This window comes from Cricetulus griseus, chromosome 5 (assembly GCF_003668045.3).
Source record: "Cricetulus griseus strain 17A/GY chromosome 5, alternate assembly CriGri-PICRH-1.0, whole genome shotgun sequence".
NCBI lineage: Eukaryota > Metazoa > Chordata > Mammalia > Rodentia > Cricetidae > Cricetulus > Cricetulus griseus.
Window position 1 is genome coordinate 75895602 of NC_048598.1, and position 144179 is coordinate 76039780.

The following is a 144179-nucleotide window of genomic DNA, read 5'->3' on the forward strand; positions in this document are numbered from 1 at the left end:
AGATTTCCTTGATTTCTCTCTACTCATAAACCAGTTCTTGCAATGTTTCTCTCATAGTGGTGAGTAGTGTTTGCTTAAGCATTTTATTTATTTATTTATTTGTACAATTTTGGACTTTAAATGTGGTTTGTCTAGTGGTGGTCTATGGAAGGAGGAAAAATGTAAAGAGATACGGAAGGAAGAGCTTCTGGGTAGGACATAAATCAGCCAGAATATATGGGGGTGGTGGTGAGAATAGGTCTTTTCACCCTTAAAAAAAAAGTAGAAGAAGAAGAAGTCCACTTTGGAAGAAAAGGAAGTCTGATTGTTGGCATCGCAGCCTGAAACTCAGGCAGCTGATGCCGAGAGGAGCCAAAGGGCGGTTCTTCTTAGTTTAGAGACAGCAAGACAGCCTCTGCCAAAGATGGCTGTAAACACGGGATAAAGATTTCATTGTGAGGTGGTGTGACTGGAATAATTAGAGCTGACTGTTCATTCTGACCTGCAGTGCTGCAATCAGGGTTGCAAAGCAACAAAAATAAGAGCAATTGGGGACATAAGAAAGTGGTATTACTACTTTCATTTGCTCTTTTTCTTCTTGGTGGCACTTCCAAAAAAATTCCTAGTTAATGTTTCAGGGGAAGAGATATCCCAGAAGAGTAGAGAGTCAAGATGGGTCTCTTCCCCACCTTCTATTTTGACTGGGCCAAGACTTTTCATCTTTTAAAACCAATATATGAAACTATATTAACAAGAGCTGTGCTCAATAATTGTAGCACTAGTTAATAAAATATTAGGAGTTACTTTCCTTGTCAGTTCACTCAAAATATGTACAAATATTGCCAGACTTGCTCTTTTCCAACACTTTCTTCACAGACATTTAAAGTTCAAGGAGAAAAAAGTCTGTTCTTGACATTTATTAATTTCCCCTTTGAAATAAATTGTGCACAATGACTAATCCTTCACATTGCATTGAAGGCATACCCTACTCTCTATTTCCCTCTGCAAATTAGAGACAAAAGAAAATGCATTTTGAATGACCAAGGTGGTTTAAGCAATTGAGCATCTGTAGTTATTAGAAGCAATAGACTATGACACATTGTTATTTGCTAAAATATGGGACTGCAATTAGTTTCTTTTGGGAAGATAGGCGTTGAGACCACAGATGGCAGGAGACCCATGGTATTCAAGACAAGCAAAGGGAGACTTGTATATTCATCAGATTGCAACCTTCCTGAATCTTAATATTGGCATAGAATATAGATCGAAGTTCCTCCTGTTTGAATGTAAAATGGCCTATCTTTAAGTGTCATTGTTAAGTATAATTGTTCTGGGAATAGAAAGCACTGTTATAGAGAAAGCATAATGAAATAAGATAAGGTCATGCAATCTCCTAGAGAAATACTCAATTTCTCCAAGATATTCATCTTGGATTATTTAAGAGGATGACAGTATCTTCACTAACCTTTACAATTTTTCTTCACCATGAATCAAAAGGCACCACAAAGGCAGAACACTTGCTGAATGTTATGAAATGTAAGTGGTCCAAAATTTGGAACTGTCTAGCTCTCAGCAGGAAAAAGAAAATTCACTTCATGAAATGCACTTTCTACAGCAATTAAAAATAGAAAGTCACATTGCCACATTAAATTATGGCAACAACCCATTTTAAAGAGAAATTTAGTCTTTTCACATTTAATTGCTATTCATGGCTTGCTGGCTTGCTAAGTAGTTTTCAGAATAATCCACCCCTCTTTTGCTAACCAAGATGGTCTAGTTGAGAACATTCCCAATTACACATGGTCTGACAATTTTAGAACCTTGGGAACACTCTACTTAAAGAATTACTTAAGTACAACACAAAATGAAAATGGCCCAACTCACTTCAAACACATGCCAGAAGTATACACTGGGTAGCAAGAAGGCTCAGTGGGTAAGTTCCATGCCTAGCCCAAGTGGTTGGAAGTCAGACCTGACTTCAGAAAGTTGTCCTCTGATCTCCACATATGCATGCCAGGCCATGTGTGTACACACACGGAGACAAACATCTAAACATAAAAAAATCAATAAAGAGTGTAATAAAAAACATACTTGGAATTTCTAGAATGATGGTTTGGGGTTTCTGTTTGTTTGTTTTTGCAATTTTTGGGACAGTTTGACAATCTGAATTTAGAACACATGCTGATGAATATAGTTATCTCCTAAGAAAAAAGACATTTATTATAAGAGAGATTATAGTTTTATTTCCTAGCTCTGTTTTATAGCTAACTAGAATTTTACTTTTTTACTTATAGTATATTCTAATTTTTGTTTTTGTTTTTGTTTTTGTTTTTGAGACAGGGTTTCTTTTTGTATCCTTGGCTATCCTAGAACTTTCTCTGTAGACTAGGCTGGTCTCAAACTCACAGAGATCTGCCTGCCTGTACCTCCTAATATTGAGATTGTAGTATGTTCTTAATAAATATATGTTAATTTAATTTTTAAATTAAATATTATGAACTTTTTCAGGTACTATGAAAATTTTCTACCACTGAGCTACAGGACCAGCCCTCAATTTTTTTTCAGATCATTTCAAAAGCTAAACTATATTTAAGGTATATAGCAGGATATTGTTACCTATGTACAAAGTAACATCTTACTCTAGAGAACAGAAACAACATCCCCATCGTCTCACACACATCTTCCTACTGGCAGAGCAGCCACCATCCACTGACTGAGCAAAAGCCAGCTACTATGATCTAAGTAAGCTACTGTCCCTGGCTTTGAACTAGTTTAGCTTATACATTTGTAACCTTTGCTCTACATCTTTCCATCACACTAGCCTTGACTCCAGTGATGCTTTACTTTTTGTTTCTACACCTCTCTTCTTCCCATTCTACAGTTATATAGGTGAGGTCATGCAGTTACTCTTTCTGTGTCTAGTGCATTTCACTTGGGTGAATGTTGTTTACCTCCAGCCATAAATAGTTGAATAATACACTCCCATGCATGTAGCCCTATTCTCCCACTCTGTATCTGTTGCTTTGCCTGGGCTGCTTCTGTACATTGACTTTTGTGATAGCAGTGAATATAAATGTGAAAGTATCCTTAAAAGGTGATGATCTCATTTCTTTTGACTCTCTGAAGAAAGTGTCTAGGCCATATGGTGGCCGCATTTGTCTTCCTTAAGAAATTCCATGCTATTTTACAATAATAGCTATTATACTGTACAGTCTGTCAATAATATACATGGATTCCCTTTTATCTACACCCTCATGAACATTTATTATCTCTTGTAATTTTCAGAAACACCATGATAACAGGTCTGAAGTGATGAAATGATTTCAATTTGTGTTTCTCCAATGGTTAGAGATGTTTAACACCCTATCATGAACTTGTTGGCTATTTTTATTTCCTCTTTAGAAAACTGTTCATTCAAGTCCTCTGCTTGTTTGTTTAAACTTAGCCCTGCATTTTCATGTTAGGTTGCATGGGTTCTTCATAATCCTTGGGTGCTAACCCCTCATCTGATATGTGGTTTACGAATCTCATTTGGCATTCTCTAGGCTGCCCTTTTATATCAATAATGGTTTCTTTGATGTGAGGATTTTTAGTTTAGATTTTTTATAATATAAGTAAAATTAAATCAATGGAATGTTCAAGTTCAAATGTATTTACTACACTTAAAGTCAGATTCCAGAATGGTCATTGTTTTTCCTTTAAACAAGGAACATGTGTGTACAAATAATTGTAGTAATTATTGCTATTATTTTGACTTGGAAATGGAGTAGATAAGAGAGTGGAAAAGCTTCAAATTCAAGATTTTGATTTTTTTTCCAATATTAGCTTAGCTACTAACTGTGTTTATCTCCAAATAAGCCATTTTTAACATTCAGTGTTTCTCTGTAATGAAGGAGATACTGCCATTTGATGGTTCACAAGTTGTCAAGCACCTGCCTTTTAAGCACTGAGTCCTAATCAGAACATTATCACTAAATTACTGCATGTTCTTCTCTGTATCAACTAATTGAAGGCTAATTAATAAAACGATCATCTCCTTCCACGGCAAGGGCTACATCTGGTGGTCACACAGCTTTTGTGACACCTGGCCAATTGTCAGGCTCTACTACAAAACTGCAGCCGTGCTTGCGACATCTGGAAGCACGAGAGAAACCCCAGGCTTCTCACTCCTGTGGTATCTCTGTGGCCAATACCCTTCCTCACACCTGTTCTGGCACGTGCCTTACAGTAAGATAAGCTGCCTCAGCCATCCATCCTAAGTTTGGAAACAGATGCTTCTGAGGAACCAAAATGTTGTAAGTAAATTGTACCCTGTGTTTTAAAGGCCTGGCTTTATTTAAATGTTGGATGAACAGGGTGGTTTTGGTGTTTTCCAGAGAAATATACACAGTGCAATATGTTGGCATGATTGGAATCCAGCAGTCAGGAGAAAGTCCAGTAGAATTAGCATGAAGATTCAATTACCCCTTGCTTCCAGAGAAGGTTGTTTACTAGGCTGTGGTCAAAGAGGCACAGAAAGATGTGCAACGGAACTCATTTACTCTCTGGCTGCTAACTTTGTGTAAACCAAGTTTGGATTTCCACTTTTTACCAATAATTTAAAGGATAGTTTGTTAAATACCAGCTTGTGTAATTAATTGGATAGACAATTTCACTGTACTCAAGTCTAAATATTTTAGATACATTTATTTTAAATATATTACTGTAACTATTATTATAGTCCCCTAAAAGAATAGTGTATTTTATAGAATATCCATGATTACTCCATTTGTAAAGTCAATGTTTAGGAAATATTTGTCAAGTCTAAATAAAGAGGCAAATTGTACATACTATAAATGGTAGATTTACCTATCATAATATGTTTGTAAACTAACAGATACAATTTCATGACAAATGGGCTAAAGGAATTTCACTTAAAAGAAACCATCTCGGCGGGACATTGGTGGTGCACACCTTTAATGCCAGCACTTAGGAGGCAAAGGCAGGCAGATATCTGAGTTTGAGGCCAGCCTGGTCTTCAGAGAGAGTTCCAGGACAGGCTCCAAAACAATACAGAGAAACCCTGTCACAAAAAACCAAAAACCAAAACCAAAACCAACAAACCAAAAAAGAAACCATCTCCGTTTGTAATGTTTTTTTTTATTTAAATTTTCTCATGCATTGTATTTTGACGATGTTTTCCTCTCCCCCAGATCCACCCACATCCTCCTTACTTCTCTCCTCGCCCACCTTTATGCTGTCTTTCTCAAAATCAAAACAAACACAAGAAACAAACAAACAAAACAGTAAGACAGAAACAGAACAAAAGGTCAGACAAAACAAACTAAACAAAAAATCCATGAAAATACCATGGTGCTTGTTTGTGTTGCCCAACTACTTCTGGGAGTGGAACCTACCCTGGAATGTGTTGAATGCCCTGTGACTCTTCAATGGAGAAAACTGATTTTGGTTAAGGCTGAGATTTTTGCCTTCCCCTTTTCAGTGCTGGGACTTTGTCCTGCTTCAACATTTGCCGGAGTTGTGCTTACTTCCACAGTCTCTGTGAGTTCATATACACATCAGTCCTAATGTGGCTAGAAGACACCGTTTCCTTGGAGTCATCTATCACCTCTGGCTTATACATCTTTGTGCCTCCTCTTTAGCATAGATCCCTCAAATTCTATCACTCTCTGTACATTGTCCAGTTATGTGTATCTGTGTTAATTATCATCTACCACAAGAAGAATCTTGATGAAGTGTAAATGATGCACTTAATCTATGGGTGTAACATTATGTCATTAGGGGTCATTTTATTGCTATGTCCCTTTCGTAGAATAATAGCGACAGGTTAGCCCTTCAGGCCTGTGACCTATCTAGTTTTAGTTCTTGGGCACTTTAGCAGTGTCAGGTATGGGTTCCATCTCCAATATGAAAAAGTGTGTTCGGTTATTTCCATAATATGTGTGCCAATATTGCACTATTGTATATCTCATAGGCAGGTCACTGTTGTAGGTAACAGAATTTGTAGCTGGGAGATACTGATATTGTTGAGTCACTTCCTGTACACATGAATTCTGGACAGGAGAGCTGAAGTTTCAAGTTGGACACTAGCACAACTTTTTCATGCTCAGTTAAGATCACAGACAATTGTATTGTTATTTAAATTAGGAAAGTTATTATCAGTCTGTTATGGTTATCAAAAGAAAATCCAAAGAGTCTTTGTAGTTAAAGAAATCTTGCCCACTCCTGTTTAAGACCCAGGGAAAGACCAAGTAAAACTGATGGATGTTATGGGAATTTCTGTACCTATTCCATCCATTCCTGTATTTTCTGTATGTTTGCCTGTTTACAAGCACTGTAGACTGTAGACCACAGAGATTTGGTTTTCACAGACTTGGAAACTTGAAGTCTGAAATCAGGATGTTGGCATGTCATGTTCTGCTGATAGTTGCAGACTGCCATCTTCTTCTACTATTCCCACATTACTGAATGAAACTCTTTTCAGGCACTTTGTTGTTGGTGGTGGTTTTTGTTTTTTTGAGACAGGGATTCCCTGGTCTTTGAAGGCTGTCCTGGAACTAGCTCTTATAGACCAGGCTGGTCTCGAACTCACAGAGATCTGCCTGCCTCTGCCTCCAGAGTGCTGGGATTAAAGGTATGCACCACCACCACCCGGCCAAGACACTGTTGTATAAGAGAACTAACCCCTTTCGTAAAAGTCCCACAGTTGTGACACAGGTACCTCCCAAGACCTCTCCTCTGAAAACCACCATCACATGGCAGTTGGGATTTCATCTTGGAAATCCCAAGGTTCAGAAACATTTGGCCTTTTACCTTATCCCAACAAATTTTAATGCAATACACAATATTATTTTTAAGCTTTCTGCTTTGCAAACCTCTTGAGTTGCTACAGCAGAGGCTTTATTTGGAGTAGAAATTTGCAAAGTCATTGTCATTACATCATTGAAAGCAAATATTACAGTTTGAAAGTCTGAATCATGTAGCCTTTGAGAGGTACTGAATAAGAATGCACTTCTTTGGGTATACTTTCTACAAATTGGCAAGAACTCCCAAGGATATTCATCTTACAAATAAAGATTAAGTAACATTATTTTGTTATCATGCTATCAAATCCTACATAAAGCAAATGACATCTGGTGTCCAATACCTATCTGTTGATATTCTGGTTTTGAAGTGTTTTAGTTGCATTACCTTTACCTTAGCCTACACATTCAACTACAGAATATTAGAATATTTATTTCAGTCTAAAAATGTGAGTCATATTCATATTTGGAAGTAAAAACCTTGAGTAGTCATTAAAAAATTGTTCTATTTGGCAGTTCAGCACCTCATCTCGGTGAAATATTTCAGGAAGCTAGGCACAGAGGACATCATGTTATTTCCAGGACTATCTAACACTGGGTGATCAAATTTCATAGGGATGCTTCTCTCTCTCTCTTTCTCTCTCTCTCTCTCTCTCTCTCTCTCTCTCTCTCTCTCTCTCTCTGTCTCCCCTTCCTCTCCTCCTTCCCTCTCTGGTTTTTCAAGACAGGGTTTCTCTGTGTAACAGTCCTTGCTATTCTAGAACTTAATGAGATCTTCCTGTAGACCGACTGTCCTTGAACTCACTGAGATGTTCCTGCCTCTGCCTCCCAAATGCTGGAATTAAAGACATACACCACCATCCCTTCCACCAGCTGTTTCTTTAAACATACATACATACAAAAATAACATAGAAGTGCTATGTACTTCTTGGGTATTTCTAAATATTCACTCATGTTAGCTAAATGTATACTATCAAGCAGGAAAGTAAACACAACAATAAAGAAAACCATCTAATTAGTTCATTACCTCTGGTCCACATGCTGTGTTGAGAGTCTCCAATACATTACTTTGGGTGTCTTCTCTGTCTGCATTACTATCATACTATATAGTATCATATTACACATGCTGAAACAAAGGTACAAACATCAATGTAGTCATGTTTCCAATTCAAAACCCAAGGCCCAACAAAGTCTAACAATTGAATTTCACTGTTTCCTTCTAATAATAGCTCTCAGAGACACATCACTACTGATATCTTACCCCACTAATTTGTTTAGAGGAGTATCTTCTGCATTGGAAGACATGTAACAGCATCCCTGCCTATATGCAAATAATACTTAGGACAGTCAAAACTGTCTCCAATCATTGCCAAGTGTCTCAAAGGGTCAAAATAGCCCCAGTTGAGAACTACTTCATACTTGCATACTAAAATATATGTTTCAATTTGAGGATGGAGGTATTCAGCTTTCAAATCCTAAACAATTTTTATACGAATTATGTATTTTGAAATTTCGATAAGCCCGTTGGGGGAAATGATAAAATAGCATGCCTTTGTCAAGACCAAGTCTCTCCCCACTAAGTTTATTTTTTGAGATCCAAATTGATTAGGAGGTTGCTACGGGTGCCTCAGTCTACCAACAATGACTGGAACACAGCTAAAAAAAATTGAACCACCATTTCCTCCAAACCAATTAGTAGAGAATCTATTAGAAAGTTCTAGAAGAACAACTTTGCACTTCCTGAGGATGGTATCTGCTAGTGATGTAACCCAGGATATTGTGTGTGCTAGGTGAATACTCTACCTCTGGTTTCCAGCCCTGTCTCTTGATTTTTTGAACCACAGTCTCAGTATTTTAGCTTAGACTAACCCTAAACTCAATATCCTACTGCCTCTGTTTTGCAAATGCTGAGATTATAGCCAAGGGATACGACATCTAGAAATGAATTACTTATTTTTGGAATGTAATACTGGGGAGCATACCAAGGATTCCATGTGCTATATCCCTGCCCTTTCCCCAACAAACCCCAAGCTGGGATGGAATCTAGGGTCTCAAGCATTCTAGTTAAGAACTGCACCACTGAACTATAATGCCAGTCCTTAGCAAAAAAGAGTTCTTCAATGAATTAATGAAATCTCTGTTGGCCCAGTACAGGGTTTGGTTGCTCTCTTGTAGGCTTCTGTCTGAACTTATATATCACATTTTGCTTTAACTAGTGTCATGTTTGCACACATAATTGTATGACAATCATAGTTACAAATTTCATGAAACCTGAACAAAGATACGTTAGATGAAGACATAGGATCAAAGAGGCATGTGCTACATTTACCAAGATGAAATGGAACACAACCACCTGCCAGTGAGGAAAACAAACTGCATGGAAGTTGAAGGGAGCATGAAGCTCACCTGGCTGCAAGGTAATTTTCCTACTCAAGTCATCAGAAATTTGCTCATTTCACATTTCCAAACATGAGCAACCCTGCTCTGTTTTTGATCAAGGTGCACTTGATATGATCTCTTCCACTCTTCACATTCTCCTTGAGTCATGATTATAGAAATGTCTACTGGGAAGGGCCCTACAACATGCTTTTCACAAGAGAAATGGTTAAAGGTATTCAAATGGAAAACTTGACATACACCAGACTAAAAGGAACCAAAATTGGCACCTTCAAGTATAAGGGATCTCTTTATTTAAAAAAGAAAATCAATTTACTCTGCATTGCCTTGCAGGCCTGAACCAGGGTCACTGAAAAGAAAATACTTGGAAGCATATTTTATCTCAGCATAATGATGAGCTTGCTAATGACAAATGGGTCTACACTACAGAGTGGAAAGGTGACAGCAGCAAGGGCCTCTGAGAGTACAAGCATGAGGAATGGGGATGGGTCAGAAATTTTCAAGGCACTTTCCAGCACTCAATGTGTCTGACAATTTTTTGCCTTGGAAGAGGCTATTAGCGACCTTGCAATCTATTTTTATAATTTTATTAAGAAAAGCAAGATCTATTATTTCCCCCGGTCTACGCACTCAGTTATTGGGGTAAGTGTTATACAGTAGGCAGGAAGGAGTCTTTCCATGTGCCACATAGAGTAAGAATCTCTCAGTAAAGCCAACCTCCATGAAGCTTTGGAGAGACAAATCAGTGGGCAAAACTCTGACAAGCTTGGACTTGTGTATGCCCCCCACCCCAATCCTTACAGAAAGCCAGATGCAGCTGTGAACATCTTTAGTCCCAGAACAGCGGTGGGAAGATTACAGGCAGAGATCTGACAGTCATCACTGATTTTCAGATTAGCTAGTCTAGTATAGTTGGTGGAAAGACTCAGAACACCTGGTAGGAAGCAACATATTGTCTTCTGCTCCCTCCAACTGTGTGCCAAGGCATATATGCATCTGCACCTACACAAATACAAACATAAGCCACACATACATATGATAAAAGAAAACACTGTGAGGTAGAAAAAGGTTCCATCCCATTTTGTAACTAAAGAAACTGAGTCACAGAGGAATTAAGTGGCTCTCTCAAAAGCTCACAACCAGTGAGTGACTCTAGCCTTCCTTCTTGAACCTGATTCTGCCCAAAATACAAAGTCTCTTGTCAACTACTATGCTATACCACCTCATCTGTTCAGCAGGGATGAACAATTTTTTTGAAATGTTGGCAACTTCCAGAGTTGGAGACATATGGCTACTTATGCAAATACCAAAACATCTTCCAAAGCCTAAAATACATTATTTCAAAAATTATTTGCTATTTTCTATTACAAATGATGTTGCTCCATTCAAACACTTCAAACTGTCTTAAACTGTTGTTAAGTAAATGGGCAAAACAAGATTTTTGGTGCTTATTTCAATGTCTGTAAAGGAAAGACTGACAACGGCATTTTGATGCAGTTCTGGAAGTCAGGGAATAAGAACTCAGGCCTCCAAGCTGCAAGGCGTAGGAAACCGGCTCACAGCTGTCATCCCGGTGGACCCAGAAACTCCTGACCGCCATTCTGTGGGTGTTTACTATGTCATACTAGGTTATTATCTATTTTATGATTATCTTATTGCATATTTCAAAACAAACCGATTTTAAATATAATCGTCTCGTAGTCTAGGAGATGGTGCAGTCAGTAAAGTACTCACTGTAATGCATAATGATGAGGACCTAAGTTCAATCGCCCATAACCTAAATAAAAAAGCCAGAAAAGTGGTTCTTGCCTATAGTCCCAGCACTTTGACTTTAATACAGGTGGATCCCTGGGGATTGCTGGCCAGATACTCTAGCCTATCAGTGAACTCCAGTTCATGGAGAAACCCTGTCTCCAAAACTGAGATGCAGAGCAATTGTGGAAGATACCAAAGTGGAGTCTAACTGCACATGTACCCACATCATCACACATGAACATGTATACAAAAACACATAAACACATACAACTACTGCTTCTGTCTTTATTATCCCAGCTCCAATAAAATGAAATACTGGGCAGTGGTGGTGCACACCTTTAACTCAAATACTAGGGAGGCAAAGCCAGGCAGATCTCTGTAAGCTCGATGCCAGCTTGGTCTACAAAACTAGGTCCAGGAGAGCCAGGGCTACACAAAGAAAACCTGTCTCTAAAAATCAAAAGAAAAACAAGTAGTAAAGTAAAATAAAAATCCACCAATGTAAATTATTTAAGTCACTCTCCTTGCATGCCCAGGATTCAGTCACCTTAGAGCTAGGATTGAGTTGAGGGTAGCTTCCCTTTGTAGATGGAACCTAATGACCTCTTCAGCAACACTGCTTCCTGAATACTATTCTGGGTGGTAATCAGCAAGAGATTTAAAATACAGTTTGGCATTTGCCTTCTAAAGCTACTGCTCCTCTGGTGCTTACAGGCATATGATGTTTATGGAAGTTTGTAATTCTATGTTTATCATTCTTGCAAAGCATCTGGGCACTTGCTATAAGGACCATGGTATTTATCATACAACTGAAAACCGGATCTGATTCAGCTCTCTGTGGAGCGATTATTTTGCTAAAAGTCAGGAGGCTTTGCTGTGTTTAGGGTTTGAGAAGCTGCAGAGAAGGCCATTTCTATATCTGCCAATGACCAGGGTCATCTGCTGTGAATGAGATGGCTTGCTGCTAGATGCTCATAGCCTGCGGTAGCCATCCCAACACATGTCAGGAATCACTGGCTCAGTGATACCCTTACCTTTACACTTGCTCATCAGGGTACTATTTCACCACATCAAGTGTGGCTTGAAGAAGATTTCTGTGACTTTGTGAAAAGGAGTGGTGATTAGAAAGCTTATGTTTTATGCACAACTCTCCCCCTGGGTTTTTAGGTTATTTCATACAGGGAAACCTTTATAAAAAAATTGTTCTCAATATACTTCATGATAGTAGGTATTATAAATCAGAACTCAGACATCTCCATAATGAAGCACAGGAAATATCTCCACAGCTATAAAGTACATGGAATATGGCATATAAGCCTAGAAAAGCAAGCTTTGAATCCTACACTAGTTCCTCTGAATGGAGGGCTTGATTGCCTATTTGGAGGATTTAAGCAGAATAAAATAGGATTAACATGAGAAGAAAACAAAGATATTTTGCTCTCTAGATTCACCAAGCCTAAGACCAAAGAGGCCTCACTAGTGTGAAAAAAAAATGTACAGACACTCACTATTGCTCAACCCATGTTCTGACTGTTCCATATTTTTTGCTTTGGTGCAAGTCAGAGTCATTTCTACAGCTATCTCTAAACTCATTTAGAATTCTAAAACATGGAGATAATCTTAAACAATGCCACCCTGGGAATACTACTGAATATCCTAAGTATTCAAATACTGTAGGCTATGCTTTTTGAACAACTAGAGCAGGAGCAAGAGATATATCGAAAAGAAAAAGAAAGAGTATGATGTCATAGCCTTTATATGTGAAAAAGAGGGAAGTGCACCATTGCTGCAGGGCTTGGTGTTGTTTTCATAATAGGTACCATTTAAAGTAAAGGGATCTCTAATTTCCCTTTTGTAACCTCCCCTAACTATAGAGAACCCAAAGGTAACTGTGAAATATCTCTCACATTCAGTGCTGGGTAGAAGGAGTATTTAAGCCAAATTGAAGGCATCAAAAATAACTACATTGAAAAGTCACAGCCACGCTCAACAATAAACAATTTATGGAAAGAACTCAGAAAAAATTGTTGTTTAAAAAATTGAAAAGCATAGCTCTTGACAAGTGTTCTTTATTTATGAGTGTAAGTAGAGTTTTTCAAGGGACATGAAAATACTAAAATAAAATGTAAATTTGATTCATACATTTCTCTTTGATATCTGGCAAAGGGGGGAAATTTAGGCAGCTCTGAGGTTAATTGCATATTTTAATTCAATAGTCATTATCTCCACTAATTGAGAGAACAGGAGAGGTCAGAAAGATTATGTGAAATTATAGATGATTCAAAAGGATTTATAGCTGATGAAGGACGAGTCTTGGTGAATTGAGTATAAGTCATCATGGGTTCCAGTAATTTAATTTTTCCTAGAGATAAAGAAGTCTTATAATTCAGGCCCAGTCACCCATGAACACTGTTCCTAAAAAATAAATTACTATTCATTGAGAAGTTTACACATGTATACAGCATATTTTGATCATACCTCATTCCTCACTTCTGACTCGTCCTGTACAGCTCCCTCCTCCCAACAACTTCATGTCCCTTCTTATTTTCCTTATTTACTTTCAACACACTAAGAATAGTGCTGCCCCCACGCACATGGAGGTAGGATGGTCTCCTGAAGCATGGGTAATCTTCCAGGGGACACACAACTGGAGGAAACTCACTCTCTTCCCCAGCAGTCATCAGTGCAAACAGTTCCTCCTCTAAGGTTAAGAACTACCTCTCAGTAAACCCTTAAGGGTTGTGAACACCTCTCCTTCCCTACTGCAAAGCTGACTGGTTTTATCATGCATAGCCAGCCACAGCTGCTGTGAATTGGTGAGTGCATTGGCCCTGTCTTGCCTAGAAGACATTACATTGCAGCATCCCCTCCCATGTTCTGGCTCTTGCAGCCTCTCTCTTTCTTCCTCTGCTTTGTTCCTGAGCCTTGGGGACAGGAGGTATGAAATAATACTTACATTACAGTTATTCTCTGAGCTTTGATCACCTATGGGTCTCTGTATTAGAATCTGTCATCAGTAGGTGTGGGGGAAGGAAGCTTCTTAGAGATGGCTGTCCTGCTGTGAATGAAAATGGTCCTCATAGGTTCATATAGTTGAATACTTGGTAGCACCCAGTTGATAGAACTGGGTAGGATTAGGAGGTGTGGCCTTATTGGGGGTATGTCAATGGAGGTAAACTTTGAGAATTCTCCCCGCCCTGAACCGGGCTGAACTCATCAACAGAGTACTGGGATTAACTTTTGCCAAGTGTGTCAGAAAATCCAGTGGTCTCTGTTTTATCATTGCTCCTATTTTCTATTCCCTTAGCAGTCCTGTGTTTATTCAATGTGTGGGTCTGAGATCAAGAACTGGGAGCTCTTGAATTGATTAACTAAAGAACTTCTTGCCCCAGCTGTAAATGCTGATAACACAAGCCAGGTCTGATTGTCTCCAAACTGTTTATCACTATTAAAAACACAAAAACAAAAACAAAATCATCCTTTAAGCACATCTCTAAAGCAAATTGGAGTATGAATTATTTCAAAAGGGATTTTATGCAAAGTGCCCTGTCAACAAAGCTGTAATTAAGAAGAAGAGCTGTCAATAAACTTGGGAGAATAATTGTTGGAGCAAACACATTTTATCTTATCTCTTTTCTACCTTTGCCTCACATGGCCTCCTCCAGATTCATCTAAATTCTTTCCATTTAAGTTAAATGGAAAATTTTCACATGTAGCTCTTCGGATGCTGAGAATTTCACAGATAACACACCTCCTCCCTTCCAGATGAGTGCACAATTAAGGTTTTCTTAAAACTTGCAATGTTGCCAGCTGGTGGTGGTACATGCCTTTAATCCCAGCACTTGGGAGGCAGAGGCAGGTGGATCTCTGAGTTTGAGGCCAGCCTGATCTAAAAAAAGCTATACAGAGAAACCTGTCTTGAAAAATTTAAAAAAAACTTGCAATGTATTTTTTGACCAAAGATTATCCATTTTTCCCTCTCCAGGGATCCATGAAGATTGCAAAACAAAGCTGAACAAAACAAAATTAAAGAGTCATATCATTGACTGGTGATTAAAAAATAGCGACATCTTCCAACTGTCTGGAACAATCCCTATGTCAATTTTAGCTTTATTTGAATTATTTCATCTTTTACATTTTCTGATTATCTACCCATAACCTCTCCCCTACCTATAATTAAATCCACATCATGTTTCTCCTGTTTGCTAGAATATTTGCAGTCTCAACAGACATTTTAAGTGTAGACTTTCTTTGCCACATGGGCCACTTTCTTTACACTTCCATTCTTAGGAACAGTTTCTGGCCTGGGCTTGCTCATGCCATTCCTACTTCTTGAAAATTTATGTGTATATTATATACATACACACTTCTCCCACACTATCACTGATTCAAGCTCTAGGAGTTCCACATTCAGTATCATCTTTCACACCATAGCTCTCTAAGCCAGGACCAAATGTCAAATGCAGCAGCATCTGACATTAGCCTAAAGGCTGCATAAACTCCTTAACTGTCACATGTGTGTGACCAAAGAAAACAGACACACAATGATCAAAGTGGGTGTTTTAAGCCATCTCATGTGGCGGCAGTTCAACTACTGAGGCTCCTCCATGGTGCTTTGTAGCATTCAGACTGAGCCAGCACTAAAGTCTCCCTGAAATCCATGGAATGAGTGACTTTCCCAATGCTCACACAGGAGATGAACCTGAGATGGGCTTCCTGGGGCCTTATTCCTCCTCCTCCTCCTCCTCCTCCTCCTCATACTCCTCCTCCTCCTCCTCTTCCTCCTCCTCCTTCTCCTCCTCTCTCTCTCTCTCTCTCTCTCTCTCTCTCTCTCTCTCTCTCTCTCCATCTCATCTCCATCTCTAACTCTATCTCTATCTCCCTGCCTCCACATCCCCTCTCACCATGAAAGTCATAGGACAACTTGTGGAGTTGATTCTTTCATTTCACCATGTGGGTTCTAGGAGTCTAACTCAGGCTGTCGGCTTGGCAGCAAGCACCTTTATCTACCAAGCCATCTCTTTGGCCCTATGCCCAACTTTTTCAAGTGGACTGTAGAGATCAAACTCACGTTCTTATGCAATCATATTACCAAGTGTTTTCCCAGCCTAACATCACACCCTGTTCTTGTACAGCATTCCTCTTCTAATTTTTATCTTCTAATATTCCTCTTCTAATTCTAATCTTCTAATTCCCACTTCCTTGCTGGAATGCCTCTATACTGCCTTGATGGCTGTTGAATTTTCATGTTGCATAGGAATATCTATTGCCGTCTGTCAAGCAATATGCAAAGAATCTTTTCTTCCCATTTTACTGCTTTATGTTGTGATATCCTCATCATCGCATAAACTTTTTTCAAAATTATTGCTGGTTCCTTGGTCTCTGTTTTCATACTAACAGCATTTCCAGTAGCTTTCCAGTGAGGGAGCTTTCCAGTGAGATTCTACTGGGCATCTGGGGTCTTGCATTGATGTATCACAGACACCAATAAGATGGGGTGAATCATAGAATAATTCCATTGTCACTTTAAAGGAACTATAGATGGGTGGTGGAGGTTAAAAATCAGACAAAGGGTACTATCATTAAAAAAGAGAGCTGGAGTCTGATGTGCCATAACAGAACACCCAAACTCAGAGGAGGAACCCAACAGTAAGTTACTTCTTGTCCACTTGTCCACAGCCAGGAAAGAATACAACTTCCTCCTGAAGGCTTGACTTCCTAGTGAGAACTCCAAAATTCAGGCTGCTTCCACCTTGTGTCTCCAGCTCTCCTAGTTAAGAGAAACAAAAACATTTCCTGTCCTCAAAGCCAGGGAAGAACAAAGACAAAAAGTGCAGAAAGTCTTCAAGAATGCTTTATAGCCAGGACTAAGAGGCCCTTCATTGTCCATGCTTCTGCCATGTCAGTGTAACCTTAGGATAAAAGAGACTGGGAAATATGCCCTTCCTGTGTGCCAAGAAGGAGGAGGTAGACAAATATCTTTAGGCTCTGATACAGCGCATCAATTAGCAATTTACATCAATTATCTTTGTTTGAAGCACTGGACACAAGAGAAGATAATACACTAAATAATAAACAGCCAGGCTCTATCTGAATGCTTGCGATGTTCTGTGCAGTTACCCTTGACTCTGCTAGTTCTATACGAGATTTGTTCATGACCCCAAACTATCTTTCTCCATAGATATTGACCCTTACCCCTATAAACATAACCTTGTTCTGTTTGTAGATTCTTACCACTGAGACTCTGATGAAAGATTGTAGCAGCTACCTAGAGTATGCCCCAGTTTATAAGAGACAGAGGGCTGCAAAGCCATGCCCTGCTATATCCACTAATAGAGGGTCAGGTCCTTCACTGTTCACTAGACTCATTCCTTTTAATAGAGGAGGACCTCCATGCAAACTCAATTATCAATTTCCATAAGTTATCTTTGCTTTGTGTCACTGGACATGAGAGGTAATAACTGTGTCTTAGTTTACAACAACAAAAGATGAAATCCAAACTCGTTTAAAATATAGAAGACAGAAAGATACAGATCCTGGCAATAGAAAAAGGCACTGGATCTAGGAACAGACAATGCTGCTTCCAGAAAAACATGATTAGTACCACTACTACCAGAAGTTACCCCATTTGATGTGGAGGTCACTCTTCCATCTGAGAATGAGCTCCTGGAGCAACCTGTAGGGGTTCAGCCCCCTGATGTTGCAGTCTTTTTGACTATAAACCCCTGGCCCTGTTCTTAGATTCCCGGACAAGTTTCTTCATCTCTGCGAGAAAGTTCAGACATTTTAAAATTGAGATTAATAATGCTGACAACAAAGGAATGGCATTTGATTATCTACAGAAAACATTTTTTACCTTCTTCAACACATAGAGCACATACACATGATTAATGTTGGTCAAAAATGTTAATAGAAAACAGAATATTTTGACTCTATACTACATCCACTGCCCCTCCCCCAAGTAATAACAGAAAATTTAACTTTTAAGAAAGCCATCTTTTTAGGTGGTATATGGGATAGAGAAAACAGCATGTTTAGGGCACATAAGTACTTGTGCCAGCAATGTGGGCTCTGGACAGCTGTTTTGAACTCATGCTTTAATGCAGAACTACCTCTCATGTCACAAGATTAATGTCCTAGCATCACATCATAAGATAACCTATAGAAGTCTATAACTGGGTAGACAGTTCATATGGAGTCACAGTTGTCTCTTAAATGCATCTGTAACTGAAAATAATGTTTTAAACTATGAGAGGGATAAAACCGTCTTATAAAACATGATTTTAGAGAATAATTGAAGGTTTCTAGGAGATACTCAATACAATGGTGGTTTTGATCTTTGACCTTCTTTCCTTCCCACCCTCCCTGGAGAATGGGTTCTTCATAAGAGCTCTATTCAAATGATAATCACTATGCAAAAACACAATGTCTCTTCATTCAGGAACTTACAGTACACATCTTAATAAACCATAATGAACCGAAGACATGAAGAACAGGATAAACAGGCCTCTCTCTCCAGCTGTCATGTCAGTTTGTGACAGCAACTGGTATTTCATTGTAAAAGATGCTAATTTCAATCTGAGCAGCACTGGTGTCTCGAGGAGCATAAAAGGAATTCTTGATTCTCTATTTCAGTAACCGTGGTCCCTGGGGATACGCTCAGAACCTTCAGATCACATATGGCAGAATCTTGTGATAAAATATGCATCAATGGAGCCTCGTGGTTTATGATAATAAAGAAACAGAAAGTTTTACCTTCTACTAACTGTGCCTGCTACTTTCCCTTTTACTATTTCTAGAAGCTTTGTAAATGACATTTGTTGTTCTGATTATTATGGAGTTTTGTACCTGGACTACCAGCACATTTCTGTAATCATACCGTTGAGTTCCTGGGGCTTATCCTGAAATCATTTCAACAATAAGAATTTTTTTGATGGTTATTTAAGATATAACAATAGCTTTAGATGCTGGGATTTTATTAGCTGCCTGCCAGAGTTAACCAAGCACTAATTATCATTTCAGATTAAATACAATCATGTCATAGTGGTAGTCAGGCTAGAGGAGGGGGAGATTAAATTATCAAAACCTTATAGATTATAGATCGCACCACATGGTATGGGAGAGAAAGCCAGGGATGAAGTTATGCTGTTACTCTGTTCGAAGATATGGGCTCTTTGCTAGTTTACAGTTATATCGTTCCTGTTTCTGTATCTTGGGTATATGTCAGAGGCTATTGAGATAATCTTTCTTGTCTCAAACTGAAATAATAGTAGGAGATAGTTTAGGCAGAGTGGGAGAGCACGTTTAATATTTTCCCTTGACAAAATAAAGTTAGCTATTCTAGCTTTTTCCAATGACCAAGCAACAACAAATTCTGGCAACATGTAACAAGCAACACCAAGTCTTTAGAATACCAAAGACTTTAGCAGTTTTACACATTTTCCATCCCAAAAGCTCTCTGTCTTGGGAAATTATTCACACTAGATCCAGTCGTGCCTTCCTCTATTTCAGTCCTCGGATGCCACACAAAGTAATTCACCTAACTTACTCTAACAGTTCTTCACACATGTGAAGAAAGCCTCCCTGATATCTAGCTAGCCTCCTTCCTGGCCACCTCTGCTTAGGGCCCATGATTCCTGCTGCATAGTTCACATCTAGACAGTCATTGTTCCTTCCATTCATCTCTAGGATCAAAGCACAGATCCGAGCACAGCTTCCAACTTAAAACCACCCACTTCATCATCTAGAGAACAATTCTCAAGGGGTTGTGTTAGGTTGCTTAGATTTTCTAGGGTTATTCTCCCAGATATCTTGGTAGGTAATACTTAAGTGAAGCAATCATAAATACAGTCCTCAATTTTAATCAAGCCTTCTCTTCTGAAATCAGTGTTTCTTTCATGGATCTCCACAATGTGCAACAATGTATATGAGTGTCTTTGTTTTTTTGCACATGGGGTATCTTTGCCTTAATCTGGAAATTAGACATTTTTACTAGGTACTTGTATGAGAAGTATTATTTATATAAAAATTTGGTATCTTTGTTTGTGTGTGTGTGCATGTGTTATGTATACATTTGTTTGTGTCTTTGTATATTACATATGCAGATATATGTGTGCATATGGGGACCACAAGTCAACATTAGTGTTGGGAGATTTTCTCTGTCTCAGTCCACTATGAAATAACCATTCTGAGACTTAATATCTATTTATAATTGTTTGACCATTGGCTTAGACTTCTTACTGACTAGCTCTTTCTTAATTATTAGCTCATTTCTATTAATCTGTATATCTCCACGTGGCCTTCATTTACCAGTAATGTTTACCTGTAATGCCCGGGGATTATGCCTCCTTGGTGGCTACATGGAGACTCTCCTACTTCACTATTGTCTTTCTCTATCCCTGTTTGGATTTTTTGCTTGGCTAAATTCTGTCTTTCCATTGGCCAAAGTAGCATTACTCATCAACCAATAAGAGAAACATATATTCACAGCATATAGAAGGACATCCCTCATCAAATTAAGTGTCTTTTTCAATCAGTCTCAACTTTGTCTTTTGAGACAGGGTTCCTCACTGAACCTGGAGCTCATTGGTTCAGCAATGTTGGCTGTCACCAAGCTCCAGGGACCCACCTATCATTGATTCAGCAATGTTGTCTGTCACCAAGCTCCAGGGACCCACCTGTCTTTGGCTACCCACCAGTGAAATTGTAGGTGTGCCATATTATGTCCAGATTTTTATGTGGGTACTAGGGATCTGAACTCAAGTCATTATGTGAACCATCTCCTCAGCACCCCAAAACTTTACTTCTATTGGTCCTTGGAACTATGCTAAATAAATATTGTATATATCTTGGAAAATCATTTTCTTCTATAGCCTTTATACATAAAGAGAGACAATTTGCTAGTCAATACTTAATGGGATAACTTATGTTATCATTTTCCTTTGACCCTCATTTTAATTCCAGGCTAATAGCAATTCCCAGGTAGTTAACAATCCCAGTCCATTCTATATTCTAAGTCTTTTGGGCTTTTATTAGAATGGTCCTTAAGGTGGCCCACAAGGAGTTCGGCTGACAATTCTGACTGATGTTTTAACAATGTGAAGCAAAGGAAACAAGAGGAGGAAAATAAGGTAGAAGGAGATTTATAGTGGTGTGGATAGACTAAATCAGGCAAGGAGACAGAGTACATAACCACTAATTCACTCTCGTCATCATTCACACATCTGCAAGCCACAAAGGAGATAGCAAAGGGCTGGAGGCTATGGACATGGCCTGGAAGCGTTGGCTTTAGAGCAGTCCTGAATCCCACGTTAGAAGTCACTTAGGAATTTACCTGAATGCCTGCCAGATGGCAACATTTTAACACCTAATGCCAGAAGAGCTAACAGTACCAAAATGCTTGAAGAAAATTAGACCAAAGGAGAGCCACAGCCCTTCTCTGAGCAGCCTTCTCATTGTTCTCTCTGCTTCCATCTTGTCTCCATGCTGTCTAATTACACAGAGCAGCCAGAACAGTCTCCAAGATAAAGTTAGATTATACCAACCTTTTGCTTGAAACCTATAAATGTCTTCCTGTTGCAATTTAAACACAACGCAGAACCTTCACCATGGAAAATAAATCCTGCATGACTGACCCTGACCATGTCCATTTGTAGCTGCTGAAATTAAAGCCATCTATAATGACGTACATATTATTGCACACAAACAAGCAGAAGATTTAAGTCTATCATCATTAAACAAGTGGTCTATTTTTTCTCCTTTATCAGAAAGTCTTGAGGCTGGCAGTGCAAGGCTGGTACAGCTCCAGCCATTAAGAAACCAAATGCTCTCTGTGAGCCTTTCCATGTGGCTTTTGTCCTTGTAGTTACAAAATGGCTGCTTTATCTTCAGACATTATGTAAATATTCCAGACAGGAAGAAAGAGAAAGGCAAGAAAGGAGGGTATCGTGTGAATGCTGGCTATATTTTTGTGGTCATGCAAATGACTGTTTTCCCAGAATGTGCACCCTGGAGTCTGTCACAGCCCAGAAAAACATCATCAGACCATTGTAACAAAAATAAATCTAGTATTTGCTTTTGTCTTTGAGCCTTTTCTAAGCTTGATAATTTCCTCCACACATAAGCTGAGGCTTCTATAAAGAGAGAGGGGAGGCTGAAAAGGATAGGGAAATAATACATTTCCTAGCTAACTCTTCCTTCTGACTCCTTCTCTCTGCTTCATGTTCAGCCATCCTCCCTTCTGGCTCTTAGATCTACCATCTCCATTCCTGCCTTCTGCCACCGTCAGGACTGAGCTCATCTGGACCACCGTATCTGATCTGCCTTGCTAATATGGTGACCCATATCCAGTCCCTATTGCTCCTTCCTTCCTCCCTCCTCTCCTTTTCTCCTTCTTCCTCTTCTTTTCTTTCCTTGTTTTATTTTGTTCACAGTTTTCTGTTCTTCTTTGTATTTTGCAGTGCTGTGGGTAAGCATGGGGCCTTAGCCATGTAGGCAAGCACCTGACCACTGAGCTGCTACCTTAGTCCTTCTATCTTTTACTCTGTGTTGTTGCTGTTACTCTTTTTAAAAATAGCATTTCTTCATTATCTGATGCACGTTGCTGTTGTTATGTGTCGAGTGCTTCTTGTCTTAACAACCCCCACGCCACTCCCACTAGAACACAACCTCCCTCCAAGATGTTTGCAGTCTTTAGGTGCTTAATCCAGTGCCTTGCCCAGTACCCAGCCAGGTCAGGTGATAAATGAATAGTTCACCTCTTATCTAATAAAATATGGGTTTTCTGGTCTACCTTGGGCTGCCAACTCCTTTCTCCACTACATTCCTACTTTGAGATGAATAAAAGCAAAATGCTGATGCTATTTGAATTTTCCAGTGATATTTCTTGCTTTCTTCAATTCCTGTATTTCTCAACTGGCTTTTTTGTAAAAGTATGATTTTCTGTTTATCACAAAATGTACTTCAGAAAATTTGACTAAGAGGTTAGGTATCCATTGGACTTTTATTTCCTCCATCATCTGTAATCCTCTGCTTTTCATTGCTCCCAATACTTGTATCAACATTATCTCTACATTTTCATAATGAATCCCAGTGTTCAATGAACTAGTATTCAGAACTTGTCCCAAATTCTTTCTTTCAACGTTTAAAATCTGACTGCACATTTGGTACCCCTCACAAACATTTTCCAAATCTTCCTGAAATAAGAAATTGTAACCTTTAGCTTTCATGTTCTACAGTAGACACATCTTTGCATGGGTTCGTATTTTTACTGTCTATGTTTGTTCCTGATTCAAAGGTTGTATGTATAGTAATTATTCGGGCCAGTGTTTTGCATCATTCACCATATACTTTGCAGACATGATACAGGGACTCAATTTCAGAGAGTTAACATTTATTAAGTAAAAATCTTCTAAAGACTTTCTGGTACAAATTTCCCTTCATATTCATTTGTCTAGCTGCAAGGACAAAGAGATAGGCAGTAAAAAATAAGAAAAGAAGGGAAATGTGCTATGCTTAGAAATCTTTTTAATTTCCCTCTTAGACCTAAATGAGAACATTTTCATGACCAAGTTTCTAAGAATTTATTTTTCCTTTCACTCCAACTTCACCGACTGAGGCTAGGAAGCATGGATTAGATGAGTAAATAGAGGTGAAAATAGTGCCATATAATACAGGTCCTTCTTAAGAAGCCTGGGGCTTGGTTCAGTTCAGAGAAAGGCAGAGAATAGTTCGTTCCTGGAGATTCTAAAGAGAAGAGAGCATTAGAAGAGAGTTAGCCATCTATGGGGAAATGGATGTTTCTTGGAGGTAACCCAAAACTGGTCTTGCTAATATGGGTTTAGGAACTGGTGACTAGAAGTCGCTTGTCACCCCTCTATCCCTGTGTCAGCTCTTGCCTTCTGTTTAATGTCAGCCTGCTACTGTACAGAATAACACAGACATCCCCTAATAGAAAGCGCCTTTCCTGTTCACTGTGTGTCATTATCAGCAAAATCCTAAAGAAAGAGCAGTTGTCACATTTCAGTGTGTACCAATGACCTGAAACAGTTTCAAATAAGCAATTGGTTTTTGTTTGGTTTTCTCACTAGCATTTCACTACAGAAATGAAGGTGGAGAGCATGGAGTGTCTGTGTTGAGTAGAAATCAATATTGGGCTACTCTAATGTCTGATGTTATAGAAGTGGGACATGAAACCTGAGAACCACTGTATGAGTTGTGTAGGTAGTTTTGCTGTAGATTATCTGTAGGTTCCATTTTGAGAAAAAGTGCCTGGGTTTCTTTTCAGTGAAAGGGAGGGGCACTGCTCATGCTTTAACATTTAAGCCTATTCATAAAACCTAATAGACAATGGATGAATGCATGGATGGGATGTTTGCTCATTAAATATTTTAGGAAGAATTACAACACAAAAGTAATTCTGCCCAAGTTTCATGAGTTTCATGAGTAGTGCAGGAGCCCCAACCTAAAGAGCATTAAAAGGGGGACCAGAAAATGTACCTGAAGAGTAGAGCTAAGGTTCACAGATCAGGGAGACTGTGTCAAGCCCATGAGATGGGTGCTCCACCTGTGGACATGGGAGTCCAAATCACAAAAGAAATCACAAGAATTTTCCTGGTGACAATAGATAGCTCTGGACATTGTCATATTTAGTGAGATAACTCATACTGAAACAAAGTGTGTTGTCTCTCATGTGTGGCTCCTAGATTTCAATTTTTGTCTAGGTAGGTGTGGATGTAAGACATGAAACTAAAAAGGGGGCATGAGAAGAAGAGTGGAAGGGAGGAAATAGGGGAATAAAATGCAGGTATCATGAAGGTGGAAAGGACTAGCAGGGTGATCTGGGATGTACCAAGGGAGGTGGGGCATCAGCAAAACAAAGGACAGGTGGAAATTCCAAAACCCTTGACTTTGTATGCTAATGAGACTAAGCCAATATAAACAAGCAAAAATAATTTACCTCATAAAGATAAGTTAACAATCCAGGGAAACAGAGCCAGGCATAGCCAGGCAAAAATGGACCACTATCATTCTGCCAGAAGGTGTGTAAACAAAGGTGATGGGCAGAATTCCTAAAATTGCTTGCCAGTCCATGTAGGCTTACCTCTTCCTCTTGCTGTTAGGTGTGTGTATATAAATCATTTTCTGTTTGTACACTAGCAGTTAGCAATGGAGAAACCACCATGGTTCTTGCCTCAGTATTTCCCACAAATGGGATGTGAAGTCTTAGTGTGCTCTCCTTCCCTAAGGATGTGACTGCAAGCCTCTGTCTATCCCCTCACAGTGAGCACAAGAACATGAGAAAGTATGCAGACAGCAAATCTGACCAACTTTTCTCCATGGCTTGTCCTAGCTGTAATGTGTGCAATATGGCACCAGATAGAAGGGAAGACAGTGAGAACATGATCTCCAGGACATGCCCCACAGACACCTACAAAATATTATGGAGATACAACTCCAACAAGACAAAGAGTTATCTTTCTAGAAAATTGATAGTACTGTGTTTTTGATCATTAGTTGTTCAATTTACTTTACTTTTAATTATGAATTATCATCTAAGTCAAACAAGCTCAGAAATATGTGCGGGTGTGTGTACACATACACACATAGGGAGAAGATAGATATAGATAAGATACAGATATAGACAGAAAATAGATGGGATGGGCTACCACATCTAAGAGATAAGAGATCTTGCTATGTTGGTGTTGACAGAAACTCTAATCCTAGCCAAGGGTAGTGGTACATGTCTGTGATAGCAGCCCTTGGATGGTGGGGGTAGAAGAATCAGCAATTCCTGGGCAACCTTAGCTACATGGTAAGTTAAAAGGTATACTGGAGTACATGAAACCCGACCTCAAAAAATAAAAGTATGATCCCTTTTGTAGCTTTTATTTTAGTGGAGACAAATAGATAACATATATAAAAATAAGTAAATTAATCACTAAGGCAGTGATACACAGTAGGTAAAAGACCAGGGAGGAATGGGAGTATATGAATAGCAAGGAATAGCAATTGTGGGCAAAGCAGTCATACAGGCAGTAGGTTTTTGATGCATGTATAATAGTGATTTTATATTTAAAATATATGCATCTATAGTTTATTTATAAACTGGTTTAAAGAGAGCTTATTCTCTATCATGTCTGATAAGAAAAAATATCATATTTAAAGTATTCATGGACCAATATGAGAATACACCAAGCAATGCTGGCACTAACGTGAACATAGCTTGCTGAGGAGGAGTTCTGCTAACATTCTAGATGCAAATATATGCTAATTAGAGACTTTCAATAAGAGGGAAGGTTTACTTTATTGTGGAATTCTATCTTTTGTCTAATAGTCATGTAACAAGCATGTACTATGGTCCTTTCTATGTATCTAGCTTATGGTGACAGAATAAAATATAAAGTATCCTCCATGGGTAAGTGTTAAAAGTTTAGGGCTAAAACGATGGCTTAGTGGGTAGAGGAATTTTCCACTAAGTCTAATGACTTGATTGTGATCCTCAGGACACATGGAGAGGAACCAAAAAGAGACTTCCACAAGTTCCCTCTGACATCCACATACCTACCATGCATGCCATGAACATGCACACACACAATAGATACATCTAATTTTTAAAGTTTCAAAAGAGATGAATAAGAAACCTCAGGAACTATAAATGACAGTATTCCTGCAATGTGCTGGGAGTTATTAATTAGTAAACAGAAGGCACACTTGGGCAGATGTGAACGAGTTTTGCCGTTTTGAATGGGAGCTTGTCATCCTTGACCATTTGTGAGGCTTAAGGTAATGCTTATTGTCTGGACTTGTGCTATGTGTAAGAAAAAGAATAATGATTTATTGCAGATTTATGAAGAAGGTCTATAAAATTTTATTTTTTCTTATTTAAAGCAAGAATTGAAGAATCCATCCCACTGGAAAGTAGTAACAGCATTTTATTATATTAAAGTAGGTGGTAGTAAGTTATAGAGGAAGAAATGGCCTTCTGTGGTGTATAATTTCATGACCTAAATTAAATGAGAAGGAAGTTCTTCCCCTGGGTGACTTTCTAAATATTGTGTTTAAAGCTAAAGAAGAAGAATGAAAAGTTTTGTTTTGTTTTTTTTTTTTAAAGGGAGTCATTAGTGAAGAACAGCTTACAGCAATGTGGATGTTTGCACACAGTGAGACCACAAAGAGCCACCTAGCACACTAGGACCCATGAGATGACCATTTCCACAGTTCTGCACATTAAACTTCCCTAAGTTATAAGTCATAACTATCAGGGAAAAGATGGCAGGGACGTTTGTAGAATAGCTGTCTAAATCCATAAACTGATGTTCAAGTTTTGCAGCATACAGGGTCTCCAACTACTTTTTCTTATTTTAGTGTACCTAGAAAGCCCACTTCTTTAACCTGGAAAAGCTTGTGTTGTTGTGGTATTGGATCTGTGTTAACTTCCTGAAGCCATGTCTAGAAATCATTCTTTCCCTCAACTGTGTGATGCCCCAGTGTCTCCAAGGTCTGAACCTCAGCTCTGAGGTCTGTCTTTGTGAGTGGGTGCTGTTTGTTTCTTCCTTGTGTTCCCCAGAGCAGGTGGCCAACATGTTTGGAGGAACATGCTGCAGGACTCTTGCTACTGGGCAGAGTGTCTTCAAAAGGTGATCTCCAGGAGGAGGTGGCTGGGGATCATTAGGAACCTCCATTACTGAGCTAGTTTGTCTCATAGGATGCTATTAGGCACGCTAAAGGCTGGAGCATCTTCCCTCTATATTTCACAGCTCCCAGAAGCTGTGGCTTTTCGATTCTTATTTCAAGTTTTTTAGCTTTCGCTATTTCTAATCTCATGGGGAACCTGGAAAATCCTATTCCTCCCACCTGCTAGTATTCAGGTATCTGTATTGGCCTGATCTTTGGTTCTGACAGGATATGCCCTCAGCTGCAGCCACTAAGAGCACCACCTGTGCACATTCACTATGTTTCCTTTTATTTTATTTTATTATCTTTTTTTTTTTTTTGGTTTTTCGAGACAGGGTTTCTCTGTGTAGCTTTGGAGCCTATCCTGGCACTCGCTCTGGAGACCAGGCTGGCCTCGAACTCAGAGAGATCGGCCTGCCTCTGCCCTCCGAGTGCTGGGATTAAAGGCAAAATGCACCACCAACACCTGGCCCTCACTTTTAAAAGGGCCCTGTCCCTCTCTCTCCCTCTCTCCCTCTCTCCCTCTCTCCCTCTCTCCCTCTCTCTCTCTCTCTCTCTCTCTCTCTCTCTCTCTCTCTCTCTCTCTGCTTCTCTGCCTGTTTCTCCATCTCTCTCTCTCTGCTGCTTGTCTTTCTATCTCTCCCTCTCTCCTCTTGTCCCCAGAGGTTGATATGTCCCCTCCTCTCCCCCCTTTTCTCACTTACTTTCCCCCAATTAAAAAAAAAAAAAAACTGCCACTCAAGATCTGCCACATGGCATCTTTCTCTCAAGCACGGCTTCTGTAAATTACAATGATGAAATACTTTTTTGAAATCACTCCTGACAATGCAGAGAAGTCTCCCATCCCTCTAAAACCTTAATTTTTGTTTGTCAATTATGTACCTGAGATATGAGATGTCCAACCAGAGAGTTGGGGGCTCCTATGTCCCAACAATAAGAATACACACTATCAAGAGAGATTCCTAAATCTGGACATGAGGCCCCTTTGCAGGTAAAGGGTTCTATGGTTCTGCATTCAACAAACTTTAAGCTGATGAAGGCACAATAGTCATGTTTGAGTGTGACACTCCAGGCTGTACACTGGGATTGCAAGCCTCCTCTCTGTTAGCAAAATAGACTTGACTTTAAGGATGCACATGTTAAATGATTCTGAAGTATTTTAAACTTCATAGGTAAATGTTTCAGGAGGAATATTGGAATTTTTGTTAGTTCTTAACTTTTTCAAAAGCAGTACTTAAAGCATCACACGTCTTAACCTCTGAGGCTTTCCTATCCATTACCTGATTGGAACCTTATAATGACCGCTGGTGAATGCATGCTCTTCTGAGGTCTTTATCAATTATCTGTAATATTAAACTCTCAAATCTCATTTGCTTCTAAAGCTGGCCTTCAGAATTCTCTTACCCTACATATGATTCATTTCTTGTGTAAATGTCAGGGGCCAGAGAAAAATAAATTCACATTCTGCCATTTGGTATAAAGCAAGGACTCTAAACCAACATCATTAGTGTGGACAGTATTTGTGGTATGTAGTACAAATACTGAGGGGCTTTCAAGAGTTAGACAAGAACGGGCTTTTGTTTTCTTATAGCCCTCCTTTAATCATTTTAAGCTTCTCCAAACTTTTACAAATCACATCAGTAATATAGTTAAGGAAATTTAATCTATGACTCTTCCATGGATTTTATATTATTCCCTAAGATATGCACTGGACAACTAAACATTTGCAAAAGTGTTTTGCATTTTAAGGAACAGAAACTAAATGTGAATTACAAACATGGTGGGATTTGTATTTCTTATTAATGTGAAGTTAATCTGTAATAAGTAGCCACCATCTGAGATTTCAGGCATGTCTTAATTATAACTGAAACTTATTCATTATACAAATTAGTTGAGAAAAGATCTATACCCTTGAAGGTTTGCACATAGCACACACACACACACACACACACAAACACACACACACACACACACACACACACACACACACACACACACACACACACACCTTTCCCTATTTCTCTTTTGATTTCATTTCCAATAGTGAAGCAGAGGAAAGACGGTGAGAAGCAGTCTTTTTGTGCTTGGCTGTGTTCTTTCAGGCCGATCATCTATTAAGTGTTATTTTATGCAATGCTTCAGCATTGTAGATGAGGCTCGTGGGAAGAGAAAGTGAATACATTAGGGCTCAGACAGGTAAAATCAGTTGCTAATTCTTACTAAACTAATGGCCATCTCTGCTGGGACTTAAGAGTTATTCAGATTGTAGAATCATTTCAGAGAGGAAGAAGGCCCAAGAAAATGGGCCCATTGTGTTCGTTAGCATAAAGGACTTTGCTGGTCTTTTGGGAAAAGTGCACATTTTTCAAACATTTCCTCTTTGGTAGAGCAAGGGAACATCCTAAAAGACTGAGCTTCTTAAGAAAGCCAGAAGAGAGGAAGCTCACCAAGAGCCTTTAAAACTGTTCTACATGCACTCTACAATAGAAACAGAGGAACACAGTGAGAGCCTGAAAGCTTTGAACCAGAAAGAGATAAAAACCAGAACAAAAAGGAGCCAAGAAGGTTCTTAAGGAAATGTGGTTTAATGGTAAAAATCAAACTCACTGGTCACATGCATTCCTGCGGCTGTAATATTTGCCCTGTCACATCTAGAAACAACATAAACTTATCAGCTAGCAGATGTGCAATTCCGAAGTCCAAAGCAGGTCTAACTAGCCTAAACCAAAGGGATCAGTGGGCTTCCTTTTTTTCAGGAGATGTCTCTGGCAGAACATTGTCTTCTGGTGTTTCTGGTTTCTTGAGCCTGAAGCTTCTGGCATTCCATGGTTCACAGCCCCTTGTATGTTCCAGGTCAGCAATGGCCAGTCAAGATGAATTCCTCTATTGCTGTCTGCCTTCCTTCTCTTCATTTGAAGATCCTGAAGTAGTGACCTGCAGAACTCCTTAAAAAGTGCCAGAGGCTGATTTACAATACCCAGCTGCCTCCCATCCAGATGTTGGCAGAGATGACTTGCTTTGGTGACTCTCAGGCAAGGGTCTGTTCCAGTCTGTATGTGTATTAATTTTCCTGAAGTTAAGTGATAAAATCAAATAGTTTCTAGGACCTGGGAAAGTTGTATAGGAACTAAAGTTTATTTGGGTTGAACCTAAGAGAAATAGCATTATTTTCTATGTAGAAACAAGGTCAGTCAGTGATGCACACTTCAAATGATGCTGGAAGCCAGAGATGGAGGAGGCTCAGCAAAGGTGTCTGCTTTTATCCAGGACCCAACTGCGTGTCACTCCAAAACTAGCAGATGAACTCAGGCTTCCCTGACTGCTCCACGCTGCTTCCCCAGCTCAGAGGAAGCTGAACCCTGCAGATATCTAAATCTTTAATTGTGGGTATAGTTTGGAACTGCACTTCTGCATGTTAATGTTTATACATAGTAGTGACTGAGCACATTATATTGTGAAATTGCATATCATCTTTGGAATTACTCAACTTTTCAAAGTGCTAAGAAGAGACTGAGTGTTCCCCTCTAAATGGGACATCTATATTACTGCCTCTCCACCAAAAAACAAGGCTCAGAGAACATGGACAAAGAAGAGGCAGGAAGAATGTAAGAGGTTGGGGAGGAGTGCTATGAAATGCATTCTTTTAATCTCTCTTTTTTCCAGACTTGGTTTCTCTGTGTAGCTTTGTAGACCAGGCTGGCCTCCACCTCATAGAGATCTGCCTGCCTTTGCCTCCTGAGTGCTGCCACTACCACCCAGAGAAATGCATTCTTGTATACATGGCTTGACTATCTCAAACATGAACTCACAGCAACTGTGGTTACTTGCACATGTTCTAAATAAAATCAAGCTATCCAAAATCCCAGCATAGATGGGGTAGATGATCTCCAGGAGGCACCCTTACTGAGGAGCTATTGGATTTCTACTCTCACTGATGATTCTTTTGTTGATTTTCATTTAAGTTCTCTGCACAAAAAGACAGAGGACACACATCTAACAAGACAGGATCTCTCATTGAGCCTGTAGTGTGCGTTTATAGTGACACTCCTTAAAAGTTGGCAGGACACTTATTACCTGACCTCTTTTCTACAAAGTGGCTCATTGGGAAGTGGTACATCTATAACTTACTTCTAATGGAAACTAAATATAGTTTTCATAACCCTTCTGTTATAATCAGGTGACTTTTCTAATATGAACATGTGCCATTTCCTAAGTACCAATTGTATATAATTAACGAATACAGCTTGATCATCACCCAAAAGTGTCTACCCACTAGCTCACACAGTTATCACACTGTGTATATGTGTGTATGTGTGGGTGCATGTAGGGGGTACATGCATGAGTGTGTGTGTGTGTGTGTGTGCGGTAAGAGCTTAAGATCTACCCACTTCACCAGTTTGCATTGTACAGTCCAGCATTCTAACTGTAGTCATAGTCCTGTACTTTGGATGAATCTATAATTACTCATCCTGGGAAACTGAAACTTTCTTGGTCAAAGTGTATAAACCTTTCCTTTGCAATATTGACTACTCTGATAGCAAACAGCATCAAAAGTGTCTCCTTTGAAAAATATGATTATCCAATAACAGATCTATTTTAAATTGAAAACCATAACCAGACTATTCTTTCTTTTCTTTTCTTTTTTTTTTTTTTTGGTTTTTTGAGACAGGGTTTCTCTGTGGCTTTGGAAGCTGTCCTGGAACTAGCTCTTGTAGACCAGGCTGGTCTCAAACTCACAGAGATCCCCCTGTCTCTGCCTCCTGAGTGCTGGGATTAATGGCTTGCGCCACCACTGCTCGGCCCAGACCATTCTTTTAATACAATGGGATTTTCTCAAACTTTAAGAAATTTAGATGAGCCAAGGGACCCCAGCAATAGTTATGATGGTAATAAAAAGGAGCTCTTTTAACAGAACTCTTAATTGACAAAGCTGTGAATTAAGAATTAATTTTAAGAACAAAACACACCTGGAACTGGGGGTGGGGGTGGGAATAGCTCAGTTGGAAATGGGCTTTCAGCAAAAGCATGAGGACCTGAGTCTGATTCCCCAGCACCCACGGGTAAAGCCAGGCACAGTTAGCACAGGCTCACCATCCCAGATGGGGATCCTGATCCCAGCGAGAGACCTGTCTCAGCATCAAAGATGAAAGACCCAGAAGGCAAAAAGAAGCTAAACTTGACCAGTCCTCCATGAACATATGCACACACATGCACACATATGTACCCCCACACCTACAAAAACCTTTGAAAAGTGAAACCATCTGTATTTTCTTCAAAGGGGGCCTAGTAATGGGCTCACAACCCCAGCTGGCCTGCTATACCCATGCACTTCATGCTCTTCAGACAGTTTTGTGCTGTCACTGAGGAGACCAAGCCCAGGGACAGTATTTCTTCATTAGTGCTGGTTGACTTGTTATTGCTTTCTGTTTAGAACTGGGGAAAACAACTCTGATGATAATAATATGGTGTATGTCCTGGACTGCACCTTGTTATGGGTTTTGTTTAGTGAGTTGCTGCTAGACTCTCCCTTGGCATTGTTATCCATATTATCAGAACATAGTATTTACTAAATAGAGGAGGCTGAACTCAGGAAAATAAGGTCACAACTGTTTTGTAACCCATTTGCATGCACGAATATAAAAATGTGCATTGCCTTAGAAACAGAAAGAACATTTGCCAGAACAGAAGAGAAAAGGGAGGGAAAAAAGGAGTCCTTTTCCAAAAGAAATCCCATGCTCTGTATATCATTATGCAATAGTGAGTGACAGCTGCCCAGAGCATTTTAGTCTCAAGAAAGGCTAATAACTGGTTGAAAGAGAAGAAGCTCATTAGGAGTTAGAAAGCAATGACTTTCATAACCTCCAGCTAAATTGGTGATAAATATGATTATTGGCCTTGCATGTTCCAGGTGGGGCTCCCTTCTGTCACTTCAGAAATACACACTACAGCAAATCAGCTCTGATGGCAGATGCCAGCAGAGACCTGCTACCTGCAAATAGCCTGGCTACTCCGAAGGTACAGACTGAGAGAATGTATTTCAATCTTGGTAATTCTCACCTGGTACTTGAAGGTCATGTTCTTAAAAAAAAAAAATCCCTGGGGAAGTAAGATTGCAACTAGAGAAACAATCACTATAAAAATCTTGAGGTAGAAGTCACACTCAGGAAAAACCTCCAGGCCTGATACTTTCACTCAATAAAAATGTGTGTATGTGGATATAGATATTTGCGTGTGTGTGAGGAAAGGTGATCGGCAAAGATTTTTACTCATTTACAATTTTGAACTATTAGACACTGCTCTGTAAAGTTTCATTGGTCTTCCCTAGGTCTCTAGGAATTTCTCAGAATCTCTTTTTCTGGGATCTGTTGCTATTTAGGTTTACGGTGAAGAATATGTGTGCTAAAATCGTCTTCAGAGACTCCAGGGCTATTCAGAAGTTCAACTAGGTTCTAGTTTGAAAATACTTTATCAATAAAAGGAACTTACTTTAGAATAAAGTTAACAAGAACTTCAATATGTAGGTGCTCAAAAAAGACTCTAACACAAAAAGAAAAAGTCAACCACTATTTTCCAAATGCCATAGAGTAGGCTATATATCTGTTCCCAGTAAGAGTTACTAGAAATTAAACATCATGACCCAGTGCTTGGTTTTGTAGGAACCATAAATTTTATACTGGATTTTTTATACAATTTTCTTTTCTTTACTCTTCTTTTATTGTTTGAGAATTTTATACAAGCATATAGTGTGCTTCAGTTCAGTCCACCCTCCATTCTGTCCCCTAATGTTCCTTCCCTGTGTCCTACCAACACTTCCTCCTCTTAACTCCATGTATTCTGTTTGTAAGCAGTTGGGAAAAATCAAAATCATAAAAATATTCACAAAGTAAAAAAATTGCTAGCAAATACACACAACAGTGCCCATAACATGTTACTGGAACATGGACTGTTCAGAGTTTGCAGGTAGTTCTATGGTCCTAGGATTATACTGCAGTTACTGTTGGGTAACTGAAACTGAAGGCTCCACTTAGCCTTAAGCATTTGATTTGGTTTGGTTAACTAGTGTTGTTTTAGTTGTTTGCAAAAGGAGTGGGTTGTACTATGTTTGAAATTCATATTCCTGACCTTCACTGAATATTTTTAAACTTTAAAATCCTAATTACTATTAAATGAAATTATTCTGCATAACTGCTGAAGTTAGTTCTAGTCATAGTTCCTCATCTCTTCTCAGGCAATGAATCTCTCATTTGTAGCTTCTAGAGGACTACAGCTCTACCCCTAACCCTTCAAGCATCTGCTGGCTAGACATGTTCTCCAAGGCAACTGTGCCTATGCCCACATTGACTTTGATTATTTAGTTGTTATCTTCAAGTCATGAAGAACATCTTACTTTCTCTCTATAGTGTATATGAAGAGATAAAGTCTTTAATGAGGGATTGGCTATGATGGGAGAAAGAGAATAACTGGTAACAGCTAGTAGCATTAACCTTTAGGGCTGAATCAATCCATCCCCAAGAAATCAACACCTGCCTCTCTGCCTTGCCGTGTGGGACCAACAGGACCACTGAGTGACATCAGCCTGTATGATCCAAGGTCCATTTCACGTCTCACTCCATATGCAGGGAGATTATCTTTCTCCCTGCACATCATGCTCCTTAAAGCATACTATATTGACAAAAGTTAGAGATGGATTTGGCATCATGGCCCAGACAAAATCCTATTCTACCAATGCAATTTTTCCAAATGCTGAATTGTCTTTCACTTTGTCAATCTTCTCTCTAAACTAAAGTGATTTTGAAAGAATCAGTCTCACTCTTCCCTCAGAGTCCTGTCTTCACTTGTGATTTTATTACAATCAAGCCAAAATTTGTAGTGACAGAGGCCCCTGTGGCTGGCCCCTGGCATCCTCCTCTCGCCTTTTTCTCACTCCTTGCTCTTCGCTCTAGCCTAGATTTCCCTCCTATTAATACTCTCTACCTGGCAGCCATACCTGTTTCTCTCTCCTGCCTAGCTATTGGCTATTCAGCTCTTTACTAGACCAATCAGATGTTTTTAACAGGCGAAGTAACACAGATTTAGAATCAAACAATCTCAACATAAAAGAATGAAACACATCTTTGCATCATTAAACAAATATTCCACAGCATAAACAAATGTAACTTATCTTAAACTAATACTCCACAACAGTCTTGTTTCACTTTTGGATATAAAGTATTATCTATTTCTTCCATCAGAAAGTCACACTTCTCAAATTACTAGCATCACTGTTGGCATTATGTAAGATATATTTTTAGTATTAACTATGGAAACACAAATGGATAGATTTCCAGGTGTTGATTATCTGAAAAATGAAGTTGTCTAACGATTTTCCTTTAAAAAGTTGCCTCTTTTGTGATTAGTTGTACTATTTCCTGTCATTAAAATACAATTTATGTGTAAGACAACAGAAGGAACACGGTGTGATGAAAACAAGTAATCTAGACACGTAAGCCCTGAACTGCATCGTTAAAACAACGTGTTTTGAAGTCTCTCTAGAAGTTAAAAAAAATAATCCTATTCATCCCAAATATCTTTTAGAAGATGTAACTGTTCACGAGTTTCATTTTACTGTTTCTGTGCTATTCCAGAGGACAACAGTCTATCAGAATTCATGACTCTGTTTGTAATGGATAGGACCAGGAGTTGACTGTTACTGGATAGACTATTATAGAGGATCAAAAGTAAGCTAAGAATTCTGCTGTTTTATCAAGAGTAGACAGTTTCAAATTGATAACATATATGAAAGAATCCAGGCATTCCTTTGATTCCCTTGGCCTTCTTTACAGAGTTTCAAGGGCTAACCGAGCTCTGTTTTCATTGGAACAGTCCAAATTATAAAGAGCACATTTATCACTTTGGGTTTGTCATCCCAGTATCAATTTTTTGTATGGACATTCAAAATTAAAATTTAAAATAGTAGTTTGATGAAATGATGGTGTTGACTTTGGGAAGCTGAAGTGTTTGTCATGGTGCCCCAGAAAAATGTAACTGAAGCAAAGGTGTGTGTGTGTGTGTGTGTGTGTGTGTGTGTGTGTGTGTGTGTGTGTGTTGGGGGGGGAAAGAGAGAGAGAGAGAGATGGGTGAGCATCTTCCCCAGGAGAACAACTCCTAGAATCTTTCATATACAAACTAGAGAACTAGGAGAGCCGATGGAGTTCATTCTGAGTCCAAGTCCCATTTACAGACCCTTCCTATCCATTCTAGATCCATGGGCTGGATGGTGCTCAACTACACTAAGAAGACAGTCTGCTCTACTCAGATTCAAATGTTAATACCATGCAGAAACACTCTCACATCCTGAACAGAGCTTGACCACATATCTGGGCACTCCATGGCCCAGTTAGATTCACATTACCCATGATGACAGTCCTTATTCTCTTTCGTAAAAGCTCTGAGTTAGAGAAGGTATGACAAAACATATCACCAGAGAAACCAGGAAACAAGGAGTACCCCAAGAGAAATACACATGGTCCCCCAAAGAAAGAAAAGGGATAAGAATCCCTGAGCCAATTGGGAGCATGGGAATAGGGGAGGGAGATAAGGAAAAGAGAAGGGGAGAAGATGAGAAGGATGGAGAACAAGAGGGATCAGGAAGACTGAGACAGGGGAGGGATAGAGGAGAGCTAGAAAGGAGATACCTTTGATAGAGGGAGCCAGTATAGGTTTAGAGAGAGGTCTGGCAACAGGGAAATATTCAGGGTTCCACAGAGATGACCCCAACTAAGAATCTAGTCAGTGGTGGAGAGGCTGCCTTTGATGCCCTTCCCCTATAATGAGATTGAAGACTACTTTGGTTTCCTGAATTTCTAAGCAGGGAAGAGGATGACTCCAAGAACATGGATGGTAATACCTTACACAAACTGAGAAGTAAGAGGCATGTGAACTATACAAGGTAGTTTATGGTTCAAAGAAATAGAAATTATGCCTAATTTACACCTCCACAGTCAAATTTATTCAACTTTTTGTAAGGATTAAAGTATTAACACCCATGTTTAAAAAAAAAAAGTCAGCACACAAGCACCTGTTGGTCAGTTGATGGCAGATATTGCCAGAAGATAAATGGATTCTGATTTGGAAAAGCAATTACTCTGCAGAAAGGATACAGCCACTCCTCCCCTTAGAGTGATGAACAATGTGTTTACTATAAATGCTAATTAGCCTTTAAAATTATTAGTGTAATTATTTTCAACTAAGGACATAAATCTGACAGCCCCTGAGGACAGAGGAATTTTAAAGCATGGGTTTTGAATAGTGTTACTCTAACCTATTTGCTTATTTTATACTGAATCATGAAAAAGAAGAAGGAAATAGAAAAATCACCAACTTACCAGTCATTCATGGAGGATGTTCAGAGCTAAAATAAGAGGCTTTACAACACGGCAGCCCTGTGATCATCAGGAACATACTATTTTTAGTCCTAACAAGAGCAGGTCATGGATTTAAAAACAGTGTGCTGTGAGTGTCCTGTTTAATTTCTGAAAGGGTGTCTTGCTTTTGCTTGGAGGACTCTGGAAGAATTATTTGAACAAGGAATAAAGGGAAAAGAAGTGTGTGTATTCCTTAGTATGGGAGATTTTGAAGTGCGTCTATGTATGTTTCTCTCAAACTTGAACCTTTGCAGCCCAGTGCCATCTGGCTTCCCTATCCACACTGCCATCTCTGAATACGAAGGCTGATCACTCTGGTTCCCTAGAGTAAATACAAATATTTACTTACAAAGATGCAAAGCACATTAAAGAATCACCTGCCATAATCTAGAGGAAAAATCTCAGTGGCTTCCAGAAAAGGAAAGAGAAGTAGAGATGTTTAGGAAGCATACAAAATTGTCTGGAACACGTAGAGTCCACACCATAAAGAACACAATTGTCTCTGCTGCCAAGAACACAGGAAATATCTAAGAACTATAATAATATTCCACAAGGGACCCTCATTTTCAGAGGTCTGAGTGTTTCTTCCTAAATGTGTCCTAAGTTCATCATACTCAGCATAGTGAAATAAAACTCACTTTCTCCCCTATAAAATCATTGCACCAAGCAAAATAATGAAACCTCAAAGCCACTCTTCATGTCTCTTCCATCTCTACTTCCTAATATGCTTAGAGCATCTATTAATTCTGTATCCAGATTATTTCTTAGTTCCTCTTTGCTCACCCTTCCATGCCATAATCTGTTCTATAATTTCTTAGTTATTATTTGACAATTTCACAAACACACACACACACACACACACACACACACACACACACACACAATTTATCTTTATCATATTACACCAAACTCTCCTACCCACTCTCCCTAAACCCAGCCCCCTCGATGTTTCAATATGCATGTTCCCTGCCCACTGTCATGACCTTTTCTTTGATTGCTTTTTAATAACCTACTGAGTCTAGTTAGTGCTGCCTGCCCATCATGGGCAAGCTACCAATAACCACACCCGTGATTAGCAATGACTCCCCTACACCAGGTTCCATCAGTCGTTAATAGCTCTTCAGATAGATGTGGAATCTCACAAGCCCCTCTCCATCATACTGAAATCAATGAGTAGCTGCAGGAAATCACAGCTACTCTGAGTTCATGAGTGTGACAGCCATGTCCTGCCCAGAAGACATTTCATTGAGCTTATTCACATCCTCTTGCTCTAATATCTTTTCCAGCCCTCTCTACAGTGTCCTCTGTGTCTTTTTGGGGGGGGGGATGACATACATGTCCCATTTAAGGCTAAGCCCTCAAAAGTCACTTATTTTCAGCAGCTAGTGGCTGCAAAATGTGGCTTGTCTGACCAGGGTTGAGAGTAGCACTGATCTGTAGGGGTGAACTTAAGTTTTGAGGCAATTTGACAATAGGTCTATTTAGGTCCATGACTGGACATCATACTTCAGACATATTCAACTGCAGCCTGTCTCCTCCCCACGGTTAGAATGACAGATCTCATTGACTGCTTTCTGTAACCATTCAAAAATTTCTTTCTTTTTTTATTTTCTATTTATTTTACATCCTGGCCTCAGTATTCTCCCCATCCTCCCACCCCAGTTCCTCACTTCACCCTACCACCACTCTCACCCCCAAATCCACTCCTCTTCCTCCTCCATTCAGGAAATGGCAGGTCTCCCCTGGATATCAAGAAAGCATGGCATATCAAGTTGCAGTTAGACTAAGCACCTCCCTGTGTGCTAAGGCTGGGAAAAGTGAACCAGTATGAGGAGTAGGGTCCCAAAAGCCAATAAAAGAGTCCAAGACAGCCCCTGTTCCCACTATTAGGAGTCCCACAAGAAAACCAAGTTACACAATGGTAACATACATGCATAGGGCCTAGGTCAGTCCCATGCAGGCTCCCTGGCTGTTGTTTCAGTCTCTGGGAGCCCCTATGAGCCCAGGTTAGTTGATTGTGTGAGCCTTCCTGTGGTGTCCTTGACCCCTCTAGCTGCTATCATCTTTTCTCCCCCTCCTCTATAGGATTCCTGAACTCTGCCTAGTGTTTGGATGTGGGACTCTGCATCTGCCTCCATCAGTTCCTGGATGATGCCTCTCTGAGAACAATTAGGCCAGGCACCAGTCTGGTCACATGATATAACCAGTTCATGCTACTTATCCACTATTGCTAGGAATCTAAGCTGGGGTCCTCCCTATAGACCTCCCCTCCTGGAGATTCCCCTGATTCTAACTGACCTGAAATACACACCCCCCAGCAGCAGAGAGTATCCAAATCAAAAGTTTCTCAAGCTGCTCTCAATCATCTACCAAGCTAGAGCATCTTGTCCCTAAGCCTATGCTTTAAAGAACTTGGTATTCTTAGGGTGATGGAAATTAAACTACAAAACCCAAAATGACGTAGCAAATGTAAGGGGAAATCTGAGGCTTAATGGTCAATAAGCCATAGGTTGAGCTTAGATTATTGAGTGAGTGAATACTGGACAGGGAAGGGATTCTGCATTATTAACACAGCTGTGTAGTCTCCAATTTGGGAATTGTTGGGGGTTTTAAATGAAATAAAGAAAGTCGAGCATTTAATGTAAAGAGATAGTAGGCACTCTGCATATGGCTAACAATTACTGTTCTTTTTGTCAGGCCTTTCCAAAGTACTGTTTGAGGTTTTCTTTTTAAGTCAAAATTAAGCCTGCTGCAAAATTTCTACAGCACTCTAGGAAGGTTCTTTGGATTGGGATTCCACAGTCTAAATCCAATGACTAGCAGCAGAGGGCAAGGGAAGAAGAATCAAAGTGATGAGAAGATGGCAGCAAGACAGCTCAAGGAAGCAAGTTGACTTCAATATAGAACTGAAGATGCATGCAACAGGACAAGCAGCCTTTGCTGCTGTGGATAGACCCATCATGAGGCAAAAAGATACAACCTAAAGTGGGGGTTAAAAGCATGGATAGAATTCTGAAGGAATCAGATTTGGTCCCAGTTCTCTGCTGGCTTGGTCACAGTCAAAAACAAGTCTCTCAACTGCTCAGGGCTTAAAACTGCTCTGTAAACTAAAAGTAAGCACTTCATCCACATCAAAGAGGTAAGTAAATGTACAAATAAGCCATTTTTGGTTCATAGAGAGTGACCAAAGAAACACTTACCCATGTTTCTCCATACTAGCATTGACAGTAACATTTTCTGCGATACCTGCACCAGGTATGCACTGTATCACAAGTTATTTTGTGGTTTTGTTTTTGTGGTGCTGTGAATTAAACCTAGGGTATCACAATAAAATATGAGACAAGTCCTCCACTACTGAGATGTATCCCACCCCTCCTTTCCCTTTTTATTTTGAAGCAGTTATTAAGTTGCTCTGGTTGGACTTGAACTCATTCTGTTGCATGAGCAGGGATTGAATTTGTAATCCTCTGGCATCACCCTCCCAAATAGCTGGGATTACATAATAATAAACTTTTATTACTAGACCTGGCTTACAACTTGCTTCTTAGAGAGAAACAGCAATATCTTTGAGACTTAGTTGAATGAGAAATGTTATATTCTTCTAAAAACATCTAATGTTTAAGGTAAGAAACTTCAGTTATCTTTAGTAATTAAATATCTGAGAATCTACTGAGTATAAATTTCTAAACAACCACAGCAACAAAAGATGCTCTATTTACAATCTGAGCATTCAAGCTGATGCTATTTCTGTACATGAGGAGAAGTTCTGCCCATTTATATCCCAGACCAACAAAATCTAAAAGAGAGACAGAGAAGAGATGAGATTTTCCATAAAGAGTTCCCAAGAACAGCCACGGTGGATCCAGCCTCAAGAGGACATCCTGATGTGGGGGGAGAGCAAGAGCCAAGAAGCACCTGCAGTGGACAAGGGCTATGAACTCTTCAAAATGTATTTAAATGATTGGAAAGATCTGGCTATGTACATGAAACTGCCAGATCTCAGAAGTACATCTCCCCAAAGTGCAGCAAGTCTGTCACCAGGATATTTTTTCTCTTTTCAGAGTTAACCTTAGATAATTGTTAATAGGTGGGATTGTAAATTACCAAGTGAAGAATTTCTAAACAACACCACAACCCATACTTTCCTTTGAAAATATACAAATCAAACAAGGGCATAAAAACCTAACATTCCACTAAAGCCAAATGCTACATTCCAACAGTATGCCTTTTAAAAATAGTATTCATTAATTTTTATGTGTATGGGTATTTTGCCTGCATGTATGCCTGTGTACCATGTATGTGCCTGTATCTTCTTGAAGAAGAGTTACAAATGGCTGTGGGCCACCATGTGGGTGCTGCAAATCTAACCAGGTCCTCTGCAAGAGCAGCCAGGGCTCTTAACCACTCAGCCATCTCTCTAGTCTCCCAGCAATATGCCTTGACTTGTAGACAAAAAATGAATTTGCTCTAATTACTCAATGAATACTCAGAGGGAGTTTCCTAAGAATAGTAAAGACAATAACTCACACTGGTTGAACACCTTCATATGCCAGGTCCATTTTGAAGTGGTGTGGATGCCTCTCCTTAGCCATTTCATCAATCCTATGAGAAAGTCTCTACAGACCTTCATAATTTAGGTTTCAAAACACTGAAGAACTTGCCTTCACATTTTATTTCTGAAACTTAACTTTAAAGTCATCATGATATTCTAATGTCACCCAGTTAACAAAAGATACAAGGTTTTATCTTCATAAGTTGTATTTTCTTTATGTCAACAGCAAGTACCTATTAAATAGCAAACAAGAAGTCAATACCTCTTATCACCATGATGTTTGTAGATTTTTTCTGTAAGCTCTTAAAAATGACATAAAACAGGACCTTCAGAGAAATGATGCTGTATTTGGTGACCTATAATCCTAGTCCCTAGAAGGCTGAAGAGGGAACATTGCTATGAGTCCACCGCCACCATTGTGAAGTCCAGGCCAGCTTTGGATACAGAGTTCAAATTTTATTTTGAAAGGAACAACAAAGGAAAGTAAATATTCAGGTGATATAGTCTACCACAATAGAAACCACACTTCAAAAGTAAACCCTAAAAATAAAACTACAATCTTAGTAAGTAGAAACGGCTACACCCTCAGGAACTCAATAAAATGAAAAGGCAAAAACAAATTATAAAAGGAAAACTGCCATGCTTTGTAGTACAAAGGGATGAGGCTATAGAAATATTAGGGTGAGAAAAGAAAAAAACCTTTTCAGCAAAATATGAAAAACAGGAAACCCCCCACATAAAGAAACTATATAAAATTAGAAGTAAATAACTGGAAAATTATAAGCTCATCAAGCAATCAAAAGTATCATATTTCAAAATACATACATAGGTATGTATTTATGTATTAATAATAAAATAGTGACCACTCCATATATACCACTTGATATTTTTTAAATGATACCATCAAACAATTGCTTGTAGAAGAGCAAATTTCTTCAACTTCTTTGGTCAGAAAGCCATAGATAGATATGAAGATTTTAGGCATTTATTTTCCCATGGCTTGATTTTCCATGTGTGGGTCTTCCAGTCATCAGCTGAAATTTAATCTCCAATGTGAGCATGCTTAGAGGATAAACTTTTTGGAAGATATTCTAGTTCTATATCTATTGCTCTAATAAAATACCCTATAAACAAACTTAAACAAAGACAAAAAAAAGGAAGCAATGAAGGGAGGGAGGGAGGAAAGAAGGAAGTTGAGAAAGAAGCTTTTTAAATTCCAGGTTTCAGTTCATTCTGGGGAAGTCAAGGTGGAACTGTAGAACAGATAGTCAAATTCCATCCATAGTCAAGAAAGAGCAGAGAAAAATGAGTGCACGCATGCTCACTGGATTGTTTATACTCAGCTCCATTTCTCCACTCTTACAAAATCCCAAATTCCCTGCCTGGGGAACAGTGCAGCCCACATTGAGTTGGGTTTTCCCACATCAATTATATTAATTAGAACAACTCCCTATAGACATGCCCACAGAGCAACCCAATGTAGACAACACCACATTAAAACTCTTTTCCCAGGTGATGCTACTTTGTATCAAGTTGACAATCAAAGCTAACCATCAAGAAGATAATTTGCTCATGTGCTCAGAAATCTCAGGAATGGGATTAGCAATTAGCCTCCTGAGAAGGAGTCTTGCTGTAGAATACTCCAGGTGCACTGGTGCTGGACAGCACAAATGCCCCACCCCTAAACCTCCTGAACTGTGTGAAGTAAATGTGTATTCTTTCTTACCCATTCACTGTTTTGTAATAGCAACTCCAAAGGACTGCTTATTCAGTGATTACTATAGTACATATTTATCCTGAGGGATAACTGGAAATATAGACAGCAATATCATTTGAAATGTTACATTTAATACTGAAGAAAAAGAATGAAACTACTCTAACTTGCATGATAGAAATGTGGTTAAATTAATTTGCTTTTGCCAGAATTCTGAGCTAACTTCTAAAATGGCGCATGAACATTCACTTATATAAAAAGATCTATGTTGAGATATAGATATCAAAAACTGACTGGAAATGGTAGATTATTTACATGCAATACAATGTCGTGATGCTTACGTCTGTTGTCAGCTTCATTGGCTAGATGCACCTACACCATCAATGAGGCATATCTATGGATGTACAGCTAAGAGAGCTTCCAGCGAGGGCTAACTGGGGAAAACACACTTGTCTTACAAGCTGTTTGAAACATCTCAAGGGCTGGTGTCACAGACAGAATAAAAAGGGGGAAAGGAAAAGGCAAGCTAAACACTAGCATTCATCTCCTTTTGCTTCCCAACCACAGATGCAATGACAACAGCATGCAGCAAACCACGAGCCCAAACTAACCCTTCCTTAAGTTGTTTTGGCCAAATATTTTGTTAGAACAGCAAGAAAAGCAACTAATACAAGGCCTAATTATGCATTGAAAGGTAAAATACATGAAAATGTTGTCAGTAGATATTTCCATTTGGAATACATCTTTGTATGTTTTTCTGCTTTTTAAAGCTATGAGGAATCTATGTCTTTTATGCACTTTAAGTGTTATAAATATGGGAAAGCCTTCATTAAAGATATTCTGCAACTGGATGATGTGAGATCATCTCAGTTTTTGCCAGCAAGAAGTCCCAGTGTTAGTAGTCTATTTTCACCCATGCTTCTACTCAAGTTTTAGAAATAAGCCAGCTCCCATGACATGATTGACATTCATTAGGGTAACTAATGCCAATGACCTGTTGGTGTGGCCCCAACTACAAGCATGTTCCCCGCTGTTCTGGAGCCTGGCTTGCTTGCCCAGACAGACTGTCAGTACTGCCAAAAGTAGAGAGTGGAAGAAGGAGAGCCTGAAGGAGATTATTGTCAGAGTCTGTGTTTAAAACCTCACCAGTGTGTCCTTCATTTTAATGATGAAACTGTCACTGAGATCAGGAGCTTGTCCTCAACTGCACTCATACCATTAACTGCAGGAAGCCAGGGAACATGCCTTCTTCTCCAGGTGTGAGTCAGATCACTCAACTGGATGAATAACTGGTTTCCCCTCCCACAAAGAGGTTGCAATTCATCTCATTAATTCTACTGAAGTTTTTGGGGAGGAGGTTCTTCCCTCTTGAGAAGCCAAGGGGTCTCTCTAATAACTCCACAGTTCTTAGACATGCTTCTCTACCCCTCCCTCAATGTGTAAGCTTAAATACAGGTTTATTTGTTTGATTGTTTAAAAAAACTTCCTTTAATAATTTCCAATTCTGCTTAATTAACAACAAAAAAAGCCAAAAAGTGAGTGATTTAAAGAATCAAATACATTTACACAATACTTTTCAGACTACTTGACCCTACTGTGAACAAAAACACCCTTCTTCTCTTTTCTAAGTGTCCATATGATACTTTATGGATATATAGAAAAAGATATAAATGTTTATGAGTCAGCCAACTAGGCTGTACATTGGGTGAGAAAGACATTCATAGTCCTCTAACACTTGAAAAATCAACAATGCCTACTCAGTTTCAACATTATTGGTTGATAGCAAAGAAAACAGAATCACTGGAAATTCCAAGCATTGCTTATATTAAGGAAATTATTCTTTTTTATTTCAACTTTTCTGTATTTTTCTAAAATTTCCTCATTGAGTACATATTACTTTTATAATAAGAGACATATCTCTCAGTTGTTGTCTCTTAAACAGAAATTAAATCCCAGCAAGAACTGAGATTTCTCAGTAAGTTGTACCACAGTATAAAGAGAGCTACAGCTACAGTGTCAGGCTTTAGGGCAGCTCTCAGGAGAGGGAAGTCATCCTCAGGAAGAAAAGCCAGGACAAGTGAACTTCACATGGGAGATGGTTTATAGGATTGGCCTCAAAGGATGAGTAATAAACACCTTGTGTGGTCAAGAAAATCATGACAGAAACACAAAAGAATGTCCCACCTTAGTCCTCCAGTGTTAGTCCTCGTTTGTGGCATCACCTCAGTTGTCATTCCCTTTAAATTCAATGTTAATCTTGATTAACTTTATCCTGTAATATACATTGAGGTGATAAGTGAGTTTCCAATTTAATGTGTTTTACATTAAAAAAGAATAAATGAGTCTGTCTTGATGAAAAAGGTTATTTTAAAAATTAAACTGGTCTGAAAAATTACACAGACCCAAGTATTCTCTCAGTTCAGCTGATCTACATTTTAGAGATTTCTGTTTAGAATTAGAACAGTTCCTCACAGCTAATTATTTCTTAGAAATCTGACTAACGCTTCCAAAACTTGATTCATCCCAGTACAGAATAAAGCTTAGGAAAACTTTGTAAGCAGTTTTGGGAGACATGAGAGACTGTGAATGAAATATGAATGTGAGGTGACAATTTATGAGAGAAATACTTTCCAATATTTTCCCCAATTATTTATTGAAATAAATGTAAGGCCAGTCAGGAAAATGTCTGATAGCAATATCATAGTGTCCAGACAGAGAACAGAAGCCGAGGGCTCAAGTCTCTACTCCTCTATTCACTAGCCAAGAGATTGCAACACATGAGCAATCTGAGTTGGAGTTTCTCTATCTCTGAGTTACATTCCTTACTTCACAGTATTATAAAAATTACACAATACATTTTCCAACTATTAAAGTCTGGAGAAATAATCTTACTAGGTTTCTGAGTTTTGCTCAAGGAAGTCCCACTAATGGACTCTTAACAGCAGAATGTAAGAAGGGAAGAGAGCCTGGAGGGCCTACTGCTGATGGCTCGGTACAGGGCAGTCCAACCTATGCTGCAATATGATGTCATGTGCAAACATGTGGGGCTGGATCCATACAGCCTACATCTTTCCCAGCTCTACTTCCATGTGAGGGGTCTACAATGTCTCCTTCACAGGCTCAGCTCCAGCTCCCATGTGTATACATATTCAGCCCAATTCAGATGTAGCTCCAAGGTAGAGCACTTACCCAAGCATTCTGAATACCCTGGACTCAATTCCCAGTATGGAAACAAATAAAATATCTAATGACACAGCTGTATCTCAGCACTTTGGAGCTAAAGGACACAGGAGATGAAAAAGTAGGGGCCAGCCAGTGTTACATAATGAAACTTGTTAAGGAAGGAAGGAGGGAATGTATGCTTGGAAGGAGGGAAGAACGGAGAAAGGAAAGAAAGGAAAAAATGAGAAAAGGAACATAAGAATTTCCAATGGTATGGAAGAATTGAAAATCACTGTTTCCAATTACCTCATCTTACAAAATGAAACCAAAGAAAGGAAGGAAGAAGGGAGGGATGAAGGGAGCGAGGGTGGGAGGAAGGAAGGAACCTAAGTAACATCTAACTTTAAGGAACTATAACATGACAGGCCAGATAACTAAACTCAAATTTGTCTCCAAGCCCCATGCCTTCTCTACTCTAGCCTATGATAAAGATAAATAAAGGACACAGTGGCCTAGAAGGAGTTGAACTGATCAGATAGGTAGTGAAGACCGGGCATCACATGCTCAGCATGAAAATGTCTAATTAGTAGCATACAAGTGTGCACAGCTCACTAACTTGTGGGTTTGTTCCATAAAGATGGCATGCCAGACCTGTGCCTGTGTTGTGTTAAGTACTAGCTTCAAAACTGCACAAAATTCAATTAGAAACAAAGAAGCTTCAACTGGAATAAGGCAACCGACTTTTAATGAAAGTGAGAAATACTCTACAGGCTGTCTTGTTATTACCCATGCAAAAACACCTCTTTCATTTCTGTGAACACTAGCTTACCTGTGCACAAACCCACTCTGAAATTGTAACTACTTGCTCCTATGAAAACCTCACACTGCTCCCGGAGAATATACTGCATCCATTCTCACCTTCAAGAAATTGCACAGATATTCCAAGAATATCACTTCCTTCCTTTATAATCAGTTCCCCTGCTTTGTGGTAATAAGTATGTTCTTGGATATCACATCTTGCAAACCAAACAAAATCCCTCTTTGTCCTAATGGATCAATTGCTATCCATCCTCTTACGTTTTCCTTTATATACATGACTGTTTTGCCTGCATGTATGTTTGTGTACTACATGTCTGCCCAGTGTCAGGAGAGTCCAAAAGAAAGTGTTAGATACTCTAGAACTGTAGTTAGGGGTGGTTGTGAGCTTCTAGGAACAAGTCTTATACAAGAGCAGTGAGTACTTTTGAATTGAGTCATCTCTCCAGATGTAATCTTTTGGCAGAGTTATCTGCAGTCACTGTAGCTTCCTACCCAACCAGAACAGAAGGTATGCCCTACCATCTCTCCTGGAGAAAATGGGAAGAAGGTTCCTGCTCCTAACCACTGAGACACTGCCAACCACACACCCAGCTTGGCAAATATTTGTTGAATGGATAAGTCATGTAAAACCATGACTTTGTATATCCCATAATATGTAAGTTGCCAATTTCTCATATATTTCTAAAAGACAGGTCGCCATATATCATAAACCTTACTTGATCCCAAATTAAATCACTTTCTTATGATTTGAAAAAAATTTCTGATAACTCAGGTGGCTATTAACATACAAATGTAATTTAATTCCTACCAAAGCCACTACAGTAATTTTTGCATTAGTTGGCAAAATAACCCTACAATCCATTTTGAAAAATAAGTATTTTAAAATAAATAACAAAATATGAGAAAGATGAATAGTGTGGATAAATCTATGCTAGCAGATATAAAAATGGTCTTACAAAATAACAGAAATTAAAACAGTGTGAATCTGTCACCAAAGAAGAGATCAGAAAGAAAACAGAGTTTATGTACCAGGAGGTTTTATAATAAGACATCATGGCAAATCTAGAAAAAAGAGCATCCTGAACAGAAGGTTCTGGGACAGTGTCCTGGGCATTGTCAAACACATCAGTAATAACCCCTCAACAGCTCATACGAATCGAAATATATTCCCAAGATAAAACTAAGCACTGAAAAACAGTTTTCTAGTCTTGGAATCAGGCTTTTTGGATTTATCAACACACTTGGAATCATAAGCAATTCACTGACAGGTGACAGAATCAATGACTTAAAAATGAGAAAATACACATGGCAAAAAAGCATACATACCAAAATGGAACTCCATGTCCATACAATTAAAAGACAAACAGAAAAGTAACCTATAGCTTGTATCATGCATATGGCAAAGGTTAAAAAAGAATTATGTTCAAATCATCCAAAATAAGAACATTTCCATTTATAAAGAGGCAAAGGAAATAAACCATGGAAGAATAAGTATAAATCATTAATAAACACATATAAGATGGGAAACTTGTGATTAAAAGAATAAATTCAAAATATTAAGCCTTTTAACCCAGTAGACAGATTAAAATGAAAAGACTGTCAGTAAACCAAGCTGGGAGAAGTATGGAATAGACTTCTGAAGCACTGTTTGTGAGAGCTAACTGGCGTGATGCTCCTAGGAGTTAATTTGCACTTAATGTAAAGCATCCATGAAGAGAATAACTGTATTAATTAATTAATCTATAAGGGGTATTCTTTCAGTCATTTGTAATTGACAAACAAGATGTCCACCAATAGAATATTGCATATATTACCATTACTCTATTCAAAGAACTATTAAAAAGATATAATTCTGGGGTTCCCCCTGCATTTTTGAAATGTAGAGAGAGAGCCACAACAGGTCAACTGGACAAAGGCAGGTTATAAAACTACAATAGCACATCAGTATCTGTTGTCCCAACTCCCCCCATTCAGCTACATTTTTCCTGGCAATACCCTTTTTCATTGACCCTGGCTTCCTTCCAACTTCCTCCTGTTTGTTGTGCACACAGCAGCCCTGAGTATAGCCCTGCATTCCCAGTATCTGGTTACTTCCTTACTTCGCTCTGTAACAGTTCACCACTGCCTCATTTTCTACTCTGTGCCCAGTCTCATGCTTGCTCACACCCAACCATCTCTCCTTCCCTCTGGCTTCTATTCTGCTTGCTCTAGTGCCCTACTGCAGTAGCCATCTTTTCTTTCTACCACCTGCCTTGCCCACTGCAACATTTATCCACTGTACTTGTTATTTTCTGCCTGGAGCCTTCAAGCCATTCCCAGTCTTACCTCTCCTTGCTATCTCATCTGTGCCTTTGGCACTCCACATGAATATCATTTTCTCAAGACAGTCTGCCCGGGTCACCCAGCCCAGATCAGCTCCCTTTTTATACATTCTTCCAGCTATCTTCTTTTTGTATTGGTTGCATTGTTAGTTTGCAAGCATGTTTCATCATCATTCATCTCTTTGTGTCCAGGTCGAAGACAGGGTCTTATCTACTTTGCTCTTCTCCATGTCCCTGCTGCTGTGAACTTGTTACAGCTGACTTGTCTTATATCGCAAATACCAAACAGCGAGGAAGGGAGGGAGCAAGGAAAAGGGTAAAACAGGTTTGCTTTTGTTAGCAGATGTCCAGAAGCAGGAAGGACATAATAATGGTTGGCTGTTGTTATTTGATGTCCAGAAGTAGATGAACAGTCATAAAAACTTAATAATTATAAGTGTATGGTTATTACCTTACAAACTTTGAATCATAGAAATTGTACTTTTCCTACTTAATTTGACCTTCTGGATTCAGAAGATCCTTGGTGCCTGGATGTTGTTGCAGACAAGAAAGAAGCACATCCCCAGTGTCAGGCTCAAGTTTACAGTGAACTCTGAAACTCTGATGCCACAATCCCACCCCACCCTTACCAATATCCCTGATTTCCTGAATCTTACCAGTGATGACACCTGATCTATTTTTTCATTGTCATACAGTAAATCAAAACTTCTAGTTTAATTGATTATTTTAGACTTCTATTTCTTATTCCATTTTGCCACGGCCATCTTTCTTGGGAAAATTCTACTCTAAACAAAAAGAAGGAGAATTTTATCTTCGTCTTCCTTTTCTTTTCTTAGGTTTTCCATTTCATACCACATTGGCTACTAAACCTAGCCACAGACTTCCTACTCCTGTGGTTATCAAGCAGTTTCTAGCACAGCACCATGTATTTAAATTCTGCAGCTATGTTGTCAGCAGTCACTGTTTTTCTGTCCATTCAGTGAAGAATGAGGGATTCTGTGTGGAGTGCATTTATTTCTCCTCATGAAACTATTCTGATCTTTCCAGAAGATTATGGGTTTTGTTGGAAAAGAGACTATGAAAGTTCAAGGTGGGTTGGGACTTTAACAAAGCAATAATAGCAAAAATGATAATAGAAGAGAAATACATTATGTATTTTGGCATCAATGTATAGTATATAAATTGTGTACAGATGCATGCAGATTGAGAACTATAGATAGTGAGTGGTTGAATATTTATAATGACTATTTATCCAACATGATGGATATATGTGTCCATGACTTATTCTAAACATTATTTTCCACATTGTTTTCACATGTTCTTATAACTGTTTTCCTGAATAGCAATATAAAAATAAAATTTTAAATATTACACAGAGAGACATTTGACACAGTTGAAAAATGGGCCTGCAAGAACACTTGCATCCATAATATAAGTGAAGCAGCATATTTGTAGTTGGCAGACCTTCAGTAGGTCATTTAACATTTCCAGGATTGAAATTCCTGGCCTGTATAACAAACCAAAAAGAACAGGGGAAAGAAAACAAGCAAATGAGCCTCACTAGATACAGGCTTTATTCCCCTTCTCAAATAATCTTATAATTTTTGTCGTGATCTGTCTGTATCTCACAGCAGTTACCAGATACTACTTGTGACTAGGAGCCCAGGCTTTTAATCATCTCTATATTGTCATCTCTGTCTTCCCTGTAGTCCTAGTGCTATGGCTCATTTGTGGTTTGCCCCCTCCTAGTTCTCAGTATGAGTTTAATCCACAAAGTTACATGCTTGTGGTATGAAGAGAAAAGCAATCTGTGACAATGTTCAGAGGTGGGCCTTGGGGAAAGTGATAAAGTGCAAGTTAAGTCATTTGGGTGAAGCTCCCACTATTAACATTGGTGCCTTTGTAAGATGAAGGACAGAGACCAGACAAGGAGGTCAATATAGACACACAAGCTATCTCTTGTCATGTGATGTTCTATGCCTCTTCAAGATGCTTCCAGAACGAAGTCATCAGCAGATGAGTCTCCTACAGCCATGAGCTAAAATTAATCTCTTTGCTTTATAAAGTAGCCTGCCTAAAGTGTTTTACTACACTAAAAAAAAAAAAAGGAGAGACCAATATATCTGGAAAGTGCTCTGTTATTCAGGTGTTAACAAGATAGATCAAATGTGATGAGAGTTATGTCAGAGTGAGTGAGCACTCTCTGTGATACCCACTACACGGGGCCGAACAGTGCCTCTCAAAGCAACACGGCAATCCTAACCCCTTCTAAGTCAATATCTTCTCATTTAGAAATGGGGTCATTGTAAATGAAAACAGCTCTTAGAGTGAGACCATGAAGGTGGGCACTAGTCTAATATGACTAATATTCCTATGAACAGAGGAACTCTGGACAGACATGCTTAGGGCATGGGGTCACATGAAAAGGCAGGGCTCAGAGTGCTGTTTCTCCTGCTTGCCTCCTGAGAAACATCGAAGATTGCCAGCATTCACCAGGAGCTACACGAGGGCTGACAAAGACTCCCTCCACAGCCCCTGTGAACCCAGTGGCTGCCTCAGTCCTGGATGTCTGCCTTAGAAATAGGAGGTGACGATTGCTCTAGATTAAGCCATGCTGTGGATCTTGTGAGGATGCTGGTTTGTCTTTCAGATATCTCTAACTGCATTCTGAGAGTCTCAGCTGCCAAAGATGTCTCCTTCTTCTCCTTGTACCATCCCTTGTCCTGTTGAAGTTCACTCTCTTGTCACTCTCCTCCTGTGCTTTAAGCACACAGTCACAGATGGGTGACATGGAGGAGGCTAAAGTCAGAGGTTCTCGGGCCGATTGCCTGCATCTCCAGCTGACCTTTACTCTCACCTGCAATGTGACTCAGAAAATTGTATCAACTTTTCTAAGCCTGTTTTCCTCATCTATAAAATGAAGGTAATATAGAAAGTTCTTGGAAGACTGCCTGGAAATTGGTAAGCATCGCATCCACGTGAGCTCTTATATCAACTTTTAGTTCTGAGTTGTCATTTTTTATCTGAGCTCTCATGTCTTCTTTGGTGATGCCTTCAACACATACCCTGGGGACCCAGACAAAGTTTGTTTCCTTGAGCTCCTAACTTCTAACAAGCTTTTCCTCCACAACATTTGAGCAATGGATTTTCTGATATTACTCTATCTAGCCTTAGTAATTCCAAAATGTGTTCCACCTCCAACTTCTGAAATAAGAGCGAAAATCACAAATTCCAGTCACAGATTGTTTTCTCATATGTGCTTGGCATTTAAAAAAAAAAAGTAGAGCCTATTTTTACTAAGAATAGACTCCATTCAAGTGCTCTCACTAATAAAATGCTATCACTTCCTCTAACTTCAGTCCACACCTGCCATTCTCATTATTCATCAGTCCCTTCTTGTCTTCAGTTTGCTCTCGTTGACCCCCTCCATGCCCACACTCAATGAGGTAAACAATTCCAGAAAGAAGTATAAAGCCATTAAACTGTTTCAGTGAATTGAACATATTTTTAATACTTCTGTCACTTCTGTTAGCTTTCTACACAGCCGTGAGATTGCTCCTTTTATATGCATTAGTAGGCATGCTCTCATAACCACTGCTGTGAGAGCCGCTGTCTCAAGACACTGCTTCCCAATCCAATCTCTGGCTGTAACTATCAGTATCATTAATGGATGTCTGTTTCAAGAAGAAAATGGGCAGCCTCCAAGCATAGCCTTATTCTCAGTATCATTTCTGGTTTCCTAAGACCCTCAGAACACCCTTAAAACTGAGTACTATGAGTGTCTTAGTTAGGGTTTCTATTGCTGTGAAGAGATACCATGACCATGTCAAATCTTATAAAGAAAAACATTTAATCGGGCATGGCTTACAGTTTCAAAGGTTTAGTCCATTATCATCATGGTGGGACATGATACTGTGCAGGTGGACATGGTGCTAGAGAAGGAACTGAGAATTCTAAATCTTGATCTGCAGGCAACAGGAGTGTACTATCTACCACACTAAGTATAGCTCCAGCAAAGGAGACTTCAAAGCCCATCCCCACAGTGACATAACTTCCTCCTAAAGGCCACACCTCCTCCAACAAAGCCACATCTTCTAATAGTGCCACTCCCTTTAGGGGCCATTTTTTTTTCAGACCACCACAGAGAAAGTGTTCATTAAAGCAAACACTTAAGTCTTTAAAGAGAATATATGTTTCCCATTGCCTATGAAACCACTGCTTCTTGATGCTTTCTATTAGCCCTGAAATGAAGTCTTATTTTCTTCCCAGGCATAGCATAGACCCTACTATCCACCACTCTCTCTCCCCCCTCACCGTGTGTGTGTGTGTGTGTGTGTGTGTGTGTGTGTGTGTGTGTGTGTGTGTGTGTGTGTGTTTGTATTCATGCATGCACAACTTATAGAGGAACATCATTGATAAATTAAGAACAGGCACCATTGGGAAAAGCAAAGTAGCCTTTACCTTGTCGCTTCCTAGGAATATAGAAAAGAAGTCTCACTTTTGTGCTGCTACTATAATCATCCTTTCTTTTTCTGGAGAGCATTAGTGTATTTGGAAAAAAATCACCTTAGATGCATATGATCAAGATACACTGTTTAAATGTATAAAAATTTCAAAGAATGGGAAGATTAATTAAAATAAAAATAAAATAAAACCATAGCCTAAGTTAGATGCCATAAAAATTATTTTCAGAACCACTTCTGATTTTTCTCCTAGAAATTGACAATTACTAAATTATCAACTGTTGGCTAGAAACCTCTGATGCCATCAACAGCTGATCTGCATAGTAATCTCCAGAGTATCTTGTTTCTGCCTGTATCTGCCCAGAGAATTTAAACATTCCCTTACACACTTTTTTGTGACTCAGCCTTCTTACAGTTCACTGGCTTTTCCCAGATCAACATGGCTTCTGTTCAGCAGCTCCCCCACAGGGCTATATGTGTTGCCTCCCATTGTGATGGCTTTATTCTTAGACTTTACAACCTACCCATCCATGCTGTAGATGTTGCTGCAGCTAAATTTTCAGAAAACCTAGAAGATTCCTCCACATGAAGCAGGCAGGGACTTCAGCCACCAAACTCAGCTGTGTAAGTGACCAGTTCTACTTTCCTTGGGTCTGCTTTTGTCCAAGGTCCATTCTGCAGAGGTGATCAGTGGATAAACCCAACCAGCAGAAGCTCCACTTTACTGAGATGACAACCTGACTTTCTGTGGGAGAGGAACCATTGCTCAGGGCATTTGCTGCTTGTTGACTGTTTCCTGAGACAGACCTTATGGCACTATTATCACTTCCTTAGTCTGTCTGCTCTGTGCTGCTGAGGACCAAGAGCCATCTGACTCTCCATCTCCCCACTGATTATAAACTTTGAAGACCTCAGGTGGGAGGGAGATGTTGATAACCTGGGAATCTAACACCAGACACGGGAAGCAGATGACTGCTGAGTTCTGTGTCATTGAGTTTCTTAGGGAATGGACAGTCACCCGAGGCTTCTTTCAAGCCAGTCTCCATCTATGCCTGCTGTATTTCTCTTCACATGTTCCCCATCCCATTTAACACCCGAACTCCAAGAAATACTCTGTCCCATCAAGGAGCACAATCCTCTCAGATCTCTTAAGGTTTCTTCCAGGCTGGTCGCTGGTGTCCTCCTACAATGGCTGACTTCTCTCCAAGGATGGAAGCACAGGATTTCCCTGACTAGATCCCTGAGCACTCAGGTCTTCCGATGGCCCAGATGCCTTTCTGGCCCTGCTCTTGGCTAAGTCTTGATCACACTGATGGCCTTAACTTATATGTCACCTCTAGTATTACCCAGTCCAGGAGCTCAGTACCTTTCATATCCCTAACTCCCCTTCCATATTCCTGACCTGTTTTAGTACCTCCTTTTTGTTTCTTGTTTCTCTTCTGTTTGTTTGATGTTTTTATCCCATGTGAATCCCAAGTACCATAAGGAGAATAATTTTCCTGTGTTTACAAGGTCAGACTTTGGAGCCAGACTTCCTGGGTTCTAATCTCAGCTCTGCCACTTACTTGCTATGTGACCTTAGGCAAATGCCTTAACCTTTCTGTAAAGGTGGGAAATTGACCTCCATAGAGTGGTTTTGAGAAGAGAATGAGTCAATATCCTGTATACAATCAGTTCGATAAAGTCTATATTATCAAAACATCTACCATTTAGCATAAAGCTTAAACCTATATTATTGCATACTAGGAGTGAATAAGTGAGTACTGTGACTCTAAATGTCTTAAATAAGTACTGTAATAATATAGTGTCTCTCATCTGTGATGCATTTACCCACCTAGGTAAAGTACAATGCAGCATGATCAAGGTCACTTGCTTAGATCCTAAAGACAGTGCCATTGCTGCAAAGATTCTAAGTACACCGCTGCACCTCTTCAGTCCTCCGTGACCTACACTGTTCTGTTAACAGGCTCAAATAAGGGAGAGTTTGAATGAATGAGTGTCCAATCTTCATCACTAATATACAAATCAACATGATACCTATCTGATTTACTGTGCTTTATAATTTTGCCTAATCCATAAACGATGGCTCATGTTTGTTACAATAAATCTTTCCGCCAAAAGCCGCTGAGCCCCACCGCCACGTGTACGCTTTATGCCAGCAGCCTGCCCGAGTTAGGCCCAAATAAATACACAGAAACTTGTATTAGGTACAAAGCTGCTTGGCCAATGACTAGGATTCTCATCTGTTAGCTCAGTCTTAATTATCATAAATCTATATATTTTATAAGACTTATCTTATCGGACACCTTATTGGCGTCCCTCCTTGTCGGTGGATCACATCTTGCCACTGGAGGAGGCGAACGGGAAAAAGGGGCCCTTCCTGTTTCTCCTTCGCTTAAATATGAGTCTCCTTGCTATGTCACTTCCTGCCTGGATCAGCACTTCTCTACTACATTTCCCAGAATCCTCTTTGACTCCTAGTTCCGTCTAACTTGCTGTCTCATTGGCCAAACAGTATTTTATTTAACAATCAATAAGATAAACATACACAGCAGTACATTCCCATCACATGTTTTTAACCATCCCCTGAAAAATGTGTCATTTGACAACAATAATCCATGAGCTTAAAAAGGAATAATAGCCATTTAATTCTGGCCTCCTTTAAATTGTTTATGTATATGTTTAAGTGTTATGTCCATATATGCATATGTACAGATACATCTCATTTTGAAGATCAGCTTCAGTACTTAAATGGATAATCCAGGTAAATCTCTAAAAAGCCTTCCTGTTAACACAGATACTGGTTCTTCTTTCTCATTGCCTGAAATCTAAACAAAAAGGGAAAGGAAATCTAATATGTTTAAAGATAATATAAAATAGCTCTTGTTGGTGAGTTATTATGAATTTAAGATTAGCAACCATATCTACAGAGCACAGGCCTTATTGATATTTGTTTTGTGAGCTTTTTTGTGTATTGATCTTTTTGCCTTACTTTCCCTCTGTCCTTTCAAAGTCACTATAAAAGACTCACCACCATAATTGACCTAGTGTAGCCTAGTCAAAAGAATCAGATGAATGCATTTACTATGGGAAGTTCTAGCTCATCCAAGTGCAGCTTTGGTAACTATATTTGGTCTTCCAGGTTAAGTAGATCTCATGGTGAGGGTAAAAATCACTCTTTGCCCAATAAATCTGTTATGAGGTTTTGAGGTGGACTGGACTTGGGATTGTCATGGGCAAGTGACAGTGTCTTAATCTTTTTATATAATATACTTATATTTTAGTCAAGAATGGGAAATAAAGAAGTTAGACATATTTTGTTATGACCAGCTTGTCAGAGCCTGACCCTACCACTTGTTATTTACTGCTACTTCATGTAGTGTCTGTAGTGGGTTCACAGATCAGTAGGAAATGGTATGTACTAATAGACCACCCAAGAACTTCACTCTTTAAATGTGTCCAAAAGCACAATACCCAAATTCTACTGTTAAATTCACCAAGTACTCAAGTACCCGAAATTTTCAACACAAGACTATTTTTTCTGCTTTTTCTGGGTCTCATGTGCTAGATATATAAAAGCCAAAATGTCCAGTCATGGTACACAGCTATGGTCCAACTATTATATAGGCTGAAGCAAGAGGGTTGTATGAAGCCAGCTTGTGTGGCATGGCAAGTTCAAGGCTATTTTGTGTTAATAGTAGGGCCATGTAGCTAGATATTTGTATCAGCTTGACACAAGCTGAGGTAGTCTTGGAAGAGAGAACCCCAATTGAGAAATGCCTCCAGAATATTGGCCTGTATGCAAATATATAGGGCATTTTCCTGACCAATTATTAATGTGGGATGGCCAAGTCCACTGTGGGTGGTGCCCATGCCTGCCAAGTGGCCCTGAGTTATTCGAGAAAGCAGGCTGAGAAGGCAATGGGGAGGCAAGCCAGAAAGCAATGTACATCCATGGCCTCTACTTCAGCTCCAGGTTCTCTGCTTTGCCTCCAAGTTCCTGCCTTGAGTTCCAGCCCTAACTTCTTTAATGATGGATCATGGCATGGAAGTGTAAGATGAAATAAACCCTTTCCTCATCAATTTGCTTTTAATAATGGTGTTTTATTACAATTGAAATGCTAAGACAGACCCTACTACCCTCCAAATAAAACCCACAGTCAAATATCCACAGCCCAAATATAAAAACGGTATCTTGCTGTTACATTTAATTTTGTGCCAATTCCATGATTCATTTTCCATAGTATCTAGCATTTCCTCTCATCTAAAATCCCATCATGTTTTGCTCAGATTTCTGGATCAAAATGGCATTGACCTATCCTTCCTCCATTGGGAATCATCCCACTGTCATTTTTCATGAAATTCTTCCTGTACTCTTTGCACACTGCTCTTCTCTCTGTTCATCTCTATACCAGTGCCTCTCTACCCATCCCAAGCCTGCTCATAGTTACAACAGACTAATTTATTAGAATGGGGGAAATTGGGTTTTATTCATGGGAATCAATTTATGAAGACCTTAAATAAGCCTCCTTTTAATTGATGAGTCTACTTCAAATGCCTACTTAGGTTTACTCTGCAAGGAATACAATTAAACTAAGGCGATGCTGGTTATGACTCATGTATAATGAAATGAAAACAATATCATCATTAAACACCAAATAAAGCCATTGATTCCATGTATTATTCTGTCAGTTTTAATTGAATTGCATTTCTTCTGTTTCAGTTCTTAATTACACAGTTCTTGCAGAATATTTATTTTTATGCACAGAATAGGATAATGTCCTCTTCTGGCTTACCTTAGTATCTAAAAATACAAGCCTATTGAGAACAGAAAAGTCTTTGTTGGTCTTAATTAAAGCAAAACACCTGCTTTTGTCCTGGGAGCTAAATGTGTAGCTGTATCATGAGACAATTCCCAAGAACAGGGACAAAGGGGCTGCTTCCTGTTGCAATTCCTCCCCTGACTTGTGGTCGAAGCCCTTTCCAGATTCTATCAGAGGAGTGAAGCTGTGACATCATACTATGGCAGAGAAAGTACAGAAGTACTCTCCAGACTGCTAATGAGCTTTTAACTCTGTCTAAGTTGCCAGCTGTAGACAGCACAAAGCAAAACAGAAACTGCTAAACTTGGGAGGAGATGTAGTTAGTGAGATAATAATCATTCTGAATAAACCTTTCTTGGTTAACTTTTCAGAGACTTAGTGGCAAAATCAAGACTATTTTTTTTTTCACTGAGATTCCTTGAAGTGAAAATAAGCAAATAACGTAGTGTCTATTGAACCCAAGAAAACTGGTGGTCATAAGTGGATTTCCATTGGTTCAGAAGAGGTACAAGGGACAGAAGCTCTGCTATTTTCTCTATCCATAACCATGGTAGTGGCTCAGATGGAGATTACCCAGGATTTACATCACGTTATTCTATGCCAGCACAATTTCATTTCAAGGATGCTATCCAGAAGGGTCAGTTGTTCCTGTCTAGTGTTATCAAATGACAGATAAATAGATACATTCTTCACCTAAGAGATGTTACAAAGGTAAATGTTCTCATCTCCAGCTAAGACAGTACCCCAGCATCAACTTAGCTGGTGAAAAACCTTGGAATTAAGAATCAAGGATGACTTTGGATCCATCTTCAGTGTCCCAGTGGCATTCAGACTTAGGTGAATAAAGACTGAAACATTGGTTTCATAGGTGGAAAGGGGCACATTTCCAGAATCTAAGTTGTAGTCAGTAGTTAATGCATAAGAAGGAGTAGCTGTCATTTGAAAACTAAATTAGGGTAGATGTGTAGGTATCCTCCTTCTGAGGACACGTGATCTGCTCCACTGAAGAGTTTACTCCCACAGCTTGTCTCCCTACTCTGACATTGCTCTCTGCCCTCATCCACAGGACTCAGGCTGACAGGAGCACTGTCTTGGCATGAGAAGAGGGACCGGTCATTCTTGTACTCACGTTAGCTGTGTCCAAGCTCATCTGCCAGTATTTCCCTGTGCAGTGTGCTACAAAGCATTCTAATAAGCTTAACCCAATTCAGTCTCCTTTTAATTCCCAACCGATCTTTCAATGGAAGTGAGCATACAAAAGCCAGTATCCAAGAAATAAGAGGAAAATACAAAGAAAACAAGGGAAATCAACACACAGTTTCTTATATATTATAGGCACTGTTTGGTTTTTATATCAATTATCACTTTGTTTTGACATTAGCCACACATACATACTGTGTGTCTGTGTGTTCCAAAATGCATGTGTGTATGATGCACAAATAATGTATATACTCTGTGACGTATAGCTTTATATATAGAAAAGAAAACATGTGAACTGGACAAACAAATGTTAAATGGCAAGGCTAAAAGCTTGTCCTACATACTTTATAATATTCTTGACTAAGATTCTACAGCACTGGATAGCTGGAAAGTCTATAAATAATGTTGATTTTTTAATAGTCCTTGTTCCTAATGCAGTAAACTATTGTTACACCACTGTAACATCTATTTCAAATCAATTTCCTCTAAATACCTTTCATACCTACCTTGTTTTCATTAAAAAAATTAAAACACTGTGTATTTGAGGAGTGTGGGTTTTGTTCCACACAAATTCACTGAGATCCAAAAAGATTATGAGGGAGATAAAATTTCTGCTTACAAGATGTGCTCTTTCAGAAGGGTTCAGGAAATTATTCTTCACTATTCAAAATGGAAAATCATAAAACATGGAGATTATAACAAGTCCTTGGCATGGATTCACATAAAGATGGCCTGCCAACATTGTAATTAAGAAGAACAGGTTGCTTATCAAATATAATTGAGGAAATATTGACCAAAGGGAGGTTTGTCTAAGGAGAAGTCAACGAAATGGTGTTCAAACACAGCTTACATCAGATTTCTCCTTGACATCCTTTGAAAACAACATTCTCCTTCACCTTGCTCTTGAAGAACAAAAAATACATAAATGAAAACTCCAAATGCATCTGATGGAAAGGTCTAGTCATTGATAGAATGGGCAGTATGGTGGTGCTGAGGAAACTGTTCAAAGTGAAACACCAAAAGGAATCAGGTAAGGGCCCCATGCCACACCAGGGTCTGTTTATCACTGTGCCTGCATTTGGTCCTCCATGAAGGTCCCTAAGAGTCACTGGACCACTTTTTAACATAAGACTACAAAGATTTACCCTGAAAAGATTTGGAAGACAAAAAATGTCACATTTTCAAGAAAAAAAATAAGAAACCAGAAATGTTTTGGTGGTAAACCTCTAATTGTACAAGTGTGATGACATAAGTTCAGATCCCCAAATCTACACATATCTAGGCATAGTAGCACATCTGTAACTCCCACACTCCTATAGCAAGATTGCAGATAGAGACAGGAAAATCACCAGAGTATCGGCAGCCAGCTAGCATGACATGTGCTGCAGTGAATGGGACCCTGTCTCAAATGAGGTAGAAGGTAAGTACCAATATTAAGGCTAGCCGGGCATTGGTGACACACGCCTTTAATTCCAGCACTTGGGAGGCAGAGGCAGGTGGATCTCTGTGAGTTCCAGGCCAGCCTGGTCTACAGAGCAGGTGCCAGGATAGGCTCCAAAGCTATACAGCTATACATAGAAACCTAATTAAAAAAAAAGCAATACTTAAGGCTGTCATCTGACTTCTGAAGGTGCATCATGGTGCGCGCGTGTGCGCGCGCACACACACACACACACACACACACACACACACACACACACACACACACACACACGAGAGAGAGAGAGAGAGAGAGAGAGAGAGAGAGAGAGAGAGAGAGAGAGAGAAATTCATACAAATAGTACAGAAAATAAATAGGAAATCAGCTAGCAGAAATGCTCCCTGTGAAATATATTCTGTATTTTCTGAATGTCACCTCCATTATGAGGCAGATTTTTTCATTGCCTGCACTACTCCCTGATTGTAAATTAAGCATCATATGAATAACTTGCTTGATGGAATCCTAGTGATCTAAGGGTAATGCTTAACTATTAGCAGGAAGTAAGGTTCCAGATACTGTAATAAAATGAGTGTACCTATAGGGTACAATTCAGCAAATCCATTTGGAGCCTTACAATAAAGGAACTTCAGTGCTAGGGGACTTGGAGCCAATGAAATTTAGGTGGAAGGAATCTGTCCCCTGGGCTGGGGTAGTTTATGTCTCAATATTGAAAGTTCAACATTTTTTGCATCAGAAAAGTTATTCTTGGTGGTTGCTGGAGTAAATCCATGTTATTCTGCATGCTGAAACAGTTCAGCTGAATCTAATTAGAACATCTGCAGATTTATGCAGCTTTCCATATATTAAAGTCCTTACCCTTGTGAAATAAATATTTCTCTCCAATCCTTTATTTTGACCATCTCAGTGTTAATCAGATTAATATGGTATAAATTTTAACAACTGTTTTTATGATTCTGGGATTAATGTTGCAATGCAAGTCTAAAATATCAAGGCTTTATAAATAGTGTCAGGATAGGCTGAGTATCCATGCCATCCTACTGGCCATCAATTTTGACTTTAAAAAAGAGAAGCACTTATGAGTGTACTCATGTGCCTCTCCTACTTAGTTTCCCAGAGGTTTTCAAGGTGATCAGTGCATTTCTGAGAATTTTAAGGAGAACTCTTTGGTCTTAGATTTTGTTTTGTTTTGTTTTCATAGAAAATTCAGATATCATAGAGTCAATTATGCAAAAGAATGGAAAAGGTAAGTTTGTTTCTGCAACTTAGACAAATTACTCAGACTCAAGAAGAGGGTACTTTACTAGAGCTGACTTTAAAATACTTCCAGTTGCCTCTGTAAACAAGGGTTCCATCTTCCTTTGGTAACAAAGGACTAAGATACAATACATCAAGTCAGGATATTTTATGTTAACCAGCCTTCAATATCAGCACATGTTAACTTTGAGAAAATGAGTGTCTTCCAATATGTCAATCTGATAACAACTCAGGGAGCTATTAATTAGCCTCAAGTTAAATTTGTTTCTATTTCTCCTGAGAAGCAACCTAGTGAAGAGACTTTATAGTTGAGTCAGAGAGAATAAGGGCACCCGTCACTAACAGCATAGGCACCACAAGACAGTAATCACTCTGAGGCTTCTTTGTGGTAAAAGAAAAAAGAATAACATTTATTCTAGTATGTAGAATTAAATGAAATAATGTGTGTAACTACTACATGTCACACACACACACACACACACACACACACACACACACACACACACACGGTGAAAAATAGAGATGGGAGACTTAAAATGGAGCATGTAAATTAACCATTTTCTTGGGTTAATAATGTATGTCAGTTGGTAGAGTGCTTGCCCAGTACCCTGGTTGCCTCTTTGTTGTGATGAAATACCAATCCAGACATACATGTCGTATACACACACACACACACACACACACATGCGGGCAAAATGCTTAAGCACACAAAGTAAAAACAAACATTTGCAAAAGCCATGGCCAACTCTGAGATGATTGTTAAGAAATGTTATCTTTCCGGTACTCGAGCAATACTTGAAATTCTCCAAGTGCTGAGCACACATCAACAATGTTGGCATCTTTGGGAATGTCTTAAAATGCTAAGGGGAAGTTTTCAGGTTGAAGCTCAGCAATCTGTGTCTAACAAGTACCCCATGAGAAGCAGTTCCTTAAGCCTTCCCTCAACTGTCAGCATACACCTTCCCTTCTTTCCCAGGGCTGTGCAGGTGGTCCCTTTTTTGTCCATAAGGATGTACAGGCACCTAGTGGACATACTGAACAAGGAGTCTCCATTTTCTCCTCCTTGATATTCATTTTTACTTTATTCACAAGTAATTGGTGCTCAATGACCAATTAGCCAATGCTAATTCACATGGTCCCAGCAATATCCAGAATGAAATCTTTCCTAAAGTATTTGGTTATGTTTTTTTTTTAATCACAAATCCTCTCATTTCAAAAATAAGCATTTGAGCCAAGTTTTATTCAAGGATGAAGGTGAGTTTTTCATGTATTATTCATTTGGTACACTGATTTTATATGCCCATTCAATAAAATCTTGTTAAAAACTACAGCTTTGAGGTTGAATAAGAAAGTAGATTAAAGGAGAGACATATTGTCATTATATAACTATCCTAAGATGCATATCATTCTCAGTTTACTCATTCACTCACTGGTCCACTTCACAAACACTCACCAAGTGCCTCTGTGTGTCAGGCATCCTTCTGGGTATGAAGGGTCAGCTACAAGCAAGATAGAGGCATTTTTCCTGTAGCTCACACTGTAATGGACAAAAAACGTACTATAGATACATGGCGAGATCAATAAATACAGTAAGTGTGTTTTGTGCTAAGTATTCTACAAGATGTAAACAGGACCCTGTGATAAAAGTGCTAGGAAGGGGTTGAGAAAGCTCAGCTCTGAAAAATGGAAGTAGCCACTTAGATGAAGAGATGGAGAAAGTATAGGATTTTGGGTAAACTACAGATTAGTATTTTCCAATATATGAAAGAAAGCCACAGTGAGGGGAGCAAGTCAGAGAAGGGAAACTCTACTGGAGGAGGAGAACTAAAAACCTGTCTCCCAATCCAAAAAACCTTCCCACAAAGTAAAGATTTTATCGTTGGGGAAATAGAACTAAACACACCATCTCCCAATCCAGAAAACCTTCCCACAAAGTAAGAATTTTATTGTTGAATAATATTAACACAACACAAGGAATGCACTAATAGAGTTTCATTACTAAAGGGCCCAATGCCATTTTATACAGCTGAGCAGAAACAATGAATGTGATTCAAGTTCCTCAAGACACAAGGTAAACAATCCTCACCTAAAAGCTGCTGAAGACACAGTGTGTCTCACTCACATCTTCTAAATCATTTGGCTAGAACTACTTATATTAGCTATGTGCCTTTATCCACAAGACTCTATGACAACAGGTAGTTTTGCAACTTGGAAGAAGGGGCTGTGGTCCCATAGGAACTGTAAGATGGTACATTTCCACAGCTAGTCCCAGAGCCTTGAGAGAGATAGTTCAGGATAGATAAGAGGTTTATTTAGTTGTAAAGACAATTCTCATGCATTTCAAACAGACAGAAAAAAAAACTTGCCAAGTTTCCAAATTAACCATCCCAAGCAGAAGAGGTTGTAGGTTTTTCTCTTTGTTTTTAATAAAGAAAATCATTGGCATTTTCCTTTTAATTTGCATTAACCCTTGCAAAATGTTTAAGTTAAAGTTATGGCTAGTATTGTAAAGTAGGAAAAGTTTTTATTTTACTCTCAAATAAATGGAAAAACAATAAAAGTTTGTGACACAATCTAATTTATTTCTTTAACAAAACAATCTGCTTGGCATGATGTATGAAGAAAAGTACACCATTTTTGTGGCTATTCTTCCCCCAAATGAATAACCACAATGTAATCATGGGAAAAATAGACAAACCTAAATTTGCAAACTCTCTATAGAACCAGCCAGTAACGTCAAGTTCCCATGAGACCAGGACAAAGGATATGTTACAAATTGCAGTACACTAAAGAGTTAGGACACGAAAATGTGGTGTGTGGACTTAGATTGGATCCCGGATCAGAAACATCAGAGGAACAGCTGGTGAAATGAACATGGTCTGTACTTTAATGAGCAGCATTGAATCAGGTCAATTTTCTGGTGTTCATAATTGGGGATATATGTAAGATTTTAAAGTTAGAAGATTAGTAGGTTGTATGTGAAAACTTTCTGAATGACTATAATTTTTTAATCTAAGATTATTTAAAAATTAAAACATTATAAAAGACCATTTTTAGAACCAGAGAACATTGTGTTAGATACACAGACACACACACACACAGACACACAGACACACACACACACACACACACACACACACACACACACACACACACTATTATGTTTTCTCACCAGTGAAAACTACAAAAGTGAAATTCATAAAAGTAAAGAGTGGTTATGAGAGAATAGGTAGGGAGTAGATAGGGGGTAAAGGAAGATCACATGGATCTATCATCATTGAATGCAATTAGATCAAAGGAAAGCATTCTAGAGTTCTACACATAATACAGTAGGGTAGCCATTCCACTGGGACAAAAAGGATTACTTATTTATATAGGACAGAAAGGGAGAGGTTTGAAGGTTCCATCAAGAAAGAAATAAGCAGGCAGACACCCACAGCTATACACTGAACTGAACTCTGGAACCCAGTTGCAGAGAGGGAGGAATGAAGATCAAAGGGGTCGGTACCAGGCTGATGAAACCCACAGAAACAGCTGGCCTGAACAAGGGGGAGCAAATGGACCCCAGACTGCTGTCTGGGAGGCCAGCACAGGACTAATCCAGACCCCTGAAAATGGATATCAAAGATATCGGCACTCTAAGAGGCCCCTGGCAGTGGATCAGTATTTTTCCCTGGTCCAAGAAGGGACTTTGAGAGCCCATCCCACGTGAAGGGATGCTCTCTCGGCCTGGACACAAGGGGGAGGGCCTAGGCCTGGCCCAGGATGATGTGGTGGACTTTGGGAAGCCCCCATGGAGGGCCCTACCCTCCCTGGGGAGCTGAGGGGGGATGGGGTAGGGGACTGATGGGAGGTTGGGGGGGGAGGGAAGGGAGAGGGAGGAAGGATTGGCATGTGAAGCAAGCTTGTTCCTAATTTGAACTAATAAAAAACAAAAAAAGAAAGAAATGAGCAGTGTTTAGGAGACAGAAATGCTAACTTTCATGATTAGATCATAACATAGGATTCCTGTATTGATTTAACACGGTTTATTCACATAGATGTGGAATTATCGTGTGTCAATTTAAAAAATGTTTAAGGAGAAAAGATCATTGAGACAACTGAGTGAATGGGTTGACAGAGGAAGAAGTTGGGGACCAGGTTAAGAGGTGAGTGAAAGACAACAGTTCCAAGATGGTGCAGGCAAAAATCGGAAGAAGGAAGAAGTCAGGAAGTGCAGGTCACTTTGGATAAAACTGAGAGTGCTTAGATCTGTCTCTGTGAGAAATGAAGGAAGGACAGGAGCCATTTCTAGGGTGTAGCATAATTTTGTTGTGATGTGTCGTTGTTCTGAGGAAACTAAGAACAATGACTTTTTTTTTTCCTTTAAATTTTATTTTATTTTATTAGTTCTAGTTAGGGAACAAGCTTATTTCAAGTCCCTTCTCCCTCTCCCTCCCCTCACCCCCAAACTTTCTCCCCCACCCCCAGCCCATCCCCCCAACCCCATCCACCCACTACTCCCCAGGCAGGGTAGGGCCCTCAACGGGAGCTCAGCAAAGTCCACCAAGTCTTCCTATGCTGATCCTGGGCCCTTCCCCATGTGTCCAGGGCCAGAGTGTAACCCTTCATATGGGATGGGCTCTCAAAGTCCCTTCTTGCACCAGGGAAAAATACTAATCCACTACCAGAGGCTCCCTGGAGTGCAGAGGCCTCCTTATTGACATCTATGTTCTGGGGTCTGGATCAGTCTTGTACAGGCCTCCTGGACAGCATCTGGGGTCGATGTGCTCTCCCTTGTTCAGGCCAACAGTTCCTGTGGGTTTCTCCATCCTAGTACAGACCCCTTCGTTCTTCATTCCTCCCTCTCTTCAACTAAATTCCCGATTTCGGCTCATTGTATATCTGTGGATGTCTGTCTCTGTTTCCATCAGCCACTGGGTGAGGGCTCTAGGATGGCATAAAGAGAAGTCATCAATCTCATTTTAGGGGGAGGGTTTTTAGGTTATCCTCTCCACCATTGCCTGGATTGTCAGATCGTGTCATCCTTGTAGGTCTCTGGAGATCTCCCTGGTTCCTGATCCCTTCTCGGGCCTACAGTGGCTCCCTCTGATATCGTTTCTCTCATCTTGCTCTCTTTCCTCTATTCTTCCCCCAACTCAATGTTTCTGCCCCTCCATTTCCTCTCCTCTTCTCCTCTTCTCTTGCTCTTATTGTAGCAGCTCCTTCCCCCCCCCACCCTCATGCCCCCAATTAGTTCGGGAGTTCATGCCATTTCCATTCCTGGGGACCATTTAACCCTTAGAGTCCTTCATGTTTCCTAGTTTCTTTGGTGAAGAGCATTATATACTGGTAGTCTTTTGTTCTATGTCTAAAATTCATATATCAGTGAGTACATACCTTGCTTGTCTTTTTGTGACTGGGTTACCTCACTCAGGATGGTTTCCTCTAGTTCCATCCATTTGCCTGCGAATTTCAAGATTCCATTGCTTTTTTCTGCTGAGTAGTACTCCATTGTATAAATGTACCACATTTTCTCAATCCATTCTTCAATAGAGGGGCATCTAGGTTGTTTCCAGGTTCTGGCTATTACAAACAATGCTGCTATGAACATGGTTGAACATATGTCCTTGTTGTAAGTACATGCCCTATTTGGGTATATACCCAAGAGAGGAATGGCTGGATCTTGAGGTACACTGATTCCCATTTTTCTGAGCAACCGCCATACTGATTTCCAGAGTGGTCTTACAAGATCGCACTCCCACCAGCAATGGAGGAGTGTTCCTTTTTCTCCACATCCTCTCCAGCATAGATTGTCATTGGTGTTTTTTATTTTAGCCATTCTGACAGGCGTGAGATGGTATCTCAGAGTTGTTTTGAGTTGCATTTCTCTGATGGCCAATGATTTTGAGCACTTTTTTAAGTGTCTTTCAGCCATTTCAGATTCCTCTGTTGAGAATTCCCTATTTAGTTCTGCACCCCACTTTTTAATTTCATTGTTTGGTGTTTTGGTGGCTAGCTTCTTGAGCTCCTTATATATTTTGGAAATCAGTCCTCTGTCAGATGTGGGATCGGTGAAGATCTTTTCCCATTCTGTGGGTGGTCGTTTTATCCTACTGACTGTTTCCTTTGCCTTGCAGAAGCTTCTCAGTTTCAGGAGGTCCCATTTATTAATTGCAGACCTCAATGTCTGTGCTTCTGGCGTAATGTTCAGGAAGTGGTCTCCTGTGCCAATTTGTTCAAGGGTAGTTCCCACTTTCTCTTCTAGAAGATTCAGTGTGGTTGGATTTATGCTGAGATCTTTGATCCATTTGCACTTAAGTTTTGTGCATGGTGACAGGTATGGATCTATCTGTAATTTTCTGCATGTCCGAATCCAATTGTACCAGCACCATTTGTTGAAGATGCTGTCTTTTTTCCATTGTATAGATTTAGCACCTTTGTCAAAAATAAGGTATCCATAGGTGCGTGGGTCGATATCAGGGTTTTCAATTCGATTCCATTGGTCTATCAGTCTATTTTTGTGCCAATACCAAGCTGTTTTCAGAACTATGGCTCTATAGTAGAGCTTGAAGTCGGGGATGGTGATGCCTCCAGAAGATCCTTTATTGTAAAGAGTTGTTTTGGCTATCCTGGGCTTTTTATTTTTCCATATAAAGTTGAGTATTGTTCTTTCAATGTCTGTGAAAAACTGTGTTGGGATTTTGATGGGGATTGCATTGAATCTGTAGATTGCTTTTGGCAGGATTGCCATTTTTACTATGTTAATTCTACCTATCCAAGAGCATGGGAGATCTTTCCATTTTCTGGTATCTTCTTTAATTTCTTTCTTTAAAGTCTCAAAGTTCTTATTGTACAGGTCTTTCACTTTTTTGGTTAGTGTTACCCCCAGATATTTTATGTTGCTTGTGGATATTGTGAAAGGTGATGTTTCCCTGATTTCTTTCTCATTGGATTTATCATCTGTATATAGTAGGGCTACTGATTTTTTTGAGTTAATTTTGTATCCTGCTACCTTGCTGAAGGTGTTTATCAGCCGTAGGAGTTCCCTGGTAGAGTTTTTCGGGTCACTAATGTAGACTATCATGTCGTCTGCAAATAGTGAAAGTTTTACTTCATCCTTTCCAATTTGTATCCCTTTGATCCCCTTTTCTTGTCTTATTGCTATAGCCAGAACTTCAAGTACAATATTGAAGAGATATGGAGAGAGTGGACAGCCTTGTCTTGTTCCTGATTTTAGAGGAAACGCTTTGAGTTTCTCTCCATTTAGTTTGATGTTGGCTATTGGTTTGGTGTATATTGCTTGATCATGTTTAGATATGTTCCTGTTATTCCTGTTCTCTCCAAGATCTTTATCATGAAGGGATGTTGGATTTTGTCAAAGGCTTTTTCAGCATCTAGTGAGATGATCATGTGGTTTTTCTTTTTAAGTTTGTTTATATAGTGGATTACATTGATGGATTTTCGTATGTTGAACCATCCTTGCATCCCTGGGATAAAGCCTACTTGATCATGGTGGATGATTTTTCTGATATGTTCTTGTATTCGGTTGGCCAATATTTTATTGAGTATTTTAGCATCGATGTTCATGAGGGATATCGGTCTGTAGTTCTCTTTCTTAGTCATATCTTTGTGAGGCTTGGGTATCAAAGTGATTGTAGCCTCATAGAAAGAGTTTGGCAATATCCCATCTGCTTCTATTGTGTGGAACAGTTTGAGGAGTACTGGAATTAGCTCTTGTTTGAATTTCTGGTAGAATTCTGCAGTGAAGCCATCTGGCCCTGGGCTTTTTTTGGTTGGGAGGCTTTTGATTACTGCTTCTATCTCATTAGGGGTTATAGTTCGATTTAAACTGTTTATCTGATCTTGATTTAATTTTGGTAAGTGATATTTATCCAGAAAGTTGTCCATTTCCTTTAGGTTTTCCAATTTTGTGGAATACAGGTTTTCAAAGTATGACCTAAAGATTCTCTGGATTTCCTCAGTGTCCGTTGTTATGTCTCCCTTTTCATTTCTGATTTTGTTAATTAGCATGCTCTCTCTCTGCCTTTTGGTTAGTTTGGCTAGAGGTTTGTCTATCTTGTTGATCTTCTCAAAGAACCAACTCTTTGTTTCATTGATTCTTTGTACTGTTTTCCTAGTTTCTACTTTGTTGATTTCGGCTCTCAGGTTGATTATTTCCTGGCGTCTACTCCTCCTTGGTGTGTTTGCTTCTCTTGCTCTAAAGCTTTCAGTTGTTCTGTCAATTCTCTAATGTGACTTTCCTCCAGTTTCTTCATGTGAGCACTTAGTGCTATGAACTTCCCTCTTAGCACTGCTTTCAGGGTGTCCCATAAGTTCGGGTATGTTGTGTCTACATTCTCATTAAATTCTAGAAAGTCTTTGATTTCTTTTTTTATTTCTTCCTCAACCAAGGAATGGTGCAATTGGGAGTTATTCATTTTCCACGTAAATGTAGGTTTTCTGCAATTCGTATTGCTGTTGAATTCTAGCTTTAATGCATGGTGGTCTGATAAGATACAGGGGGTTATTTCAATACTTTTGTACCTGTGGAGGTTTGCTTTGCTGCCAACTATGTGGTCAATTTTTGAGAAGGTTCCATGTGGCGCTGAGAAGAAGGTATATTCTTTTGTGTTTGGATGGAATGTTCTATAGATATCTGTTAAACCCAGTTGTGTCATAACTTCTTTCAGATCCTTTGTTTCTTTGTTAAGTTTCTGTCTAGTAGTTCTGTCCAGTGGTATAAGGGGGGTGTTGAAGTCTCCTACTATAAGTGTGTGTGGTTTTATGTGTGGTTTGAGCTTTAGTAATGTTTCTTTTACAAAAGTGGATGCTTTTGTATTAGGGGCATAGATGTTCAGGATTGAGACTTCGTCTTGATGGACTTTTCCTGTGATGAGTATGAAATGCCCTTCTTTATCTCTTTTGATTGCTTTCAGTTTAAAGTCTAATTTGTTAGATATTAGTATTGCTACCCCAGCTTGTTTCTTGAGCCCATTTGATTGGAAAATCTTTTCCCATCCTTTTACTCTGAGGTATCGCCTGTCTTTGAATTTGAGGTGTGTTTCTTGTAAACAGCAGAAGGATGGATTCTGTCTTCGTATCCATTCTGTTAGCCTGTATCTTTTTATGGGTAAGTTAAGACCATTGACATTCAGGGATATTAACGTCCATTGTTCATTGGTTCTTCTTAGTTTTGGATTTATTGTTGGTGGTATCATTGCGTGTGGATTTTGCCCTTCTGTTTCTTTTTGTGTTTGGTGAAATTCGATTAACTACTGACAGTGTTTTTGTGAGTGTAGTTATGTTCGTTGGGTTGGAGTTTTCCTTCCAGAGCCTTCTGTAGTGCTGGATTTAATGACTTTTTAAGTAAGATGATCCTTGCTTATACATTCTCTAAAATATCCTACCATCAGCTGAGCGTCCTGGGACTGCTGCTCAGTATTGTAGTGGCTAATGTAAGATTTTAAGGTTATCCTTACAGTGGCAGCTACAGACACATCCATTCCTGGTTCAGACCTGTGTATAAGAAACATCCATGGCTAAAGCTTGCTTCTAACCAGTGTTTAGTTGTACATTCATTTGTTCCCTCCAGTTCTCCCAAATCATCCTACACTTAAAAAGGAAAACTAATTGAGCCATAGAAGGCAACCAGGACCATAACTGAGCATTTTGATTCTATTGGCCTAGCCAATTGTAGAAGCCAGGACAAAACCACTCCTTGTCTATTTTTACTTATTTATTTTTAAAGTTATTATGCTATACAGAGTTAAAGATTATTTAATTTTATTAAACTAAACCTCATGAAACTGCCAAGTGTGGGAAAAGTATAATAAGAGAAGTTTGCTCTCTATAAGTTAATTATATGCATGTAAGTGGTATAGATTTGTGTGAAAGTGATTGAGGAAGACCCTTGACATTCACTCTGACTACATATAAAGCTATACACACATGCACAGCACCACAGAAACACAAATATACACCATTCACATACATATGGGTATACATATAAATACTGTTCAAATAGATTGAATATCCAAACACAACAGTCCTAGAAGAAAACATAAAAAATATTTTCATGGAAGGCATTTTTAGTACATGCATGAGACCTAAAATGCATAGAGAAAGTGATTAAAAAAATGTGGGCTATAGTTAATATTTTTAAGTGAAAAGTACGAGTAAAATTAAAAGATAAGGGACAAATTAAAAGAACACATTGCCAAACATAGAAAACAAAGGCTAATTTTTTCTATTAATCAATAAGATCTAATAAAATAGAAAACCATGCAAATGCTTCCAAGATAAAGATAATTTGGAATTATATATATAAGTGTTCAATAACCAGTGACAAAATTTTTGGCTTTGTAAAACTATTAAGGCAATAGTAATTAAGCTATAGAGCCTGGACATGGTGGTTTGCTGCTGTAATTCCACAACCAGAAAGTGGATGATAAAGGAGCAGGAGTTCAATCATATTTGGCTACATTTGGTTTAAGGGTATCCTTGACTGCATGTGACCCTATCTCAAAACAAAAGGCAGAAACAAAGAGCAAACCAGTGACATTTGCCCATAATGCCTACATCATATTTTGAGAACATCCATTTGAAAGTGAGGAAAATGAGAAAGTGCATTATTGTTGGTGATGCAAACTGATACAAGCTGTTTCAGTAGCAACTTAACATTGTCTATTAGAATACAGAAAATATAGAACTAGGCTGTGACTGAAAGTCAGAGTGCTGGCTTATCTAGCATGAAATTTACATTCCATCTCAAGTCTGGTGATAATAAAAGGTCCACACCACATTCCAAAGATCTGTACCTCCAAGGAAGCACTACTACATAAGTATTCAATATGTGCACAAAGATGTGAGTTTGAGGAAGATTATTGCATTCTTTGTTCATAATAAATCAATATAGATAAGCAAAGACAGTGATTCACCCAAAATGAGACACATAATCAAAAAATATTTAAAATCGCAGAATGTTACATTAAATGAAAATAACCCAGGTGTCCTAATCAATTTGCTGCCTTAAACCAGTAGTTATTCTATAACAAAGTACCATAAGACCATCACAATTATGCTTTTAATGTTGGCTTATGAAGGAAAAAGTTATGTATTTCAAAGAACTATTCAGACCTAATATAAGAACACAGATATGGATGGGTGGAATAGGAATGTAGCTACCAGGTAATCAATGTTTGTTTTTCCCTTGGACATACAATTTTTCTCCAGTAGTCAAAATGAACTTGTAATCAAGGGAAAGAAAATTTAACAACTAAATGAAGAGTCAGAATGTAGGGTACAGGGTTTCATTTTTCTCTCTCCAAAGTCTAACAGCTAAAGTGAAATGCATTCTCATTTGAGGCACCCAAGTGCAAAACGCTCTCATTTTATTTTCAAAGTATCCACTGGGCTAGCCATCCCTACAAGAGTTAATCTCCATCTTGCTGGCTTCACAACTGTACAGAGACTAGATTTATGAAACCTGCATTTGGCTGTCAATATTAACGCTATGAGCTTTAGAGAGTAGCCCAAGTGAAGTGCTAACCCTGGCCTTGGGAAGCAGTCACTCTAGAAAGCATATTTATTTTTGTTAAGCAAAGAAGGAACAGATGTTTCATCTTCTAAATATAAAAATATTCACTCATCTCTGAAAACTCAGCCTCAACATAGGAGACTGTAAGGACAGTGTTTAAAGAAATGTCAAAAGTTAGACGCTTGTGTGGCCATGCATAAAAACTCCTAAAAACTGTGACCATCCAAGAGTTTCTCTCTGAATGGGTCTTTTATTCCGGTGAGTTGGCAACATGAAAGGCACACTTTATTGTTCTGACATCACACTAGGGTGCAGACACAATCCTGTTGACATCAATACAATATGTAACAATGTGGTTTTTGTACCCTCTTTAGGTGTTCTGAAAGGACCCCATTGCTGGAAATCCTTTTTAAAAAAACTTGCAGGGAAATCCTTGTAATGAATGGAGCACAAAAGCATTTCAACTTCTCAGGAAAAATGGGAGACTCCTTAGAAACGTGGTGGAAACATTAAGCACACATAAAGAAATTTCCAAAGGGAACATAAAAAAAAATACTTTCCCTTGTCAGAGTCCATTATACAATGCCCATATATCTAAGTATAGCATAACAATATATCTAAGATAGTCAGTCAGTGGACTGATTCACCAGTCTTCATAAACTTCAGCAAATCAAGACTTCATTGTTATGTAGACATGGTTTGCTATCTCATACAACTGTTCCAGTGCTTTCAGGTCTTGATCAAACTCACCTTTATTTGAGTTCTTACAAATTTGTCATCACGGTCCTATCATCAGGTATCAGACACTAAAACAAAGTATTAGCAGCCACAGGTGTGGTTATGGTTGGCATTGTGGATCATGTGTGATGGAAGGAAGCCAGTGGGAAAGGAGACACAAGTAGCCAGATGTGAACTGTGAGACCCACGGGGTTCTGATGCTGATTATTCAAGTGGACAAGAGCTTAGAGCCTTGTTATGTGCATCTTGACTCAGGAAACAGGCACAATGGAAGCTACTTAGCAAAATCAATTCCTCTCAGGAATGAATATGTTAGCCCGCTCCATCCCTCACTGCACACAAGAGCAGTTTCTAATATTAAGCCATACTTTGTTCAAGTATCCAACTGAAATATTTTGCTGTGTTTATGCTGAACTCTCCATCTCTCTCTCTCTCTCTCTCTCTCTCTCTCTCTCTCTCTCTCTCTCTCTCTCTCTCTCTCTCTCTCTCTCTCTGATGTGAGCATATCCATACACACAACACCCACACTATACTGATTCTTTCCAAAAGCTGGTGGATCACTCACAATAAAGGCTTTAGAGGGAGTATGCTGCTCCTGAAGTGCTCTGTAGAGGTGAATTTAAAATGTAACTTTTATTGTCAGTAGATGGAAGGGGTTGTAATTAAATATAATATAAATAGCATAAAATACCTATTTTTAGATAGACAATTCAGTGGCATTAACTACATTTACATTGCTGGGCAGACATCATCACCATACATCACCAGAACTATTTTGGCTGTCTAAAACAAAACCCCACACCAATTCCATAGTAAGAAACTCTAAACATAGGATAAAAACAAGAATAAAAATAACGCTAACTTACAAAAACATTATGTCAAACATAGAATAAAGGAAAAGATTTTCATATTTCCCAAACTATCTTGTAATAACCTCTTATATGACTTTGCTATATTCTCTTATAACTGATTATTTATAATTACTTCCACTTAACACTTTACATCAGGAAAGTCATCATCATATATCATGAGCCTTTTTATTTTATATATTTTAAGTCATTTTACAAACGAGTTACAAGAAAATAAAGGGATAGGTAACAAAAAACCTTAATTAAACTTTCTTAAATGAATTTTGATATGGATTATAAAAGATAAACACTGTCACATAGCCTTAAGTAAGTCTGCTAGTAGCCACTTGTTCATTGAAGTCCTCCAAAAGTTAAATTATGTGAACATAGTACAATTTCCACACAGGCATTCTCTCGTATGTCCTTCATTGTGAGATCATTCATGTGGGATATAAACATGTGCAAACTCACTCTATAAACTTGCTTCTATGAGCAATTTCACAGCCATTTCTCGAAGCTAGAAGGCTATTATCTGCCTCCTTACGTTTACCTTTTAATTCATCTTAAAATTTGAAAGCAGTCTCCTCTCTTCTTCACAATATCACTTCGAGCATTTAATGTAATATTCTGAATGGGTAGACTTTGTCCAAGCGGTTTTGGTGGGGGATAGTTTTGATTGAGACTATCATTTTTCTGACACCTTTCTCAGCATGTTTGCCACTGGTCTATAGAGAGGCTACTGGTTTCTGCATATTGATTTTGTTTCCCACTACTTTGATAAAGTGTATCTCAGACTTCAGAGCTCCCACCCTGGTAAAGTCTTTAGGATCTCTTTTATCAAGGCATCTACAAACGGGGACACTTTGACTTCCTCTTTTCCCATTTTTATTTCCTTTAATTTCATCTTTTTGTCTCATTCTTTTGGCTAAGACTTAAAACACTATATTGCGTAAGAATGGAGAAATGGAGCATCATCATCTCATTTCTGATTTTCATGGAAATGCTTTGAGTTTTTTCACACATAACATAATGTTGTTTATAAGGGATTTTTGGCCTTTATTGTGTTGAAGTGTATTCTTTCTATTACAAACTTGTTCTGGGTTTTGATCATGAAATGACATTGGACTTCTGTATCACTTGAAATGAATAATTTAATTTCTGTTTTTGCATCTAATCATGTGAAAGGTTACAATGTTTGATTTGTATCCTTGGAATGAATCCAACTTGTTCGTGGTAAATGATGTTTTTGAAGCCTCATTTAACTCAGTTCACAGGTATTTTTACTGAGAAGTTTTGTAACTGTGTTCATCAGAGATATTGACATATAAGTTTATTTTATGGTTGTGCCCTTAAACAAATGTATTAGAAGAAAGTAATAATATATAATAGAATGTGTAGTAAGATATTTGCTATTAAGGAAGTGAGTGGAAAGTATATGAATCATTTAAGACTAGGTATTAATATTAGAGCAACAGATAAAAATAAAGGTGAGTGAATTGGGTTACTTTTAGGGTATCTACAATTTAAAGATTATTCCATCCATATGAATATATAGTTAAGATGAAAAGTGGGAGGAGAAAGGAAATGACACAAGAATAAAATAGAATAGATAAAAGAAATAGTAGACGAAAAAAGAATAGTTACAGAAACAACAATAAAAACCTTAGGCAATGCAAAAACTCAAATAAAATAGCTAAGATTTACATACTCATGAGTAATGGTTAAAAAATAAGACTAAAAGCCAAAGTGATATAAAAGTAAAATAAACTAATACAGAACTAGTAAATTCTTCTTCCTTTCTTAGATAGGTGTTGGATGCCCCTCTATCCCTGCAACCATCTGTCTTAGTTACTTTTCTATTGTTGTGGAAAAACACCATGACCAAAACCAACTCTTAGTACACACTCATGCCTGAAGAGTGTCAAGGCAGGAGACTGGAAGGTAGGAACTGATGCAGAGGTCATTGGGGAACACTACTTACTGGCTTACTCCCCACAACTTGCTCAGCCATGGCCACCTGCTTAGGGGTAACACCATACACAGTGGGCTGGGCCCTCCCATATCAATCATTAATCAAGAAAAGGTCCCATTGGCCTGTCAGCCAATATGGGGGTGGGGTGCATTTTCTCAATTGAGGTTCTTTCTTCCAAAATGACTCTAGCTTATATGAACTTGACAAAAAAAATAAAAATAAAATAAACTAGCCAGCACCACATCTGTACTGATGGAAAACCTACTTGTTTGAGTCTCAATTGTATTGGACCAGATTGATGTATGTGGTATCTCAATAAAGAACAAATAGCTATTCAATGAGTTAAATCTCTAATCATGTATCAGTAGGGGGTAAGATTTCTTTCAGAGTCTTCAGCATAACATGGAGCTCCAGACAATTTGATCCTCTCCCCACCCACCCACAGCTTCTCCCATGTGCTAGATATAGATAAATCTTTATTCTTGTACATCAGCTCTACCACCACTTTGGTTTTAACTGCCATGTGATATTCTTAAATATGATAAGTTCTTTGAGACTATCCAGTTTGGAACAATTAATAAAACTACCATGATAATTACCTTGTACATGTCTTGGTGTTGCACATATACGTTGTCTACAAAACACTTTTAAAAGATGGACAAATAAGTGTGTACTTTGAACACCAATCATTCAAAATTGCTGTACATTATCATCACACCATTGTACACTCATTATCAGATTGTGAGAATTCCCATTTCCTCACAGTCCCTATCACACATTATATCTTTTCTCAATATAGCCATTACTTCTTAAGTCATATGTGATATTTCTGTCAAATCATATGTTGCTCTAGGCTTGTCCTCTAGTTCCTTCACTACATCCTTACAGATCATGGTTTGCAGACCTTTCTCTGCTCCAGGTTTCCTTCTGGAGATGCTTCAATCAGTCAGTATCTCTCTTAAAATGTATTTCTAGATCTAATTCCAGTAGCACAGGTGTAATTTGACCTAACATGCATCCAGAATAGGACTGTTAACCATCTCTTCCCGAGCTGCTTACACTCTTGTTTCATGAGTCACTTTCTCATTAATAAGCTAATGAAAAGCAGCAGCACTTTCTCCTAAGAAAAGCATTCACACGTGGTACCACATGCACAAACATAGTCTCGTGGTACACAGGACCCTTGCTAATCATTAATGCAGGACCAAATACCGTTTATATTTTAGAATTTATGTCATGTTATTGAGTTTGCAGTCAAGTAAATATGAGGCTTCATTTGTATTTAGTCTTGGATCTGCATCCTTACAAGCCTGTAGTTTAATACTTTTCAGGCTAGATGCCAAGCATTTCATTGTGCTCTTAACACTTCATCTTTTGAATTTATGCCTATTCATCAGCCTATTTAGCTATTTAAAAACACTAAGTCTGCTGCCGCCCAAGTTATGAATGACCTCATTCATTTCAATAAAAATTTTTAAAATAAGAATAAAACAAGCCTTTGCAGATTATGTCCACAGGTATCCATTAGTTTTTTTTTTTCTTTTCTTGTTTTCCATTTCTTAAATTGTATTTTTTCTGATTTTTGAAAACAGATTCTTTTGGCTGGGTGGTGGTGGTGCACAACTTTAATGCCAGCACTTGGGAGGCAGAGGCAGGTAGATCTCTGAGTTTGAGTCCACCCTAGTCTAAAGAGTGAGTTTAAGAATAGTCAGAGAAACTCTGGTTTGGTCTTTTCATGGTCTGTCAAAAAAAAAAACAAATAAACAAACAAAAGCAAAAAACCAAAAGGAAAAAATTTCATTCTCTCATAATAAATCTTGATTAGAGTTTCCCCTCCCTCCATGCTTCCCTGTCCCTCACTATTTCCCCTTCCCTCCAAATCCACTCCATTTCTGTCTCTCATTTGAAAAGAATAGGCTTCTTAGAGATAACAATCAAACATGACAAAATAAAATATAACAAGTTAACACAAACAACATCACATCAAGGCTAGACAAGGTGAACCAACAGAATGAAAAAAAATAAAAGCCAAGAGCAGGCATGAGAATCACAGACCCACTCAAAGAATCTCATAATAATATTAAGTTAAAAGCTACAGTATGTACACATAGGACCTGTTGCAGGCCAATGTTGGTACTGTTCATGCTGTTGTAGTCTTTGTGAATTCAGATAAACCTTACTTAGTTGCTTTAAATGACCTTGTTTTCCTGGTGTCCTCCATCTCCTCTGACTCTACACTTTTTCTGCCTCCACTTCCACTGGTTTTCCTGCGCTTTGAGAGGAAGGATTTGACAGCGCCATCCCATTTAGAGTTAGATGTTCTATTGTCTTTCTCTATCTTTCTGCAAAATGTCTAGGTGTGTGTCTTTGTGTTTGTTACAGTCTGCTGCAGGAAGAATCTTTCTTGATAATGGTTAAGTAAGGCATTGATATATAAGTATAGCAAAATAGCAACAGGAGTCATTTTATTATTACTTTTTTTAGATGAGTAATATTTGGTTTTATCCTATACTTATGAATTATCTAGTCTCTAGCTCTGGATTACCCAAAAAAATGTCAGGAGTGCATTTAATTTTGGAGTGGGCTTTAAATCAACACAGATGTTGGTTGGCTATTTCAGGTTCTGCACCACCATTGCCCTAGCATATCTTGGAGGCAGGACATAGTGTAAGTCAAATGTTTTGTGACTTGTGGGTGTTTGTTTTCTTTTGGTAGCCTCCACAGTATCTTCTTGCAACAAAGGCACTAGAACATAGGGATGAAGGACCCATGTAGTCTCTAGCTTGACTTCTCCATGTTCCATGAGTGTATGGGTGTTTTCCTCTTCAATGGGTTCCCACAGTCAGTTTGCTGAAAGCAGCCCATTGTCTTGGCAACAACCTGGCTTGTTTGGAGATTTCCATGGGACTCCCTTGGTCAACAACTCAATGAGTCCCAGTAATGGAAGATTCATTTGGTGACAAGAGATGGACAGTTGGGACTCCATCATCCCCATTATTAGCAGACCTCATTTGGAGCCCCTTCATAAATTTTAGGAAGTTTCCACTAATCTAGTTTTCCATACCATCCATCAAGTACCCCAAATTCCAGTTGTCTCTTACCATAATCCCTCCTTCAACCCTAATTCACCTACTTTTCCCCACCCTAATCCTCCCATTTGTAACCCAACCAGCCCCCAGTCCACCCCAATAAAATCTATTCTATTTCCCCCTCCCAGGGAGATCCATGTGTCACCCCAAGTCCCTTCCTTTACACCTAACCTCTAGAGGACAATGAGTTATAGCTTGGTTATATCATTTATATAATAGTTAGCATGCATATAGAAGTGAATATATGCTATTTTTATCTTTCTAGATCTGGGTTATCTCACTCTGGATGGCTTTTTCTAGTTACCATCCATTTGTCTGTAAATTTCATGATGTCATTTTTTAAACAGCTGAGTAATGCTCCAGTATGTAAATGTTCCAAAGTTTCTTTATCCATTCTTTGGTTTAGGGATATCTAGGTTGTTTCCAATTTCTGGCTATTATGAATAGAGAAGCAATGAACAGTGATGGGATGAAGTGTCCTTTGAATATATATTCAAATGTAGTATAACTGGAGCTTGAGGTGGACCAATTCCCAACTTTATGAGAAATTGCCATATTGATTGTTATGGTGCTTGTACAATTTTAAACTCCCACCAGCAATAGAGGAGTGATCCCCTTTTTCCACAGCCTCTCCGATGTGAGCCGTTATTTGTGTTATTGATCTCAGCCATTCTGACAGGTGGAAGATAAAATCTCAAAATAGTTTTGATTTGCATTTTCCTGATGACTAAGGATGTTGAATATTTCTTTATGCATTTCTTGGTCATTTGAGTTTCCTCTATTGAGAATTCTCTATTTAAATCTGAACTCACATTTTAATTGAATTATTTGGGGTTTTTGTAATATCTAGTTTCGTGAGTTCTTTACATATTTTGGATATTAGTCCTCATTCAGATGTAGAGTTGGTAAAAATCTTTCCCCATTCTGTATGTGACTTTGTGTGAATGACCTTGTCCTTTGCCTTACAGAAGCATTTCAGTTTCATGAGGTCCCATTCATTAGTTGTTGTGCTATTGGTGCTCTGTTCAGGAAGGCTTCCCTTGTACCAATGAGTTCAAAACTTTTCCATATTTTCTCTTCTAACAGGTTCTATGTATGTGGTTTTATGTTGAGGTCTGTGATCTATTTGGAGTTCAGCTTTGTGCAAGGTGCTAAGTATAGAGCTTTTACATGCAACTACCCAGTTTGACCACCACCATTTGTTGAAGGTGCTACCTTTTTTCTCCAGTGTGTCTGGCTTCTTTGACAAAAATCACATGTCCATAGTTATGTAGATTTACTTTATGTCTGGTTCGTCAATTCAATTCCATTGATTAACCTGTCTGTTTTTAGACTAATACCATGTGGTTTTTATTACTATTATTCTACAGTAGAGCTTAAGATCATGGATGGTGATACCTCTGGAAATTCTTTTATTGGTCAATATTGTTTTAGTTATCTTGGGGATTTTTGAAGTTAAGGGTTGTCCTTTCAAGGTCTGTGAAGAATTGTATTGAATTTTTTGATGGAGATTGCATTTAATCTGTAGATTGGTTTTGATAGGATAGCCAATTTTACTACCTTAATCTTACAGATACATGGGCATGGAAGATCTTTCCATCTTCTGATGTCTTCAACATGACATTTTCTTTCTTCAGTGCTTGAAATTTTTATCAAGTCTTTAATTTGCCTGGTTATAGTTATTCCAAGATGTTTTACATCATTTGGGGCTATTGTGAAGGGTGTTGTTTATCTGATTCTTTTTCAGTCTATTTGTCAGTTATCTATGGGAGGGCTACTGATTTTTGTGTGAATCTTCTATTCAGATACTTTGCTGAAAGTATTTATCAGCTGTAGAAGTTTCCTATTGGATTTTATAGAATCACTTATATCATCTGTAAATAATAATATTTTGACTTTTTCTTTTCCAATTTGTATCCCCTTGATTTCCTCCAGTTGCCTTACTGCTCTAGTTAAGACTTTAAATACTACATTAATTAAGTATGAAAAGAGTGGACACCTTTGTCTTGTTTCCAATTTTAGCCAAGTTATTTTGAGTTTTTCTCCATTTAATTTGATGTTGGCTATGTAACCTGCCTGTCTTATTTTTAGATATGTCCCTTGTATCCCTGATCTCTCCAAGGCTTTTTTCTTGAGAGGGGTGGATTTTGTCAAAGGACTTTTCTGGATCCAATAAGAAGATCATGTGGGATTTTTTTCTTTCAGTTTGTTTATATAGTGGATTACATGTATTTTTTTCATATATTGAACTATTCCTGCATTTGCAGGATAAAGCCTGCTTAATCATAATGGATATTCTTTTAATGAGTTCTTGGATTAAGTTTACAAGTATTTTATAGAATATTTTTGCAGGTTCAAACAGGAAATTGTTCTGCATTTCTCTTTCTTTATTGGGATTTTATGTAGTTTGGATATCAGTAACTATATCCTTATATAGCACATTGGGAAATTTTTCTTCTGTTTCTATTTAGTGAAATAACTTGAAGGGTGTTGGTACGAATTCTTCTTTGAAAGTCTGGCAGAAATTTGTGCTAAAGCCATCTGGCCCTGGGCACCTTTTGTTGGAAGACTGTTAATGACTGTTTCTATTTATCTAGGGTCTATTCAAATTGTATAACTGATCCTGATTCATCTTTAGTAAATGGTATATATTGAGAAAAATTATCCATTTCTTTTCAGTTTGGTGGAGTACAGATTTTGGAGACTTTGTAAGAGTGGACAACCAATATTTGGTTTAACATGAATCCTGCATGATGAGAGGGAGTCCATGTCCTATGGGCTGACTGGATTTACAGCAACAGAGACTAGGTAGCCTAGAGACTTAGGGTAGAATCAATGAAGTGATTCCAAATGATATTCTGCTATACTCATAGTTTGGGGTTTGTCCAGTAGTCATCATAGAGGCTTTCTTGGGCAGCAGATGGGAGCAGGTGCATAGACCCATAGCTAGACATTACACAAAGAGAGTGTCTAGCTTGGGTTCCACCCAAGCTAGATTGTGGGATTGTGGGAACCCTAAGGAAGTGAGGCAGGATTTTAAAGCTTGTCCTTATGATTCTCTGGATTTTCTTAGAGTCTATTGCTCCTTAGAGTCTATCTTCATAATAGTCATTTCCAATTTTGTTAATGTGGACATTCTCTCTCTGCCTTTTATGTAGTTTGCCTATTCTATTAGAATCAACTCTTTATTTCATTGATTCTTTGTGTTATTTTCTTTGTTTCTATTTTATTGTTTTCAGCCCTCAGTTTGATTATTTCCTGTCATCTAATCCTCTTGAATATGCTTTCTTCTTTTTGTTCTAGAGCTTGAAGCTGTGCTATTAAGTTGCTAGTATGAGATCTCTCCAGTTTTTTTTTTTATGTAAGCACTTAATGATTTGAACTTTCCTTTTAGCACAGCTTTCATTATATCCCATAAATTTAAGTACACTGTGTATTCATTTTCATTGAATTCCACAAAGTCTTTAATTTCTTTCTTGACCCATTTTCATTCAGTTAGAGTTATTTAATTTCCACTTGTTTCTAAGATTTTGTTGTACCTGTTGTTGTTGTTGAAATCTAGCTTTAAAACATAGCTGTCTGATGGGATACAGGGTTTTTTCTTTCAATTGTATCCATTGAGACTTGCTTTGTTTCCAAGTATGTATAGTCAATGTTAGAGAAAGCTTCATGTGATGCAGAGAAGATATATTTGTGTTGTGTGTGTGTGTGTGTGTGTGTGTGTGTGTGTGTGTGTGTGTGTGTATGTTTGGGTGGAATGTTCTCTATATATCTGTTAGGTTCATTTAGTTTATAAGTTATCTCCAGCATTTCCGTTTAGTTTTTGTCTGGATGACCTTTCCATTTGTGAGCCTGACATATGTGATTTAAGCCATAATAGTGTTTCTTTTACAAAGTTGGTTGCCCTTGTGTTTAGGACATAGCTCTTAAAAAATTAAAATATCATCTAGGTAGATTCTTCTTTTGATGAGTATGAAATTTCCTTCCCTATTTCTTTTGATTAGTTTTCAACACTTTTTTTTAATAAAAATGGCTATGCCAGCTTGTTTCTCAGGTCCATTTGCTTAGAATATTTTTTCCAACTCTTTACCATGAAGTGATATCTATCCTTGATATTGAAGGATGTTTCTTTCTCAGATGGAGCAGAATGATGGATCCTATTTTCAGATCCATTCTGTTAGTCTGTATATTTTTATTGGGGAATTAAGACCATTGATATTGAGAGATACCAATGACTAATGGTTGTTGATTACTGTTATTTTGTTGTTGATCCTAGTTGTGTTTTTGTGAATGAGAGAATGTGTGTGTGTTTCCCTACTTTTGGCTTTGCTGATGTATAAAATTATTTGTTTTTTGTGCTTTCATGGATGTAATTAGCCTCCTTAGGTTGGACTTTTCCTTCTAATATCTTCTATAGGACTGGATTTGTAGATGGAAATTGTTTAAATTTGGCATCATGATGGAATAATTTATTTTCTCTATCTGTGAAAGTTTTAAAGGGTATATTAATCTTGGCTGGCATCTGTAGCCCCTTACAGTCTGCAGGACATCTGTGCAGCCCCTCTAGCTTTGAGAGTCTCCATTGAGAAGTCAGTTGTAATTCTAATAGGCTTGCCTTAATATGTTACTTAATCTTTTTCCCTTGAAGTTTTTAATATTCTTTGTTCTGTATGTTTAGTGTTTTGATTATCATGTGGCAAGGGTACTTTCTTTTCTGGTCCAATCTATTTGGTGTTCTCTGTGCTTCTTGTACCTTTATAGATATGTCCTTCTTTAGGTTAGGAAATTTTTCATCTATGATTTTGTTGAGGACATTTTCTGGGCTTTGAGCTAGATTTCTTCTGCTTGCTTCACTTCTATTATTCTTAGGTTTGGTCTTTTTATAGTGTCCCAAATTTCCTGGATGTTTTGTGTCATGATGTAACATCTTCTTTGGCTGATATATCCATTTATTTTGCCATATCTTCAAAGTGAGGCTCCCTTTTCCACCTCTTGTATTCTGTTCATGAAACTTGTCTCTATAGTTCCTGTTCAAATTCCTAAAATTTTGATTTCTAGAATTCCCTTAGTTTAAGTTTTCTCTATTGATTCTATTTCCATCTTCAGGTCTTAAGCCATTTCATTCATTTCCTTATACTGTTTGTTTGTGTTTTTCATTATTTTCTTTAGGGGATTTATTAATTTTCTCTTTCAGGACCTCTATCATCTTCATACAGATAGTTTTCAGGTCCTTTTCTTGTGTTTCAGCTGTGTTGGATAGCTGGTTCTAGTGGAGACAGATTTCCCTGTTACTGATTGTGTTTTTATGCTGGTGTCTAGGTAACTGGGATGGGGTTGATTATGGACCTCGGTGCTGGTTTCTGGATTTGTGTTTGTTGAGTAGTGTTTTCCTCCTGGGTTTCATTTCCTCTCTGGATTGTTGGAGTGTATAATACCTGTGTGTTGCCTGATAGGAAATGTTCTTTAGACGTGATAGTTGTGGCCACTGGGGGTTTCAGATTAATTGTGTTTCTGGGTATGAGGAGCTGACCCTTAGGAATGGGAATAGCTAGGGATCTGAGAGTGTCTGCAGGAGGAGGGAGTGCAGAGTGTTCCATCAGAATATTCTTGTTTAGTCCCTCTGGAGTGGGTGGGGCAGGGAAGAGAGCTGCTATAGTGCTGGGGTGAAATTGGGGTTTGTATCTACAGGGACAGAAGGACAGGGGAAAATCTACAGATGTCCTACCTCTTTCTTGGCAGGAGAAGTCTATAGGTTAGCAGGTGATACCTGCTGGAGTTAGGGGCTGGGATAAAGCGATACCTGGAGAGAGGGGGATTAGAAGTGGCATGTCTGTGGAATCCACAGGAGATGTGTGTGGAGGGGGAAGATAGGTTTGCAGCAGGTGTTCTGTTACAGAGCTAGGACTGGGGATGGATTCTTGGTTCTGGGGACAGAGGGAGAAGCCAAGTTTTGCAGGCACTGCACATGCTTTCTGGGCATGAGTAGCCTGTGGTTAGCAATGGGTGACTGCTAGGGTTGGTAGATGGGACAAAGCAACAAGCTTGGAAGGGAGAGGTTAGAAAGGGAGTATCTGTGGGATCCACAGGAGATGGGAGCAAAGGAGCAGGGAAGGCTGTCACAGGTATTTTGCTGCAGAGCTGGGGAATGAGACTGGGGTATTGGATCTGGGGAAAAGAGGAAGAAGAGAGGATAAGCAGACAGTCTACCTGGTTTTGTTTTCATTAGTTTATTTTGAGCCAATATTTTTAAGTTCACTTAAGATCAGGCTCTAGGGTATGCTGTGACATAAGACATTTGTCTTCCAGACAAAATTACCATATGCAAATTTGATCAGTAGCCTGTGGAAATCCAGGCACATTCTTATGTATTTTATCCTTTAGTCTGCCAAATCAGTTATCTAAACATCAAAATAAAAATTAATATTTCTTTGCATTTTTCTGGATGGTGTATGTATTCTTTCTGAAGAGTTATTGAATGGTTCCTGGTGCTGGGCATATTGCAGGAGCCAGGAGTCCATGGGGCAGCATGACACCTCCCAAGCTTCTGTCTATCTGACGAGGGATTGTAATACCCAGCCTGGCTTGTTGCTGGTGTTGCAAAAATCCTATGGAATAACCCATTCTCAAACGTTGCCAACTGTGTATCTGAAGGGTAAAGGGCAAGCCTTGGTCTTTCCAGATTTAAATAGCTAACTAATTACTAAGGTTGGCACCATATACTTAATCAATGCTAAGGATAGCAAATTTAATAAAATGGTATCAAAACTATGTTCAATGGTCTGGGTTAGCTCAGTCCGTAGATCCTGAGACTCTTAAAAATGCTCAAGTGCTATTTTATAAATAAATGAAGCAAAGCAGGGAAACAAGAAAGTAGCAAGAATATTGCAGTAAACACAGAACATAAGAAACAGTGTAATTTAATCTATGGACCATGAAGATAAATTTCACATAATGAAATTCATAATATTCTCTCTTATTATGTTTGCAAATTCACCAGTCTCTTCAGGCACAATTCCTACTTTCATAGTCCACCAGGGAAACCCATGACTGAAGGGCCAAGTCTCTGGCAATCACACTTAAAAGTCTCACTGTTTAGTCATGCAACCTAACCATAAAACACATAGCTACACCACTGAATGGTTAAATATCTCATACATATAAACTACTATAAGCCGTTGCTTCTTCAGAAGAGCACATGATCACAAAATTAATTCCAAATCTTCTGGAAAATCTGAGCTTTATTCATTTAGTATAGGGAAGGATGAGGGCCCAGTAGTCTCATGTAAATAATCACAAATTTCATCTCTAACAGCATGAATGCCACCACATAAGCTCATTTTCCCAGATACTTTTCAAAAACCTATACAGTCACACACACACACACACACACACACACACACACACACACACACACTGTGCTTATAATTTATACTAACAAGAGGAGATATTGATTTGAGCCTAATGTAGAATTAAGTCCATGTGTTTATGACCTTAATCTGGAAGATAATAATAATAAAAGACAATCACAGAACTTACTGGTAAATTAACATGAGTGGTTCCCTAGCTCCACAGGATGGAAAAGTGATTTTCAACATAAGCTTAATGACATAATTAAATATATATTTCATTTCTGTTTCAAGAACTTTTTGTACCAAGTGCAGCTATAGGGAAAGCCATTGGCAACTTGCAAGCAAAAGGCAAACTACTGGTACTTTCTAAGTTGCTTTCAATGTCACTGTCTTCCCACCTCACCCTCTATTGTCCTGATATAATTGTTGAAATGGAAATTGATGTTTCAATGGAAATGTCTACTACAAGTAAAAAAAATATCTCACAGTCAAATTAATGAGAATTCTTTAATTGCTTTGCTGTTAACCATTGTGCTGTGCTGTGGGAGAAGCTGTTTTCAGGAAAAAACTATATAGCTGTAGCTGCAATTACACATGTTCCAAACCTCAAGGTACCCCTGCTTCATAGCGAAGTATGGTTGTTACTCAGCATGGAAACCAAGATTCGGAAACATCATCACACTGAGCTTTTCCTTCTTTTTTCCCCCCCTCAGATATTTTTTATTTAAATTAGAAACAAGATTCATTTACATGACAATCCCAGTTCCCTTCTCCCTCCTGTCCTCCCCTACTACCGCCCCTCCCCCGCAACTAAAACCCTACCTATCACATATCCTTTCTGCTCCCCCTGGATGGTGAGGCCTTCCATAGGGTGTCATCAGAGTCTATCATATCCTTTGGGATAGGGCCTAGGCCAACCCCCATGTGTCTTGGCTCAGGGAGAATTCCTGTATGTGGAATGGCTCCCAAACTCCACATCTATGCTAGGGATAAGTACTGAACTTCTACAGGAGGTCCTGCAGATTTCGGAGGTTTCATCACAGAAACCCATGTTCCTGTGGTCTGGATCAGTCTCATGCTGGTATTCCAGCTATCAGTCTGGGGAGCAAGAATGCCCCGATGTTCAGGTCAGTTGTTTCTGTGGGTTTCACCAGCCTGGTCTGGACCCCATTGCTCTTCACTTATCTTTCTCTGCATCTGGATTCCAGTTTAGTTCAAGGATAAGTTGTGTATGTCGGCTTCTACTTCCAACAGCTGCTGGATGATGGCTATTGGGTGGCATAAAAGTCAGTCATCAATTTCATTATCAGGAGAGGGCATTTAAGGTAGCCTCTCTTCTGTTGCTTAGATTGTTAGCTGGTGTCATCATTGTAGATCTCCAGACATTTCCCTAGTGCCTGATTTTTCTGTAAAACTAAAATGTCTCCCTCTATTATGGTATCTCCATTCTTGCTTGTTATCTTCTATTCTTCCCCTGACTCAACCTTTCTGCTCCCTCATTTCCTCTGCATCCCTCCTCTTCTTCCCTTCTCACTCTCCTAGCTCCCCCCTCTTCCCATGCTCTCAATTTGTTCAGGGGATCTTGACTCTTTCCCCTTCTCCAGGGGACCATGTATGTATTTCTTAGGGTCCTCCTTGTTTACTAGCATCTCTGGCAGTGTGGATTGTAGGCTGGTAATACTTTACACTATGTCTAAAATCCACATATGAGTGAGTACATATCATGTTTGACTTTTTGTGATTGGGTTACCTTGCTCAGAATGGTTTCTTCTAGTTCCATCCATTTTCTTGCAAATTTCAAGATGCCTTTGTTTTTGTTTTTGTTTTTTTGTTTTGTTTTGTTTTGTTTTGTTTTTCCCGGCTGAGTAGTACTCCATTGTGTAAATGTACCACATTTTCTCTATTCATTCTTGGGTTGAGGGGCATCTAGGTTGCTTCCAGGTTCTGGCTATTACAAATAGTGCTGCTATGAACATCGTTGAACAGATGTCCTTATTGTATGAATGTGCTTCTTTTGGGTATATACCTAAGAGTGGAATTGCTGGATCTTTTGATAGACTGATTTCCATTTTCCTGAGGAGTTGCCATACTGATTTCAAAAGTGGCTGTACAAGTTGGCACTCCCACCAGCAGTGGAGAAGTGTTCCACTTTCTCCACATCCTCTCCAGCATAAACTGTCATTGGTGTTTTTCAATTTAGACATTCTGACAGGAGTAAGATGGTATCTCAGAGTTGTTTTGATTTGCATTTCCCTGATGGCTAAGGAGGTTGAACACTTCCCTATGTGTCTTTCCACCATCTTATATTCTTTTATTGAGAATTGTCTATTTAATTTCTGTTCCCCACTTTTTAATTTCATTGTTTGGTGTTTTGGAGACTGGCTTCTTGAGTTCTTTGTATATTTTGGAGATCAGCCCTCTGTCAGATGTAGGATAGATGAATATCTTTTCCCAGTCTGTGGGCTGCCATTTTGTCTTGTTGACTGTGTCATCTGCCTTACAGAAGCTTCTTAGTTACAGGAGGTCCCATTAATCCATTGTTGATCTCAGTGTCTGTGCTACTGGTGTAATGTTCAGGAAGCAGTCTCCTGAACCAGTTAATTCAAGGGTATTTCCCACTTTGTCTTCTAATAGGGTTAGTGTGGCTGGGTTTATGTTGAGGTCATTGAATCATTTTGACTTGGTTCTATCTGTAGTCTTCTACATGTCCGCATCCAGGTATGCCAGCATCATTTGTTGAAAATGTTCTCTTTGTTCTATTGTATAAATTTGGATTCTTTGTCAAAAATCATGTGTTCATACTTGTGTGGGTTAATACCAGGGTTTTCAACTATATTCCATTGGTCTACCTGTCTATGTTTGTGCAAATACCAAGCTGTTTTCAGGACTATAGCTCTGTAATAGAGCTTGAAATCAGGGGTGGTGATGCCTCAGAAGTTCCTTTATTGTACAGTGTTGTTTTGGCTATCCTGGGTCTTTTGTTTCTCCATATTTTTCTTTCAAGGTCTGTGAAGAATTGTGTTGGGATTTTGATGGGGATTGCATTGAATCTGTAGATTGCTTTTGGCAAGATTGCCATTTTTACTATGTTAATCCTACCTATCCAGGAGCATGGGAGATCTTTCCATTTTCTGATATCTTCTTTAATTTCTTTCTTTGGAGAGTCAAAATTCTTATGGTAAAGGTCTTTCACTTTTTTGGTTAGTGTTACCCCAAGGTATTTTATGTTGTTTGTGGCAATTTTACAAGGTGATATTTCTCTGATTTCTTTCTCCACCAAACTGTCTTTGGTATATATAGGGCTTCAGAATTTTTTGAGTTAATCTTGTATCCTGCCACTTTGCTGAAGGTGTTTATCAACATAGGAGTTCCCTGGTAGAATTTTTGGGTCACTTATGTAGACTATCATATCATCTGCAAATAGTGAGAGTTTGACTTCTTCCTTTCTAATTTGTATCCTTTTGATCTCCTTTCCTTTCTTACTGCTCTAGCTAGAACTTTGAGTATAATATTGAAGAGATATGGAGAGAGTGGACAGCCTTGTCTTTTTTCTGATTTTAGAGGAATAGCCTTGAGTTTCTCTCCATTTACCTTGATGTTTGCTGTTGGTTTGCTGTATATTGCTTTTATCATGTTCAGGTATGTTCCAGTTATTCCTGATTTCTCCAAGACCTTTATCATGAAGGGGTGTTGAATTTTGTCAAAGGTTTTTTCAGCATCTAGTGAGATGATCATGTGTTTGTTTTTCCTCAGTCTGTTTATATGGTGGATTACATTGATAGATTTTTGTATGTTGAACCATCGTTGCATCCCTGGGATGAAGCCTACTTGATCATGGTGGATGATTTCTCTGATCTGTTCTTGGATTTAATTTGCCAGTATTTTATTGAGAATTTTTGCATCAATGTTCATGAGGGATATTGGTCTGTAGTTCTCTTTATTAGTTATGTCTTTGTGTGACTTGGGTATCAAAGTTATTAAAGCCTCATAAAAAAATGGCAATGGCCCTTCTACTTCTATTTGTGTGGAATACTTTGATGTGCATTGGTATTAGCTGTTCCTTGAATTTCTGGTAGAATTCTGCACTGACGCCATCTGGCCCTGGGCTTTTATTGGTTGGGAAACTTCTGATGACTGCTTCTATTTCATTATAGGGATTACAGGTCTGTTTAAGTGGCTTATCTGTTCTTGATTTAATCTGTTCTTAATTTTGGTAAGTGAAATCTGTCAAAAATTGTCCATTTCCTTTAGATTTTCGAATTTGGAGGAGTATATGTTTTTGAAGTATGACCTGATGATTTTCTGGATTTCCTCTGTGTCTGTTGTTATTTTCCCCTTTTCATTCTTGATTTTATTAATTTGCATGTTTACTCTCTGCTGTTTGGTAAGTTTGGATAAAGTTTTTTCTATCTTGTTGATTTTCTCAAAGAACCAACTCTTCATTATATTGATTCTTTGTTTTGTTCTCCTAATTTTCATTTTATTGAATTCAGCTCTCAATTTGATTATTTCCTGGCATCACCTCATCTGGGGTATATTGCCTTCTTTGTATTCTAAAGCTTTCAGTTGTGCTGTTAATTCTCTAGTGTGATTTTTTTCTCCTGTTTCTTCATGTGAGCACTTAGCGCTATGAACTTTCCTCTTAGCATTGCTTTCAAAGTGTCCCATAGATTTGGGTATGTTGTGTCCGCATTCTCAATGAATTCCAGGAAATCTTTAATTTCTTTTTTTATTTCTACCTCGACCCAGGAATTGTGCAATTGGGTGTTACTTAATTTCCATGAGTTTGTAGGTTTTCTGTAATTTGTGTTGTTATTGAATTCTAACTTTAAAACATGGTGGTCTGATAAGATACTGGGGGTTATTCAATTTTTTTGTACCTGTTGAGGTTTGCTATGTTGCCAAGTCTGTGGTCGATTTTAGATAAAGTTCCATGTGGCACTGAGAAGAAGGTAATTTGTTTTTTATTTGGATGGAATGTTCTATTGATATCTGTTAAGTCCAATTGCGCCATAACTTCTATTACTTTGTTTCCTTGTTAAGTTTCTGTCTGGTGTTCCTGTCCCATGATGAGAGTGAGGTGTTGAAGTTTCCCACTATGATTGTGTGCAATTTTATGTGTAATTTTGTTTTAGTAACCATTCTTTTAAAAACATGGATGCCTTTGTACTTAGGGCCTAAATGTTCAGAATTGAGACTTCACCCTGATGGTTTTCTACTGGGATGAATAGGAAGTGACCTCCTTCATCGCTTTTGATTGATTTTAGTTTAAAGTCCAATAGTTGGATATTAGGATTGCTACCCCCACTTGTTTCTTGGGTCCATTTGATTGGAAAATCTTTTCCCAACCTTTAATTTTTAGGTACCTTTTTCTTTGACGTTGAGGTGTGTTTCTTGTATGCAGCAGAAGGATGGATTCTGTCTTCTTATCCATTCTGTTAATCTGTGTGTTTTTATAGACAAGTTAAGACCATTCATATTGAGGGATAATAATGAACATTGATTGTTCATTATTGTTTGTTTTTGATTTGGTGGTGGTAGTGAAATTGTGTGAGGGATTCTATCCCTCTTTCCTTTTGGCTGTTGGTAAAGTGGGCTTATCTATTGCCTGTATCTCTCTGTTTGTAGTTAATTTCCTTGGGTTGCAGTTTTCCTTCCAGAACTTTCTATGGGGCTGGATTGGTGGATATGTATTGTTTGAATCTGGCTTTGTCATGGAATATCTTGTTTTCTCCATCTATATGGATCGAAAACTTTACTGGGTATAGTTGTCTGGGCAGGCATCCGTGGTCTCTTAGTGTATTTAGAATATCTATCCAGGACGTTCTGGCTTTCAGCATTACCATGGAAAAGTCAAGTGTAATTCTGATCTGTTTGCCTTTCTATAATATTTGACCTTTTTCCTTTGCTGATCTTAAAATTATTTCTTTATTCTGTATGTTTGGGGTTTTGATAATTATGTGGCAAGGAGACCTTTTCTTTTTGATCCATTCTCTTATGATAAATCTTTCTGCCAAAAGCTGCCAGAGCCCCACCTCCACGTGTGTGCTTTATACCAGGCACCCACCCGAGTTAGGGCCCAAATTAATACACAGAATCTTGTATTAGGTACAAATGCTGCTTGGCCATTGACTAGGATTCTCGTCTGTTAGCTCAGTCTTAATTATCATAAATCTATATATTTTATAAGAATTATCTTATCGGACACCTTCCATTGATGTCCCTCATTGCTGGTGCATCACATTGTGCTTCTGGAGGAAGAGCAGAGGGGAAAAGAGACACTTCCTGTTTCTCCTTGCTTAAATATGAGTTTCCTTGCTATGTCACTTCCTTCCTGGATCACCATTTCTCTACTACATTTCCTAGAGTCCTCTTTGACTCCTAGTCCTGTCTAATTTGCCGTCTCATTGGCCAAACAGAACTTTATTCAACAAACAATAAGATAAACATACACAGAAGTATATTCCCCATCGCCATTCTATTTCGTATTCTGTAGGCTTCTTGTATTTTCATTGGCAAGTCTTTCTTTAGGTTGGGAAAGTTTTCTTCTACGATTTTGTTGAATATGTTTTATGTGCCTTTGAGTTGGATTTCTCCACCTTCTTCTATATTATTCTTAGGTTTGGTCTTTTCATGGTATCCCATATTTCCTGGATTTTTTTGTGTTAGGGATTTGTTTGACTTAAGATTTTTCTTGGTCAATGAATCTATTTCTCCTAGTGTATCTTCAACTCCTGATATTCTCTCTTCCATTTCCTGTATTCTGTTGTTTATGCTTGTGTCTGTAGTTCCTGATCATTTCCTCAGCTTTTCTATTTCCAGCATTCCCTCAGATTGTGCTTTCTTTATTGTCTCTATTTCAGTTTTTAGGTCTTGAACTGTTTCCTTGAGAGATTTGTTGATATCTTGTAGTTTTTGGTTTATTTTTTTCTTCCATTTCTTTAAGGGATTTTATCATGTCCTCTTTGAAGTCCTCTTTCATTTTCATGAAGATGTGTTTAAGGTCATTCATTCTCTTCTGCTTGATCTGCATTATGATGTTCAGGTCTTGCTGGTGTATGGCTCCTAGTCTCCGGTGGTGTCATATTGGGTTTTCTGTTGTTGAATGTGCTTTTACATTGACCTCTTCTCATCCTTTCTTCTGGTGGGTATATCAGGAGTCTCTTCCTCTCCTCGTGGGTATGGGACCAACATTCCCTTCTGGTAGATACAAACAGTTCCAATACTCTGATGTCTGGCCTCTTGTCGTGGATGGAGGTAGCACTGTTACTGGGGTCTTGGCAGTGTCCAGTGTGTCGGATCCCACTGATGAGCTCAGATCCGGAGAGCAAACCTCTGGTGTCAGATGCCTCCGAGCAGTGTCACTGAACTGGAACTGGAAACAGCCCCTGGCCCACCTGGGTAGATGGATGCAGGCGGGACTGCCACTGGGGCCTTGGCAGTGTCCAGGTATGTTGGATCCCGCTGCGGAGCTCAGATCCGGCAAGCAAACAACACTGAGCTTTTCATTGTATGAGATTTACTAGGAAATTATAGCACATATCTGAAGAAAAAAATAGATTTGAACATTATATGTATATGAGTTTATAGTAAACATATATTTATAAACAAATGTATTTACAAGCATATGTTTACATAAATGGTCACATTTTCCACAAGATGTGGAACCTGTAATTCATAAGTGGAGCTGGCCATGACCCAACCACTTAACAGAACTTACTATGCAAAACAGTGGGGAGTATGTTCAAATGATTACAGTAGTTTGCTGTGTTCTCACAGGGATTCACTTTGACATAGGAAACAAGGTTTTTCTGTAACTTTGCTTACTTGTTGTTTCTGAGTCTTTAAATATTAACAGTTAGAAGGGGGAAAAGCAGTTTGTTGTTATTAAACTCTTGCAACTTTTCTCTTTCCTTTTTTCAGCAAGACAACTCTCGAGAGAGAGAGCAGCGGTCGGGGAGAAAGGGAATAGGACTAGCAATTGTGTAAGTTAAATCTTGTGTACAGATGACAAATTCATTTCTCTTTATCACTTATCATCTGCAACTAGGTAGAGGGTTTGCAGAACACAGAGAATCAGGAACAAGAATGATCCCTGGGGATCAAGTATCACATACAGAGTAGACCTATAAGAAATATGCAGGGCAGGTACAGATCAGCAAGGAAGTACTAGATGTTCAGAGAATATGAAAGTATCTTGGGAAGAGGTACCACTCCTCTGGGTGTGTCTTGTCAGCCCCAGGTCAGCCTCCATCAGAGGGCTAAGAACAGTTTCTTTACCTCCAGCTTCTGAGTGAATGTGAAGACTTATTCTGAGCATGAACACTATATTCTTCCTGGAATTATACAATCACAATCATTTAATCTCTAAACCAAAGTCTAGGCTTTATCATCCAGGGACACACCCTATTTCCCTATCCCTCAATCTCCCCTAGAACTCACATCGTAGTCCAGGCTGGCCTCAAACTCGGGGATCAGCAAGCTTCTATATCCAAAGTTCTGGTGTATATGGACATTTCTGTCCTGCCCAGTCCCAAAGGTATTTAGTCCCAAATAAACACACAGAGGCTTATATTTAATTATAAAGTGTTTGGCCCAGGGTTTCTTATTGGCTAGCTCTCTCTTAATTATAAACCCATTTCTGTTCATCTATGTATCTCAAATTGTTCTTTGCTTACTGGACAATGCCTGGATCTCTTGCTGTCTCAGGAGCTACATAGCTCTCCCCTGAAACTCACTCTCTGCATTCCTCTTCTCAGAATTCTCCTAGTCTGGTAGTCCCAACTATACTTCCTGCCTGGCTACATCCTGTCCATCCATTGCCTGAAACAGCTTTATTCACCAACCAAAAAGAGAAACATATATTCACAGCATACAGAAAGACATCCACAATCATTCTGTGATTAAAGGCATGCACCACTACCACCTGGCTCAGTTTTGCTTTTTTGAGAGAGGTTCTCATGATATAGTTCAAGTTGGTCTCCACCACAAGCTCCTTCTGCATCTCCTCCCATAAGGACCACCATGCTAGGACCTCTGCCTTCCACCTGTCTCCTCCATGTCATCATCACCACCATCCTTAGAAGAAATTAGAGCTATGCTTCCATAAGAGCCACTGTTTGATGATGATGACATATCTCAGACTCCTCCCCCTGCTCCTTCACACATACCTTCCCATACACATCACTAAAATCAAGTCTTTGTCATCTAATTCTGTGAATCCGAATTTAACAGGTTGTCTGTATCTGTCTTCCAAATGTTATAAAGTGAGTTGTCTACGTTTCACTTTCAATGAATAAATTTAAATTCCTTCAGTGTGACAGGGCTTTATAGTTTACTTAAGTATCTAAATTAATTAAAGGATTTAGCACATACACAGAGATAATGATCTCATTGCCAATAATTTTAGTCTGCCTAGAGATTTGAATTTTTTTCCAGTTTTATCTTTTGCCCATTCTCTGGCAAGTGTGCTCTCATGTTAGCCTTATTGCTCTGTATTCATCAAAATACCACAGCCAAGATAATCTAGCAACATATTCAATAAAAACTGGGCTGTTTGCAAAGACATCTTTAGTTTTGCTGACAGGATGCTAAAAAACTGAAAATACCTTCAGTAAATAGAAGGGAAACCCAAACCAAAAGTCTTTATTTCTTCAGACAATGGGAAATATGACTGTATGAGCACTGAGTATTATCTGTGTCTACTTAATTTGTACTAGGTTAGTCAGTATGCCATTCTCAATCAATACAATATCCATCATATTATGGAGACTTATAAAATATCAATGACTATTCTTCTGAGATCTCATCCATCTTGACTTTTGTATATACTAATTTTATTTAATGTCAGAAGACATTGATTTAGGATTAGTTAATGTAGTCTCTGAAAAAAACATTTCCCAGAATGTATATTCTTTTTGAACTTTGCTTTCAGGGAACCTTCTTAGTGTCACTGGGCTAATATTGGAATCTAACCCGACAAAAAGCCTATCATCTACATAGACAATTTTAGCACACATAAAGCTCTTTCCTCCTTTATATTCTTCCCAACATTAAAAGAAGTGACACAAAAGTGTAGCCCTGAACCATGCCACACACCATTTCAGGGAATTCCTTAACATTTTCAGCCCAATTTTTAATGTATGATTTAATAATTGACAATGGGGTCAACAGTTAAAGCTCCTGAGTTTCCAAAGCATGTCTGCTAACTCAGAAGTCACTACAACTGACTACATGTGTGAAAGCAAACATGCATGCATGCCTATGATCTTTCATTACACAACCCGTGGAGGACAGGCTGCAGGATTCCTAAGAATACCAAATTCCACAAATGTTCATAATATAAATGGTAAAATATTGGCACATGATCTCCAGTCATCCTCTGCCATATTCAAATCATCCACAGATTACTTATTAAACATAGTATGATATTGCTTAGGGAACAGTAATTGCAAAACAAACAAACAAACAAACAAACAAACAAAAAACCAGTCTGTTCCTTACAGACACAATTCTTTCCTAAATGTTTTTGTCCCCAGTTGGTTAAATTCATGGATGTGGTGCCCACAGATACAGAAGGCTGACTGTTCGTATTCTTTAGTGCTATCTGTCTCCTTCAGTCCCAGCTTCTTCAAATGCAAGACCAATCTGATCATTGTATTCCCCAGGGAGAGCTAGCATCCTGGATTTTCTGTCTGACCATATGCTCTGTATTTACAGTTTGCCTGGATTTACTATTCTAGCATGGTCTCAAAGCAAAGATGAGCAGGATAGTGGTCAGAACTTGACAACCCTCTCATTTCCCGCACAAAATAAAAAAAAATTGTTACTAGACAACATGGGCCAGTAGGAGTCTAGAAGGAGACTCAGATTAACAGGAGAACATGTATGACTGGCAGGCAAAGGCCTGCCTGGTTCTGTGGGTCACCTTTGCCAGTTCCCCTCAGGTAGTGCTGATATGAAGACCCCAGAGAAAGTTCACCAAGAGCATGTTTAGCCTGGAACTCCCTTTCCCATTCCAAGTCCCATCAAAAATATGAAGAAAGAACATGTTTCCCAGGGTGCTGTGAAGATTAACTGAGTTAACTTACATAAAGCTCTCAGAACAGGGCCTGGTGCACAATACATTCTCATTAAATCATTTTGTAAGAAATACAGTATGGCATACAAGAGGGTAAAGGACATTAAATTTAGAAAAGAGTCTGAAAATGGTTTTTCAAAGCCTGAGGCAAGGAGAGGAATTATTTGTGGAGAATGGCATTCTTTATCTTCTCAAAATACAGAATTTTTTTAATGTGCCCAGTGCACTGGTGAGAAAGCTATTATTGGAGTTGTTTGTTCACTTGCTTTTCAACCAAACATAAGGAATGCTTTCAAACTCTGGTGTTACATGGGGATCTTCTCCTTCATATAGACAGGGTCTGACAGAAGCTTAAACTATGTCCTGTGCCCCCCACCCTGCCCTGCTCCACCATGGTAGGCCAGTGTTCCCTGTGCCACAAAGACTGGCTTAATGACCTGCTTAAGAAGCAGCATATGTACCCATTCATTTTCTTTTCAGGGAAGTTAGTCGTCATCTTAGTAAACACTTGAGTCCCTTCTCATCTTCCCTGTGGTGTTGCTGTGACACGTCCTGGTGGTTTTGATAAACAGCAAGTCAGTTTGTGGCTGGGACATCCTCTAACCCTGGGGTTCTATGTGGTGACTCTAGCAGGGGCATGCCAGTTAAGAAAGACCCCAACTGTGTCTTAACACAACAGTGACTCAAATGTGTCTTTAAAAGCAACAGCACAGGTGGGACTCAGAGCAGAGTAACAGCAAGCAGGCAAGAATTAAGAGACTATCTTTACCCAAGGAAGGAAGAATGAGATGGAAAGAGGAAAGAGGAAACATGGAGAGTCTAGAAGCCCTGTTAACTCTGGCAGCTGTCTCTACTGCCTAAACCACTTTTCATCTATAAAATATAATAACAGCCAGTAAGTGCCATGCATAGCAAGCCCTGTTCTCTTTTACAAATGCTACCTCTAAAGAGCTACAGAAATGCTGCCATCATTATAATCCATTTTGCAGATGAGAAAACTGAGGAATGGAGATTGATTTTCAAGATTATCCCCCTACAAAACAGAGAAAGGAAGATTCCCAGGGGAGAGCTCCAGAGTCAGTGGCTTCCCCACGAAGCTGTAGAAGCTGTATTGCTTTTCTGAAAAGGCTGGAAACAAACCACAAAGGTGGGGGCTCAAGCTTTTGTTTGAGATGAACAAAAAGCCAGACCTTCAGTTTCTCTGGTTTTCTATTCAGACTGAAGCAACATGATTTTAATAATACTGTACATATGAAACACTAGAAAAATGATCATACAAATGGATGTTGCAGCAATGTCAAAATAAACTAAAAGTCTCCAAAGGCTCTCCATCCTGGACTTCATTACCACAGGCCAGTGCAAAGTTCATGTACCTGCACAGGCCAATGGAACACACTATAGACAGTGAATACCTGAGTGATCTCTTGACTCACTCCAGCTGTGTGGTTTGCAAGGTCAAATATTGAAAAGCTGTCCAGCTGAAATCCTTCTCAATATTAATTCAATTTGAAAGAAGTTAAAATTGAGCTCAAATGAACCCACACACCAACTTGATGTAAGCTACTCCAAATGCACCAGTGGAGCAGGTGCTCTGTTCTCCGTGTTGTGATGGGTGATGGCAGCAGAGGGGGGTGGAGAGGAATCACAGGTCAGGTGATGAAGACTCAGCCTTGCAAACTTGCACTCCAACAGAGAGAACAAAACAGTAAGATTGACAGGGTTGCAGATCACAGCTAAAGCTGCGAAAGCTCCAGGAAGGGAGCTGCTTTCCTCAAGTCTCTTTCAAGGAATAAAAGGAAAGATGATTATTTCTGGAGGTATCCTTCTGATGACATGCAAAGGACTCTTCAGTCAGTTGACATCATCTCTTAGACTCTCTTTTAACAAGCGCTAGTGACTGGCTTCTTTCCCCTAAACACTTCTCCCACAAAGATCTGTGTGGCCCCAGAAAGCTTCTTGGTATATTCTGTAAGGAGTCCTCTAAATGCCCATGGGTTATCATGTGTCATTCACCAACTACCTTGATCTTATTTATTGGGGTGATGTTTCTTGCATGGTTCATGATAGCTCAGCCAAAACTCCAGGGCCTAGCAAAGAGGGTCCTGCTCCAGATTAGAGGCCCCTTGCTTCTTCCTATAGACAAGTCCAGTTCATGCATCCCAGTGTCTTAGCTCAGAGACCTCACTTGTTTCTCCACTGTACATGGCTCATTCCTGTTTTACAGGCCTAGTGTCTGAGCTCCCAGAAACCAGGACACAGATGAATTTTGAGAAGAATCACTGTTTCCAAACGCTGGCCCATGATCCTGAAACAAACGCTTCTCCTAACCTAGGCATTACACCCAACTGTAGTGGATGAAATCATTCTAGTTCCCTTAGTTCATTCTAGAAAACTGACTCAAAATGGGCCCAACCAGCACTTCAGACATTTCAGCATCTATACTGCCTGCTCAAAATTATTCCTATGGCTCAATAGTGCAACCCTTATTATTTTTAGGGCCCAGGACTTGCCCCAACCACAATAATGTCCACTATAAATTAGCCTCCACACACCCCACCCTGTGGTTCATCTTTGTGAATGCAGGAGTGGAGAGCACTGTGTGGGAATTTCCAGGGAGGGGGAGGGGCATTTTCTCCAACTCTCTGAGTGGTGTGTGGTTATTCAGGGTATCATAATCAATAAACAATAAACAAGTGCAATAAACAAGCAGAGTTCTTTCTCTTCAATCTGAGAACCCCCCTAAAAAGTTAAGTCATAATTTATTCAGTCATTACAATGTGAATCCAGATGTTGAGAGCAGGTAGAAACAGGTAGTATGCCCAAGACCATGAGCATTTGTGGGTCTTTCTAAGGTGTATGATTAGCTGTTAAAGGGGCTAGAGAAGCAGCTCATAGGTAAAGCAGCTATATCACACGTACAAGATCCTGAGTCCTTAACATTGCCATACAACATTATAATGATGCTAGCTAGCTAGCTGAATAGTTCATTCACATGTCTTATTGATTCTGTTGCTTAGTTGTCCTAAACAAGTACTTTTGGCCTGGGTACTGATGCTGTAACTATGGTGGGATGTTTTGCAGCATTTATCTCCTAATCTTAGAATTGAAATGCCCCTTTCCATTATTCTGGCTTATCTAAAAGTTGACTTTACAATGAGATATGACTTTTGTGTCCTGCCCTTCTGATTTTTTGTAACCTGTGAATAATTACAACTATTTGTATATACTATTCAAGTTAGCAGAAAGCCAATGCAAGGCCTCCAGTGATTTCTGTTCTCTGACAAAATGCTGTTTTTCAAGTGTAGATACACTACATTAAAAACATTTTTTTAGTTTCTGTGGAATTTGACTTATCCACTAATCACCTGGAAGATGTACAAAGCTTTCTTATCTAGGGCAAACCTAGACAGCTCTCCTCCTGTCTCCAGACTCTTCCCCAACACAAAAGACTTAGAGCACTTTGGCAACACTGCACAGTTAGCAGTAAACCTATCATACATAGAGCAGAGTGCAGCTTTAGGGAGGTGTTTTGAGTCCTCCCTGGTCCCACCTCAGGTAAACACTGATCCTTTTTTACCTCACTCCTCTTTGCAGTGGTCTTCACCCTATTTTCCTAATTTAATGGACTTGTGTTCTCTAGAAACTGAGACTGAGAAGGGAAGTTAGCATCCTTGTACTTTGACTCCTGGGCTTTGTGACACAGTCATTCACAACTGCAGGAGAAGCACAACTACACAGCAGACTCACTCTTAATTTGATGAGGCTTTGTGGAAGGGCCCAGTGACGAGAGTGGTGAGGACCAGTTCATGATGCTGCACCTTCACTCATCTGTGTCTCATACTTCTCAGGAAACTGTCTCAATTGCTTCACGAGTTGGCTATTTTGCAGACATAACTCTCACAATATTCCCTTCATCATCCCTCCTCTTCCCCTTCCTTCTTCTTCCACTTTCTTTCTTCTCCTCCTCTCAGTGCGTCTCTCTTTCCTTTCCTTCCTTCTTCCCTGGTCTTCCATTTCCTTTTTCTCCTTGCTATTTCTCTCCTTTGTCTCTGTCTGTCTCTGTCTCTGTTTTATGTGTGTACTTTCAGATAGTGACAGGTGCATAATGCAGTTTCTCTGTACCAAATAGTTGACTTATTTCTAAAGAAAACAATGATGAAGACCCCAGGAGTAAAGTGTCACTTCTTGCATCATACCATAGCTGAAGAAATGTGGGCAGTATCAGTAGCACTATTGCCTCAAATGTTAACCAGGAACACCAGGCCTGACACAAGCTGGTGTCAGGCCTATTCACATACAGCCAGTTTCCTACAGTCAACTATTTGGAAGGAAGTTACTGAGGTGCCCACATAAAAAAACAGGCAGCCATGCTCCACTTCCTTGTGGGTAAAGTATTTCCATAAAATATTGGGAATTATTCTGCAAGCAATTAGTCTCCCTTCTCTTATTTGATTGGCTATTTTTATCAGCATGGACTAATGGATATTTATTTAAGTCTTTGATTTATTCTATTACTATATTATTAATTTTGTGTAATTTCTCTAAGCCTAGCCATTGGGAGTGCTTTCATACTGACTCATGTGAGTCTCCTGTGTTCCATCATTTAAAACAAATAGTGTTTCTTTTTTATTCCTCATACTACAAGATACTCCAAGATCTTGTATGTTACCTGTCCTAATCCAAAAGTTATCTATTTCTTGAGGAAGCCCTCGGTCCTTTTACTACAGAATGGTATTAGAGACAGACTGGCGAGTAAGATGTGCTGGTTGATACAGGAGGAGTGTTGTTACTTCTCCATTCTTTCAGGAGACAGGGCTGGGGAACAGGCAGCCACAGGCTGACTCATGTGCATCTGTGTATCCACAGTACATTCTTTGTCTAACAGGAGTTCTTACTTAGAGTACATTCTCTGTCTATCCCATCAGCATCTGTATTGCTAATGGCAGTTCTTACTTAGAGTACATTCCCTGTCTACTCTATCCATATCTCTATTGCTAATGGCAGTTCTTACTTAGAGTACATTCTCTGTCTACTCCATCTACATCTGTATTGCTAATGGCAGTTCTTACTTAGAGTTCATTCTCTGTCTACCCCATCAGCATCTGTATTGTTAATGGCAGTTCTTACTTAGAGTACATTCTCTATCCACCCCTCCACATCTGTATTGTCAATGGCAATTTTTTTCTTAGAGTCCATTCTGTCTACTCCATCCACATCTGTATTATTAATGGCAGTTCTTACTTAAAGTACATTCACCGTCTATGCTGTCGGCATCTGGATTAATGGCAGTTCTTAATTAGGACCTTAAGCTCACCCACTACTCTTTGACTCCTCCTAGCTTCCTATCATGTTTATCTGTTACTTCTTACTATGACAGCCTGGAGTGTCTCCACAACTTTGCCTAACTTCAACCCAACTGAACAACACTCTTCAAAATACTAGATCAGTGCTCATCATTTTTAAGATCCTAAAAGCAATGAGAGACTGTGGAAACACAAGACTAAACCTATATATATCCTGAAAGACAAGAGCATGAGGTAAAACTTAAGGAAAGTGCAAAGGTACAGACTTTAATTAACAATTATGTGTCAGCATTGGTTCCTGAGCTATGACAAATCCACAAAAATGATGAAAGAGGAAACCAGGTGAGGGCACATAGGGCTCTGGAAATGCCTAAAACGTCTTTGTAAATCCAATCTCATTCTAAAACAACATTTATTAAATCTTAAGAAACAGTGAAGGCCTAGAAGCATCTAGCATAGACAAGGCCAAAAAAGCAGTAGCCCTGTCATTTCTTTTTATAATAATCTTTATCATTTTGAAAATGAAAAATGAAAAATATTTTTTCTGTTTAAGTTGAGTTTCTTTGGCAACTAATGAGGCAGGGCTTTTCAAAAGTTATTATTGTCATTCTTATCCATGTTCTTTATTTGTTTTTGTTGCAGCTGGATTCTTCTGACTTGCTAATTGAGCTTCCAAGCTTGTCAGGGACAGTCCTGAATTACATTTCTGTCTCTGTTAGTGATTAACGGGAACCCCTGCATTTAGAAAGATAGATTCTCAGTCACCCACAGATAACAATTTGGAACATGTGTAGGTCTATTTTTCACATCTATTTTGGGCACTGTAAGCATGAAGAGACACTGTTGGTGTCAAGAGATTCCTGGCTGCAACACATACTTAGTGTGCCCTTGAAGAAGTTACTTAACTGCTTGGGCCTCAGCTTTCATGTCTGTGAAACACAGACAAATGATACATTATTATTGTATCCCATATGATGACACATGCATTTAAATTACTTAGCATAGAACCAGAAACAGAATAAAGAACCCATAAATGGGAGGATGGAATAATTTTCAAACATAGGGTAATATGAACATTCCAACCTTGGAAAATGGTGCTTTATTACTTTTATTTAAATTAGTTAACAAGCTTGCTTCACATGTGAATCCCAGATCCCTCTCCCTCCCCTCATTCCCCACCCCCCACAAATCCCAAAAAGCCCCCATCTCATCCCCTGTCACTCCCCAGGGAGGATGAGGCACTCCATGGGGGATCTCCAAAGTCTGTCATATCATCCCAGACAGGGCCTAGGCCCTCCCCCATGTGTCCAGGCTGAGAGGGCATCCCTCCAGGTGGAATGGGCTCTCAAAGTCCATTTGTGGGCCAGGGATACATACTGATCTACTACCCAAGGCCCCATAGATTGTTGAGGCATCCTCACTAACACCCACATTCAGGGGGTCTGGATCAGTCCCATGCTGGCCTCTCAGTCATCAGTCTGGAGTCCATGAGCTCTTCCTTGTTCAGGTCAGCTGTTTCTGTGGGTTTCAACAGCCTGGTCTTGGCCCCTTTGCTCATCACTCCTCCTTCTCTGCAACTGGGTTGCAGGAGTTCAGTTCAGTGTTCAGCTGTGGGTGTCTGCCTCTGCTTCTGTCAGCCACTAGATGAAGGCTCTAGGATGGCATATAAAGTAGTCATCAATCTCATTTTCTGAGAAGGGCATTTAAGGTAGCCTCTCCACTATTGCTTAGATTGCCAGTTGTAGATCTCTGAAAATCTTCCTAGTGCCAGATGTCTCTCCTCAAACCTATAATGACTCCCTCTATTATGGTATCTCTCATGCTGCTCTCATCTATTCTTCCCTGACTCAAACTTCCTGCTCCCCCATGTCCTCCTCTCCCATCCTCTTCTCCCCCTCTCTTTCTCCTAGATCACTCTCCTCTCTCCCCATGCTCTCAATCAGCTCAGGAGATCCTGTCCCTTTCCCCTTCTCCTGCGTACCATGCATGTCTCTCCTTTGGTCCTTCCTGTTTCCCAGACTCTCTGGCTGTGGGATTGTAGGCTGGCAATCCCCTGCTCCATGTCTAAAATCCATAAAAGAGTGAGTACATACCATGTTCATCTTTTTGTGATTGGGTTACCTCACTCAGGGTGGTTTCTTCTAGTGCCATCCATTTGCCGTTGCATTTCAAGATTCCATTGTTTTTGTTTGTTTTTCTGCTGAGTAGTATTCCATTGTATAAATGTACCACCTTTTCTCTCTCCACTCTTCAGCTGAGCAGCATCTAGGTTGCTTCCAGGTTCTGGCTATTACAAATAATGCTGCTGTGAACATAATTGGACAGAATTGCATGTTTTGGGTATATGCCTAAGAGTGGAATTGCTGGATCTTGTGGTAGACTGATTTCCATTTTCCTGAGGAATCGCCATACTGATTTCCAAAGGGGCTGTACAAGTTTATACTCCCACCAGCAGTAGAGGAGTGTTCCCCTTTCTCCACATCCTCTCCAGCATAAGTTATCATTGGTGTTTTTTTATTTTAGTCATTCTGACAGGAGTAAGATGTTTTGATTTGCATTTCCCTAATGGCTAAGGATGTTGAACACTTTCTTACATGTCTTTCAGCATTTTAGATTCCTCTATTGAGAATTCTCTATTTAGTTCTCTTCCCCACTTTTTAATTGAATTATTTGGTGTTTTGGAGACTAGCTTCTTGAGTTCTTTGTAGGTTTTGGAGATCAGCCCTCGGTCAGATGTGGGGTTGACAAATATCTTTTCCCATTCTGTGGGCTGCTGTTTTGTCTTGTTGACTGTCTTGTTGTCCTTCGCCTTACAGAAGCTTCTCAGTTTTATGAGGTCCCATTTATTAATTGTTGATCTCAATGTCTTTGCTACTGTTGTTATGTTCAGGAAGTGGGCTCCTGTACCAATTCTTTCAAGGGTACTTACCACTTTCTCTTCTAAGAGGTTCAGTGTGGCTGGATTTATGCTGAGGTGGTAAGTTTTGTGCATGGTAATAGAAACAATAAAATACCATGTCTTCAGAATTAGATCTGTATTATTGATTGGAATATTTTAATGTTATAATTTTTCATTTTGAAATAATGAGAACAAGCATATGTTTAAAAAATAAAAGAACATCTTATATTATCACTAAGAAGATAATCTCAAGTATCATCATTCCTTGAGAATTAGTTGCTTTTAAAATTTCAATATCACATAAAAAGAATGGTTGCTTCAAAACAAAAAAATACAGGTTCTAGTATCTTTGACTGACATTTTGCCGTCATGAGGCCAACTCTCTAAACAAGAAGCTTCATCTGAGTTTTTGATTGATCTTTAACCCTAATGAGCTTCAAGGAAACACATAGGATAAATTATTATTAACTATCAAATGGGCAGTGGCTTTGCTATTCTATTGGGGCTGTGATCTTTCTGGTTTTTATTGTTGCTGTTTGTCTTATTCAAGGACATGGTTTGTGGTGGCCTTCCTACTTGAAAGCTATGATCTCAGTAAACAGTAAGAAAATGTGATTTAGGGTATGCTTAGATACAGGAACACTGAAAACAAAATTAGTAGGAGAGTCAACAAAGCATTGAGGACTTTGAATTCCTGGGTGTCTGGCTAGATTTTCCTAGGACCAAAGTCTATGGGAACTCACTATTTCAGGAAACACACACACACACACACACACACACACACACACACACACACACACACATACAATTATTTCAGTGCTTCAAAATACTAGTAGCAGTGCCCTGTGTACATAAATGTCATAAGCTCTGTCCCTAACTCTCCCTTTCTACATCCCTGTTTGTCTCTGCCCCTCATTTCTCTCTCCATAATCCACATTTATATATATAAATATATATTCACAACATGATCTGTATGAAATAAACCTACATTATATGTTGATTAGTTCAAGGATCCTTGGTGATATAAATCTTACAAGTTGACTGATCCATTCTTCCATTAAAGGCCATCTCCAAGTGCTATGGCAAGCTTTGGGGAGGGGAAAGTCATCAACAGACTTACTTAGTTATGAATGAGAGGAGCTATTAATAGCAACCAATGTGGCAAGATTCCCATGCGAAAAATAGTGGCAAGGATATTATGGGGGAAAATCATCACTTCATGGTTGTATTAAGGCCCATGCCACAGAAAATGAGGGGTCTTTTATGTCCCCAAGATGAACTCAGAACAACATCAAACCACTCTCTATATATGTATCTCTATATGCAGAGATTAGTGAAGCTCTAACACATCATTCTTTGTACAGTGAATAGCAATTAGCACATACCTCATAACTGGTCAAAGAACAAAGATTAAATACCTGTGAAGTTCTCTGCCACACATGGAACATATAGTTTATATGCCCACCCAAGTCTAAGGGCCCATTTCCAAAGAAGGGTTAAAAAGATTGTAGACCCAAAGTCTTGGCTGTACTAGAGAAAAAAGGGCTCCCCTGGACATGACAGGGTCAGTGCATTCATGACCTCAGCAGTTATGGCTGCTCGCATAATGTAAAAATAGTAAATGTTCCAGCATGGATAGGAGAGGGATTCAGAAGATCTCACCTCTAAATGAGGAGCTATTGGCAGTTGAGTGCTAGGAGGAGAAGAGTCAGTTTCCTTCAGTTGTATGGTCCCTGAAAGTCTGCCCATGCTCTCTCCAGTAGATGATTCTTAAATCATTTCCATATAAGCAGCACTCTACCTATATGTTTAAAGTGAATAGATAAAATAAGGAGAGGGCATGAAGTTACAGGGAAGGGAAAAGAAAGAACAAAAAGTCAAAACTTAATAAAAACAATAATACTAAACAGTCTAACTATATTGCAGACAACTTTCAATCCTCATTAAGTTAAATCTTCACAAATTGGAGCTAGAGAGATGCCTCTGTAGCAAAGAGCACTGGTTACTCTTCGAAAGGACCCTGGTTCAATTCTAGCACCCTCATGGCCACTCACAACTGTCTGAATTCCAATCCCAGAGGTAGATTCAGTGACCTCTTCTATCCTCCATAGGCCCCAGGCATACATATGGTGCAGACATACATGCAAGATAATACATATACACATAATTTTTTAATATTTAGATACATATCAGTATCCTTTTTGACATTAGGAAACAGACACTTTCAGAAGAACATTACTTAACTTGCCCAGCTGGGCTATCAGTTGCTATCTCTTTCACCCTAATCAAAGCTGGCAGCCTGCCCCTAGTGTTATAACACTACCAACTGTGTTACCATTATACACTATGCTGAGAGTTAATCCCTAACTAAAATATGTTGTCCTCATTACTCTTAATAGTCATATTCTGCCCTCTTCTTCCTCTCAATGTGCCCTCTTTTTATAGGCTTTCAGATTCTCCTGTTATGCAGGATTTCATTTTGCTACGAAGAAAATTCTCCTTCCCAATATAATTCATGTGAAAAGGAGAATGCAATACAGGCCAGGTATGGTAAAAGATGCCTCCTTGGCCCTTGCAGGAAAAACAACAACACACAATACAGCAAAAGAGACACAAAAATGTATTGCCTTAGAAGTAGGTAATAGCAGAAGTTGGTTCATGTACAAAGATGGAATATGCAAAGTCAAGATTTTGTTAAAAGTGGTTACTACACCTTGGGTGAAGTATGATCCACAAATTGTTAATTCACCAATTAAGAGTGAGTGTCTTCTGTTTAGGAAGGAATAGGAGGTGAGGCCTTGATACACCACAGGGAGTAGGGCTTTGAGGTTTGAAAACCCCACATCATCCCCAGTTAGTCCCCCTCCCCACCTAATAGTTATTTTCTTAATATGGAATCCCTCAACTATTGCTCCAGAACCATGCCTGTCTGCCTGCTGCCTTGCTCACCATCATGCTAGTCATAGACTGTCATTCTATAACTGTAATCAAGCCCCAGATAAACTATTTTATAAGTTGTGGAAAAAAGAGTTAGCCTCTTGACACAGTCATATGACTACCACCATAATCAATTTTAGGACATTTCCAATACTCCCCAAAGAAGCCTTGTACACATTAGACGTCACTCTCCACTTCCACAAGCACACTCAAGCACCTCAATAGCTTTCAGCTACTGTGAGCTACTCTATTTAATCATAGGTTTGTCTGTTCTATATGTTTCACATAACAACATATCACCACTTGTTATCTCTTTTTCTTTTGTATGTTTTCAAGGTTCATTAATTTTCTAGCACATATTAATACTTCGTTTGTTCATGCCTAAGTAATGTTCAACCCTATAAACATACCACATTTTAGGTATCACTAAAATAGTTGTTGAAGATTGAGATTGTCTCTGTCATTTGGCTTTTAGAAATAATATTCCCATGAGCATTCATGTACAACTTTTTGTGGGGATGTGAGTTTTTACTTCTCTTGAATAAGCTACTGATGAATGAAATTGATGAGTGTCTCTTTGAAGAAAAAAAAAACTTCTAGAAGGTAGTTTTCAAAATAGCTGCACCACTTCATATTCCAGCAGGCTATTTCTAGCCTTGACTACACAAATTATTTCCAGGTGTTTCCCATTCTGTATTATGTCGATAGAGATTCTCTGATGTCAGGAGAGGCCATTTTGTTAGTGACTTTTTTTTTTTTTTGGTTTTTCAAGACAGGGTTTCTCTGTGCAGCTTTGGAACCTATCCTGGCACTTGCTCTAGAGACCAGGCTGGCCTTGAACTCACAGAGATCCGCCTGTCTCTGCCTCCTGAGTGCTGGGATTAAAGGCATGTGCCACCAACGCCCGGCTTTGTTAGTGACTTTTGCCCAGCCTGTCAGTCTGAACCCTGACATGTATGCTACACAGTGTGTGACTTGAAGGTTTTGTTCATAACCTCTCCAAGTCTCAGTTACCTTTGGAAAGAATAAAAAAGTAACATATCAGAGCCTTGTGTGGTAGATAATAAATGATGAGTGAATGAATGCATGCAGTTGTCCCATTCTATCTCTAGTTTGGATTCTATCTCTAGTTTGGTTTGGATATGAAATGGCCCCAAAGGGACACTCAATTGAAGTCTTGGACCCAGTCAGTGGAACCATTGAAATTTAGTTAAAATATGAGGATGTTATTTTCATCAATGGACCAGGCTTTATAGGTCCAATTCATGGTCTATAGGCTGACCTAAGATAGATATGGATGCATTTTTATAGTATACCCAACACATTTGTAGATGACAGCATTATATAGCAATATCAAAGTTTGGGCACCTCTGTAATATAGAGGTGCTGAATGAACTATTTATAGGTGAAGTCTCACTGGAGGAAGTAGTCTAGGATGTGCCCTTGAAAGCTCCCTATCACTGGTCACTTGCTTACTTTCTTTCTGGCTAACCATTAGATGAGCAACTCGACTCTCACATGCTCCCTATATTCAGTCTCACAAAGGCCAGGAAGAACAGAGGCAACAGACTATATGCTAAAACCATAAGCCAAAATACACCTTTCCCCTAGATTTGGTTTCCTTAAGCATTTTGCCACAGTGACAGGAAAACCAGAACCCATGTAGTTTGAATTTTTGGATTCAGCAAATCATAGACTTAAACATCTGGCAGGTGAAATATATCCATACTGTTCAGGTATAGGCCATTTTAGAAGCTATTATTCTCTGGACAATAACTATATACATAACATTTATATCTTATTAGATATTATAAGCAATGTCTATATGAGTTAAAATATACAGGAGGGTATGCATAGATGATATTCAAATCCTACATCATCTTATAAAAGGACTTTGGGCATCTGTGGGTTTTGGTGTCTTCAGGAGGTATTGGAATCAAGTACTGAGGGATACCCATAATTTCCAAGTATCTTACACTTACTGTTTGGCACCCATATTAATACTCAATCTATGCAAACAGTAAATCAGGAAAGACAAACATTCCACATCCACTATAAGCCTTTAACAAGAACAAAACATAAATGGCAGGTTCTTTGCACGCTCTGCTTTCTTGCCAGGTGGCTCCCTGAGAGCTTGACTCAGAGGAAGAATTCCTGTCCATGACCCTCTGCTCTTCCAGCTGAGCAAATGTGATTTATGAGCCGAGTGTTCATCATCCCCTTCCATCAGGCTATTTATGGCCCTCACAATTTCACTCTTGATGAGAATGCATAAAATATTATTGGCCCTGTGTGCTTGCTTCATAATACACAGAACGTACATAGATGTTATTAAATATTGTTAAATGAAGGGCTGAGTGGGTTCACTAAAGTGACTAAATATTGAGAGGATTTGTTAACCCTACTGATGCCACAGGGGGTAATGGCAGAACATCCCTCATTCATCCTGTACAGAGACCTTTATTACATGGTTCGATGAGGCCATACAGAAGCAAAGTTTTGGATTAACAGCACAGCCCAGGGTTCAAGAGCCTGATTCACATGTCATCTCTGGTATCCACATTACCTTAAGGAATTAATTTTTTTCCTCTGGATACCAGGCCATTTGTAAAAAGTGATTTGTACACAGTATCTAAAAAGCTTTGGTACTCTTTAATCCCATGAAAATACTCAGGGTACAATTTATTGCCATGACATTCTTCTCCTCTATTCATTTTCTACACAGTGTTTTCAGGTGTGGTGAGATGAAACACTAAGCAAAGGAATCTCAGGGTGGAGTACACTAAATCGCTTGCACTTGGCACAAATTCTCCAACTGAAGACAGAGATTTTGAGCAATAGAGCAAGGTGCATGGGCAGTAAAAAGACATAAAAAAATAAAATAAAAACACATTCAAGGATTAGAAACTGAGACCAATACTATCTCAATGGGAAATTTTCCATTTGGCTGGCTTCCAGAACTTCTGCATATACGCTTAGTATGTTTCTGTCTCCATCTATCCCTTCCCTGCCTACTACTCTGCACCAGCTCTCCATCTGTTGTTACGCTTCTGCCTGCCTCCTTGCCTTTTTATCTCCTTGACCTCTCCAACATTGATGGCTTCTAAGGAACACGATGGATTTCTTCCCTGGCATAGAGGGTGCTTGTGTATATGATGATAACCAGGAGAGGAGCTGATAGGTTAGAAGTGCCCAGAGAGAGTGCTATCTCTTGCTCAAGCACACATGTTGAGATGCCCAACAAAGAAAAATAGACAGAGTTCACCTGAAGCTGATCCAGTTCTTCCAGTTTTTAAACTCATTTTAAGCCAGATCATCTGATGCATGACTGTAGATGCTAAAATAACAGTATTGTTTATTTTTAACAAAGCAAAATGATTTTGTGACTGTCACACTTTCCAAATAATAAAGTAAGTGTTAAAAGGAAGGCCTGTCAGTGAAAAAGTCATTAGGAAAAGCAAAGCCTGCATCCCCAAACCTCAGCTGGAGAGGATCTCAAAGCACAGCTCACAATGGGATGCTTGCAGCTCTTTTCTGTGTAGTATGTTATGTACAAGACAAGGTTCTCTATTTCTCTAATAACATGAATTTAGCATCCAATTTACAGTTTGGACTAGAAATAACTTTTGTAATTAAGAGTGCATATTAGCCTGCAGCAGCATAAATGGCCTTCTCAACATTCAGAAGGCATTTTCCTATCTCTGAAATACTACAACCCATGGAAATACAACTAAAATGGGATCCATTGAATTATAAAACCAGGACAGTGAGAAGCACCATACAGCCTCCAAATGTAGTGCCATGACAGGAACTAGGGATGGGCAAAGTGAAGTGTCAGATAAAGACACATGGTACCACCAACCCTGACAACCTGAGCTTCATATTCTGGGCCCATATGGTAGGAGGAAGGAGCAACTCCTGTACATTTTCCTCTGACCACTACACACAACCTGTGACACACAGACAAATTCATGCAGATACAGAGTGTACACATATACACAATCAAATAGAGGTACAGAGAAATTGTAAAATCTGGAGCCAGATACATGATGTGATCAAGAAAAACATCAAAATATATTAGCATATCCTATTCTATAGAAATTATTTTATAGGAAAAAAATTTCATTCTTATAATAACATGTTGGTACAGGGTGTTGATTATTTGGGGGTTATTTGGGGGTTTTGGGTCAAACTGTCAGTGCTCTGCTAAGTTTTAAGTATTTCAGATAAATTTCTCCATTCTACCTTCTGAAGGCTTCTCCCTATGGCCAGTAATTGTTTGTAAGTCTTTACCCTTTTCCTAAAGTTGATTACATATTCTTATTGCCCTGTGGCTTTGCTAGGCTCCAGTAACATGGGTAAAGTCTACAAGCCACTTTGACATTGGCTTGATCATGCAACTTCTCTCTCAGGATAGTTTGTTACTAGGATAAGACAAGCAAAGGCTTCAAATGTGCAATTCAATTTGAACTTGTGTTTTTTCCACCTGTCAGATGATTCTTTTCTTGATGAGGTAAAGCTGTAGTCACACTGAAATGTGTGTGGATAAGAGGAAGAGAAGAGGGCTGTAGCAAGTTATGCAATCATTTTAGCAGGGCTTAAAGCAGGTTTTTGAAACAGAAAATTAAGAATTGGTGTAAAATCAGGTCTGGTGGCACAAACTTGAAATACAAAATAGTCATGAGACTAGGAGAGATTAATCAAAAGTTCAAAATCAGCTGGGCTAGTGCATGAGTTCAAAGCCAGCCTGAGCAAATTAGTGAGACCTTGTGTCAAAATAAAAAATTGAAATGAGGACCGAGACTAATATCCCAATGAAGGAGTGCTTACTCTACCATCCAGGTCAAAGTACAAGAAAACCCAATCTAAACAGAGAGTGAATATTATGGCCCACACCTATAATCCTAGAACTTGGGATGGTGAGATAGGAGTCTTGCCAGTATGAGATCAACATGGGCTACATAGTGAATTTGAGTACAGCTTAAAAGCTGTGTAATGAGACACCATTTCAAAAAGATCAATTTTTAAAATAATTCCAAATATAATATATATAATATTTATAGTAAGTGAGTTTTCTTAATATTTCTTCATCTAAGATCCCCCTATTTCAAACTGGTTGATCATGAGATCCGATTCCTGTCATATGCAACCCTGTAGGATTCTATCCTCTCTCCTTTGCATTAATCACTTTTCTTAAGTTACCCTGGATATCAGTGACCTCATTGTAAAGTGTAAGTCTCCAAGCCCAACAATCTGAGTTTGATCACTGGAACCCCTGTGGTAAAATAGAAATGACCCCCAAAAGTTGTCCTCCATATGCTCACCATAGCATGTACCTGTACCTAGCTACCTATTTGCACAAACACACACACACACACACACACACACACACACACACACACACACACACACACTTGTGCATACAAAAAGAATGAGATTTTTTTTAGATTTTAAAAAATATTTTATTAATTCTTTGATGATTTTGTACAATTCATTTTGATCATATCCGTATCCTCTCCCTTACCTCTTTCCAGATCCACCTCTCCCCATCCCCTCGTCATCCAGCTTTGTATCCTCTTTAAAAAAGTAACAGTCGTGAAAAATATTGAGCATGGTTTCTACAGCCCATATACTCTTATGTGGCTCTGCACTGGAGCAGTTAACCTGCCAGAAGCCCCAGCCTTAAGGGAACTGTCTCTCAGTCTCAAAGTGTAATCAACTGCCAGTAGTCCCTCAAATAGAATGAAGGCTTTGTGCCTACCTCCCCTCCATGATGGGGTTCTATTTGGCTTGAGCCTGTGTCAGTCGTGTGTATGCTGTCATAAGCCTTGTGAGCTCATATGTACAACTTGCCTGTTGTGTCCAGAAAACAATTTCCTTATAGTCATGGCTCTTACATTTCTGCCCCCTCTTCTGCAATGATCTCTGAACACTGGGAGGAGGCTGTGTAAAATAAATGCCCCATTTAGAGCTGAGTATGCCAGTCTCCTATTCTCTGCACCATGGCCAGTTGTAGGTCTCTACGTTAATCATCATCTACTGCAAAATAAAGCTTCTCTGGTGATGGTTGAGAAAAGAACTAATCTACATATAATGACCATTCATTATACATAGGAACTCATTAGGAACGAATTTAATAATATGTCTATATAGCAGAGTAAGAGTAATAGGTTCTCCTTTAGGGCCTACCACCTGTCTAGCCACAGATTCTTGGCTTCAATAACAATAACAAATATGAGTTTAATCTTGTAACCTTAATCACAATCAGAAACTGATTGGTTACTTCCATGACATTTGTGCCACTAGGATACACTGGACATATCTCTTTCACAGAGCTTACAGATGAGTAAATTGTTAATTATTTTTATCCTCTGGTAGTATGTATAGCACCCCTAGGTGGTAGTCATTTGTCTCAATTTGTTTTAATTTACTTTGATTTTTTATGTGGAGAAATCAATGATAACTTGGTACACACTTATGGTTTACAACCCAAATATAGTAAGTTGTAGGGTTTTAAATACTTTACGAATCCTTTTTATTATCTTAATTTTGAGTGGCCTCTCCACATTTATCTTATGAAGTATTGATTTCATGAATCACATTTATACTTCACATGTGCTAAACATATTGATGAGTCAATTCTACTGAACTTAAAAAAGAACTAAATTTACGGCATATGCTCATCCCAGTGTTATATGTTCTTTTTATTAAGTGAACCAAATACGCAATAAAATGGACTTTGCACATAGAAGTTGTTCAATAAATTATATTGAAGATAGTGAGACAAAGATAAGAAACACTTAATAGCATTGGTATCCATAAAATACAGCCAGGTTGACAGCCAGGATACCTGGTACCACTTGCAATACCAGCTTCTCTCAAGTGTTTACTAGTACTCAGATTTGATCACTCCTTATTTATAGACCTTCAAAGTCTTATATAATGTTTATATGATATTTTTATTTAGTGAAAACACTTTATTCATCCAAGTACTAGCCAGGACTTACCCTGCTTAGCTTTCAGACAAGATCAGGCACATTCAGGGTACCATGGCCATAAACTAAACTTTATTCCTAAAAGTGTGTTATCTTTGCATTAATTAGAATGTGTCTTTAAAGATTTCACATATACAATTACATATTCTTTGCCAAAATACCTCTGATTAGGATTCTTGTGTGCAAAGCTTACTCCTGTATTCTCCCATCTATTTTCTGCTTTCAATTGTGAATTCAGGTGACTTTGGATTGCAGAATAGCTAACATGACACATGAGTCTCTTGTTTCTCTCATCTCTGGACACAACAACTTGTATTTTATAGCATGTAAATATATAAAATCAAAGAAAACACAGAACAAAATGAAGAATCGCCCAGCTAAAGGCTGGTCATGGGGATGTGCCAAAGCAACTGTCTTATAACATCACAGTGTTCTTCCACATGTTTACCCAAGTATGGCTGAATAAAACTACCCACCATCAAGCCCCATATACAACTGTACTCACTTAGAACTTCAGCTTTAATTAGCATCCTTCATTCAACAAGGGGAAATCTGCACAAGTCTTTCAACTGCCAGGAAAATGGCTTCAAGAAATGTGGCTTAGACCAGAGACTGTGCTGTGCTTTCAGAGAAGTCAAATCAGACACCATTTGTTGAAATTTGAAATGATTAAAGGGAACAGTGAAATTAAAATTTTCATGCCAAGGAGATCAGTGAATCATTAGAAACTGAAAGGCACTTTTAGAGTGGCCCTTTGATACACTCCACTCTTTTGAGGATGTTAATAGCAATACACCTTTGAGAAGTTATCTCAGGGGGCTTAATACTTAGGGTTGGCCCTCTGCAATGACCTCTGAATACCCTCTGATCTAAGTCCCAGGTACCTGGACAAAATTGGCACTTGTAAGACTGGCACTATTTTCTAGGATTCTACTGAGAATGAATGCTCCCCCTTTTTTTTCCATCTCAGGGATGACTAGGTTCTTAGTGGGTAATTTGAATGCCTTTATGGTGGAATGGTGTGAGAGAATCTTATACACTCAAGTGATAAAAAGAGGAAGACAGGAGTGGGAGAGTGAGTGACATTTGTGTGGCATGCTGGTTTTCCCTTCTGGGGGTGAGCTAAGCTCTTCCTTGTTTAGTGATCCTCTTGATCTTTAGGGGTTATGAAATCACATGGCTCTGGAACCAGCAGGCAAACACAAATGAGCAGAATGTGCACAGTTTGTCCCTTGGGCTTCTTGAAAGTTCATATCCTGAATCACATAAATTGTGACTATTATTTCCACTGACTATTACCTTGTAGGTATCTGGAACAAACCCAGTCAATGGATGTTTAAGGTACCAAAATAAAGGTGTACTGGAGAGAGGTTGGTAATGGGGGATTTTAAGCAAGCCTCCATTGTTAAAATGCTGACAAATGTTCATGTTCTGGCTAAAGCAAATTTGTCCACAGGCTCAGCCCAGCATCACAGATCCTAAATTTGCAATCTACGCTGCAGAGCAGTGCTATTCACAGTGGAGCTTGATAAACACCTGTCCATAAATTGTCCCCAGCCTGTGACAAGACAGGGAGCCAACACCAGAATGCAAATCATCTGCATCAGTGAGTGTGTTGTCTGGCCTGCCAGCACTGCTTCTCTGGGGGGGATTTTCTTTTATAGAGTAAGCAGGACATTTACATTCTAGAATGAGCTCCTTATCTCCTAGGTTGCATTCTGCGCGGCACAGCTTTCTGAAGAAACCTTCAGGGTCCCTTCATGGTGGTTTAGTACAAATTCCAAAAGATCAACAGTGCCCTACAATGGAAAGAAAGGGAAAGGAGACAGTAAACACTAGTAAAGTCTGGAAAATTGCATGGAGCCCAAGACATCATTGGCAGTTCAAGTCCTCCTATCCACCTGTGGAATGAGAGCAGTGTTAATGGACAAAACACTAGTCATCCAAGCCCATTACAGTTTCTCTTCTCACATCCAACATTCAAGTTTCTGTTAGTAATTTATAAGTCTGAAGCTTGCATCTGCTTAAGGTAGACTTCGTGTTAATAGATGCACTTTCTTGTAGAACTTGTTTATGTATGAATTGTCTCCCAACACTACTAATCACAGTCCATACTCTACCAAAGAGTGTAAATATCAGGAGGTTACAGTGCCCAGGCAGCTATATACTACATAAGAGCAAATAATATATGGAAGAGGACATTATATCAAAGCCTTGGATTTATAAGATGAATGAATGCATCAGACTACATAGGTCCTAGAAGGAGAAGCAGATTTTTTAGTGTTTCTAGAGACTGGCTTATATATTTCTGGGAACTGTTACATATATTTTGTTGTATTCCAAGGCCAAGAAGGATGCTCACCAGCTGTCAATCTGAGTTAAATTCCTGGAACCCATATTAAAAAGATTTTAGGGCAGGGCAGTGGTAGTGTATGCCTTCAATCTCAGCACTTGGAAGGCAGAGACAGGCCGATCTCTTCAGTTTGAGACCAGCCTGGTCTGTTCCAGGTTTGTCTCTTTATCCCAGGAAAATCAGGGATATAAAGAGAAATCCTATCTAGGAAAAACAAACATAAGATTTTAAAGCCGGCGTTGTTGGTGCACGCCATTAGTCTCAGCCCTCAGGAAGCAGAGGCAAGCAGAACTCTGTGAGTTCGAGGCCAGCCTGATCTCCAGAGCAAATGCTAGGATAGGCCCCAAAGCTACACAGAGAAACTCTGTCTTGAAAAAAATAAAAAGATTTTAAAGCTGGATGTGATGGTACACTTCTGTAATCCTAGCAATTCAAAGGAAAGATGAAACAGAACAATTACCAGGAAGCTTGTTGGCTTGCTAGCCTAGAGCATGGTAGAAACAAAAGGGGAGAGAACTGTCTCACAAAAGTTGCCCTCTGACTTTGACACATGTCCCATGGCACTTATGCACTCACAATGACACACATGTATCTCTCTCTCTCTCTCTCTCTCTCTCTCTCTCTCTCTCTCTCTCTCTCTCTGTCTCTCTCTCTCTGTCTCTCTCTCTCTCTCTCTCTCTCTCTCTCTCTCTCTCTCTCACACACACACACAGATAAATAAGTAATTTTTAAAGAACTGAAGGAGCAAATATGAGAAAAGTTGAGATTAAGGTTCTTAAACATTGACTTTGTAAATGACTAGTCAGCCTTTTAAACTAAGAGTAGATTAATCTGTCTTGGAATATTCAAGGGAGTCAAAAAGTGAAAGAAGGACTGAGAAGGTGGCAATAAATAGCATGGTGCAAAGCATGAGGAGCTGAGCTCAGATCCCCAACACCCACTTGAAAGCCAGACATAGTATTCCAAAAGCAGGTAGGCAGGGACAGGAAGATGCCAGTTCAATGAGGGACCCTGTGTCAAAAAATAAGGTGGAAATTGATTGAAAACCACACAGAATCAACCTCTGTCTACACACATACACACTCACAAAGTCACAAAGAACAAAGACTCCAAGTCCTGTGAAAAGCCATAGTATTGCTGATGGGAACTGGATGACAGTGCTGCAGCCAGAGGTTGTCATTGAAGGAGTCAGGGTTTTCAACTTCTCTCCTTTATGCTAAAACTCCTTGAAACAATATTGCTATTGGCTGTACCTTTAGGCTCTTGACCGTCTTTGTTTCTTTATAATTTCAGGCCCATATGTTGGAGTTCTGTGGCTTTTCTTAAATTTAGAAACTCAATATTTTTCTAATACCTTTAGTCTATTTACTCCTATGCCTGGCACTAGAAGAAAGGGGATACTCTAAATGTTTTCTTATGTCTTTATTACATTTTCATCACTCAAACTTTCTTAATTAAAATTTGTATCATTCATTTATATCATTCCTTCTTCTACTCATACCTAAACCTTCCTCTAACTCCCTCTAATGCTTCAGTTTCTGGGTTGGGATTTTTGTTTTGTTTTGGTATTTTAAGACAGGGACTCACAATGTAGCTTTAGCTGACATAGGACTACTGTGTATACTAGGCTAGCCTCAAACTCATAGAGATCTACCTATCCCTGCCTTTGGAATGCTGGGATTAAAGGCATGAGCAACCATGCCTGGCACTGGCTAGGAAATACCTTGTCTACCATATTCTTGACAACAGGCATAGTATGTTAAAGGCTTTCTTCCTAATTAATATGTTTTTAATTGTTAAATCTCTACTTATTTTGTATGTATATGTGATATATGTGAGAATGTGCATGTACATATGCAGGTATGTATGAGTGTTATGCACGAGTACTTATGGAGGCCTCATGCCAATATCAGGTATATTCTTCTATTGCACTATACCTTGGCTTTTTTTAAAATGGTGTCTCTAACTGAACCTAGGAATCATGAGTTGACTAGACTGGCTGTCCAATGAGCCTTCTGAATCTTCTTTTCTCCATCTCCCAGGACTGGAATTACAGGCATGAACCAACACATCTGGCTTATTTTTTAATGGATGCTGGAGATCTGAACTCAGATCTTCATACTTTACCTGATGAGTCATCTCTCCAGCATCTTAAAACTACTACATATTTAGTGCCTGTCATGTGCCAGTCATCAAATTGTCTTATCATCATTATTGCTCATATGAAACATCTTTCAGGGAGGTATTAATCCTCCACTTACAACGCAGCATGATTCAGAGGGATTCTATGGCATGCCTTAATCTAAACAATAGGTATCAATGGGAAAACAACAGTCTAACTGATGCCGGAGTCAAGCTCATTGATAGAATTCTTGATAATAAAAAGGCTGGCTACTTGAATCACTAGCTCATTGGAGCCATTGCTTTAAATTATTTCCAAACTATATAATAGCCTCATAAGACCTATATCATTCACACTCTAATTATAGGGGAAATTAAGTTTAGAAATGTTAAATAATTTATTCCAAGTCACATGAATAGTCAAAAATACAGATAGATTATTCTTTCTTATTGTACCGACACTGGCAGAGACAAAAACATCTCGCCTTGTTACTTTGCTCACCCTGACTGTAGTTTCCCTTTACTGTATACAATCCATCTGGGTTTAGCAGCTTAAAAATAGAAGTCACTAATCTTCCTGACAAAGCTGCGGTTTTCTCAGGGCTCAGCAAAGCAGGCTCCTCTCCACTTTGTGTGGCATCATCTGGGTAAGCTGAGGATCTACTTTCCAAATAGTCAGTTTCTATGATTCCAAGTTACTGCTGGATATACCTATCAACCTGGGCATCCACTCATGGGTCCCTCAATGCAGCCTTGATTCCTCAATGCATAATAGCTAAATTCCAGTAACCAGAATCTCAATTGGGAGGCAGACAAAACTCTTTCACTATAACTAAGAGAACTGCCCCCACAGCTCTTAAAGGAAGAACATCGAAAATTTATAGGCATATTGTAAACTGCACACATTGTTCCATAACCTCTAACCTTATCCCATCCATTCTGCTGAGCTACACAGCAAAACAACACATGCCCCTCCAGATCACTGCAAAAGCTCCAAGCCCAAGCTCACCTTCTCTGACTACTCCCTGCCCCACACTCTCCCTTAATTCTGTACTTGACCTTCTCCTACAAGAGCAACAATCCCTTTCCTACATCCTTCAAGTCCTCTGTTTGATTTTGGGTTCCATAGTGATGAATTCCACTGCTACTCTTTATAGAACCTTAAAATCTCATATAGCTTCTTCAATGTTGTCTTAGAGTTTCTATTGCTGTGAAGAGACACCATGACAACAGTTCATATAAAGGAAAGCATTTTGTTGTAGTGACTCACTTGCAGTGCAGAGGTTTAGTCCATTATTGCCAAAGCAGGAAGCAAGGAAGCATGGTGCTGGCGAAGGAGCTGAGAGTTCTTACATCTTGGTCCTGTAGGGAATAGGAAGTGAGTGGTCTGAGCTGCTGGGTGTGGCTTGAGCATATAGGAGACCTCAAAGCTCACCTTCATAGTAACATACTTTCTCCAACAAGGCCATACATACTTCAACAAAGTCACACCTCCTAATAAGTGTCACTTTCATTGGGAATAATTTTCATTCAAACCACGACAAGTATCTAAACCTTTTTATGGCCTTGTAGCCTGTCTTTCTCTCCCACCATTTCTCTCAAATTATGTACTCAATGGTTACAAATTAGGAGCCAGCAAGATGGCTCACAACATAATTTGCCAACTTAAATTCAATCCTCAAAAGCCAAATTCATGTGAAATAAGAAAATCTACTCCACACAGCTCTCCCCTGTCCTCCACATGTGTGCCATGACATATGCATCTGTACTCACATGCATTGTACACATACACACACAATAACTAACTAATTAATTAATTAGTTAATTAATTAGTTAAAATGTATAGGCCCCTTACTCCATCACCACCTTTAACCTTTCCTCAATTCTCATTCTCCTTCTTCTTTCTGAATCATTTGATATATTTCCCTATTTGATTCTGCTGTAAGCTTTTCATCTCTTTATATATAGAAGTGTGTTTGTCCCTATCTCCACTCAATTCAAAAAAATATGGTCAAAGTAACAGGAAGGTTAGTCCTAAAATCAAAATCTAGTGTCAGAATATGAGCAACTGTAGCACGGAGAAGCAAGCTGCCTGGGTGTGAGCCCGGTAACCCTTCTCTCCAAAAGAGGGCTAAATTCTGATGAAAGCCTGCACAGGAGGATCTTCTCAACCTTGGGGATCATTGTTAATGACATAGTTTTATCAGGGAAGAATACACAGTAATGCTAAATACTTCTTAGGTCATGGAACTGCAACATACCTTCTGAAAGTTCTATGGCCTGCCTTTGTAAAGAATAGATGCAGACAGGTGATCATAACACTTAGATACAGAGGCCTGCTGGTTTCAGTTGGCTCACATAAATTTTATGAATTCAGGATTCTTGTGAGACTACAAAACGGAGTTTTCATTGATTTACAGAATTGGGGAGACTGGTGCATACAAGTCTCATGATCAGGTAAGAAATTTAAAGAAAAATGAAGATTATAGATCATTAGATATGATTTATCTAAATACATTGGATGGGGATTGTAACCTCTAAATGTGGTAGATTTACATGTATGTTAAGTGTGGACTCTTGAGAAACAGCAAGAGGCCAGAGAAAAAAAACAGAAAACCCTAAGATTAGAGATGAGGAGACAGTACTTTAGGAGGACAACCTGGAAAGTATGATTTCACAAATATTAGAGAATATCAAAAGGAAAGGGTACTATCACAACCATATCATGTATTTGTCTTCATACTGAAAGTTGAAGATGTAACAAGCCAAACATATGAACCAAACCCACTGTTTATGGGACAAACAGGTATCTAAATAATCAGCATAAGTTTGGTGAACTAAACCAACTGTTTACATTGGAAAGGGAACATGAAAGATTGCCTAAGTTTACATCATGACCCTGCTCCCCTGCCCAGACTGGCTGCAGCTACATTTTCAACCTCCCCATGTACATAATTCTACTCCTTCACACTCACCTGCTCTGCCCTATAAATACTGCCTTTTAACATATGCTTCCCTCCTCCCATGGCAACACTTGTCCTCAACAACTGATGTCTGCTTCTCACAATAGTTGCCTGACAAGGACGCAATCTTGGTGCTAACGACAGACTGCACCACTACTAGCTGTACAACTTGACCACTGCCAACTTCAGTTTTCTCATCTGCAAAGTAAAGTGACTTCTCCTCTCCTGCCATTGCAGGACACTGACTCGAATCATATATCTAAAGCTGAGAAAGGGATGTTTGTCTTATGCTCATCTCACCTCAAAGAGAAAAGGAAATCAAGAGCAGAATTTGTCTCAGCCTTGAGGGGAAACTAAAAATGTTCAATCTTCATACATCTGCACCTCTTATGAAAATCATGGTATCATAAGCACGTTAGAGCTCTTAGAATAACTTTCTCTTTCTCTCAGTACTCTTGGAAATAGATGGACCAAATAATACAAGCCTCAAAAGTGTCCATGACTGAACAAAAATGCATTGGGTGAGTTGGATACCTTTCAATTAATCAGAGAAGGAAAAGCCCAGTAATATTAAGGGACAGAGAAATGAGTGAAGGGAAGGAAGAAAGTGAAAGTCATAAATCCTTTTCTATCTGACAGTATGTTAATGGCAGAAAGGAAAAATAGACATTGCTTAATACTTAGCTCACATGAACTTGTCCTTAGCAGAGCTGAATGGGTTCACTGATTCTTACTGAACAAAAACATTTTGTTTTTACAAAGGCATGTCATTTGGTGATCAAATGCTTGGATGAGGAAAAATGTATTATGATTTACAAGTTGAGAGGTTTATGTCCACTGTCTGTATGTCTGTTGACCCATGGTGAGATTGAACACAATGACATGGATGTAAGTGGGAGAGCCTACTCACTTTATGATAGATAGCAGACACACACACACACGGGGTGGGGAGTGAGAAAGAAAGAAATCACTGAAAGTGGCTGTCTTCCCCAAACTTGTACTATCTCCTAAAGTTTCCAGAACCTTCCAAAATAGTGTCACCACCTGGGAACCAAACCTTCAACAATGAACCTGTGAGAGACATTTCTTATTCCAACTATAACAATATGGAGTATGTGAAAGCTTTTTACATATCCATCCTGTTGTATAACTACTTTTCCTCCCCATCCTGACAATCTGCAGGCTTTACATATCATTCATAAACTTTCTTGAAGTGTTTAAGGAAACGCTAGGCATTATTACTGAAAGGATTAACCTTGGCTTTAAACCTCTGAAGTTCCTTTCTCAATGGCAAGTCACCCTCCCCATTGACTGAAATTAGCCCTAAGTGACCATACCAATTCCTTGAGTGGTGAAGAACTGATGCATACACATACTGGCTTCTCTTTCTGCTGACACCAGATGGACACGTTGATTCCAGGTACTCAGAGAAGCAACTGATGACTGTTACACTTATATGTGGTTTTCTGTTCCAAAAGGAGAACATACCCACAGAATACTTTTCCTTTTAAAGGCAAAAATGAACCCAAACTCTCCACCTTTACCACTCAAACCAATAACAATGTCATTTAATTTCAGCACCAAATAATATCTTTCACTTAAAATCAATGTCTTGTTCACAAAAAATTGAAATACAGAATGCAGCCTTCATGGTGATAAGTAAAAAGCATAACGGTGACTTTTAAGGAGATGAATGTACTCTGTAAGGGAATTATAAAAAAACACTTTTGCTATTTGCCTGTGACTTGAATACTCCTAAGAAATGAACTCTTCCCTTATTTGTGACTGACTACAATCTGTCATTCATCCGTCCCTGCCATGTGTTAAATTAAAAATACATCATTAATACATTCAATTTGCCCTAATCCTTACATTGCTAATGGCATTTACATTAAAAGAACAGGTAGCATGTTAGCATCCCATAGCCACATAAACAGAATAATATATTGTCCAGATGGATATGTGGTAAGGAACTCAGCAATGTAAATTATTTAAAATAGCATTGCTTCCATTTCCAGAGAATATAAAGACAGTACAAATTGTTTTGAGTTAATAGAATCATAAAAAATTAAGATGATCCCATGGAGATTTCTGGAAGTAAAATTATACAAAATACTTGTACTATTTAGAAAGACAGTCTAAATCTTGAATTAGAAAAATATGCTGGATAAATGAATAAGAGTTTTAGCTTTTCAATGAATTGAAATCTAGAGTCTTGCATTCAGTTTTCTATTATCTGAATTCTAGATGTGATGGGGTATAAAAATACACAAGATAACATCTAAAATAAAAAAAGCTGTAATTGCATCATATTAGTTTGCAGTGTGGTTGAAATTAATAACTCAAGTATTTTCTAGCTACCGACTATGTTTTTTCATTTAATATGCAAACAAAATTTGGAGGCATGTTTTAGCATCCTTCTTTATAGCTAACAATAATTAAAACTTCTTAATTGGCAAGCATATATTTTAATTTAGCTTTTAAACTCTGTTTATAGTTTTAAATATTTCATGAAGTTTCAAATTTTTTACTTTTGTTTCTTCCTTGAAGTAGTGACATGCCAGCATAGTAAAGTCAGTTGCAAATTTTTCAGGAATTTTGGGAGTCTTCAGTAAAATGTACCTTTTATTTTTAACACGTTTAATTCTATTAATACATAAGTTTTCTATATTTAAATTTTAACTATTTGAGAATTGCATACAATGCATTTTGATCACATTTACCACCCTCCTCCCAAAACCTTCCAGATCAATCCTACTTCTCTCCCTACCCATTTTTGTTGGTTCCTCATTTTTTTAAGTCATAGAGTCTAATTAGTGTTGTCCATACACTACTGGGAGTGTGTCTTCCAGTTGAGCATGTTTGATCTCCTTTTCTCAGTAGCTATCAATTGCCCATAGCTCCACAGCTAGAAGGTAGACTTCACTTTGCCCTCCCCTCTTCTTGTTGGGATTTTTGTCTGACTTGAGATTGTGCAGATCTTGTGCATGCTGTCACAACTACTGTGAGTTCATATGTGTAGACTTACCTGCTTTGTCCAGAAAACACTGTTTCTTTAAAGCCATCCACTGGCTCTTTGAATCTTTTATTCCTCTCTGTAATGATTCCTGAGCCTTGGGAAAAGTGGCTGTGATAAAAATGTCCAATTTAGAACTGGGCATTCCACAGTCTCCTGGTCTCTGCCCCAGGTGTGTTTCTCTGTATTAATCACCACTTAGAGTATACCAAAGGGACACACTATCTTTGGAGGTAACATACTATGTCCAGTTAGCAAAATAATAGTAATAGGCTCTCCCATAGGGCCTATTACCTGTTTGGCCACAAATGTTGGGCTTAAATAATAGTATCACTGATGGGTTTCATCTTGTGACCTTAAAACCAATCAGAAAGTGGTAGGTTACTCCCATGACATTAGTGCCAATATTGCACCAGTGGGCATGTTTTACAAGGCTTGACATTACTGTTGCTCACAGAGTGTACAGCTAATATGATTGACTATTTTTTTTCTCCTCCAGGAGTGTAAATTGCATCTTTGGGCACTATGAAAATCAGATTGATTTTGTTAAGCTTTATGATTCTAGTATGTGTCTTTAGCAACCAGGCACATTCCAGAGGGTATCCAACAGCAATGGCAGTACTCTGTAATATTTTGAAATGTGTGGATACTCACTAGTCAACAATTCCAAGAATTCCTGATACTGGGCATCTTACTTGTTAGTCTGTGTATCTGGCACATAAACGACCAAGTAAATGAATTAGATTAAAAACAAAGGCAAAAAAACTGAAAGTGTACTACTTCATATATTACTACATTTTAATATTATCTATGTTCCTGAAGTCAGTAATGACTGCCATATAGGGGCAATGGGTATACTATTATTAGATGATTACCTTGACTATTATTCCAACTCCACATTTGGTGACCATGTTGATGGTTTAAAATTGGTTTTTGGTGGAAAGATTTACACTGTGGACACAATCAACTGCTCACCTCTTAATTTAGTCCTGAAGATGAGTTCTCAATTTGTACAAATGTGCTATAGTTTAACCACAATAAAGGTAATATTTAATGATTAAAAATTCATTAAGGAAAGAGGATACTTGTTAAATACCAATTGCATAGTAGAAAAACAATACTCAATACTCTCAAATACAAAGATTTGAGAATTAATTGACTACGTGGAGTTACTTTTATTTACACTGAAGGGTATTCAATATTTTTTGAGATACCTTGTGTCATACCATTGCATAGGTATCTTATTTTGAGGAACTTTCCTTTCCTAAAAACTGTGTTGCCTCATGTTTACATTCTAAGGTTTTCCCATGTAGTCAGCTGTTTCTGGAATGTATGTTCTTTCCACTTAACTTTTCATCTTTTTAAAGATTTGTTTTATTTTACTGGAGGAGGCTTTAGAGATAGCTCAACAGCTAAGAGTACTTGCTGATTTTGCAGAAGACTCAAGTTCAGTTCCCAAAACCCACATGGTGGGTCACAACCATCCATGGCTCCAGTTCAAGGTGATTGGATGCCATTTTCTGACCTCAATGGGCACCAGGAATGCATGTGGTTAACATATATGCATATAGGTAAAAACATTTATACACAAAAAATAAAATATGTATTTCTTAAAGATGCATTTCTGATGAGGGAAGTGCTTCTGTGTATATGTTTGTCTTATTGGTTGGTAAATAAAGTACTGTTGGCCAATAGGAAAGCAAGATAGGTAGGAATAGGAGTCAAGAGGATTCTGGGAAATGTAGTAGAGATATAGGCAGGAAGTGACATAGCAGGAAGACTCATATATAAGCAAGGACAAGAAGGAAGTTGTTCTCTTGCTCTTGCGCTTCCTCCTGCTCTCTTTTCTATGGGGCCACCATGTGAGTCCGGTAATAGGACACCAGCAGAAGGCATCTTCCATAAGATAAGTCTTATAAAATATATAGATTTATGATAATTAAGACTGAACTAGCATATAAGAAATCCCAGTCAATTGGCCGACAGCATTGTAAACTAATATAAGTCTCTGTGTGTTATTCTGGGTGCCCACATGGTGGTGGGGCTTGGGCAGATGGAGTAAAGACTTACCGTTACACATTTCATTTTAAATTATGTGTATGAATTTATGTCTGTTTAGGTGTATGTGCATCTGAGTGCAGTTGCCTATGGAGTCCAAAAGGTGGCTTCAGATATCCCATTGAACTGGAGTTAGAGATAGTTGTCAATTGCCCCACAAGGGTACTGGGAACCTAAATCAGTTCCCATTCAGGAGGATTCTGTGCTCTTCACTGCTGAGCCACCACTGCTTCCCCCTTGTCTTAGTAATGCAATTATTGAAACATCATGGCTTTAAAACGCTTTTAGCACTAAAAGAGCATATAATAGTCTTGGCTTTTTAACCTTTAGCTATTCTAGATTAACTGGAAGAAAAACTTGCTTTCCTCATGATAGCACTTACTTCCCTTCAAGCCTTGTTTCATATTTCTTTTCACAGTCTTATTATTTCATTTATACATGCCTGTGCCTTTCTATTCCTCAGAACTAGGCACTGTGTCTTTATGTGCATTACATGAAAAACTGTACATATATTAATATTATTATGTATCACAGGTGTTGTGCTGCTACTTTGAATTATTACAAAGTCTTGCTGCACAACTACCATTTAAAAAGCTGAAAACCAACTCTAGCAAGAATAGATGAACTGCTGCTTATTTGCTATCATCCTCATAAAGTCTTTTTTTTTTATACTACCTAGAACACAATTAAGTTTATTTTGTTTAAATTCCTACTTCTTTAGAAAGGAAAAGGAAGTGTGACGTATGAGTTCTCAAATGCCAACCAAAGTTGCATAATATTACCAATAAAAGCAGAAATCTATTTATCTATACCAGCAGTCACCATGCACAAACAGATATAAATATGGGTTCTCTAATACTTTAAGCTTCTTATACTGTAGGTTATGAAAGTAATATTGGTTTCAAATATGCACCAGTCCTGTGCTACTTGTATTTTCCCTCCTACTTGACAGCTCTGTTAACTCTTTCATGTTAACACCTTCTTGGCCCTAACCAAAAATTAGACAGAGAACTCAGTTTTATGTCTTCACAATTCCTTTGTCAGAATTCAGATACTATCATATAACATCATTCTGTATTTCAGAAATTTTCTTGTGATACCTGGTCATAAAACAATCTCAAAGAAAAATAAATAAATCTCATATGAGAATTTTAGTAAAATAAAATAGACCTTTTTCTTCTTTAAGTTCTGGCTCATGTCTTTGAAAAATTAAAATACTTATATTGGCATAAATGTATGTAAATATAAGTATATAAGAAAGAATGTAGTGAAGCCAGTGGTACCCTATCCCCCATCTCCCTCCTTTGGTAACTATTCCACAATAACACAACCCAGAATGTTGACAACGGTATCATTAGGATGTTGGGATTTCCCATCACCATATGGATCTGTCCTGTTGTGTTTTTGAAGCTATAGCCTCCTTTGCTTCACTCTTCCCCTTCCCCAATCCCTAGTAATGGCTAATTTTCCTCTTGGATACTATTTTTGTTTCATGAGTATCATACTGAAGGAATTACAAAGCATATAACTTTAGGGAATGGCATCTTTTTACTTGTTACAGTTTTCTGGAAATTCATAGGTATTGCATATATTAATTTCCTTCATTGTGGTGTAGTATTTTATAGCCTAGGTGTAACTAAAGGTATTTAACTATTCACCTACTGAGGATTTTTGGTCTGTATGTTCCATGTTCTCCACAGGATTTGGGAAATGAAATGCCTAGGACTTCCCAGCCCTGCACTTGTAATAATTGTCTAGGATTCAATTCTTATATTTGGTGTTTAAAACCTGGAAGCATTAATGTCACTGATGGGTAGGCCAATTAACCTTTCTTTTTAGCTATCACTAACCCCTTTAAAGATCTATTCCTCATCTATCTCTGTATCAGATCCATCATCCAGAATAAACAAATAAAAACCTTAAATAAATAAAACCTGAAAACCAGAACTCTTCCAGTGCTTTAAGGAATTCCTAACGTAATACTGTTCTTATGTCTAAAACACTAAAACTATTCATGGCTCAACAGACTATATAATTGCATAAATATTGAAAACTCAAAAAGACAAAGTTTGGGAGGAAATATCTTGAGAACAAGACAATTTTAGAAGAAAACAAATCCTAGATTTGGATGAGAGATACTCTCTAATGGAAACACCTTAACAACAGAAATATTCCCTAAGTAACCAATGTATTTAGGGATGCCAAGATGCTTCAGTAGTAAATCACAGAATGGCTGAAAAAACAAACATTTGCTTCTGGTTCTGAATGACCAATAGTCCAAGACCAAAGAACCAGCAAGTCTGCTATGTGAAGAGGGCCAGACAGTCTACAGCCTTCTGATGTCATCCTCTCTTGTCTGAAAGAGAAATCCCCTCACTAAGGTTTTATTGTTTGTTTTTTTTGGGGGGGGGGTTGGAGAGGGTTTCGAGACAGGGTTTCTCTGTGTAGCTTTTGAGCCTATCCTGGCACTCAATCTGGAGGCCAGGCTGGCCTCGAACTCACAGAGATCTGCCTGCCTCTGCCTCCCAAGTGCTGGGATTAAAGGCGTATTGCCACCAACTCCCGGCAGGTTTTATTGTTTTTGTGAGTGTTTTCCAGACAGTGTGCCCAGACTGATCTGAACTTGTGGCAATGCTCCTGCCTCAGCCTATCAACTACTGGGAAAAAAAAGAAAAAGAAAAACTTGGACCACCACTTCCATACAAGTTTATTCTCACAAAGTCACTACTCTTATTCTCCAGTCCTTATGACCTAATTCTCTCCCTGAGTCACCATGTTCTTACACTATCAGATTGGGTATTAGAATGTCAATGGACGAATCCCAAAGAACAAAATCATGTAGTCTACAAAAGGAACCCTCTTCTGGGAGAACATTTTCCAGCCGGGAATAATGCTCCTATACAGACATTGCTCTACTTCAAACCTCTGTTCTTTTCTCCACTGCAGAGCATAGATTTGATTTGGAGGCAGTGTCAGTCTCGAGAGAGGTGTAACACGTGTTCATTCCCTGCTGCTTCAGTAGCTGTCCAGCCATAGAATCCTAGTTCTCTTAGTCCTTCCCAGCAATGCAAATGTTGTTCTTTGCTGCAACTTCCGGCAATGAAACATGATCCAACAAACCCACATGGAGGTTACTGGGAAAGGTAGCAAAGGGGTAGTTGTTAACTGACTGGGAGCAGAAATGGAAAGAGAGAGAGTGAACAAGCAGAAGGAGCTTGCTTATATAGGGAACAGGGGCGGTTTAGAACGGGTCTCAGCAGTTGCAGACATTGAAACTGGAGTCATGGGGCTTGCCATTGGCCCAGCTCCCCTCGGCCCAAGTTCCACATGATTTCTGCATGCAGAGTCCTCATGCAGCCACCTAAGGCATGCACAATGCAGCCATGCTACCTTTGTCAGCCTTTGAGCTGTCAGTAAGGAGCGATCACCTATCAAAGATGGATCCCAGGCAAGAGAAGGTAGCCCAGTCAAGAGCGATCACGGGTCAGGAAGAGAGCTCAAGGATTAGAGAGGCCCAGAAACCAGGAAAGGTCCCCTAAGGAGAAGGCCCAGGCCCAGGAGAGGACTGGAGTAAAGTGACATGCAGGTGCTGAGGAGAAACCATGGGGCAGGAGAAGGAGCAGAGTCGGGACCAGGCACAGGGCTAGGTTCCCCAGGACCTGGGGAGAGGGAGAAGCCAGAATGTAAACAGCAAGTAACAGTAGACAATGTTGATTTAGTATGCTGAAGTTCCACCAACACTGTTCTACCTGATTATCATACTATCTCATTTAACAAAGAAACAACCCTTTAAGCCAGTGCTCATATTATACTCTCATAGAAAAGGAAGTTGAGGCACAGAAAAGTGTGTAAAGCTGCTTCCTATTCAACTATGTACTCCTTCCTGGAGGGGTCAATCTCCTCAGGTTGTCAATATCAGGTCTTGATGCCATCTGCCATTCAACCAGATGACATGAGTATTAGCATGAGTCATATCTAATTCATGAACTTGTTTAAAGGGTCAAATAAAATAATGAAAGATTGTCTTCAGTTTTCTCTCCTCCTGGTAGCTATTCTAAAATATACAGTGTACATATAAAATGTGTTGTAAGACCTTAATCCTCTGGGAGAAACTGGGGTATTCTCCATACTTGAAGCTAAGCCTCTCCAGGCTCTGCTCTACTCTCTCTGTAAGTAGGCCTGGAGACTCCATTGCCATGGTAACCAAGCGCCAGCTTCTGGGTGACCTCACACCATGGCTGCCTCTCATCTCTCTTACATCTAATTTTAAAATGTAAATTCTACAGTAAGCAGTCTGGATTCTTAGATGACTTCTTTTACAAGTAAAGGAGTTAATCTCACAAACACATCTAAAGATTGCACACATGAGCATAGCTCGTGTTTAAACCATTGTGTCCTTGTACTCTGAGGCTCTCCCCTGCCTCCCCCATGTCTTTCTCCAAATCTGTTTCTCACTCTCATTTTTCTCTCTACCCTCTTCTATCTCACTGTAAGAGGCTATATATTGAACTAACACATCCCCTATTGTTTGCTACATCTCAAAATAAGGTTTCCTGTAGTTGAAGTGTGGAACACTAAAAAATATCTTTTTTCAAAACGAAGTTCCCATACTGAAAGTCGTTCATGAGTCAGTAGGCCCTCCATCAAAACTTCCTAGACTCACTGCTTACAATATCTGGTGAGAAAGTGGCCCGAAATGGTTTGTGGTACAATATTATTTTCAAGTGTGTGACTTTTGTTTATGCTGCATTTGTTTAACTCTGTGAAGCTGTGTTACTGTGCCTGTCTAAAACAACTGATGGCCCTAATAAAGAGCTGAAGGGCCAATAGCAAGGCAGGAGCAAGGCTAGGCAGGTCTGGGAGGCATAGAGTATAAATAGGAGAACCGAGGAAGAGTGGGAGCAAGCAGAGAACAAGGGGAGGAGGAATTGAGGGACCAGTCATCCAGCTACACAGCAATCCACAGAGTAAGAGTAAGACTTACAGAAATAAAAGAATAGGAAAAGCCCAGAGACAAAAGGTAGACTGGATAATATAAGTTAAGGAAAATTGGCAAGAAGCAAGCCAAACTAAAGCCAGGCACTCATAACTAAAAATAACCCTGTGTGTGTGTGTGTGTGTGTGTGTGTGTGTGTGTGTGTGTGTGTGTGTGTTTCATTTGGGAGCTGGGTGGCAGCTCCCCCCACACACACACAGAGTTCAAAAAGCCAAAAGAGGATGAAAACATCTCACAATAGTGGTTCAAATCAAAAACATCTTAGAAGGTATCTTTTCCTACATCAGACCAACACAGCTCCCTCTCTTTCAAAGACAGCTAGCTAGGTCTCAGCTCTGGCAAATGATAGACAAGCAGCTGTCTCCATAGCCCTCTCTGGTTCTTCATACAGCAGTAGAGCCTCCCTCAGGATGGAGAAATCAGGCTACGAAGCTCAGTGCTGATAGATCCTGTGGTTCCTTCATGATTGGACAGACACTGAAGGACCCATATACAGGAATTTAACTTTGAAGGTATAAGCATCTAAGAGCAGAAGTCAGGCTTGAAAATACATTTGAAGTAATGAAGCCAAATTAGCCTGGAAGTTGTGTTTGTTGTGTGGGAAGGTGATGGCAGAGTAAATCTTCCAAATTTAAGTATATTTTATGTTAATTGCAGAAAGTACATAGATGTGTAGCTTTAAATCTCACCCGTGGGGAGCTGGCATTGGGCTTGTTGATTTCTTTTATTATCCTCTCAAATGACTCCATTCCTTGTTTGTGTTTACTGGAGAAGCACAGATCTATTTCTGAATAGGTTTACAACTTTAAGTGTTTTAAGAAAGTTCTTTTTAATACCAGCTACTTAATTGTACGATGATGGCTCCTAAGTGGAACGTTACATCTATCAGTCTTAAGTGCCGCTCTGGATAGAACAGCTTCAGCAGTGCTGCTATAATCTTTTTTTATTTAAAGCATTTGGAAAGCTGAAAATTAAATATGCCTCAGTCCTGTCCCCACCCCCACCCCTGGCCATCACCTCAGTGCTAAGTGAAGACTAATGAAATTCTGTCACTTCCCATAAAATTGTTTTCTGAATTTTCTCATAAGGAAGGGCAGGTCAGTGTGGAGAGATGTCTTTCTTCTCTTGAGTCAGTTACAAATGTGTTCTGTGCAGCAGGGAGCTTCTGTGTGTGCTTAGTGAGGAGGGATTTGAAGTAGAAGGATAAAGGAAGTGTGACACCCCTGAGGGAGTGGTGAGTATTCAATGGGAATCCCAGCATGCTGGCCTGTGTGGGAAATAGCCAGAATTACTTTCCTTGTTGTTGTGACCTAATTTCTGACAAGAGGCAACCTGAGGGAAGAAGGTTTATTTTGGTTCCAGGGTTGAGGGTACAGTTTACTGCAGTGTGGACAGATGGCAGAAAGAGCAGCTGTAAGCGTACGGGGCTGCTTGCTTGCATCTCACTGGATCAGAAAGCAGAGAACAGACAGGAAATGCGGCCAGGCTGTGAACCTAAAGGATCAACTCCAGTGACTCATTTCCCCCAGCTGAGCCTTGGCTTTTAAAGGTTTCACAGCCTCCCAAAATAGCGCCAACAGCTGAGGACCAAGTATTTAACACAGAGCCTGGGGACCAAACCCCAACGTCCAGAAATGAAAAAGTATTGAGAAAAGGACTAACTAAGCAAACAGGCCTAAACTACAGTAATCTCCATAGCCCTATGTGCTCACCATAGACTCCACCATCTGAAGGCAGTTTGTGAGTCCAAAGAACTTCTTAGAAATGCAAACTTTCCAGATTGACACTGACCTAACAAAAATCTGCATATTAACAAGAATCTGTAGGTTTTGCACATGAAGTCTGAGGAACCCAGCAACACCACCCCAGAACCTCCCTGGAATGAAGAGAGAGCCCTATTTAACCCCAGGGAGTACCTAGGAATGCACTAGCCCTTCACCTCAGGGGAAGATGATGCTATAGAGATACTGCAGTGGAAGACTGTGACTTTAAAGACCCAAATCAACTCTTACTATCTGGGGCCTGGAGCAGGGGACAGCAGAAGGAGGGCAAAGTACTGCACACTCAATCCCAGCTAACTGTTGCAAAGACAAGCTCTCCTTGGACTCTTTTACTTTCTTCCCTGTGTGATGTTATTGGATTTGATTTCTTTTCTTCTAGAGGACACATTGGTTTCAAAAGCAATGACCTAAATTCCTCTTTCTACCCAGACACTTTCCATTTGGCAGCCCAAAGCAGGTTTTGCACAGACTGAGCTCACAGCTCACTGAATGGGATTAGAATTTTGAGTTTGAAATTCCACGGGCAGTTTTAGAGTCAAGAAAAAGTTTAGGGAAATAAATAAACAAATACAGGTGACCTTGTTATAATTCTGTGACAAAATGCCCATCTCAGAGCCATCTTGGAATAAGCTCTTTCTTCTGGGTACCCTGTAACTTGTCTTCCTGGCACAGGGTTCCAAACAACAGATTTTATTCTAGACTTCACTTAGTCAAATGACAAAACAAAGGTATACAAGAACACAAAACACATGTAATTTAACTGAAGCAGCAAATATAAACAGTAGAATAACCACGGATACATAAAGGGGAACATTTTGTCATTCTGTGACCTCCACCCCTCCCTGCACACCATCCATCTCTTCTGCAGTAGACACCAGCTAGGGCTCTTTAATGCAGTTCAAATTCTGAGACAATCTATCGGGAGGTATTGTCAGATCCTGAGGTTGAGGGTTCAGTCTCAGAAACTGCTAACCCTTACCTCAGATACCAGCTGTGTGTCCCAGGATGCTTTCCATGCTTCCAACTATCCCCTCAGGGTTCCCAACACCCCTTCGCCAGATTTGATCAATTTTCCCCATGCTTCAAAGGAAGGAAACACCATTTTTTTTTTTTTTTTTTTTTTTTTGGTTTTCCAAGACAGGGTTTCTCTGTGTAGCTTTGGAGCCTATCTTGGCACTCGCTCTGGAGACCAAGCTGGCCTCGAACTCACAGAGATCTGCCTGCCTCTGCCTCCCCAGTGCTGGGATTAAAGGCATGCGCCACGAAACACCATTTTTAGGAAAAGGAAAGAAAAGCTATTTAAAAACTCAGGAGTAGAGATGATTATGGTGGGATAAAAAGAAAAGCGGTGCCATGCTGACATTTAGTCCTTTCACTCTCCCGTCCAGAAGCCTCCACTTGTTTGTCCAGCTAGCCAGCTGTGCCATGAATTGTGTCCTTTAGGATTCTGTGAAGACTTCCTTGGGTGAACACAAGAGAAGCATAGATAACCATGTAGAAAGGTAATAGGACAACAAGAGAACGGTCTTGTCCTAGGAGCCACTAGCATCCCTGATTAGCGTTTTTTCCAGTGACAAGATATAGCCTAAAACTTTACCAAAATAATCATCTTTATTCTCTTTCTGCTCCATTTGCCCTTACAAAACAAGGAGTAGCTGGTAGTCAAGCCAAAGTAAGCTACACGATTAGTATTTCATAAAATTTCTATTAGAAAAAATAAAAGGGTGTCTAGGGCCTGCCTGTGGTGACAACCAATAAAAGGAACTAACAACTTAAGACTATAAGTGGGCATAGTGGCCATGCTCACAAGCCCTGCCCTCCAGAAGTAAAGGTGGGAGAGTCTCAAGCTTGGGCTGCATTCCAAAATCATATTTTTAAACACTAAGGGTGGGATGTAGTTTGATGGTGAAGTGCTGTCCTGGCCTGTGAAAGATCATATGTTTAAGATTCCATGCCGGGGAGGGCCCAGGCTCTGCCCCAAATGACTTGGCAGATTTTGATGATCATGGAAGGCCTCACCCTCCATGGGGAGTGGATGGTGGATGGGATGGGAGGGATTGGTGCAGGGCATGGGAGGATGGGGGGGGGGAAGAGGGAACTGGGATTGATATGTAAAATAAGATTGTTTCTAAATTAAATAAAATTTATTTAAAAAAAGATTCAATGCTAAGAGGGAAAAAGGATCCTTGAAGTTTGACAGCAACACTTCTGCCTGACTGGCCTGGGACTCGAGGAAGTAAGAAGAGGTTAAGTTCAAAAGCTTCATCAAGGCAAAGAGATGCCTTAATGCCAAAGTCATTTACTCCATAAATACTACAAATAACTTATTGTGACATGAGTCATTCTTAGATAACGTGAATTTTTAGAAAGCATATTGCATACTAAGCTACACACCACTGAATATAGTAAACTGTCTTTGTGGTTCCAGTCTGTGTCAGTTTAATAGATCACCATCTTCCCAGACATAACCTTCCATCTTCCCCAAGTGCTGTTCTCACTGCCTTCTTCCAGTTTGGGCTCCTTTTCTGTTCATTGTGGGCAGATTTGAAAGCCACTTCTTTTCTGCTTTCTAATTTTCACCAATTGGCCTAGACACCTGTCTAACCTCTCTATCATCCTGGTAACCAATGGAACTCCAGGCTAATTGACACCTGTCTATCATGCTAGTAGCCAATAGAGCTCCAGCTAATTGACACCTGTCTATCATCCCAGTAACCAATGGAGCTCCAGGCTGATTGACACCTGTCTATCATCCTAGTAACCAATAGAGCTGAAGGCTAATTAACACCTGTCTATCATCCTAGTAACCAACAGAGCCCCAGGCTAATCAACAAACATGTTCTTGGGAATGGAGTCATAATTATTATCAAACTTTCGCCAATTCCCTAGCCCCAAAATATAACATGCCATACTCTCAATTATAAAATGCCAGGAACTTTCAATAACCCTGCTTAGAAGCTATGGAAAGGGTGGGTGCGAGGGCTCTTGGCTTTCTACCATCACCTTTATGGAGCAGTTTGTCACAAGAGCAGACAAGAGCCAAGCTGGAGCTGTCAATGGTCTTTTTATCATATTCCCTCAAAAACTCAAAGGACTGGCTTGGATTCTGCCTCCTTGTAGTAAACATTCCCACTCAAAACACTGGAGTGGGGCCTGCCATATCAACCCTCTTCCCCTAGTGAAATGTGAATGAGACCATATGTAGAAAAAGAGGTGGTATCCACTCAGATGGCATGAGTTGTAGCCTCACGTACGCAATGTACTAGGTTCAATACTAAGTACCTCAGGAAATTTTTTAAATTAAAAACTGGGCTGAAGATGTGCTGCAGTGGCCACAATCACCTGTTTCTCTTGCATAGGATCAGAGTTTGATTTCTAGGTGGCTCACAACCATGTGTAATTCCAGCCTTAGGGAATCTGGTGCACTCTTCTGGTGTCAGTAAACACCCATAGTCACTTGTGTATAAGCACACACAAACAGTCAAAATTATAAACTAAATCTCTTAAACAGAAAAAAAATACTTTAAAAGAAATGCAAACTCCTAAGCCACAGATAAGGAATAAAATGGACACCCTGCCAAAAGACAGAGTTATAAGTCCTCAAGAAGGCCCCTGCAGAGGAATCCTTCCCTCCTTCGCCCACACAGGCCCTGGAGATGCCCTGATATGAAAGACATTAAAGGAGATAACATATGTAAAACAACCAGCATGGAGCCCAGCAGATATTAGAGATTCAATAAATATTAGTTCCCAGCCCTATTAAAAAGAACAGGAGCTACAGTGTTTGTATGATTCTTTAGCCATTACCATTGTGTAGCACAGTGAGAAGTGTGTGCATAATTAAATATGTACCACTATGGTAATTTTGGTTTTTAATTTTATTGATAACATCATTATACACATTATGTAAGCTCAGAGTAATTTTTGCTTATGTAGCATGGCTCTCCGTTCATAACTTTACAAAAAAAAATAAGGCACATCTGAGAGAAAAGCAGTTTAATAACTTTCTGGAGTATGAATAGTCCCTTCTATCTAAGCCCCACTGGACTCACCTCCCTTTGTCCTGGGTTTCTCCCACAAACCTACCTCCTCTATACATTTTCTCCTCTGCCCCCTTTTAAAAAACATAAATAATAAAAATAAAGAAACCTTCCTTTGTCACTGCTAGCAAAGACCATGAAATCTCCAGGAGCCTGCTAGTCCATCTGTTTCTGGCTGCTTTGATGCACTGTGTAGTTCAGTCTTTCAGTCAGTACCCCAGTGCTCACTCTAGGAGCTGATGGTTCCCTGCCAGACCAATGCTTGAATCAAAATCATTGATCAAACCACTGGCTTGAAGTGAATGTGGGCTGTCACTCAAAGCTATAAGAAGCTGAAAGCAACCACACCCATTTATCAATATCTGAGTCTAGAAGGAAACATTAGCATTGGATTGAAAAATAGCCAGACCCAGAGCTGCAGTTGACCTTGAGCTTGTGGGGAAAACAGATAGAATTCTCCATCATCGTCCAGATGGGAATTGTTATTATATTTTAAACCTAGGAAGGCATGGACAATAAATATTCTACTGTATTTACTACTGCATAACAATCATCTTGACTCATAACTAATGTCAGAAAATGGACTCTATCAATGCAAAATAATCTGTATAACATATAACACTGTCAATCAGTTCTCTAGGTCAAACCTGGGGAGTGTGTGTGTGTGTGTGTGTGTGTGTGTGTGTGTGTGTGTGTGTGTGTGAGAGAGAGAGAGAGAGAGAGAGAGAGAGAGAGAGAGAGAGAGAGAGATTATATCCTTGTTCATGCAAATGTACATGTTCTTGTGCTGATAGAGGCTGGAGCGCACTGTTGGTTGTCTTCCTCAATTGGTTACAATCTTTTTGGAGACTGAGAGTGTCACTGAAACTAACACATCAATTCATCCAGGCCAGTTGGTGGCCAATGAGCTTCAGGAATTCACCTGCCCGTGCCTTCTGGCACCAGGAAGGCAGATGCAAGCCACAATGCCCAGCTTTTGACATGGATACAGGGATCCATATCCAGGTCCCCATGCTTGGATAGCATGGGATACTGACCAAGTCATCTCCTTGGGTTCAAAGTGCGCATCACAGAATTCACAGGGGTTAGGAGATAAACTTCTTGGCCTGGTTATCAAAGAATATCAACTGATAGTTTTAATTGAAATTTAAATAGAAAATAGGTCATTCTCAATAAAATTTTAGCACCATCCATACCCCTGCAGCCACGAAAAGCAAATCAAAAAAGCGAAATAAAAACAGCACTACATCTATTCACTGCAATTATTCCCTGGCCCCTGTTTCCCCAGTCCTAATTTGACATATGAGAATGAAAGTCACCGTTTCTGTTTGTGTGGGCATGTGCAAGTGTGTGTGCATGAATGTGGGTGTGGAGGCCATGACTATCTTCTCCAGTTGCCCTTCACCTTATTTTTTAATACAGGATCTTTGACTGAACCAGGAGCATATTGATTGAGTGAGGCCAATCTGTGGTCACTGAGGTCCAAGGATCCACTGGACCTCTCTGCCCTGGTGCTAGGATCTTCTGTATATGCAATCACATCTGGCTTTTCACATGCTTGCTGGATATACACACTTAGATCCTCAGATTTGCACAGCAAATATTTTACTAACTGAGCAATGTGCCTCAGCCCACAGCCACCATTTCTAATTAAGACAGTCACGTTGCCCATATCACAACTGTGTGGGCCTTTAGCACATATTTCCAATCACACTGAAGAAAAAATAGAAATGACAGTAGTAAGAACCCAGTAGTTGGCTAGAGTTACAGGGTGGCAAAAATGAATAGATATTCTAATCTGCAAAACAACTTTAAATTCTAGCTGTAGTACTTTACAAATAAAATAATTCTTAATTCTAAGAAAGAATGACATAGACTAGAAATTTATAACTACAGAGTAAACTTTACTAGCTTGCTTTAAAATTAACCATGTAGGGCTAGCCAGATGGCTTAGACAATCTGAGTTCAAATCCCAGGAAGGAGAGAAATGACTCCCACAAGTTGTTCTCTGACCACCTCAGACGCACAATGTTATGTGCACATACACACATGCACGCATGCACAAGCACACAGACACACACACACACACACACAGAGAGAGAGAGAGAGAGAGAGAGAGAGAGAGAGACAGAGAGAGAGAGAGAGAGAGAGAGAGAGAGAGAGAGACTAACACTGTAGTGAGACGAGAAGATTTGACAGCATGGGACACTGAAGTACTAGGAGCACATATGGAAGAAGATGACTGTGAAGACAAACTCTTCAGCATTCTCACACCTCATTCTCCAGAAACTCTTGGGATGCCGTCAGATATGGACTGTGTCCTGGGAAGCAGGTAATGTTGCGCATGAAAGCAATATAAATAT